The following is a 117,150-nucleotide window of genomic DNA, read 5'->3' as shown; positions in this document are numbered from 1 at the left end:
GTCGTTTTTTAAATATAGGATATTCAGAATCTGATTCGCATTTTGCTGCAAAGTCTGAAGTCACACTTCCCCTGGAATGTTTGTGATGAGTTGCCAAAGTGGTTGCTAACGTAATCCCTTGTTTCTTAATTGCAATTCGACTGCACAATGTATGATTTTAAGCATAAAGTCTGCTTTATCTGCTTCAAGGGCAGATTTCTGCATCATTAGACCCATTAGATCATTAGTCATTAAGACCGTTTATTGGCGTATCACGAAATTATTAGATATGCACCTATGTAAGTCACTAAACAGTGTGTTGAGAAGTGAACACAGTGATTTTAATTAATATAGCCGAAATGATAATGCAGGCTTCATAATGCACATCGACATTTCCCACGTGGGCATATTGGGATGTTGCATCATTGCCCACAAGCACATTACAACAGTCATAATTTGACATACCAATGATTAAAGCATGGTAAATCAATGCTGGAGACTTCGGTGTAGGCTCATTGGTTCCACAGATTCCTCGTGTAATTGCTTGCATTCAACTTTATGTAAGACAAATAACTTTAAAGTAGAATAAAGTTAGGTACATTTCAACGTCTTACGTTGGTTTCACAATTCCACCCACATTTTTTCGGGAACAAAATATTATCTGAATGAGGTGGTAAAACATCTCAGAAAGTATCTGAAAACCGTGCAACTCATTGAGGGCAGTAGCGTGAATCACAATGTCTCACCTGTGTGTACTGTCTTGACTTTTATTCAGAAATGCTATAGGAAAATAAAGATCCGTTTGAGAAACCATCATGTTTAATATTATTATCTGATATCTTTGATATTTTTGAAAATTTTTAGGCCTTCAAGATTTCATATAAAATGTCCCACAAATTAATATATGAATTCAAATTTTATTTTTAAGTTTCTCTCTGGAAATATATTTAATGTAATCGTGGTATCTATTATATTTTCAAATGTTTTAGGGGGACTGATCAAATTAGCTCATTAACTACAGTAAGAGGCAAGGACTCCTGTCGTGTTTTTGCAACACAGAACCAGGCTTTTTAACCCTCCTGTTGTCCTCAGGGTAAAAAATGACCCTATCCTAGTTTAACAGTAATGGAAAAAACCCTAAATTATTTTTTTTCCAACAAGCCATTTGATGACTTGTCCTGGAGTGACCCTACCTTTAGAAAAAGTTAAACTTTGTCCTTTTTATATTTTTATAAGAGCCGTACACCAGCCAGGTACGAAGATTGTCTCACAGACCTTTTTAACCCTGCAGTTTTGAAATCAGAAGTCATAATCAAAGTCGAGCGCCATACATCTATTACAATATTAAAAAAATAAAATAGAATAATGATCATGTGTGCTTTGTAGCAAAAACTGAGTGGTGTAGACAGAAGAAATACATACATAGCCTCTCTGGACTGTGAAAAAGGAAAACAGCTCTTCACTGATTTATTGATGAGTGACAGGTTTCCTCTCCATGAAAAATATAAATTTAGGGTTTAACAATCAGTGAAGAGGCTTTATCACAGGAAGTCTTGCAAGGGTGGCTAATTTATGACCCTGTGAACATACATAATATGAAGAAAACGCAGGGGTTACACTCTCTAGGGACTGACAAGGTTTGAAACTAGCCACAGTTGGTTAACATCAACCCTATTAAAAATTTGGAAACATGTTATAGTACTAACTGAATTTAGTTTGTACTAATGGGGGGGGGGGGGTTGAATTCAACATATTGTTTGCCTTACACATGACACAAACTAGAGATTTAAACTTTTACGTAGTTTAGTAATGATGACTTCTGAGAACCTATGTGCTGTTGCACAGGAGTTAAGACAGCTACTCAATAGCCAGTAATAGGATTACTGGCAAGTGAGAAAGATGACCTACTTCACAGATTATTCAAACAAAGCACATTGTGTTTCTGATGGCTCTGAGTGTGTGCTGATGGAAGCTTCCAGTTGGCCAATAGAAAGAGCTGGCTGAGGCATAAAGGTACTGTGCCCTGCTGTTATGTACTAGTAGCTTTCTTCAGCTAAGGAATATAATACAACTGAAAAACGCACCCAATTTTAAAAAGCCACGTTAGGCTGGGAATAAATATTCTTTCAGGGATAGTTTTTCATTTGAGAAGATACACTGGCCCCACTGAAAATAAATGGAGTAGCAATGGTGTAATACAAAAACACATAATTATGTTACAGTAGAGTACCAGCCCACCAACCCGGTATTCAGAGATTCAGAGGTTGGCCTGCCACTGCAGGTCTGTGAAGCAGCTTGTGGAAAATTCTCAAGCAACACAATCAAAATATATGTTTTTAAAACAGCTGATTTCCAGAAAGGACTGGTCGCCAAAAAACCAAAAGTGCAATATTTCTCTGTAAGCCTCACAGAAGGAATGCTGATAGAGCGTACTGACAAAGCACATAATTTCTCTTCCTTAAAATATCATAAAATTGAAAGATAATACAAGTCATTACAAATAACCAAAATGTACAAATAAGGTATTTAATTTTTTTTAATTTTTTTAATTTTTTAACCAAAACATGGTTGATTGGCCATAGCTTCACCCACAAACTAACAAAAGGGAGTGAGCTGGCATGGCCTCTCCACCCTCATTGTTCAGCAGCAACTCCTCTGGTAGATGGGATGCCTGCAATGTGCCTGCACCTGTGCAAGGTGCACTCTGTCCCCTGCTTCAGGAACAGTACAGCCCAGCCAGTGGATCACAGAGTGAAAAAACGTGGCAGCTGACCACACGCATTTTGAAAAGGCACATGCTAGGAGCAACCTTCCTGAATGGACTTGACAGTAACTGGCCAGTTACAATTATGGATGGCATTAATAAATTAGAATAAGTTGTTGAAAATGTATGCATGTAAAGAATGGTAAAACAAACCAGTGCACAAAAGTATCAGTTTAATAAAAGAAAAGTGATTTCTTAAACTGGCAACATGCGAGTGATGCAAGTCAATACTTGCATTTCTAAATGGGCAGTTTTCATCTCACAAACATGTTAAGGCTGGCATCATCAGCCATCCACAGCAAAAAAAAAAAAAGCAGAATATTGCTTTAGCTTATGGAATTCAACAAAAAAGTGACCAAAACCCAATCCAACTTAATTTGGCAAACAGACACCATTTCTTTTCTTTTTCTTTTTTTTTTTACTTTACAGCCATTTTCTACATTATGGATTATTTTACTGATTAACAGCAAGAGATTAAATGATTGGTCTTAAATCCCCAAACCACATTTAATTCCTTGCAATTACACCTGCTGATTCATTGCCTAATGTTAACACAAGCGACAACCCATATAATTTGTGCTTGTGCCTAAATTCAAAATGTAAAAAACAATAACGATGCACCACCCTCGGTTAATTGTGGAAGTCAGCATTTTCCTCCACCGTCACATCCTGATCCTCCATCTAAGAAAGAAAATGAGGGAGAAAGGATAATCATTCCAAAAGAAAAAAGGTAGGCCTATTGAAAATGAATGCATGTGTATATGTACCAGATCTAAAAATACTCTCTGATTAAAATAAAAAGTTCTGTGTGAACATCACTATTTGGTATCATTGCTGCACTCAAGAAAAACTGACAAAACAACATCCACAAAAAATACCAATGCAAGCAATTCAAGATAAAATGTTAACACAATATGCTGACCACATAAATACTTGTACATTTCATAGCTACTTTCAGCTGGAGGCAAGAAACAGACAGATATGCTTAGCATTGTGATCAGTTTGCTAGGTGGCAAAATATAGGTTTTAAAAAATAACAAAACAATAATTAAAAATAATGTGCCATTATTTCAACAGACTTCATGCACGCCTGTGAAATAACTACAAAAATTACAATGTTAGTTGTTTACAGAGCTCCCAGCCTTACTGACAAAGCATATTTATAACAACAACATGCAAAGAAAAATGATAGAAGTACTGTTGTTTCAGACAACCTTCTTGCCTGTTGTCATGGCAACAGAACCACCTATTAGATGAAGCAAAACTGTCATAAGTAGAAGTGTTTCATCAGTTGGAAACAAGAGATGAATAATAAATAAAAGGCAGATTGTTGTAAATTGCAAAGATGTCAGGCAAATGCATAGATTGCAACGAAGACAAACAAAAGCTAATCCTGTATTTTGTCGAGCTGTAAAGCATCTTTCTTTGTTTGTTTGGCTGTTTAATTTAGTGCTTCAATGCTATTTGAAAAATATGTCTCATGAACATGGACACAAAGCCATAGAAGAGGCCAAAAAGGATTTTTAGAGAGCAATTGTGACATCGGTGAGTTTTGTGGGTCTACTGAGAGTTAAAAACACAAAGATCCAATTGTTTAAAAAAAAAATGTTTTCAAAGTTTTTCTGAGGCCTCAAAAAAAAAAAAAACAGCCACAGTTACAGAAAGATACTGACAGGTTCGTATACCAGAGAAAGAAGAACACTATGAGACAAAGGGGGCTTGAGGAAACACAACGTGACAAGACACATATGGCAGAAGATGGAATGACGATGGTAAATGTAGCCATTTCTGGGTCAATAGCACACCTTGTAATAAAGGTCCTGTTGAGGAGTCCAACACCTGATGTAAATGGAGTTAAATCATGATCATTGTAAGAAAACACTGCATGATTGACATGCTTGTGACTACATAGAATTACATATAAAAAGGAGTGTATAATCTTGTTTCTTTGCAATACAAAAAATGCATATTCATAGAAATTATATTTAAAATAATTTAAGATAATTTTAATCTTATTTCACAAATATAAAGGGGCAATTTCCTATCTCAAAACCAATTGAGCATTGCAACTAATCTATAAATTCGTTATTAAATATATGTAAATTTATGCAATTTCCATTTTCCCATACTGCATTTCACAGCCAAAATCATAATAATTTACCTGAGAAAATCTGTAAATCAACATTGCCATGGGACTGAATACGACTACAAAGTAAATCATAACTTCATGGTGAGAATGGATTTTCCCTAACCGACTCCTTTAACTAAACTGACACCTACTGGCTGCCAGTGAGAAGTAACATTTCACCTGCCAATAATTCACAAGTCTACATTGTCTGCTCTCAAATGTTGTACTGAAAAAATGTTGACCAGGTAAATTCAATTATAAAATTATTAGTGAAACACAGACTGTTTTAGTCTCCTCTGTGGGGAAAAAAACTATATTATATGCATTTCCTTGAATCCCAATGTGTCTGACAGTGAATGGGTGATCCAGACTAGATGCTGCTCTGTGTGTATGAGTAAATGACTAATAATAACTCAAAGACATGTTAAGACAAGCATTACAGAATTATATATGAGTTAAAGGATATCCAGGCAGATAGACCATAGAAATAAATGGATGATCCTAGAATCAGTGAATATGCTTACTTCATAAGTACTTCCGGTCCAGAACTGTCTCATTTCCTTCCTGCACCAGGCAACCACTGCACTGGTCAGGAGAGTGAATGGCACGAGGTACAGCAGGGCAGGCTGGCCCATCTTGGACACAATCATGACCGCAAATGTCACAATCATACCAATGAAATAGGCTGTGGAGACAAGAGGAGGAATGCCACACAAGACAACTTCACAGGTTACCTTTGATGGCACCTCTCAGAAAGATCTGACATCTCCCATTTCAGTCCCGAAGGGACCAAACTAACATTAACATTCCAAGAACATTGATTGACATTCCAGTTAGACTCACTTGGTTGAGAGATCATTATGACTAGAACATTCCTGAAACTTTACTGTTTCAACCACAGTCACTAAAAGCATCCCAGACATTTTACATACTAACTTACCGGGAACATATATGGACGGTTATCATGTAGTCATTAAAAGCTTTGAGGCTACATGATAATAATAATTTTAGATGGTTCCAAATACAAGTACTGAAACGGCAGATTTGTTTAATACTGCAAAATTTTCTGTTACAAAACTGAAATGACTGACAGCAATAGTTATTTTCCGAATCATACTGTACCTGCTGTGCATGACAGAAAATAGATCTTCTTGGAGCTGCTGGTCCATACATCAAACCTGTGGCAGTAGGCCACCAGTAAACCTGTTTTGTCAATGAGAGAATGTTACTTCGGAGGCAATGATTAGGGCCACCAGTGTGCCTTCCCTTGTTTTCTCACATGGTACTTCAGTCCTCCACCAGGTAGAGGTCAGAATAGCCTCTTTGTCAAGCCCCTTCTCAAACAATTACTCCATTCGCATAACCTCAGTAATCTAAGGTGATAAAGTAATTGCCCCGAATTAAGCACAGACCATGACAGTGATGGTTACAAGCAACAGTCTCATGTTAAATTCAGTTTGATTACTTGCTACTGTGGACATGCTACAGTATTTTAAAATGTTTTACAGGGCCATGTCACGTTTTGCTAAAAGCAGTGGGAAATGCCCAAATTAAAAATGACAGCAGTTATATAACATTTAACTTGCGCAGAAATTTTTAAAAAAAAATTAATTCATGATTCAACTAATCAACTGATCATGGTCTTCAACCAAGACCTTAAGTAGAATCAGGTGTCTTAGCGGCAGGCTAAAACAAAACCCTGTATCAGAAATGTTCACAGAACCCATGTTCACTTTCCTTCCTGACTCCCAATATTGGATAAACAAACTGTTTTTAGAAATGGCTTAATTAGAAACTAAATTGTGTGATTAGTCACTTGACTGCCATTGGAGTGCCTATGGGTAACCCTGGAGAATAACCATTAAAATACACATTGAAATCACTTGGTGGAGACAAACTGGTGGCCCTCACAGTGATGCACAGAACATAAAGAATGAGGAGAGGGGTGCCTGAAAACCAGGTAGTTATCAGTGCAATGCTATTCATCCCCCCCCAGGACCTTTGCATCGGAACCCTGAGTCACCTGGTACAATAATGTCTCCGTAGCCAAGAATGGAGAACTGCATCCCACACAGGTTCTGGGCCAAGGCCGAAAACCTCGGTACTCTCATGACCACAGGCAGCTGCAAAATATCACACAGATGTGAAGCTCCAGTTCAGAAAAAACAGTCAAAACAGAAAAGTACTGAAACACTTCTGAAGCCAGATAAAAAAAGAATAAACTGGAATAAAACATAAGAATGGCCTCTGGAAAACAATGCAAAATCTGAGGGAAATGCATGCATTACCAAAACACCAAATTATTACAATTCAAATCCAAAGGATCGTTTTACAGACAAGCTTCACTATAACATTCATCCCTACACCAGGTTTCATAAAGACAGTCATTTCAATTTGGCATGTGTCAGTGTAGACACAAATCTCGCACAGTTGTATATACTTCAGGTCTAGGTCCCTGTAATGCTTGGTCCTCCTAAGACAGTGTTTTCTCTTGCGATCCTGCCCACAGGTCTGCTCAGTAAGAGTTTTCTTTCTCAAAAAGGCTCTTTCTGCAGTACAGCACATCTGCACTGCACCACAAAATTTTATACAAAATCCATCTGGGAGAATAACAGTACCCTGTTTAGATTATCTGCACTGTACTGTACCACCCCAGTCTGGATTAAAGGTGACCGATTGTGCAATCTGCATGTGACACTACAAAACTGCTGAGTTTTTATTTTAATTTTATTTCACTTTTTGGGGGTTCAGGCCTGGTTTATGACAAATTTTCCTTTTTGTTTCCTCTGTAAATAATCTTTGTGACAGTGTCTCTGCAAAAAGTGCTACACAAACAGAATTGAATTGAACTGAATTGAACACTCACTTATAAACATTTAAGGTTTAGATTTTAGTTCAAAATATCAACGGTCCTTAAATTAACGTTTTCTTCAACTCAATTTACAGTTAATGCCAATTGTTATGTTAGCATTATTTTAAATTACTTGACTTGGTTTCTGTTCATTAAATTACAATAGCCTAATTGTGATGCTCTATATCTTGTAGTATACATAATCTCTGTAACATTCCTTCATTAGTACATACATTAATACCTAAAATTCTATCATATTTTAAATTTCAAAATAAAATGTAAGCAAAGATCAATACTTATCTGATAAAACTAGGTTTCATAGAGCACATCATATGTACAATTATTTATTTAGCAGAAAATGTAATTGTGTAAAACAATGCTATAACAGTAATACAATACTATGCCCAACCCAGTTTTGTGTGTGCTCATGTGTCAAGGATCCTGAAGGCGAATCATATGCTTGTTTAAGCGGCACACACTGCAAACACCACAGAAGTGGGAGAGTCATGTGAGAGCTTGAGCATATGGAGGAGGGCAAACAGACACACAGTGCACGAATGTAACAGCACAGCATTTGTTCTTGAGGTACGAATGAATGAGTTTATAAGAGCTCTGCCTCCACTCCTGTCACCCACGAGGAGAGCTCAGAGTCAGGCCTTACTTTTTCATGGGGAGCTCTGGGTTCAGCAGGTACCTCCACCATGTTGCCTCCGCTCTAGGACCAAACCCAAGTCAGAGGTTTTTTCAGTAAAAATCAATCCACACAAACACAGCAAATGCCAGGCAGACATGTTATTGTTAGTACGGTCATTGCTCTTTTTCATAACTACAACAAAAAAGGAGACGGCTATTTATGTAAACTCCATTTTTGGTGGTTACCTTTTCCCCTGTAGACCCTGGACCAAGCGCAACCTGAACCATGATACTCTCTCCGTTCTGTGGCAGATGACACAGTGACACAAATATTTACAAAAATGCCAACAGTAATCGAAAGCACGTCACTCCCAAACGCCTGCAGGCATTGTAAATAGACTGATTTAACAAATACATTTTTTTCTTATGAACATAAAATGCCCAATCCTAACTGTAGACCTGTCCCCTACATCAAACATAGCCAGGAAACCTATGAGATTTATTTTCGAATTCACTGAACATCTGCACTCACATTATTTAATTGAATGACTACAGAAACAGAGGAAAAAACATGACAGTACATATGCTCCTATAAATAGACAATGGCGTGTGACTCACTGGAGTAAAGAAAGGCGTGATGAAGACAAAAAAGACGTCATACAGAAGCAGGAGGCTTAGAAGGATGACGCAGACCTGCAGGCAAAACATGAAGGGAACGAGACAGGCAGTCAAGAATCACAGTCAGGGGCATCATTTGGGTATGGAAAGATATGTCAATTTGCTTCAGGCTCAAATTTTTGAACTTTCGTACGCTTCATTCTTGTATGAAATTCTATTTGAGTCAATTATACTATTTAAGTCCATTACTTCGATAACATTAATGCAGTCACCAAAAACCATATTCACTTAATATAATACTGCTGTTGATATTTAATCCCTCAGCATTCCATAATCCATACCGTACCTTAAAAAAACTCTTACTAGCATGTAAATGTGTGCTGCTATATGTTGCTACATCACTGGTAGGCTCCATTAGGATAGCTAAACATAGGGAAATAGCATTTGCTAGCTAGTAACAGAATACAGCTCTATTATACCTTACATTTATAACAAGAGATACCTAAGAAATCTAAGGCAGCATTACCGCTAGTGGGATATCAGAGAGCCTGGAGCTGGAATGAAATTTGACAGTATAGTCATTTGTTCTCTGAATAATAATTTAATAAGTACAACATATTTTTCTTTGTAAAATTTAAAGACAAATTTAAAATAAAATTACAAAAAGAGGCATCAGGCCTCACAGTAAGGTTTTACCTTAAAGTTTGACACAGTTATGGTCTTCATAAAGTTCAGACAGAACGCAATGCCCAGGAGATCCTGCAAAATCCAGATCCACCTAAAGTGAAATCAAATTTGAAATTTGGACTTGGCGATCATATTTAACCCTTAAATAATAAAGTAAATATACCAAAATAGTCAAAATGATAGACACTGCAAAGCTGCTCATAATGACTAAGGATTTGTGGTTTTGAATTCAGGCAAATACTGTAGTCAATGATACAGTGAGCAACCATTTCGACATAACTAACCAAGATGCGTACAACAAACACGCCTACAAAATAAATTTCCTTGAGTCTGTATAACTTAAAACAAAGTCCAGACTACGTTTCTGAGGTTAATTTCCTGAAGACACACCTACGGCCCTCCCACACGGAACAAGAGAAACAGGGCTGCATTTGTTCATACAGTACCTGTCCTCATTCCTGTACACCACCCAGACCACAGCCACAGCAACACTGACTGCAGCCAACAGCAGCGACCTCACAGAGAAATCTTTTCCAAGGAATGAGAAGCTGGAAAAAACAAGACATTCAATCTAAGCACAGGCCCAATAGAGTCACAGGAAGGTCAGTCTGGCCAAAACATGAATCAGAAATGAACTGTGTAGGACAAACAAAGAGAAATGTCTACTTGCGCCATTCAGATTTTAAGCGTTAACTGACTTTTATTAATTGAAAAACTATCTGCAGAATCAGACCACTGGGCAGCAATAAACATGTTGTATTCTCCAAGAAAGACAGAAAACACACATTACTGGAACACAAGAAGGGCATAACTGAATACACAAGTGCTCTAGATGTAGGTCCCACTTACTTGCAACTTCCACAACCTACTATTTCCATGATCGCATCCAAGCAGCTGTGTAGGGCCACGGCAGAGGCAAGACAAAACACAGCAATGATGACGTACACTGGAAATGAAAAAAGTCACAACACGCTGAGATATTTCCATGAACAAATATCATTGCTGACTGACTGACTGACTGAAAGGACAATCACTGGAAATACACACCAAGCCACGTGTAGAAGAAGTACATCAGAACCAGCATGGTGCTCATCAGAGCCACAAAGATGATGACTTTGAGTGGAGAGTAAAGAGACAAGTCGCCACTGGAGCCTTTCCCCTCACAGCTGCCCACGACTGGGGATTCGTTCAGCCTGTCCCTGGAGTGACACACAACACAACACAACCCTTCCTCAGTATTAACTACCCCTGCAGCAAGAACTAAAAAACAACTGTTCGCCAACTTCAAGTGGTGGTTGCTACTACCAGAGACATTCAGTCTAAGTGCAAGTCAATGTGGGGGTCAGCAGGGACACTACAATTTCTTAGGCATCTTCTTCAAATCGCAGTCCAAAATTGAAGACAAAAGCAGGTAGCCTGTCGGCTATTTCAAAAAAATAATTACTCCCTCTAAAACCAAACAGTAATACACTTGAGCTGTCATTGACAGTAGAGATGGATTAATGGTGATGACCACTCTTTTTTGCGTTAGAATATTTTTAATGAATTCCTTTAACATTTTATTTCTTGGATCATCACATTGATCCTCCATCAACTGAGGATATCCTACCCTGGCACACATGTCCTCTGAAAATGCAGCCGGCCTCTGTGTTGTTTAGTACACCACCTGTGCTGCACTGTCTGAGCAGGACTATATGACTTATGCAAGTGGCACAGCCAAACCACAGACAGACTGAAAGGGCCTGACAGACCATGCACCACTGTTGCATAATAAGGCTGGGAATAACCTTGTAATTAAACCCTTCTGCCCAGAGTGAGGCCAGTGTGGTTGTACACCCCCTCTCCCCTCAGGAGCCACAACCAGCACTAGGACAGTCATTACATTTCTAACTAAAAATAAACCATAACAAGTGAACGCTGAACTACATGCTCATAAATAAAGGTACAATGGACGTACCTTTCTGTTCTTTAAAAAAACTAATTTCCCAAATGTACACTGAAAGGTACAGCAGTGTTCTTTAGGTACAAATAAGTACCTTTTACAAGCAAAAAAAGGTACAAATTAATTATTAAACCAATAGCTAGGGGTACCTCCTCATCGGCTAGGGGTACACTTTTATGTACTTATAGGGGACCACCCCAGGGAAGAGCTTTTGTACCTTTTAAGTACCCTTTCTTCTGAGAGTGCAAGGATAACCCCCGTAGCTAGATGCATTTCTTAGATGTCCCACCACAGACTTTTCACCTATGAATACAGTCTCACCTTTCAGACATGCCACTCCAGTAGGCTCCCATAGCCACTGTGAAGATACTGAGAGCCAACATGACGAAGAGGCTGACATCAAACACAGGCAGCAGGGGAGCATACAGCCTCACTGCCATACCACTGGGAAAGGTCTAAGAGGAGCGAAGGAATTAACAAAAGAATATCTTATAGTGCATTCACGTATTACGACAAATTATTATTCAAGTTTTGTATATAAATTTATTGACATTTATGGTACGCGCTAATCAATGTAAGTAAAGACCATACATTCAATTTGCTTGTGTTTTAAGGAGATCACCTGCTGTGCATCCATAATGTCTCTGTATCTCATGAGCGCCAGAGGAATCTTGACTTTTCCATAGTCGGACTCATTCGCTGAAGGAGTCAACTAAAATGCCCAAAGAAACAGTTGAAAATTCAGTGTTGGCTTACTAAGAATTTAAAATCTTTTTTTTTTGGAGTTTGAGAAACAAAAAGATGGTAAAAGTACTATACTGTAGTCACCGGCACAAAACAGTTTAATCCAACCAAGAGAAATGCATTGATTCAAAGGTATTCCATATCACTTGCTCATAAAAATACGAATATGCATCCAAAGCATCCTGAAGACAATGACTATTCATTTTACCTGATTTTGAATTTGTAATAGGCAAGTCTAATGATGTCTCAAAATGAACCTTGGCCACAGACTTCAACAGACTGGAGCAAATGCCTCCAGCTTCAAAACTGCCGTAATAAATATCAAAACTACAATAAATACAATACAGTATGCATATAAGCATCTACCATGGTTGTTTTACTGGCAATGAGGACAGCAGACGCTCCAAGATCTTGAGCAACCAGAGCTTTCTGACTGAAACCACACTCCCCAAGCATCACCACCACTGCTCTCCCTCTCAGTGCATCAGGAGCTACACCAGATTCACTGCAGAGAAAGGTTGACGTCAGGTTTACCAACTGATACTCCACCTACAAGAAGACAGAAAGACATCTTTTTACATAATTGTCAAGCATAAAATGTTATTATTTGTAGAAATTACTAATTAGTAAACTAGCAAATGAACAAAAAGCAGTGAAGCACTTGCAGTGTTTAAACAATCTTTAACACAGTCCAAAAGAAATACATGTCATCGGCCACTCAATTCAATTGAATACAAATTAAATTAAAGTCATTTATCTCTATTCAATACAATTAGAGGTAAACACATCTTGTTTTTAAAACAAGTCAATATTTTATGAAGCCTCTATTAGAATGTAAAACTGACGCAATTTGCTTGGTAGACTGTCGCGCAATTTTTTTCACATAGCCCTGTGATAAATTCTTCCAAGCCATTAAATGTTATTTTGACTATGCCTGCATTTTGTTCTTTTCCCTGTCCAAGTGATCACACACAGCTGAAAGAAACGTTTTTGCCAATCAGTCGTTTTCACAAAGGTACAGCCTAATGAGTCAGATCTGTTTACATTTCTCTGCATTCATAATTCCACTGATTTAACCAGATTTCCTACATGGCTGGCTGAAAGGCACTCCCAGACCATCACTATGCTTCACTGAATGCTGCAGACAGGTATCATCGTACTTCCTGCCAACGCTTCTTCTGACATATTTGCATCTCTGTGAACCAAATTCGGACTTACTGGCCGTCCAAGACATTCTGCCACTGGTTTTTGCCCTATGCTTTATGGTCTTTTTTGTACTGCAATCTCTTCTGCTTGTTGTCTTACTGCAAGAACGGTTTCTGCCTTACATGATCATTTCTTATAAGGTTTCTTCGCACGGTCGAAGCATTTACGACTCAGACGATGAGCAAGCACATCAATGGATTTCCTTCTGTCCCTCAAGAAAGAGACCTTTAAAGGGGCAGTTCAACCAGAAATTAAGTTAAGGTATGTTTGAACTTACCCAGAGTACTGTCAATCCATCCAGATAGTTTCCGATTTGACAAGTTTCATAGATATCTTCTGCAGCTCAGCCTGATACAATAGACTCCAAGATTGTGTGGCCTCAAAGCACCAAAAATTTACATTAGAAAAACTCAACAAGGTCTCTTTTCAAATATAATGCCACAGTGACTCACAAACATTCAGAGAGCTTCATCTCTGCATGGAGTTTCTGGATTTATAGACAGCACACTTGGTAAGTGGAAACATACCTTAATTTCATATTTGGTTGAACTGCCCCATTAAGTTAACTGTTCATCATATGCAGACATCTTTTTGAGTCTTCCACTGCTCTTTCTGTCTTCAACGTGTCCAATTTCCTCAAGACGGCTTGAAATCCGGTTAAGTGGGCTATGTATCCCAAACCAGATATTTCCCTGAAACAGTATTCATTGACATTGCCAGTGACCCTTAATTTCAAAGTTTAAGCCTACAACTGTACAAAGTTACACATGACATCAAGTAATGTAGCGCGATGCTACCAATATGTAAGTTTGTGTTTGAGGTAACTTACTGCATTGCTGAGGGACGTTGACAGTTTAGTCCAAGATGAATTGTAAACAAGACAATACTCTTTCTCGGCGGACCCATCCGAAATGTGCAAAATTGCTTCTTGAGAGTTCGTCTGAAAGGGACAGTATTTGGTCGTACGTAATCCTTAAGATAGATATCACAGTAATTAATTTATACATTAACAGGGGGGTTTAGTAGCCTAATGCGTGTTGAACACTAAAATGTAGTCACATAAGCATTGTTAATTTGCACATTAGCTACAGCCATTTGCACATAAAATATATTGTATTTTAAGTCATTTCTAGACTGACAATGACTGAAAAAGTAGCCCATATAGACTTGCTACAAACGAATAGGAGGTCTTCACCGTAGCACCTGGTAGTCTGCTGTTCTATAATAACGTTACCTAGTTAGACTACAATGAAAGCTTTCGATGTATAACAATCCAGCCCGTCTAACATAATTTAATGTTGACTACAGTTCCCAAAAATAAACTGAGAATTACTTATCTTTCGTTAGCTCCAATGTTAGCTATAGCAAGGCTATTAATGAAGAGCGAAACGAAACAATTCTCCTCATACTGCTAGTATTTTGGAGGCATCAGGCTCATGAATCAAATTTAAACAGTCAACTGGATACCGACATAGCTAGCTAGCTAACTTACCTGTGAAAACATGTAAACGATAAATAGAATTATCGTTAATGTTCTTGCCATGGTGGCATTAGCACGTCCAGGACAACAGATGTTTCGTGTAGGCTACGTGCTTGTTTAAGACTGTCACAGTTTTACTGTCTAAAAAAGTTTAGGTAATTGTCTTTAGTAGCCAGCTAGCCAGCCAGTTGTTTCCCAATTGCCCAGTTCGTGTGATTGCTTCATTGTTACTGAAGCAAAAAGTTTTTCACTTCCTGTTCCGTTGGCAGATCGCGTCCATTACACAGGCTGTTACATACTGCCGTGCACATGTCACGTATTTATTTTTTGTATTCTTTGTGAATACGAGTTGAAGCGTGCACTCTGAGCCACATTTGGAGTGGCTCTTGAATAAATTAAATGAAAAGTAATTCTTATTGACAATAGATTTCTTCATCTTTTTTATGCATAGGTAAGATTTCCTTCATCTGTCATGCTACGCCATTAGCTATAACGCATTGGAGTAGCTATCCGTGGTGTTTCACAGAGGAATATGCAAAAACAGTGCATTGTAAATATTACAGGAATGTCAACTACAGTTTTATCATTCAGCTAGAATCATTTGAAATATGGATAGAAGCGTCCACTGTATGCATACCATGAAATTCATTATTATTATTATTATTATTATTATTAATAATAATAATAATAATAATAATAACAGCAACAACAGTTAATGAGAAAAAACTATTTTCAGTTTTTGCATCAACATGCTAAAACGTCCTTTAGACAATTCATATTTTGAAGATTTGTATTAACATGTATGAAAATGAGAAATTGATTGAAATGCTACTTTTACAAATTTCCATTTTTATTATGCCACATTTTTTAAAATCCTGAGAAAATTGAGAAATCCTATCATAATATTGATAGCTATAGCTGATATCCATAGTCCATCATTTAAAATACAGTGTAATGAACCTATGCATGAAAGCTATGAGAACATACATTTGAAACATGTCTACAAAGGTGTCTAACAAAACTATTTTTTTTTTTTAAAAACAATGTAACCCACATTAATAAGAGCAAGTGAAATATTGGTTCCACCAAAGCTGTGCCCTAAAATCTCTTGAGTGGCCCAGCCAGCATCTGATAAATGAATTGGGCCACGATTCAGCGAAAACGCTAAATAGATTTCCAAATATAAAATCTATATCTATAAAGTCATCATTCTGTTGTTCATCAGGCATTAGGATCATTATTCATGGTTTAACAACAGGTATTTCAGTGCGACATCAGAATGGTGTCACTAGCAAAACAGCATTGATTAACAGCAGTTCAAATATTGTGCAATTTTTAAATATTAAATTAACAGAATCTCAGCCTCTCTGCTATGGTACATTTCAGAACATGGCAGTGTAATGGATGCCTCCTCAGAGTAACAGCTGTTGCTGATCTTCACAGGCTTCCACAAAGGCCACAACTTCATTGACTGGAGTGGAGGAACCATATGATAGCAGTACATTAATTGTATCGAATGGATAACACTCAGAAGCCATACATTAACAAGAGAAATTTTCAGTAGGTAATAGAGTCTCTAGACTTATGACAATCTGACATACAATGACTATACTATGACAGTTTAGACATTTCTTTAAAAACAAGATGATCAAACATTTTTGGCATGTGATACCATTTACATTACAGCAAGTTGTGTTCCAAAATGAAATAAATTATCAAGTTAAAGTGAATACATACAAAACAAGCTGCTCTTCCAGTCATTCTTGGCCACTGTCAGATGCTCCATGACCATACCCGCCTTTTGATTTCATTTGAACTTGAAAAGATTCCACCTTTACAATAAAAGAGGTTGCTTTACATCTTCTTCTTTTTTGAAAAGTAACAATTCTAATTTAAAAATATTTTTTTTATTTCTATGGAGAAGTTAGTAGGAAGGCAAAGACAAAATCAACGCAGAAAAAAATTAGTGGCTATTTAATACAGACAATTCCACAAATATTTGTAAAGAAATATAAATAAAGGATGATATGACTAATTTTTTCAAGCAGTATTGCAGGCATGAAGTGAATATCCATTTAGAGAACTGAATTGATTATTCCATCAGGAACTTATATACAGCAAAAATTACTTACAGATGAAAATCCCAAACTCATGTCCCCAGATCCCACATGTGTGGTGTGGATAAAATTGGTTGGCTCTCCGATCATAGAACGGTCAATTCGCCGTCGCCTTTTCTGCAATTAAGAAGGATAAAACTGACAAGTGCAATTATCTAGATTTGGAAACATGCATAATTGCTGCACAATACACTGCACAAATTTAAAGCGTATTTTAAGATATTATGCAAAAATGTACTCATCTGCCTGCCTTATCACTGCAACTTCCTGCATCAATTCTAGAGAGCACGGAAAATCATAAAGTCTTCTCTAAAGAATATGCCGCCAGAAACCTTGTCACTGCGCAATCCACTAGCTGAGCCAGCAGTGGCAGTCATGATTTGATACCAGACTACAGGGTGAATCATTTCATTATATATGATTATATATCATACAGCAGTGCTGCAGTGTATGAACTCACTCAAGATGCACACACGCCCATTTTGCTATCACACATCGCAAAACTATAAATCTATTTTGACATTTTAACCAAAGAAAGCACAGACTCATACAATCATCCAAGGTAATGATTTAAATGTATTCAGCAAGTGTACTTACTGGCTGGGGTTGCTCTGCAATGCAGCAACTGAAACAGACCCAGAATTCAGTCATGTCGACTAAGCAGAGACAGCTTCCGCACTCTGTCTTCCTGTTGGCCTCAGTGGTGACACCACAGATATACACTTCAAGCTAATTACAGACAAACGAACAATATAAACGTAATTGTCTCAAATATACCAGGTATCCTTATGTCAATGAATAGCTAACACACATTATAGTTGGGACACCGATGATCAAGAGCATCCGGACAACCTGGAACATAAAAGAATTACATACAGATTCAGTTACAGGACTGGTTGCTCCAATCTTTCTCATTTTTTACTTGAAAACAATACAACAGTGTTTTATTTGCTTAGTACACTCCTTTATCTAGAGCAGTTTCCAATTTTAATGTCTTGAATAGTAGTTTGCACGTGTTGGAGCCCAACCCTGTTCCCGAAGATCTAATGTCCTGTAGGCTTTCATTTCAACCCAAATTTGGCACACCTGATTCTACCAATTAGGTAGAATGTTAGGGTTGGAGAGAAAAATTACACAATGACAAATCTCCAGGAAACAGGGTTGGGCAGCCCTGACATGGAGTTTCAGTGCAACAACCGATACAGTGCATAGGCATAAATTAGCAGTATCCTATTTCACTTAAAATCTACTACTCTTTACTTTGAAGTTTCAAGCTTAAACCACTACTCCAATCCAGACTTCTTAACCACCAGTGAATATGGATACATGTAAATTCACACCTGACAAAAATCCACTTTGAGGTTCTGAGAGCTGAAGAAGTGTTCTGAGTGAGAATCTTTTTTCCACTATGCAAAACAAGTTTGTGTGGCTACCTCTGCCAATGAATAAGTGACTCCGACTGATGCAGCAGTAGACTGTTCTAAAATCTTATAAAACTCAATTTTCACATTAAGGAGAAAAAAACCGAACTATTACCTATGTGTCACCTTTATAGCTCTTTTTCAAAATTGTCATAATACATTATCAGAGAAGAAATTGTATTTTACTGTCAATAACGAAGGAGACTACAAACAAATAACCAAATGGCAGACATGGTGTTTCACATGTACTTACGATGTCACACATGGTAAGTACAATGGAAATAAGGTACTTCCCGAAAAGACCAGACTCAGTGACAGAGTAAAACACTGTGAGATACCTGCTCTTTGGAAGTGTCAATAGTAGTGTGATGGAGTAGCAACAGTATGCATTTTCTCCAGTAAGTTGACCATTGAGCATAGGTACAGACCTCAACAGACAAACCCCACTGATGTTCTATGCCAGATGTCAGCTGCTGAATGTTGATCAATTTTAAACATCATTTATTACATTTAAATAAGAATTAAGTATAAATAGGCTGCATTTATTCTCACCAAAAACAGATATATGGAAACCTGAGTTTGTTTCAGCCACAATTACTGTCAGCCTCGCATTTAACCACAAACTGGTAACAGATGTGCAGAACCAGACATGTAAACAACCCATAGTGAACAGTCACACCAAAGATATGATGAAAGAGTGAAATTATGATCATTGTAAACAAACAACTACATATTCAAGATAAAAAGTGAAATGATTTATGTTAATCCAAACAAAACGGTTGAATGCATTTTGTTGAAATGCATTTTAAATAGCTCAGAGATGTTAACCAGCTCCTATAAAATATTATGATGAGCAATTTTTAACTCTTTACTACCAAAATGTTCTTTATCTTACATTTCATGGTAAACACATAATCAGTCAAATGCTGTAATTTTCCTTTACAGTTAGAATAAAAATTCCTAAAGATGATATATTGCAACGGCTCTGGGTAGCACAGAGCTGTGGTTTGAAAAGAAAAGCACAGGCAGTCATTTCAAGACGCTGCACAGCTTCCCCAATAGCAAGAAATCTAGGTCAAGTTGTGCAACACCCTAACATAAGAAAACTGTAAAAATAAAAAAGCTTTAAAAAACTAAAACATACTTCACTTTAGCCGTCAGTTATTGAACACTTTGAGAATATTTTGCTGTTATAATGTCGTCTCACGAAGAGATGCCATACTAACAAATTCAGTAACACACAAAAAAAAATATTACAATATTGTATACTTTCGACACAGTATGTACACCTTCATTATCGTCTGTCGGCCTACCTGGATTCCAAGTGTAAAATAAGTTAGCGAGTAACACAGCCCCCCTCACATGGTTCAATTTAATGAACGAACACCAGGCTCTTATTTGTGAAATAATCCACTATAGTATACTCGCTTCATAGTAGCCAACTGTCATTTGCCCACGAACCGGATGTAGCCTGGTTATCGTTCATTTGAAAACATTCATTACCGCATTTCCTATATTGATGTGAAATAAGAAGGGCAGTGCAACAATGAGTTCATTGACTTTACTGTAGCCTAAGTGCAATTATATAGCAAACGAAAGCGCACACATCATGCTTTGTTCACGGAGACAGATAAGTAGCACAGCAGGTAGAACTTCAACGTGCCAGCTAAATCACGTTCTAATCTCAAACATTTAGCCGTTCTCAAAGTGATAATAACGCTACCTGCCAGCTACTGCCGCAGATACGTCATAATTTCCAGGGTAACCAAAAATAAAATAAAATATTTCCTGTGTACCACGTAGATTAGCCAATAGTTTGTTGAGAGACGGTTTACTATTTCTGGATTTTAATGCGGTGTGCACAATCTCCTGTGATTTTAACTAAAACAAATATATGGAATTTATTTTCTGATCTTCAACAAAAAGTAGGCTAATGATGGCGTTCAAGAACCCAACTTAAAGTATTGCGGCAATACGTTACCTATTTTACTGCAACCTGACATTAGCTGGCGCAAGACAGCCAGCTATTCAATAGTAATGAAGACATTTATTTGACCTTTTTGACATGTATTTATACAGCCATCTGAGGCGTTGTCGATTTTACCTTGTGTTTTTCCTTGATTTTATTTTTCCAAAGTTTTATGAAGATAGACGAAGCTCATGGTACGTTTTCATTTCATTAGCTGACTTATCTGCCAACTTCCCTCAAAGTGCGCGCAGTGAAACTGCACCTCCTACCGTCGCAATGACAGCTGGGATTTCATGTATTGTTGTATGCTTAACCTACCATTTTTGAGGAAGTTCTTTTCGATAACTACCTGTTTTCAACGCGTCTTGCAATTATGCAATTCTTGCATTTTCATGAAAAAAAAAAGAACTGGAATAAAGAAAGTGTCATAAAGTGCACGTATAATTTAGAATGTGCACGAGGATGCTTGGGGTATTTTTAAATATATATAATTTAGGCTATCTATAATATTGGTTCTCTATTATTACACTAGCCTATATGACATTATAGTAGTATTATACTATCTAGTATTCTATTCTTAGAATAGAATTATATACAGACAAGCCCTGCTTTGGTTTTTCTTCTCATTCTATTATGCAGTAAAACTATGATGTATTAGTGAAAATGAGGTAGATTATTCTATTTCTCAAGTCTATTCTATTTTTTAAATACTTCTCACCCAAGCCAAGTATTATTAACAACTCTAGACTATTCTGGAAGTATTCTGGAAACAAAAATGATGAGTAACCACTCATCATAACTATTCTAATTGATCATACAGTTGAATTGTTCGTGGCTGCATTTCGCCCACAACAGTATTTATGTAACTACACTGACACATGTTGAAAAGAAAAATATTTGCTAAAATGTATTCTCTTGCTTACTTTCTGTTTAGAATACAAAGTTAATTTAATCAAACAGTCAATAGACCGAATCATTATCCTATGAAACTGGAATGAAACCGTTACGCAATCTTGCAACATAGTTTACTTCATCCATGTATACAGCTGAATATGAACTTCAGCCATTAAGGCACATGGCCTAATGGTGCAACCTTGTTTCCTATTACAGCAGTGATGTCCAATATGATCTGAAAAGGGCCAATGCAGGTGCACTACGACACCGGATTCAACTAATTAACTATTAATGGTCTTCAATCAAGAGCTTGATAAGAAGAAACCATGTCTTGGTACTGGGCTAAAGTAAAAATTAGCACTCACACGGTCACGCCAACCCTAGTTGAATGTCTGGATACCGCTGTTGTATGGGAATCAAAACTTCACTGATCTCATAAATCTTAGCCCCTATCCAAGATTATCCACAATTCATAACATAACAATATAAAATATTAATGGTAGGCACAATTGACTATTCAGGGCAGAAAAGTAAATGAGACCTGTGAAAAATATTGATTGAATTATTTACTTGTGCCTTGAAAAACATTTGAAGACCTTTATCTGCATTCTAAAATTGATATAATGAAGGGCCAACCACTCTCTGGTCTTCAGACCCCAGAATACCTTGCAATTTGATGTTATATCTCCCACACTGACCAGAATAAACATCACCTCATAGTAATAGCTGATTCAGATTCACATGTCTTGTGTGCATGCAGGTGGTGGCCACAGGGTAATGATGTCTGCAAGACTAGTCAATATAAGTTTACAGCATCTATGCCAGACTACAGAATACTTACATAATACTTACATTTGGAGTGTCTGACCGTTGAGTACATGTAACAAGGCTTGAAGAACAATTTATTGTGATAACATGATTCCACCGGGGAACATCAAATGTGTACAAATTGTGTAATCTTTCTGTTGATAAGTTGGTGTGATTTTTGAGGTGTACACAATTCTGTCCAATATTATTGTTTATACATTTTAATTAATACGTTAAAAATACGACGAAAATGCCTGTGCATTTGATATGCACAATTAATTTTGCTCTTGCAAGGCGGGGAACTGTATACCAAAATCGGAAGCAGGTCATTTCACTTTATCGAGATGTATAGATAAATTTGCGAGTAGGTTAGTTTGTCAATGTGAAGGAAATATTTGTTAGAGGTTGAAATGTTGCAATTCCATACAGTAGGCCTAGGCAAATCATGCTACGCGAAGATCATCCCACATTAGATCTGCCACTGGCAAAGGTTAGCGTATGGGTCACCCATACGACCCAGAGTTAGCTTCTAGTCCGTAAATGGTAATAAAGGTCAGTGCGTTTTATACGTGAAATCGACTATGAAACGAGTGCAAATGCAATTGTCTCCCTGTGTTTGTCCAAGAGAATGCAAGTGAAGTGGCATGGGATTTTTTACAGCCCAAACCTGCGTCAGTGACACGTATGATAAGGTCTTTTGAAATAGACTATTTTGTAAATAGACTTACATGCAATTTGTAACTATCTTAAACTCCCGCATTTGCCTTCATTCGGCAGGAAATAACAAGATTTTAAACTAAATCCAGAAGTTTACACGCACTTGCAGCATAATAGCCTATCTTGGTAAAATTGTTGAAACCTAAACAATAAAGAGACAATGGATTTATATTGCAATCAGTAACAAACACGCGAGATAGCCCACAAACACAGGTGATCGGCAAGTAAAATAGTTGGCTAGCTCATCCTCCTTTTAAGTAATAGCCCATTAGGTGCAAATAACTTCAGCCATGCGCGACTTTTATTTTTTTCCGTTTGAATAAACTGCGATGTATGTTATAGCCAGTAATTGCCAATCAACAATCCGTTGTTTTGTTCATTTCCCTTTCTTTTAGAGGAAATATCTAACCTACAAAAAAAAAGAAGAAAAAAAAAAGAAAACGCACAATCTATTATATAAACGATCGCTCGGAGCCGCAAAATACGTTTCCTGCAGCTCAGTTTTGGGCTTTCGGAACAAAAACACACAGAATCGTTTTTAGGCGTGTCCTCAATCACAGGGTGGAGTACCCGTAGGACGAAAAGAAGGTCGACACGTTTTCAACGCTGTGATTGGTTCGGAATATTTTGTTTCCGCGGGGACGCCAGAATTTATATACCCAACGATGCTGCTAGAATGAGAAGTTGGAAAACTGTGACTGAGCGTACGGGTCTCTCCTTGTGGAAATCGAGTGCATTGATATCGTCCAACTTTCACAACAGTCTGCGACATGGAGGAATCAAGTAGTTGACGTTTCTTATAACCTACTCTTTTTAAGCTTTCTTCCGTCTGATCATCGTGCCCTTTAAGTGAGGCGTCCGGTCCGGATTCTACGTTTTCAAGAGCTACGGGATTCCTTTGTAAAGATGAAGTACGTTATCGGCATTGGCGGGTGAGTCGATGAATGATATGTTACCCTACGTTATTATTGCCAAAGCCTTGGAATCCTCGCATCTATAGATGGACCTCTGCAGACACGTGTTTGGCGACCATAGAGAAGTAGTTACCTGGTTTTGCGGGCAGGATTACCCTTTCCCCAAATCTTCATACAGTGAAATAACAACTGAAATGAATGACTGAAATGAATTTTCAGGCCCTCATCAATTGTCTTATTGTATGTGAACCTATATTAGGTAGCTTGTAGGCATGTAGATTCAACGTTAGACTCTGGCCACTGTCTTTATGATCATAACTTTTTTTGTTTCACTTTCCAAAACAGAGTAACAAACGGTGGAAAAACCACCCTCACAGACAAACTTGTCAAGGATTTACCCAACTGTTGTGTCGTTCATCAAGATGACTTCTTCAAGGTGAGTTGTAATGTGAAATCGGTAAATTCAGAAGTTTAGCTGGAAAACAGGCTTGCTGTTAACAAGTTACAAATAACCATTATTCATCAATAGACAAACATTAACTTGATAGATGAGCTTGACCAAAACAGAATATGTATAATAAACAGAATAGGCCTATATATGGTCAATGCTTTAATGCTATAGTCTCTCAATTCCACACAACATTTTCTAAGTTCCAGAAGCTGTCCACTGTGAGATGAAGTAACTTAAATTCCTTACAATATACTCTGTGGACTGTTCGAGAGCATATCTCATCTGTGTATGTTTCAGCCCCAAGATCAGATTGAAGTTGGTGAAGATGGATTTAAGCAGTATGATGGTAAGCTGTGTTCTTTTTAACAGGGTTGCATCTGCGTACGTATTTGTGACATGGGCACCTTATGTAATGCAATCAGCATGCTTCTTAACTAAAGAGACCCGATGGAACGGTGCCCATTCTCGTTCATCTTCATTCATGTTTTTCCTGTGTCTATGCTTTAGTGATTACTGCTCTGGACATGGATGCCATGATGAGCACCATCTATGCTTGGCTTGAGAACCCAGTGAAGTTTGAGCGGTCGCATGGCATCAACAACACTCTGGATACAGAGATGGCCCTGGAGTCCGAGCACGATGATGAAGGTGTCCACATCCTCATTGTGGAGGGCTTTCTGCTTTACACCTACAGGTGATTTCCAGCAGCACCTTTTTAAAGATGACAGATTTCCTGCATATTGGGCATTATTGCTGTCTGTACTTTGAGCATTTGAAGAAATGAAGGTATGCCATACCTATTGCAGTAAGTGTCGAATGTCTGCATCTTATCTTGTCCTCAGACCTTTGATCGACGTATTGGACCAAAGTTACTTTATTTCCATCCCATACGAAGAATGCAAAAAGAGGAGGTGGTAAGTACAATCTAAAAAGTTCTGTGCATGCAATGAAGTTACTGTGTGGGGTAATTTGATGTAAAGGATGTCCCCCTCAAGACTGTTAAGAGTGTAATGCATTGGTGAATTTACACATGTCTGAAAGCTATGGAAAAGTGGGCATGAAATGTAAGGGAACTTTGTCTCTTACAGTTCAAGGAACTACTCTGTGCCAGACCCACCTGGCCTCTTTGATGGCCATGTCTGGCCCATGTACATGAAACACAAGAAAATCATGGAGGCGAGTGGGGTTGACGTTGGTAAGCAGTGTGAAGTGTACACTTGTGCTTGGTCATGCAGCACTTGAAACACTTCAATAAAACTTTTTCTCTCCAACAGTGCAGCTAGATGGAACAAGGTCAAAGGAGCAACTGTATAATACTGTCTACGGGGAGGTGCAGAATATCATCCATAAGCATTAAACAGAGGTGATTGGTTTGAATCTTACCTGCCCAAGCATGTCTGGGCATTTTTGTAGTTGATAACAAAGCTTAATTTTGTGTTCAAATTAGGAGCATTGCACATTTTGTGAATACCATGAATAATTAGAATTATGTAGAATTCAGTGCATTACTGGGAAACACTGCAAAGTATTTAATTTGTGAAAAGGTTATTATCCATGTTGACATTTTCTGCCAGTAGATTAGTTGTTTGCTAGTTTGAAGAACATGGCTAACTAAAAAGTACACGGGAGAAAAATACAGCTCATTTTGAAAGAATTGTACCTCTTGTTATACTGCTATTAGGCGACTTGATTTCCTTGTATACATTTTTGAATGTTTGGCTTAAAATGGCTCTGCAGGAACATTGTAATTGGGCCTCTCCCCTCAAAGCCTGGCAGTTCTGTACTAGATTCACTTGAATGCATTAAACCTAACTGACTGTTTTGCTAATGCAAAGCTTTTTTTGTTTTCCAGGTCGGGTGATCTGAGATGGTGGAACAGGCATTTTATACACATGAGCAAATTCTATATTGCAGTTTGCTGATGTGGCAGCTCAATTTATGTCAGACATAGTCAGCTAACAGTTTTAAAGTTAACTTATTTATCCAATTACACTATAATGCTGGCTTAATTTTATATCCACCTTATTTATTGATTTGTCACCAATTGTCTAGATTGACGTAGATTGTGTTAAATCTTTGGAAGATGGTTTCAGCTAGGTGTACCTGTCAATAAAATGAACCTCCTGCAAAATGTTGGTTTTACTGCTTATTGTTAAAGGAAAATATTGCATTGTACAATAAATCTAAGTTTTTCAAAGAAAAAGTTTGTGAACCCTTTGGACTTACTTGGATTTCTACATTAATTATTCAATAAATGTGGTGTGATCATCTAACTCACAATAATACACCTAATACAATCTTTAGAAAAAAATATGTGAATGTCTCAGTTAATGACTTCTCCAAAAGTCGGGGGCGACATAGCTCAGGAGGTAAGAGCGATTGTCTGGCTGTCGGAGGGTTGCAGGTTCGATCCACCGCCCTGGGCGTGTCGAAGTGTCCCTGAGCAAGACACCTAACTCCTAATTGTTCCCAGCAAGCTGATTGGTACCTTGCATGGCAGCCTTTCATCGTTGGTGTGTGAGTGTGTGTGAATGGATGAATGAGAGGCATCAATTGTAAAGTGCTTTGGATAAAAGCGCTACATAAATTCAGTCCATTTACCATTTACCAAAAGCTAAAAGTCAGGTGTTCCAATCCCATGAGATGAGCTTAGAGGTGTGGGTTGGAAGTACCCTGCCCTATAAAAAATGCACACAAAGTTTGCTTACTGATAGTCTCCTCTTCTCAAGAAACATCTGTTCAGGTGAACAATGCCCTGAACAGGACTATTTTCAGAGGACCTTAGAATAAGAACTGTAGTGGGTGTTAATCAATCCACAATAAGACAAGTTGTCTTGTGGAAATTCTGTCCTGTTGCTACTCTCCCCAGGAGCGGACATCCTGCAAAGATCACAGCAATAGCGCAGTGTGCAATGCTGAAGGAGGTCAAAAAGAACCCTAGGGTAACAGCACAGGACCTGCAGAAATCCCTTGAAATGAAGTCTCTGTTCATGTGTCCACTATAAGAAAAACACTAAACAAGAATGGTATTTATGGGAGGAAACCACTGCCCTCTAAAAAAAAAAAAAAAAAAAACAACAAAAAAAGCATTGTTGCATGTCTCAAGCTTGCAAAAGACCACATGGATGTTCCACAATACTTCTGGGACAATGTTCTATGGATGGATGAGACAAAAGTTAATCTTTTTTGCAGAAATGCACAACACTACAGTTGGAGGGAAAAAAGCACCACGTTGGGGCTGCTTTGCTGCCTTTGGCCTCAACAGCTCACAATCCACTGAGGGAATAAAGAATTCAAAATTGTATGAAGAAATTTTACAGGAGAATGTCAGGGTAGCAGTCTTAATAGAAGTTGGGTGATGCCTCAAGACAATGACCCAAAACACGAGTAAATCAACAAAAGAATGATTTGAACAAATCTAGACCAAATTGAGAACTTGTGACATGACCACATGGGCTGTTCATGCAAGAAATCTGAGAAATATCAATAAACTGAAACAGTTTCGTAAGGAGGAATGGTATAAAATTCCTCCTAACCATTTGGTGGAGGTTATTGCTGCTAAAGAGGCCCTGCCAGTTACTAGATACAAGGGTTCACATACTTCACATACTTTTTCCAGCCTGAACTGTGAATGTTTAGACAATGTGTTCAATAAAGATATGAAAAGTGCAATTGATTGTGTGTTATTAGTGTAAGCAGAGTGTGTTTGTTTATGATTGTGACTTAAATGAAGATCAGACCACATTTAATAAGTAATTATTCCAGGTAATTCCAAAGGGTTCACAAAATATTTATTTTCTATTTTATTATTTTATTTCTTTTGTGTGTGTGCGTGCACGTGCATATATATGACATATTTAAAAAAAAATATATATATCATATATATATATATATATATATATATATATATATATATATATCATCATATCGCTGTAGTGTCAACCCATAAATAGTCTAGCATTCAGAATTTTGATTTTGTATTGTGCCCCTTTTTAGGGCGACATAGCTCAAGAGGTAAGACTGATTGTCTGGCAGTCGGAGGGTTGCCGGTTCAAACCCCACTCTAAGCATGTCGAAGTGTCCTTGAGCAAGACACCTAACCCCTAACTGCTCTGGCAAATGAAAGGCATCAATTGTAAAGCGCTTTGGATAAAAGCGCTATATAAATGCAGTCCATTTACCATTTACCATTACTGTCGAAAAGTTGGAACACATTTGGAGATTATACACAGGGCATTCAATAAGCGAATACTTGGGTTTCTGTGAATAGCAAAGGCAAAATATTGGCAGGAAAATGCAGCTCTGTGAAGCGGGAAATTTCCAGTACTTTATTCGGTACTGAATGAATGAAGCAAGAAGGGGGTGGTTCAAGCGGCCATGCTCCTAGCCATAATTATACTTCACAACAGTTGTTTTACTGGACTGTCTAGTCCGCATTACAAAGATTACACAATACATTATATAACACAGTTTTCTAAATCAGAAAAAGGAATTGCAGCAATAATACACCCGTTTACAAGTCTATCTACTCATTCACAAAACTGTGGATTTTTTATCACCACTTATAGAACAATGCCCTATAACTCTATGTGCTATAAACATCAACCTCAGAATTTGTACAGGGGTTTAAGAATGAAATCCAAAGTTGGATTTTGAATAGTAAAATAGAGTAGGGTCAGAATTCATTCTTGTAAGCTACTGACCCTTTGTTTATTCTGGTGATGTTTTTAGGAAAGAAAGAGTGAGAACATATGCATAGCACCAATGTCTCTGTGTAACAGGTTCTAATCAGGGGTTGTCTCCTCCTGTAAGGAAAATGAGTAGAATAGTTATTTCTGGATTAAACGCTGTTCTGATTCTGGTTTCATTCATTCTATTCTGTATGCTTCTCTCAGTAAAAAGACTGTGCCTGTGCTCATTTCTGTGGGACCATAAGCTCCAAGACCACAGGACACTCTAGTGGAAAGGACTAACCTTGCCAGTCTCACCAGCCCCAATCAATCATTTTCAGCTAATAATCTATTTCTCAACCGCCCTCTCCCTGGGAAGGCAGGTGTTTTGGGGATGGAATCCCATGATGAGAACCCCATGCATGTTACTACTTCCCTGGATGGATTGTCATATGTCTGCTGTGCTGTATCAATGTCTGTCTTTGTGTTTAATTACTTTGAGTTGTTTATTGTAATACCTTATTCAACATTTTACTGTTCCTCACAATAATTCATTGCACATTCTAAAACAGTATCACAGCAACAGATTTTATCACACACTTTTGGTATAAAAAGTAATCCTGATGTGCCTCACACAAACAATTCCTTTACTTATATATATGCATATACTGTATAAGGAGTGCATAAGTCTGGTTCTAGAGGGCCAGTGTGTGCTGGTTTTTGCTCCAACCAATAAATAAGGCTTAATTTTTTAAACAAATGTATATGCCAGTGCTCGTGCACACTTATATTAGACTACATTACAAACATTTTCATGAAGGATATACATACACAGTCTGCAGCTGTAGCTTATGACTATCAAAAGTGTAAGATCAACTAAATGATTGGGCAAATTGACTAATTAAGAGCAGAAGTTGGCATAAATTCCCAAAAACAGACAATCCCTCAATAGGCATCCCACAAAATAGATACAAGCTGTTAATTTTTCTAAGCAAAATGATGTCAGAAATGGCTTTGCATGCCATTAAGGATAAAATTTCCATATTCACACTGTGCTAGTTTGCAAATGATTAGAAAAGGAGATGCAAATTTGATCAAATTAATGACTGAAATTAATCAATTGGCTTCTAATTGCTTTGCAAATAATAATGAGCCAAACCTGCATTGTGTTAACACAATGCACATTTGACTCGTTTTCATTTTCATTGATTTAGAATTTTTTATTATCAAACAAATTTCTAGTGGCCATGTGTCCACACACTCACCAATTAGGAGCCTGTTGATTCACCTCAGTTTTTAAGTTGATCAGTTAAAAAAGTTAACCTTTCTTTATGTAATCATTTGCAATATTGCACAATGTGGATATAGGACCTTTATTCTTTATGGCATGCATAGTTATTTCAGATATAATGTAGCTTAACATGATATACAAAAGCCTTTACATCAACCCTAAAGGATAATTAAGAAAAATTAACAGCTTATTACAATTTTGGGATTGTATTTGTTGGTTGGAACAAGACCAGCACTAGCAGAGGTCTCCAGGACCGAGTTTGAAAACCACTGCACTAGAACACCTTGCTGATTCTTTCTGACATGGCAGTAAGGTGTTTATTTTGCCAGTGCTATTGCACCAGTCATGGTGTCAGGATTTGATTTGCTGGGCTGTTTGCCAGACTTGGCTTCAGCAGTGGCATAGCCACAGATAAAGTGCACTACAAAATCGAAAAGAGGCTCCATGTACTCTGCAGAGCCTGTTGCAATTCTGTCTAATGTTGGGAATTTCCACGTGCCTTTGTTAGCTGCTCCTGCTCTTCACATCAGGAGTTGCAACAGGTCAGAAACTAAATAAAGGAAACACCTTGTGCTCATACACTCAAGTAATGTTTCTGAGAGACCACGTGTTATATATAGATACACACAGGCACGAAGAAGGTATTTCTGTAACATGCTTTGTGACATCATACACACACATTTCTATTAGTTACCAATACATTATGATATATGATAATTAGAAATTACTATATCATGTATGCTTGTCATCACACTATTCAAGCAGATCACACACACACACACACACACACACACACACACACATATATATATATGAAAAATAACAGATCCATCTCCAACATAGGCAATTATGTAACTTTAATTACCCATCCAAAGCTTTCTCAACTTACGGACCCTCAGAGTCCACCATTTTCCCAATTCTTATTGTGAGTGGATTAGAGTAGTGATTGGAAAAACACCAACTGCTGCAACGGTGGTAATGCCTTTCATCATGTAACACAAGCAGGACTTTTAACTAATTTTTCCAATGCATAAAACTGAATAAATACTGTGAGACCTTCCACTAAATTTCTTTGTTAACATGAAGCACATGGGGGTTTCAAATTTGTACCTTGATTATATGACCATTAACCAGCAGGGCCTTACTTCCATATTACCCCCCATCTTCACCCAACCCACCACCAGCCTTAACTGAAGACTAAGCCACATGCACCTACTTCAGACCTTCTGCAGTTCAGTCAGCTACCATATAAACACAATAAATCCTCACATCAGACATGTTCTCCCCATGTGTTTAGAGCTAGGGTGTTGGAAAGCCTCAACTGGAGACAAATGGAATCTTCTGGCGAAGGAAGCTCCTCATTGACTGAAACCACTAGTGCTTCCACAGCTACTGAGGTAAAGGCTGAGGTAAAGAGAAAACATCTGCTTACAAAAAAACAAACAAAACAAATCTATGGACTCTTGCTGTCAACGTCAACAAGATGCCTTTCTGTCCGCCTTCCGTTATATAATGCAATGCAATAACAAGAGCTGGGGTTAGGCAAACTGGTTTCATCAAGTCGTTTTTTTTTTTCCTGACCACTGAGTTTTTTTCCCTTTTTATTGCTCCAATCCAGCTTTTATGTTCTGCTTTCTTGTGTTTCTTTCCATACTTATAGTTGTACAAAAGCCCTCTAAAACCATGGTTTTCCTTTTATGATTTTTATTAGTCAATGCATAGAAACACAATCAGCAACATACTGTCAGAAGAGGCTAATGTGCTCACCACGCACAGTAAAAAAATAAAATTACACTGACTAAAAAAATGAAGTCCTCTGTTTATTCTAAATATTTTTATGCACATATCCATTTTGAGATTGGGTCATTTATGCCATTTGTGTCATCATACGGGTTTGGAGCAGTGGACTGTTCCTGGACTGTATTGATAGGGATGACAAAATATATATTGTTGTACCTGTATTTTTTGCTTCAACTAGACTGTACTTCATCAATGTCCAGCACGTATCTCACTTCTGCACACTGGAGATGTTACATAATAGTCCTCTTGGGGCACAAATAGACTGAGACCTAATTCAGTTGCACAGTCGTGAAAATCCCACAAAATAATGTTTTCCACTATTTTCTCCAATGTTCCTGGGTGAAGCGACTGTATGGAATATTACCATGGCAAACACATGGTAAAGTTTAAATGGGGGGGGGGGCCTACGACACAGCAATTAGTAATCTGGGGACAGAGACCATATCCTGTTTTGGTGGGCTAGGACTACGGTACAGTTTAGTTTCTAAAGATCCCCTTCTGTTCCAGAAGGAGCCACAGTCCTCCCCCGCCTCACCACGGTGCGATTCACTGTTTACTTAGACAGGAAGGCTGCTGCTCCTCCAATACTTGCAACTAAATATCTGTGGAGTCGGTTGCGGTTTTAAGGAGGGGTGTGTTTTCCCTGACAGCCAAATTCTAAATCCAGAGGCAAGTTTAAACGAAAGCCGGTGGGAGGGAAAGTGCACTGGACTTTTCCTCACCACCGTTTCCTCAGGGCTGTCTGGTTTCTCAAACTTGTCCGTCCTGACCTTGGTGAGTTGTGTCTGAGACACACGCTCAGATCCCCACCTCTTCTGAGCCTCCCACGGGGAGTCTGCCTTTTTCTTAACTCAAAACAATACAGGCGGGAAGGTGTCATAAAGTATGTTGGCTTTGGCTCTCTGTCCTGTCTGTAACAGGGTCAAAAATAGAGTTTGCAAAGAGCTGCGACAGGAGGTGGAGCAGACCAAAGATGTTTTTGGTGGAAAAGGAATTTGACCTACATGTTGTCAACAAAGCCCCAAGTTGCTGAAATTTCACAGTTACTACACCTTATGTTGACAACACAACTGAAAACCTCCATGTAGTTTTACCATTTAACTAAAGATCCATCATGCTAGAATATATAGGAGACATGAACATAATAAGCACGTATTTAAAAGAGACAAAGATTTGCATCTTCTGAGGCATTACCACACACCTGACTGGGATTTTGGGGCCATAAAACAGCTCTGCCCTCATTGAAACTATCATTTTATTCTTATTTTCTCCACTGTATGCACAGAGGGGCTAGGGTGATACATAACAGTAAGCCCAAAAGGAAATGTGCCATTTCAGATTTTATCTCTGGACTTCCTACTGAAACAAAATCACCAAAAAAAACAAAAATATTAAATTTCAATATTACATGGAGTACTCATGATCTCTTCATGGAATCCATAAGACCATCTCAGAACATTTAAATAAAAATAATTCCTTAATCTTCCATTTTTATACAAACATATCAAGGGCAATATCAATAACAGACATTTGAAAGCAAATGTAAAACAACTTAAATTAGAACATTTAAGACAAATTCCATATGTTTGTTTTCTGCTAAAATGTTTTCAAATACCATTTACAGATCTCTACTGCCATCTAGCCAATATTGTTTAAAACAAAAATTCCTGCAAAAACCCAATAACCCAGTTAATTTCACACTGTATATGCAGAAATGTCTAATTTTATCCTGCACAGATTTACAATGAGCTCTACAATGAAATGTATTTGTAGACATTTTGAATTAACCCCCTTACAGCACATTCATAAAGTGCTGTAAGTTCTACATGGTGAAAATAAAGTGTAAAAACAGAGCCAAATCAAGAAAATAATGTCTGTCCCAAATGATCTGGTGCTTTTGTTTCTTCCACAAAAGCATGAAATCAGCTTGTTACATTACAGCCTTATTCTAAAATTGATTAACTTCATTTTTATTCTCATAATCTAAACACAATGCCCCATTATGACAAAGTGAAAACAGGTTTTTATAAATAAAAAACTTAAATATTACATTTACATAAGTATTCAGACCCTTTACTCAGTAAAGGAATGTTCGATCAGGTTGAAGTCCGGGCTCTGGCTGGGCTACTCAAGGACATTCACAGATTTATCCCAAAGCGACTCCTGTGTTGTCTTGTCTGTGTGCTTAGGGTCATTGTCCTGTTGGAAGGTGAACCTTCACCCCAGTCTGAGGTCCTAAGCGCTCTGGTGCAGGTTTTCATCAAGTATCTCTTCGTACTTTGCTCCATTCATCTTTCCCTCAATCCTGACTAGTCTCCCAGTTCCTGCTGCTGAAGAACATTCCCACAGCATGGTGCTGCCACCACGCTTCACCGTAATGATGGTATCGGCCAGATGATGAGCGGTGCCTGTTTTCCTCCAGACGTGACGCTTGGCATTGTGGCCAAAGAGTTCAATCTTAGTTTCATCAGACCAGAGAATCTTGTTTCTCATGGTCTGAGAGTCCTTTAGGTGCCCTTTGGCAAACTCCAAGCGGGCTGTCATGTGCCTTTTACTGAGGAGTGGCTTCCATCTGGCCACTCAGTTTGGCCAAGCGGCCAGCTCTAGGAAGAGTCCTGATGCTCCCAAACTTCTTCCATTTAAGAATGATGGAGGCCATTGTGTTCTTCGGGACTTCAATGCTGCATAAATGTTTTTGTACCCTTCCCCAGATCTGTACTTGGACACAATCCTGTCTCGGCAGTCTACGGACAATCCCTTTGACGTCATGGCTTGGTTTTTACTCTGACATGCACTGTCAACTGTGGGACCTTATAGACAGGTGTGTGCCTTTCCAAATCATGTCCAATGAATTGAATTTACCACAGATGGACTCCAATCAAGTTGTAGAAACATCTCAAGTATGATCAATGGAAACAGGATGCACCTGAGCTCAATTGTGAGTGTCATAGCAAAGGGTCTAAATACTTATGTAAATGTGATATTTCAGTTTTTCATTTTTAATAAATTTGCTAAAATTTCTAAAAACCTGTTTTCCCTTTGTTGTTATGGGGTATTGTGTGTAGATTGATGAGAAAAAAAAATGAATTTAATCAATTTTAGAATAAGGCTGTAACGTTACAAAATGTGGAAAAAGTGAAGGGGTCTGAATACTTTCCGATGGCACTGTATACTAAGGAAGGTCTGCTGCAATTGCAAATGGGATACTGGCCCACAAGCAGTCTACACTTCCACCCTCAGGGCTGGCAACCCAGGCCTACAACAAAGATGCACTGGGTAGCCCATCACATGCTCATACCACATCCACTATATTTCAGCCCATCAGAAGTGTTAACTTCATAGATCATTAGGTAGACTTTGAGTGTTTTTTTTTTTTTACCTCTCTGCTAGTACAACCGAACTTGAAATAGGCCTGATCTCTCAAAAAAGCAATTCATCCCACTCAAGTGAAGGTTGAAATACAAAGAATATCTCTATATCATATAAGTATGATTCAATAAACACACAAGGAAGTTAGCCTATATGTTCATCTTAAACATATTTAGCCGACTGTGAATGAGTGTGAATGCATCGTTTCATGTCCATTATTGATTAAAATTGACTCTTTTCCAAGAGTAGTCTAAAACAATCACTCAAATGCCCACATTACCTATAACACCTATAAGTGTCAAGTTTAAACCAACAAAGATAGTTAGACTAGACACACCAGAGAATATGTTAAACACAGAAGTACTTCTGATGGTTCATATGAGCAAATAAGTTCAGTCCTACTGTCAGTTCATGTTTTGCAAATAATACCCTCAAAAATGTTTTTGTAGGACATATAATTCTTACAAGATAAAAGGTTGCTAAGATAAATATCAAGATAAATGTCAAAGGCATAGTCAACAAAGTTTTAATTTGGGCTCACTTTCCAAATACTTTCTATATTGTGTTACCACATCAAATTAAAGTAATAATTCTCAATTCAGTTCAGAGAGGATCCAAGTAAAAACCAAGAAATGTTGGACACAATTGCCCTTTGTGGAACCATTTCTGTGTACGCTAATACTCTAACCAAATAGTTTTCTGTTACCTGAACGTCCTTCAGTGATGTAAGCCAGCTCAAATTTACAGAGATATCGCTCATGAAAAAATATGATAAATATTACATTTTTACATTACATTACATTACAGGCATTTGGCAGACGCTCTTATCCAGAGCGACGTACAACAAAGTGTATAACCATAACCAGGAACAAGTATGACGAAAACCCTAGAGAGATTACCGTCCAAGTACGGGAACAACCGCATAGTTCAACTTGGACCCTGATGGTTAAACTGATTAACACTAACAACGAGAACGGCAACAACGCAATCTATGGAAAAATAAAAATAAATAAAAATACAATTAGTCGTTAAGACAGGCGCATCAACTAAGTCACCTATGAAACAGCGGCCTAGTTACAACCCTAAGTTTAGTCATTTACAGGGGGCAAGGGAGGGATGGGGAGAGGTGCAGCCTGAAGAAGTGGGTCTTTAGTCGTCGTTTGAAATGGGTCACAGTCTCAGCTGTTCTGACCTCCACAGGGAGGTCATTCCAGAACAGACAGGAGACGTGTTCTGGAAGTGCAGATGCGAAGAGGGGGAGGTGCTAGGCATCCTGAGGCACATTTCTGCACTTATTTAGGACAAAAATATTAAACTGTATAGATCTCACAGCGAAATCAGACATGTTCAGTCACCAAGACGATCAATCTATGCTCGTTGTCACATTTGGACATCCATTGTGGATAAACTACCATCTACTTAAAGTATTTCACTAAATTTGATCTGAAACACTTTATTCAATATCAGACTTTGGGTTTCCATATTTGGGATTCAGTAACAAACACTGGAACACTATATTGCCAGGGAATTACAGTAAAGCATTTTAGCATGGCTATTCACCGACTAACACCAGTGATGAGTCAAATCAATCTCAAAAGATGGGACCCACATATATACCTTACAATCCATTTCAGACATAAATATCTAAAATCTGATTTGACAAAATGTGCACTACAAATTAGTCACTCAGGTATCATATTGATCTAATGTAAAGTATCTTGTGCTGAAGCATTGACAGTACCGTTTGTTAAATAAGTTGAAATAAATATGGCTACATGTTCAACACAACTGTTTTTTAATTATTAGATATTCATTAGATGATTGGAATCTACAAGCTTTGCATCCTGTAACCTAAAGGGCAATATTTCAAAATAGGAGAACATAAATGACACAAAATGAAAAATCATATGCAAAGTTCTGATATGTTAATGTACTTCATACCTGGCACAGTAAGAAATGTTGTATCCTCACTTCTATGGCACATTACTTGGGTCTCAATAGCAGAATAAATGTTCATATTAATTAAAATGTTAATTAGGCCCAAGTACAAAGTAATACCAGTTGAAACTTTTGTTGAATTTTTCAAGATATACAGAGTGCAGGTACCATTGGGGCATTAAAACTTCAATCAGTTAACAAGGAAATGAATTCCAGACAATAAATATTTTTATTTCTAAAATAGTATTACTTACAGTAATACTGTTTGCAGGGCTGTTTGAGTGGATGCAGAACCTCATATAGTGGCTTCTACATACAATGCTACCTGTGGAATACACCACTAGTTTGTCATGAGAGGCACGATTCTGGCAGCTTCCTTGGACACATAAAACTAATGTCAATGACAGTAGTCCACACTTGTTATAGGTGGACCTATGTCCTTTTGGCAGGTTTTGCAATGAGTTGCCTCTCTCTTTCAAGCTCCTTCTCGCGTTGTTGCTCTTTTTCAAGGGCTTCTTTCTGTCTCTGCTGCTGAAGCTTCAAAGCTCTTTTCTGTGAACAATGGGAAGACAAAAGGTTCCCTTTATAAAAAAACAAAAAAAAAACCAAAAAAAAAAAACCCCAAATACATTTTGTATCCCTCAAACCAATGAGTACACACACCTGCCTACACAGATGCTGGACTCAGGGATAATGGAGCGCAACGACAAGAACAAACAGGCTGGCCAATACTTTCAAGATGTATTAATGCACAAGCGTTTGATTTAAAAAACATGTTACCATTTTAATCTCTTAATCCACCATTTAAAATAAAATCAATCATGTGGAATTCATCTTTGTATTACAGGGGTACCCAATCCGGTTCCTGGAGACCAAACATCCTGAAGGTTTTCCTTCCAACCCTAATTTGGCATACCTGATTCTACTAATTAGCAGCTTTATGAGATCTCTAGCTGTTGAATAACATGTGCTTTGTAAGGGTTGGAGTGAAAACCTACAGGACAGTCATTCTCCAGGAACAGGGTTGGGCACCCATGTTGTATTGGATTAATGCATTGGGAGGGCGGCAATGTAGCATAATGGCTAAGGAGTTGGTCTTGTAACCTAAAGGTTGCAGGTTCGATTCCCAGGTAGGACACTGCCGTTGTACTCCTGAGCAAGGTACTTAACCTGCATTGCTCCGGTATATATATCCAGCTGTATAACTTGATACAATGTAAGTCGCTCTGGATAAGAGCATCCGCTAAATGAGTGTAATGTAATGTAATGTATTGGTGTAGTGTAATAAATAAACAATGAAAAATTACAAACCTTTAGTTTTGTTGTTTTCTCATGAAGCATCAACATTTCCTTACGTATGCTCACTAATTTGTTATGGTAGAACTTTGCCTCTGTAAACTGAAACAATGATTGTAGTTAGGAATAAAAATGTTCCAACAGTATATGGAATGCTCAAATCTTACAAAAATAAAATTAATTAAGATACACTCACCAGTGAATGCATGTCCAGCAGCGAATTGCACTCTCTGAATTTTGTTATTTCTTGTTCCAGTGTATCAAGCAATATCCCCTGATTTTGTCTATCAGGGGTTGCAAAACAATGAAGAGTTGTCATTTTATGAGTAAAATTAACAATAGCAAAACAAATGTTTGTATTAAATCTGAACCGTATACACGAGACATGGAAGATGCTTACGTTAATTCCTGAAGGGCCCGTTTTGAATTCTGCAAGTCAGGTAGGTAATGAGAGATGAGTCCACTGGTTAGCTTCTCAACAGCCTGCTTATCCACAAATACTATGTCCTCCAGAGGGCTTAATTCTGCACACAATGAACTGGAGTCTGTAGAAGCAAAGTCTGGTTGTAAGACACAAAAACCAAAAAAATCACGTAGCGTATCGGTGGCTGTTTTTATAAACGTACTAACACTTGAAATTGCATACCCACTTGCACTATCCTGACCTCAGTTATCTTTCTCTTTATTTTAATGTGAGGCCAGATGGACTATATATCCAAAAAAGTCAATGATACATAAAAACCCCAAAGACACCTTTGTGGTCGCTGGTAGGTGCAGGGTCACTCTGCGACGATGATGGCTGCTCCTCCTCCCTTCCCTCTTGCTCCATTGGATATTCTCTCAATCTAGGAACAAAGATGGTTCCTTCAGAGGTTACAAACAGAAACAAATTGGTAAGCAATTGTATCTAAAGGAGAGCGAATATGGGTGTTGCTTCAGGCTTCACTGTGGAGTTTGTCTGACAGCTTGGATACACGCTGTCACACTACAGAGCTCAGATCATCTCCAAAAAACAATACAACTATGGCTCCAGCCATGTCCGCAAACCACTGTTAGCAACCTAGCTATCAAGTTAACGTTATAGTACACACGGCTTTACTGAAGCAACTAAATCGCCAATAAAAATATAATTCAAATAATGCTTGCTAGTTATCCGCCATCGTCTCCATATTAAGTATCTGCAAAGTTATCCGACTGAGAAGAATCGTATAGCCCCGCATACCATAAACCATTCAAATTCTCCTCTCTATCCCGGAAATACACAACGAAAACAACTCATGTGACTGGATCTAATTCGACTCATGTGACTCACTGTGGAGTCAACCAAACTACCCGCTCGCTTCTTCTGAATTTCTATGTAGACGGCAGAAATACAAAAACACAAGGGAAAAAACGCATCCTGGCCTCGATTAGTTTTCGTCGCACAATACGGCTATCGACAGGCCGATGCCTGGAGTTGTATGTGCTTCTGGATCAGCGTTTGTGGTGGTAACTGTAATCGGGAGGTTTGGTGCAAAATGTGCATGCTTGTTAAATAATCGAAAAGTTAATAGCTAACTAGCTAGATGAGGAGGTGGTTTCACAAAGACCACAGTACTTATGCACCATTTCAGCTAGCCATATGTTGACGACATCTATGCTGCATTATGGTAATCAAAGTCATATCCAAGGGACAATCTAGATAGGTATCGTTAGTTGTCATTCGTTGTATTGTTCATAACATTCAGAACGTCACCGCGTCTTCTGCTCGTCTCGTTTCCTATGTGGTTTGATTACAATAAACAGAAGGCGACAGATAACGGCACGGTAAGTTGCATTTCCCCTCGGAATCAATTGCTGTGATCCATACACGGATTCATTTATGTTACGGTTATCTGTTATTGTTTGCTAATATGTCGTGTCATTTGCATATTTGGTTGTCCAAACCACTGAAATGTTCTTATGTAGACTAGTTAATTGGTCCAAACAGTCGGTTTAGCAAGCAGCTCGTACAGCACAATTGGGTATGTTGGACGATCCATACAGGTAAGCGTCTAACAACAAGCAAGCTGACTACTGTCAGTATTATAGTCTATCAGTGTAAACGTTGATTTTATGAATTGGGGTAATTGCTTCTGATCGGACTTTTGCAGAAGATATGTGTTGATGTTTGTGGCAAGCCGTTTTGTCATTTGATCCTTTTTCGTGGTTAGGTACCGAATTATGCTAACTAGCTGTCCGTTTTGTTGGCTAGTTGGTCATGTCATTTAGCTAGATGTCACATTTCCCTAACTAGCTGCCATTTGTGCCTTCTAGCTAGCCATAAGACCTAGCTAGGCTCGCCAAAAAGCCAACTAGATGCCCTCAGAACACAGCTAGTTGCCGGTTTGGCAACAACAAAATGACAGTTGAACTCGTTAGATCTTGTGCAGCTAATTCACCTAGACTTTGTCAGTTCGGGGAAATGCCATTTTACGCCAGTAGACGGGGTTCTTGTGCTGTTTTTGTAACCTATCGTTGGTAGAAGGCTTTCCAAGCATTGCTGTTAAGTTAGGATATATTATGAGTTTGTCTTCGGCAACAGTGATAAAAATAAAAAAAGTTTGCAAATACAGCTTCCACCTCACTTTTTTGTGGATACCATGTACTCGGAACTGCAACACAATTCTCGGAAAAAAGGTTTCATAAATTAGCTACAATGATCCCAGCTAACAAAATGTTATGAGAAAGATATTTAGGCTACATAGGCTACCTGACCAAGCTATTATTACTTTCAGTGCAGTTTAACGAGGGCACGGCAAAATGGCTTATGCAATATAACGTTACTTTTAGCTAGTTATGTTATGCAGCTAGATGCCCGAGGTGGGTAGCTTTTGTATCAAATCCTGTTCTGTGTCAAGATGTCTCCCCCTGAGGGCACTGGTGTTACCGTTTATAGTTGCAACTTAGCTAGCTCGGTAATTCACCTGCATTTATTCAATCAGTGGAACTGAATTTGATACAGCATGTATGCTATCTAGCTAATGTGTATCCAATTTCACTAATAAAGCTAAGCCAAGTTGGTAAAAACTTTGAAAAGGCTACGTATGATGTTTAATCTACACTTTTCGCTTATATGATTTGTTTTAAGATACTTTTATTTATACAGGGAATCCCATTGAGACCAGGGTCTCTTTCACAAGGGAGCCTTGATTAGAGCAATGAGCAGATAAATAAGTACAATTTAAAACAATTCCATAAATACACAATAAAGTAAATCCATAAATATATATTAAAACAATTTATCAGAATACAGGTTATTCAATTTTTGGGATAGCGTTATCAGTATAGCTGTGTAAAGATAGGTTAACTATATAGTGGTGTTTACTTTGGCTTACAAAGCGTAGTTGTTGGTCTGTTCAGTTAAGTTTACACATTGATTATAATTGATACTTTGAATCTTGGCATGGGATATGCGTTGCGCCTTGTTGTTCAATTACATTTCCTGTAGTAGATTCTCATTTGCAAGTCATTTTGCTTCCTAAGAACAACCACTAAAAACACCAGAGGGGTTATCTGACTGCTCTTTGATTCCAGCTCAAGACTGCTGGAGAGACAAGTCTCATTTGTGTTCCTAAGTGGGGCATTGTTTATGAAGATAATATCCAGCATCAAAATCATAGTATTAAAATGCTGTTCTCGCCTTGCATTTAATCCTGCACATAACCTAATGTGCTTTTCAAATGCCTTTGAATTCCTTAGATAGGCAAATCACCAAAATCTTAGGTGCAGTACTCTTGTACACCAATGGTAACATCTGTTGTTGTAATGTAATGTTTGGTTTTATTTAAGATTATTATAATTTGTTTTACATATTTTTTTACAGCAACAGATTTAGCCTGCTGCTCAGCTTCCCCTTCTACCACAACAGAACCATCTTGTACAGTGTAGTGATGTCATGCTCTGCCATTTGCTTATCTGGCACTTTGAAGGTGCCTTTACCTCAATAATTTGGCTGTAAACAGACAATTCTGCTGAAATCACATTGTCTGGTTCATGTGATATCCCCTATGTCAGTTCACATGACACACTGCTTGCTAATCTCAACATTACAGGTCTGTGGCTGATGACAGTATATGCCTTGGAATGAATGGATATGTGGCAGCCAAGTCACTGAATGGATGGTTTTTGTCTTTTTGTATTGTGTTCCTGCCTTGTTCTTAGTTTGTATTGGATGCCTTTAGCACAATGTTCCCACTAGTGGTTCCACTTTGTTAAAGTCATTATATGGACAAGTAAGAGCTTATCTGGAGAAGTTGGTGTCAGTTCCAGCCATTTATTTGGGAACATGTGTGTCTTCATCAGTGAATACAATGTAGGATACATGTTGCACAGCCTACAAAATTTCCTTAGGAGCACTTGTTTAAACATAATTTTGAAAGTTAGTGTAAGCAACCATTTCTATGTTGTCCTTGTCTTAAGCTCCAAGTACGTTGCAAAGTCTTTGTCTATGCCTGTGGGGTGTTATTGAAATTGTACTACAATGACAAATCAGAAGAATAGTTTGCCGAACACAAACAAATAGAAAAAATTTTTAAATTTAAAGCCAATGAAAATGAATCAAGATGTTTAGTACAGTCTGTAAGCATTGGGACAGTGACACATTTTTTGTTGTTTTAGCACTTTGGATTTGAAATGAAACGATGAATAATGAGGTTGCGATGCAGACTGTCAGCTTCAATTTGCAGATGTTTACATTCATATTGGATGAACCATGTAGGAAGTGTAGCCCTTTTTAGTCATCGATCCCCATTTCTGGGGACCAAAAGTAATTGGACAGTTGGTTTGCCAGCTGTGTGTTTTTGCATCACTAGTTCATGCACAAAAAGGCTAACAAATGAGTTGATTGTATGTGTGTCATTTTCATTTGGAGTAATTTTGTTGGTGTCTCTCAGCATGAGGACCAAATACGTGTCAAGGCCAGTGAAGCGGGCCATCGTGGTGTGACAAAATCAATAGTTTGGTACATTGTTAAGAAACAAGAGTGCACTGGTGAGCACAGATTTAGCAAACCATGGAAGACCACTGTAGTGCATGACTGAAGAATACTTTCAATGTCGAATAGATCCAGAACGCTCTCCAGGATGTAGGCGTAGATGTGTCAAAGAGCACCATAAAGAGAAGACTACACAAGCATAATCTCAGAGGTTTCACTGCAAGATGCAAACCATTGGGAAGCCTCAAGAACAGAATGGCCAGGTTCAGGTTAGAGTTTGTGGAAAAAGTACATTAAAAAGTAGAATTCTGGAACTCTTATGGACAGATGGGATAGTTTTAATCTCTACCAAAGTGATGAAAAGAAAAAGTGTAGAGAAAGAAAGGAACTGCTTATGATCCAAAGCATAGCACCTCATCTTTGAAATATTGTGGAGGTACTGTAGTGTTATGGCTTGCACATGTTCGGCTGCCACAAATACTGGCATGCAGTACTAAGCATAGAAAGGGTGTTCCCTACATGGGTCACTGGATATGGATGTAAATACCCCTAAATTAAAGCTGAGAGTGCACTAAAACCTCATATTCACCGTTTCATTTCAAATCCAGTGTGCTGGACGACAGCGCTAAAACAACAAAAGATTACTGTCCAAATACATACGGACTGCAGTGTATATGATGGGCCATATATTACCCCTACAATAAAAGTAAGTTACACAATACACATTTAATGACGTGCGATTCCCGTTAGGGGAAGATAACGCGTTAAGAAAAACACTGGGATTTATTAGGCCTGTTTGTAGGGAATACAGTTGTGGATTTTTTTTCAGAACTTATGAAACAAAAATAAATAGTTTCACACTAAATAAGTAACGGTGGAATCCCCGATTGAAGAACAAATTAGCGAGGGGATTTTTTAAAATTTCATTTTATTTGATTTTTGTTTACCGAAAGTAGCATGAGCAAGTTTAATAGGACAGTCAGTAGGCTACAACGTTTTACCCTGGACATCGCCCCTCCCACTCATCCCTGTTCCTTTTTATGTGCCCTGTACGTGGAACTCCCTGCACAGACTGTGTTCATACTTGACAGATTAGAGGGATTAACGCGTAACATTAGCTACCAGTACATACGATAGTTACCGAGTGCTGTTACTTTGACGACTGAATTAGGCTACTCTTTGCTTGGCGTAGCCTACTTTGGGTGAATCCATCAGTATTAGGCCTAACGTTGCGGAAACAGTTGACCAATTTACCTTGCACAGTTTATGAACAGCAAGCCATATGCAATTCGTTCTCATGCACTAAATGTTTTTACATTTGTTTTGTAGATGGTTCCAACAAGGAGACATTCCGCAGCTGACGGGAGAGCAGTGCTTTAGATATGTATCGTTTTAATACCGATCAGCCATCATAGTACTCGGACTATCAACTGTTTGGACACAAGCAAACGCAATTTTATTATTATTGATAGTTAGCTCACGTTAACCATGGCGGGCACAAACATTCTGAAGACTGTGAAGTCTCTCTTCAAGAAGGAACCGGACGACTGGGATCTGAGTGATACGGCAGCATTTGATTTCTCTGGAGAACTGGCGGAGGATGATGTCCCCAAATTTAATCATCTGAAAGTTGTGGTGTCTGGAGAAATGGAGGATTATTCGGCAGGTGCTCAAGCAAATGGGGCACCTGCGAATACAATTGTAGATGACGATGACTCGCTGTTGGGCTCCCCTTCTAGTCTCGGTAGCACGGGGGTAAATATGGACAGCTGTGAGAGATGCAAGAAGAAAAAAGAACACACAAAACGAAGAAAAGTGATGAAAAAGCTCGGCTATGCTGCTGTTTTGTATTTTCTTTTTATGATAGGCGAACTTGTTGGTAAGACTTTTTATTGATCTTATTATTTTGTTTATGTAAGCAAATAAAAATATTGAAAATTAAGGAAGCTACACCGTAAGCAGCAGTGAACAATGAAGTAGAAACGTGTCGTAGTCATGTGTGCTCATTAATTGAGCCAACGCCACAGTTTCTGCTGAGCACATGCACTATTTGTTTGATGAAAGAATATGTAATCTGTCTTGTATCTCAATGATATTAACTAATTTTAACAATTCGCCTCAAGGTGGTTATGTCGCTAATAGCCTAGCGATTATGACTGATGCGCTTCACATGCTAACGGATCTCATCGGTATTGTTGTGTCCTTGCTTGCGCTGTGGCTGTCTTCAAAACCTCCCACAAAAAGATTCACCTTTGGATTGCATCGTCTCGGTAGGTTGTATTCTCCTTTCATCATCTCTTTCTGACGTTATGCAGTAACGATTCTCTTGAAAGTGACGAAAGGGGTTTTCTACTGAAACTTCCTTCTTTTATGAATCATTCCAGCTATTCAGAGCCACATTTAGCCCATGCTAGATCACAAATGATTAAAATGTTCTTAACTGAAAATTCTAATGCCGATGTAACAATATGTACTGATAATTGAAAGCAATGGAGTTCTAGAACACTGAATTTTGAAAGAAAAAACATTCCAAAAAACTCTTCAGTGGGTTAATTTCATGTCAAATTATAGAGTCACGATCAAAAAGCTTTGGATAAAGTGTCAAAAAACATGACTGAGTATTGATGATTATTAAAAAATAATACTTGTAGGTTGTTGACAGTTCTGGGTGCTGTTTAAAATGTTGTGTAATGAATGTGTAGTGCAATTAAGCTACAGTATTTTGATCCATTCTTGAGCCAGAAAAGCTTCATAAAACAGTTTCTCATGTTTAGATGGCAACCTTTCTGTAGCAGGTTGCAGCCTCGGTAAAATGGTCTGTATGCATGAATGAACTGTCTGCTCATGGGCTTGTTTTGACTTGTGTCTCCCCTGTGTCCATTCCCAGAGGTGGTTTCAGCTGCCATCAGTGTCCTTCTGATTTACATACTGACTGGAGTGCTCTTGAATGAGGCTGTTCAGAGAACTGTCCACCTGGACTTTGACATTAATGGCGATGCCATGCTTATAACTGCTGCAGTTGGTGTTGCAGTAAACCTAATGTGAGTCTTACTGATGTGCAGTTTTTTCTGGACAGTCAGGTCCAAAGTCTTTTTCTGTTGTGTTCTCATTTTAATATATACCAAAGATAATCAGATGGGAAACTCTTCTAATGCAGTAAATGTCTAAAGTGGATCCCGTGGAATGTTTGCGTAATAATTCACCTTGCACAACTGTCAAAGGTTACTTGGTCAGTGTTTTTGCAGCTTCAGAGTCAGATTGTTTTAAACCATGGTAATGTGCCAAGACTATGAACTCAGCTGAGCTATTGTCAGGATTACCAGAACAAGATTTATATTTATGTTATTTATTGTGTGGGAATTACAGAGTGTATTAAATGGCTGTTGTTGTTTTTGTTGTTTTTTTTTGTATTAAAAAGTTTTTGTTTTTGTTTTTGAACAGAATGGGCTTCCTTCTGAACCAATCAGGACACCTGCACTCCCACTCCCATTCCCACTCCCACTCCCAGTCCCACTCCCACTCCCAGTCCCACTCCCACTCCCACTCCCACTCGCATTCCCACTCCAACTCGCACTCTCACTCACATGGCTCTCCTCAGGAAGATCAGAACCACCACAAGGCACAGGGAAGCTTGGCGGTCAGGGCCGCGTTCATCCACGCCCTGGGAGACCTTGTACAAAGCATTGGGGTGCTCGTAGCCGCGTACATTGTCCGCTTTAAGGTACATTAACTATCAATTTGTGTCTCACCTTTACTGCACTGAGCTTTCAATGGTTCAGTGGGAAATGGTTCTCAACCATTGAGAATGGCCGCCCTCTGTGGTGGGTGGCCCATTTACCCAAAGGTCAGTTATTTTTTTGCACATGACATTTTGCGATTTCAATAAAGCTCCCGCCCCTCTAAGCGAGTGTCAGAATATTCTAGTTTGGGCCTGCCACTTAAATCGACCTGTTTCAACCATGATACCTGATGGGAAGGAAGAAGCTCAAAATTAAAAATATCAGCAGTGCCAGTAGTATCAGTTTAGTTAAGCTGTCAGTTTCATCACTGTTCTGGGATCTAGTGCCATGATTCAGGGAAACAGCTAGGCTAGTTAGTTAATCAACAGGCGAATTATCTTTGACAACAGAAATGCTAGGGACAGTCATTCATGTATAATTGGAAGCCCTTTTTGATTACAGTTTGCCAATTTTTTGCACACGATGCCGATTTTCATGGCTGCTACCATTAGTTCACATATACAATATATGTTCTTTTTATAATGTGTATTCCGGAACTAATGGCAACATACATGGAGTAGTGTAGTACAAATTTGCAACTGACCACTTTCTTTTACGGGATATTAATTACTAGTGAATAACAAGACTCATAATTAGTACATTTTAAGGACGTGTAGCAACTAAATACTTGCATTCTTGAATGCAAAAAATTGTGTTGCAAGCCTTGTCTGTGCAAAGGATAGGGTAGTGGGCAGTGTGTCATAACAGTTTTTAGGTTGAATAGATAAGAAATATAGCTATCTCCATAACCGCATGCCTATCCTCTAAGAACAAAACACTGGAATTTTTCCATGCCGGAACTTTATCATTACAGCTTTGCTCTTCTGGTTTGAATTTTCTGAGTACCCTTGATTTAGATAAAAGGTAAGCCGAACTGAGAAGTAACTGCATGTAAAACTTTGCTTTCACAGCCTGAATACAAGATCGCTGACCCTATATGCACATATATTTTCTCCATCCTGGTGCTTTTCACAACCGTGAGAATCGTAAGGGACACAGGAATCATTGTCCTTGAAGGTATGACTTGTCTTGCGATGTTGTTCTCGTAAATTGAATTGTGTTCAGTGTATTTACTTTTTTATTCATAATTGTATGGTAAGAAACTGAAAAATAACCAGATTTATATTTTTGCTGGTTTTTTGGGAGTTCAAGCTTGGAAATTCCCAGTTTTTCTATTTTCCTGTTTTTCTGTGAAGCGTCTTTGCGATGGCTTCTCTGTAAGAAGTGTGATACAAATAAAATTTAATTCAACTGTATAAATGTCTTCACAGCAATTGATTTCCTAATACTTAGACTCCTGAAGTGATCACCAGTCGGATGTAAATGTGTGGTAAACCACAGATCATTTTCTGTGAACAGCCCTGTGTTTTTTCTAATCCCAAAATGCACTGAAAGCAAGAAATTCCATCTTCTCTAACCAGGGGTTCCGAGGCACTTGGATATGACGAGAATCAAAGAAGACCTGTTGAAACTGGAAGATGTGCATTCTGTGGAGGATCTGAATGTGTGGGCTTTGACAACAGACAAGACTGCTGCTCTGGTGCATTTACAGCTTGGTGAGTGTTCTTCATTTTTACACTTTGGCGGTAAGGGTGTTTTCATCTGAGGTGAGGTTGGAAGATCAAACTGGAGACTCTCCAAAAGAAAATGCTTAAACAAAATGCAGTCTGGGTGAGGGTTGCTTTAACTAACTTAATTCAATGGACTGCCTTCTGGGAGACATAAAAAGTAATGGTCTGTACCTCCAGCAGATGACCAGAAAGCATTAAATTCAGACCAGCAGTAAAGCTTTTTCATGACTAGGCTAATTCATGAGCTGAGCATAAGAGTTTAAAGATGTCAATCCAGTATTCAGTTGTTGGCTTCCTGTTTTGGTATCAATGGAGAGATTCACTATTGTTATGTGTGTTAGGCAGGAATCTCTTGCTTCCCATTACTTTATTTATTTGTGTGTGTGTGTGTGTGTGTGTTTGTGTGTGCAGAACCATCCAGTGGCACTCGATGGGAGGACGTCCAAGCAAAGGCTCGGCACCTGCTGCAGACTACACATGGGATATACAAGTGCACTGTCCAAGTGCAGTGCTACAGACAGAGTTCACCCAACATATGCAGAAACTGCACACTTTCCAGTACCTGAAAGCAAGCATTCTTCTCATACACATCAATTTCTTCCATTTCAGCAGCAGGGCAGCTGGTGTATAAACCAACACAGGTTTGTAGACCAAGTTGTTTTCTTAACACGTTGGCACTAAGCTGAAGAAATATGATATGCAATGACAACAAAAAATCTACTGGGAAGATTACCAAAGGACATTAAACTGATTTACACTGACAAATACACACACAAAATAAAGATTTGTTGGGGATGCCCCCACCGCTGGGATTTTAACCTGCATACACAAAGCCTTTTTTTGTTTAAAAAAAGGAGCATTTATTTTTATTTTTCATTTTTTGATAAATCTTTGACACACCCTGAAAGTGTATAGGTGATATTAACAATTTGTTTTTGTTTGTTTTTTCCTTTGCTTTCAATTACTGCAGACTAGGACTCTGTAGGACTAATAAATCAAGTCATGCTAAAAATGGCACAGTCTTTCCCTATCTGCATACTTTGATCTTTTTAGTTTTTATCATTAAATCTGATTCCATATGGAAATGTGTGTTTTGACAGCCCTGAACTTATAATGGCTACAATGTCTGTTTCATAGCAGAGCCACAATGGCTGCTCACTTTGTAACAGGGCTCCGTGTTTGTCAGAACTGCCAGCTCAAACATTGTTCTAACATTGTAGTGAACTTAAATGGCAGAATAGATGTTTGCATTTCTGTTCTTAATTTGAGTAGTCTGAACTAGGCAGGTCACCATCTCGCTGTGTGGGTTCTGCTTTTTTTACCTGACATGGCAATCTTTATTTTTATTCTGACCGTGTAAAATTTATTTCAAATCAAGAAACAATGATTATATGCAAACCTGCCACACACTAAGTTACATACTCTGTTATCAGGTTTAAAGTGTGGATTGCAACATGAATGACGTTAACACAGTAAGCTAAAATGTCTAAAATTGCTAAAATTGTCTGTTGCACTGACAATCTCACCAGTGTCATGTTCTGTTTGTATGCCCATTCACATGTGTATAAAATATAACATTTGACAACCTCTGTATAATACTGCACCTTTAGAATTGTCTCACTTTGAATAATAACTATTGCTTAGCTCACCAGAAAAATAATTGTTTCCTGAGCCCTGTAGGACAGGTTTAAAAAAATGTAACATTTGTGATGCTTTTATTTGAAAAGGGTGGCTGCAAAGTACAGGTTTTTCTGTAGCCCCATATGTGACCGTATGTGTGCTACCTCTCGAGGCACAATATTGAGTGCAGAAGTATTTTTTTTTTAAACATTTCTTTTGACCAGTTTTGTGCATTTGCCAAGTAGGGTATTGGAGGGTTGAATAATTTTTGGCTTGAGAAACAAAAACATAGGTGTTAATGTGATGGAAATTGGATCAGTGTTTCCATTGTCAGGTTTCTGGTGATGCTTGTTTTGTGATTTTTTTGCAAAGAAATGTATAATTCTTTGGTCAGCTAGTCAGGACTTGAAATAATTCACAGTGATTTGCACATTCCTCCAACTTGAATGACATGTTAGTCATTGCCAAATCTGTGTTGCAGTATTATTGTACCTTTAAGTTGATAACACGTGTGTGAGACACTCCTGCCGAGCTTATTTGATAGGCAGACAATGTATATGGCCTCAATAGGTCAGACTTCAGTTGTACTAATATACATATGACTTTCACAACTGGGATATTGTCACTGAAAATGTGAATGTCAAAAATGTGGTAACATTCTGAAATAAATATTTTGAACATCTGCAAAGTATTTTCAGCCTTTACACTGTTCAGAATTTATATGGTGCACTACTATGGAAATGTTGTAACCATGACTTATAGTGGGGGTGCGAGGAAAACGTTGAAGTTATCACTAATATTGGGGGGGGGGGGGGGGGTGCATGCAATGAAGATTTTGAATCTAAACTCCAGATTATTATATGACTTTTTTATTATGATATGAGTTTTTCAATAATTTGTTGGTTATAAAGGCATGTTCTAAATAAATCACGCTGAATAGCTTGACCATATAACATTTTTATTCCAGTCTATATGAATAAACAGCTTGCCAATAACTTGGTTTTCTGCTTTCAAAATCAGAAGTGGGTTCAAGTATCTCAGACAAGAAAGACAATTGCCTTTTTAAAGTTATGTTTAAAGCAGAAAAGGAGAGCAAAAATACTATAGATGACAAGATCTAAATGATGTGCAAAATTGCTGTAATTGCTGTGTCTTGTGCTGTGTTCTAATGAATGCTAATGAAGAAATTTCCACAAGATGCACCCTATCACAATGCCCAGTTAAACATGTCATCATGAACCGAGTGCATCAAAATCTTTTGATAGAAAAATGACAGAAATTCTGATTGATTTCTCCATTTTGCATAAAACATTTTAAAATGCATTAGGCCTAGAGGTTGGTGTTTTTTGATTAACCTTTTATTTATATATTGTAATGAGACTGCATTTGCTTGAAACGACTACATCTTCACATTCATACATTGTATTATGTTTTCTTTATACACAGTGAGCTTCATACTGTTTGAGACAAAGATATTGATTTGGCTGTGTACTCCACAATTTTAGATTTGTAATCAATTCATGTGGTTATAGTGCACATTCTCTTTTTTGTTAAAGGTATTTTTATACACTTTGGTTTCACCATGTATAAATTAGAGCAGCTTAGAGCAGCTTGAAGTCTCTGGCCCATAGACATCTCCATGTGCTGAGTATTGTTCCTGGTGATGCTCTGCCAGGCTTGTACTGCAGGCATTTTCAGCTCTTGCTTATTTTGGGGACTAGCTGGCTTACGTTCTCTCTCCCAAACAGTTGATTTTGATAAGCCTAAGGTTTGGCCTATGTCTTTATTTTTTTCTTATTTCTCAGCCATATAATGGCTTCCTTTGCTTTCATTGGCACAGCTTTGGTCCTCATATTTATAAAGGTCAATAACAGACTCCTAAAGCAATCAAAAGCCTAGAATCAAGACTAGATAATGGAACCTTTGTTATACCTGTAATAAGGAAACAAACACACCTGACTAAACAGAAATATCTGCAAAGTCATTTGTCCCAAATATTAAGGTGCCCAGGAATGTATAAAACGTGTTGTCATTTCTGCATGGTGAAACCAAAATGTATTGAAATACATTACAATAAAAAGTGAGGACGTGCACTCTAACCACATAGTACATTGTTTGATTACAAAACTAAAATTGTGGACTACGGAGCCAAATCAAGAAAAAAATTTCTTTGTCCCAGACTTTATGGAGCTCACTGTATATATAAAACTTATATTCAGCCGTGTAATGACTCAAATACAACAATTCTCGACCCAGACCCTGGGGATGCACTGTACGTCCTGGTTTAAACTTACTTAAATTGAAATGCTTTTTCTGCCTTTTTCTCCCAATTTGGAATGCGTAGAGTCATCAGTGTACATTGCTGCAATCTCTGCTATCGAATTGGGAGAGTACAGACAAGCATGTGAAGCACAGGATCTCAGCTATCCACTTTTTATTTACACACAGCAGTTGACAAATCTGGCTTGCACAGACACGAGTTGGATACAGACACTTAATGCACGGCTTAAAAGGCAACTAGCACACAGATGTTGTCAGGCATTTTTTTAAAATGGAGACCAACAGTAATGCACAGTAGTTCACCAGGACCCTATTTGTGAAACACTGTTCTAAGACATCCAGTAAACAGCCAATATGTATCAAACATCTCTCACAGATAACGAACAGTATGAGAACTGGGTCAGCCCATGGTTTTGACATCTCAGACTTTAGCCTGGTTTTATGGGTCAAAGATATCCTTGTAGACAGAGAAGTCAAAGTCAGACATTGATAAGTAATCTGACTGCACCCAAAAGAAACTGGACCAAAGCAATCATTCACAGATCACTTGTGAAATGTATCCCTCTGGTAATCATGAATAAAAAAAATTGAGAAAATTCTAATTTTCACTTGCTGTTCATAACTGCCTGATAAAGAATCTTTTGAATTTGTATATCTTGGGTGATCACTGTATACTTCATAGAACACAAAATACAACACAATGACAGTTGATCTGGTCCGGTGTGTTATTGATTTCTGTTATCGAGCTGTAAAATAATCTAAACCCGACAACTGCAATTTTACAATTCAGCAGAAGCCAGTCTAAAATGATACTGTTCATTATCTCACTGTCCTACAATCCATAAAGTTAACATAATGTTACAGCACCACTTATCACACCGCAGTTACCGTAAGTCAAGATTATAGAGACATGAGATGGAGGAAACCACGTATGGCCAGATTTAGCGAGTGGTCATGGTATTTATTTTGTCCCAATCATTGGTTGCATCATTGGTTTTGAGTGTGGTGAAAGGTTTTGCGCATGCTAATGGCCTTAGTAAATCAGGCCTTTAATGTGCAGCAAATAGGGGGACTTGTGGGCACCGGATCAACCAATGTGGGCTGTTGGTGCACCAACTGAAACCCCTTCCATCGCTAGGCGATGCTACAGCCAATAGTGCATTGCCACACATGACTTCTCACCAAAGCCGGCATATGGTTTGTATTTGACACCAGGCCTTGGGATCCATCCATGCACTCAAACAGTGCCTTCAACTATCCCACAAGTTTTTGAACTATATTGCTTTTAAGTCAAATGTGGTCTACTATTTGATCGAACAAACAGTTAAGGTTATTAGGATGAGCCACCCAGCATCCTGACATCCAGTCTTTTGATCAGGCCATTTCAAAACTTGATGTTGTGTTCCAGGACACAGCACTTGTTTTACAGAATCAACAAACAGAATTTCAGCATTCACTTCACAGTTTATTCTTTCTTCATTTAAGCCAAAGGGTCTTGGCATGAAATTATTTCTATTGGTTTGTTTTCTTAAAATTCTTAAAAATATGTAACAGTACAAATTATAGTAAATGCTAAAATAGACATATCTTTTTATCAAAAGACACATAAAATGAAAGAATGCAGGGGTTAGGTTTCAACTTGTGAACAGTTGCTGATAATGGTCTATTTGCTGGCCCTTGAGGGAAGGTGTCATACTTTGCAGTGATTTAATAAAGTATCTGTGTTTTATGCTGGAAGCATCCATGCCCTCTTCCTGTAGTGTCGACAGTGCTGCCTAACAGCAACAAAACAAAAACAGAGGTAATCGATTAAAACACACTCAAAACAAAATCTATTAATCAACTGAAAAGGCTGGGCTCAAATGGCCACAGAAGCAACTATTATGAAAACGTCAAGTTCTTTCCTGAAGGCACTATTGGAAGCACAAGTGCTTTTGAAGTCCCACATTTAGTGAGAAATTGATATCACTGGAATTTCAGCCCTAGCCAGCTACCTATCCATCAGAATTAAAAACAGCCTTCGCAAAATGCGACAATGATGGCCTGTATAGTACAACTATACAAAATATAGGAGGTATTAAATTAGACATTGACGGTGAATTGCAATGTGCTTAGCTGGAGTTTAAACCTTGGGTTTAAACCCCTAGATCGCAAAACTGCATTACAACAGGAATAGCTATTCAAATCTGTGAAATAAGAATTGGCTGTTCCAGTTGTAGTGCAGTTCCGTGGTCAAGGGGTTTAAACACGCTAAGCACACTGCAATTGACCATGAGAGACTGCAAGAATAAACAGCTCAATTAAATAAGCCCTATTCTTAAAAAATACACTAAACAAAACCAAAAAAACAAAAACACAGATCCTTAATACAAAGTTACATTTTGTAAGAGTAATTACCATCAGATGAATGACTGGCAGGGAAATGTGTTGAAGCTTTATTATAGAAGGACGGAGTGTGGCACAGTGGGTAAGGAACTGCGCTTGTAACCGAAAGGTCGCAGGTTCGATTCCCGGGTAAGGACACTGCCGTTGTACCCTTGAGCAAGGTACTTAACCTGCATTGCTTCAGTATATATCCAGCTGTATAAATGGATACAATGTAAAGTGCTATGTAAAAAGTTGTGTAAGTCGCTCTGGATAAGAGCGTCTGCTAAATGCCTGTAATGTAATGTAATGTAGAACACACATTTCTTTACCTCTTTGCAGAGATTTTCCAAGTCAGCTCCAGAAAATAGAATGGTTTGCCGTGCCAGCTCTTTCAGACAGACATCAGGCTCCAAAGGCATCCTCTTAGTGCAGATCTCTAGGATAGCCAGCCGGGCCTGCGGAAAAAACCCACGTCAGCGGAATACGGTCCAAACTGGAATGTGCATGCACCTCTGTGCCATAGTTTCAACTTTAAATCATTGTCATGCATCTTCAAAATACCATAGAATCTCACTCAGTCAACAAAAGAGCTACACTGCATTGCAATACTATGCACATGAGAGAATCAGGTTGGAGTCAGCAGTCAGAATTTTTTAAAAGCAGCCGAATGTGTACCTCCATGTCAGGTGGTGGCACATAGATGATCTGGTCCAGCCTGCCTGGTCGTAGCAGAGCACTGTCCAGCGCGCCAGGTCTGTTCGTTGCAGCTACAATCATTACATCCTGGTTGCATACTTCCTGGCAGTCCATCTAAAATGTATCGAGCAGAGGCATAAGGCATACCATTATAAAGCAAAGACAACACATTGCACCTTTTGGGCTTCAGGCCAAGCTCCTAGGGAGGAGGCGATTCATCCAAGTTTTATTAGTCATGACTTTGAGAGGAAGGAACAGAATGTAACTGAGGAAGTGAGTGTCAATCTCATAAAAACATAAATGTATTTTAGTGTGTACTCTTTGTATGCAATGACACACTATATTACCATTTAGGAAACAAAGTGATGTGGATTATTAATAAATGAGAAAATGCTAATTTCTTCCCAACAAACAATGTGTGATATTAAAAATGAATCCCCTGAGGAAAGTCTTACCATTGTATCATGATACAGACCATCATTGCTCCAATGTCATGATAATTATATTGTGGGAGAGATGTACCCCCATCATCCCTGTTCATCTACCTGTTGCTCCTGCTGGAACTCAGTGGATCCCTCAAGATGACAACTCTCCCTCTGTGTCCCCCTCCTCTCCTGGACCTTAAATCCCACTCCATCCAGCTCATTAAGCAGCACAGACAGCATCCTTGCCTGGACACTGTGGGGCGCTCTACTGTCAGAGCGGGAGCCCAGGATGGAGTCAATCTCATCAAGGAAGAGGATGGATGGAGCACAGGCTCGGGCCTGACGGAAGAGCTGTGAAGAAAATAACCATAAGAATGATTCAAATTAGGGCTGGGTGATATACTGCAATGATAATTACTGAATGCAGTAACAGACTTAGCCACTATATGGTGTGTTACCTTTCTTTTCTTCTTTTTCTCTTTAACTATACCTGATGCGTTTGTAAACAAGAGGCTGCGTGTAATGCTTCCGGAGAAAAATAACATAATGCCCTACTATCTATTGTGTGTTGAAAAAACAGCCAATAAGCAGTGCCAGCTTCCAATTGATCATGTGATGTGTTTATATCAATCAGATGGCAGCTGCAAGGTCGTGCTGCTGATTGCTGTCTTATGGTCACCCAACAGATAACAGTGCTGACGTCTTTGTCTTGAAGCATTTCACATGGCTCTGAAGCGAGGTTGTTTACCACCGCATCAGGTATAATTACACAGAATATGATGAAAATAAAGGCAATACGCCACACAGTGGTGACAACTGTTATTGCATTTTATAATTATCGTCGCGATATATTGCCACGCCCTCATTCAAATCCTCTGCCTCCTTCACTGATCTGCAATGCTACTGTACAAGCAAATCATCACAAATGCAAAATTAAAGTACACTATCTATTGGACAGAATTTACTGTAAATCCACTATAATCTGCTTAAGGTGTTCAGATCTGATGTGAAAAGGCAGCTTTTGAGGTTCAATAAAAAAAAGATTCTTGATGAAAAACATACCTGAGCCAAGGCTTTTTCTGAATCCCCAACAAATGGTGAGAAGAGGTCAGCTCCACTGACAGACAGGAAAGCACAGTGCGAGAAAGAGGCGGCAGCTTTTACAAGCGTGGTTTTGGCGCATCCGGGAGGACCATGCAGCAGGACACCACGTGGACGGGATAGACCAAGCCTGATGAAGGCTTCTGGAAACTTCATGGGCCATTCAATGCTCTTTAAAAACACAGTGATACAAAAGAGTTTGTTTGATCTGTGTCAAATTCCAGTCTTTGCGTGTGTGCTTATTTTTCAGTAATACAGTACCTGTTTCAGTTTTAGTTTGACATCTTCCAATCCACCTATTTGGTCCCAGGAGATTGGTTTGAAATCGGTTAGTCCGATGCTGCTTCTAAGGCAGGAGGGCTGAACCTTCTTTAGTGCTTCAAGGAAATGTTTCATATCTATCTTTTGACTCTGAGAATCCTTCAAAAAATTAAAAAAAACAAAAAACAAACAAAAAAAACAACACCTCTGTTTATTATAAATATCAACAGGTCAAAATAATGTTGAGCATGCAATTGAAATACAGTACAGGCTATACTTCTGTGTTGAGATACAAGTAATGAGTCAACTTTATCCCATACCAACTCCAAATATATGTGGTTTATGTGAGCACATTGATCATACGCTACCTGGGAGCCACGAAGAATGGCTTGCAAAGCAGCTTCTCGGCAGAGTGCACTCAGGTCAGCTCCCACATACCCTGTGGTCATTTCAGCTAATGCAACAAAATCCACATCGTCAGAGAGGGACATCTTAGAGCTGAGCACGTCCAGGATAGACTTTCTTTGGTGAAGTGTTGGCACACCAATGATGACCTAGAATTTTAAAAAATAGAAAAAGAAAATTAATTGAATGTTGTTGCAGGAATTTAGAGACAGAACAATAATGCATTTCAAAAAAAGATAGAACCGTTACCTCTCTGTCAAATCTTCCTGGCCTTCTCAAGGCAGGATCCAAAGTGTCTGGTTGGTTGGTGGCTCCAATGATGACAAAACGTGCATCGCTACCAATGCCATCCATAAGCGTTAACAGTTGTGCTACCACCCTGTTCTGAGGAGCACTAGTTGAGCCAGCTCGCCTCGGGCACAATGAGTCAATTTCATCTATGAACAAGACACACGGCCCTTCTTGGGCAGCCTCACTTGCTTGTTTGAATGTCCTCCTTAGGTTTTCCTCACTCTCTCCAGGCCTGGACCCCAGAATCACAGGCCCATTAACTGTTATCAAAGCGGCACTAACTTCCATCACCACATTTCTTACTAGCATGGTCTTGCCAACCCCTGGAGGACCAATAAGGAGCACCCCTTTAGGATAAGAAAGACCCAGCTTTTGCAGTGTTTCAGGGTAGCGGAGGGGCAAACTGAGAATTTCTTTCAGTGATGCACAGACGTCCTCCAATCCTCCCAATAAGATGCTAGGTGATTTCTGAAGCTCGCATCTGTAGTTGTTGAGAGTTTTGATCTCTCCTATGTTCACGCTGGTTTTAGAAGTGATAAAGCCACTGTCAGTGCAGAACGGATCTATATGCTCAATCAGAATAAGCTCCACTTGTGTTTTCAAATGACTAACATCAACAATATACTGCCTCGCTACACACATTCCTCGAAGCATCTCTTTCACAAGGTCATGAATGAAACCAGATGAATGTTTCTTAACCTCTATGCATTGAACAACTACATTCACTCTCACACCTTTTAGCTTTTGAGAACATATTGCTTTGATTTGCTCTAGACTGACAGACAGGTTGTTGAAATTGATTGCTTTGAGATCCTTTGTTGTACATTTTGTGTCTAACTGCAAAAAGCCATCGGCCTGGTCACTCCTTGGCCATGCAGTACATAGGCATTCCCCTCCAGAGATGGTGATATGAACCGGGGACCCAATCCGCAGTCCCAGGGATGCCATTAAACCTGGCCCCAACCTGCATCTCTGCGTTCCTGCGTCGCCAGTGTCCAACGGTAACACTTTCAAGAGCATCGTTTAGAGCTTACACAACTACAATAACGTTATGTCACAAAATATGGCAATTAACGTACCAACACTCTTCTCCGACGAAAAGCTACATTACATTAAACAGCAGCAACACAAATACCATTCTCGTGGTCAACACCATGGTTAAGTCAAAGCAACGGACTGCCCATCTTGCAAGCATTTAGTCAAAACCAGAACAAAATAACTAGCTAGCTACCTATACCGTTACAGCTTGTCAGACGGACAACAAAACGTTCATCAGCTTTAGTTGTAGCGTTATATTAGCATAAATACTTTTAACTAGCGGTATTCTTATTGTGCACAGCAATCAATAAAGCAAGTTCAAAGTAGGCGATCACTAATTAAACCCCAGTCGTTTTCGCAAATTTAAAGCGTTAGCTGACTCGAAACGACGGCTGACAAACTTCATGTGGTTATGTTGGCTTTGTGTCCGTGTTGCTGCTTGTTAGCTTTCTTTTGCTCTCAGACTGACGAATGATTTAAGTATCAAAATACATTCGACACAAATGAGTTTTCATTTGATAAATGCTAAACTAGTTCATTTTCAGCCTTATGCATCTTACTCCCACTGTGACAGCTAAGGCTGGGCTAAGTAAATTCAGTGGAAAGCCATGTGCATAACACGGAACTCTATGTTCCCGTATACGCTCTATGGTGCATTCACAAAGATCATTTTGTTGGCCAACTGTAAACGTTCTCTTGGTTAAATGAAGGGTGAAGGAAACGTAACGTTTTACCGTGGATATTTTGGTTTGGCACCTATATTTGGTAAAACTATGTAGCTAAACATGAGAGTGAACATATTTATATATTTCTAACGTTATTTATTTGTTTATTGCACACACGTAGAATGGGAGTTACCTAGTGTTTGTATAGTCAGATAACTTGGTTTCTATAATTTTATCAGGAGCCTATTGCAATTGCAATGTATGGCTACGGCCTAATAGTGCAAGAATGTCTATATGTACTAAATTCAAGTTAACATCACGTTTGTTAGCTATTGGTTGTACAGTGAGTTAGCGGAGCCAGGTTTTTAGTAATGGATACTAGAAATGGTTATCGTTTCGAAATGAGCTATGATTAGGTGAGCTAGGTGACTAGGTGGCTCTGGGGCGGGGTGGGGCGGGGACTGCATCCTCTTGAAACTGCCTTAATGTCGGTTAACTCTATGGATAGGCATCGTGTGAAAACCACAGTTCATAGTAATACTACATCGTTCGTCAACACTAACCCAGTAATTATTCATTCAACATCAATGCCTTTTCAGTTATTCTATTCGGTGCAATTACGGGGTTTGACCTCAGGGTGGTAGCGGACTCTTGATAATAACAAGGTCTAGAAAGCTCACAATTTCGTGCTATTTTATGGGCGTAATTACTAAAATTGGCTGCTGTAATGTTGCACTAATAGGTTAACAGTTCGATATCTTTTGGAGAAATAGCCACTAAGTCAGTTTATCCAGCAAAAATGAACTAACCATTCTCCTGAGTGAAGTAGGCTAATGGCTATTACTTATTTGTTATTAGAATGTCCCATATATAGGCTAGTTTAAACTATTATGCTCAAATCAATGATTATAACAAGTAATCCAAGTTTCTGCAGCTATTAACCTGAGTATTCATCATATTTTATTAATTTGTGTCAGCATCGAATTGGTATTCTGTTCAGAACATTTAATGTGTGGTGATGTCATAATCAAAATATCAGTTATTTGTCTGAAACAAACTAATAGAATGATGAACACTCAGGTTAATATTCACCAGACTGTATCACCATGAACAAAAAGTATAGAGTGACTTCACCTTCATTGTTTGTCATTTAATAAAATTAACAGAAAAATGTGATTTGGTGGCAAAGGCCTGAAACATAATACATACAACATATTCATAATGTTATGCACTGCTTGCAGCCACAAAGTTTTTGTTCCCTAAAGAATACAAGAACACTTACCTCACAGTCCTAACATTATTCATAAACTGTTATGTCACAGACATTGAAATGCGTCTTTGTGAATAATTATCTTTGTTTTGCAGCACTGAAAGGATATTATTTGTCATGTTACACTGAGTGATTTTTCAACAGAACAGTGCATGATGAAATTTGTGATTTGCCCATATTTAAGGCACAATCTTTGTTATGTCTCAAGGTTCATGAAATTAAACCATACTACTAGCAATAGTTACCATGGTAACTGATTTCCTGGCTACATGCATCTAAAAGTGAATTTCAGCAAGGTGTTCTTTAACCAGTCCACATTTGGATGCTGTTGCAAAACATTATAGGCCTAATTATTGTCTCATAACTGTAAATGACATTGAGGCTTTCATTCCTCTTTAGGATTCCTGCAGTCATTTCTAATTTGTAATATTTTTAACCCATTAATACTGGGTCATAAATCAAAATGTGATAGCCTATCCTGGCTACATACATCCAAAAGTTAATTTCAGTGGGGGTTTTTTTTTTTCAATCTCTAACTGGACACTGCAGTGAACGACTGGAGTTAAGCTAGTGTTTTATGACCTCACAGGGGCAATGAGCTGGCTTGATAAGGGTATATCCGAATAGATAGCCTGCTGCTGTTCAAACTATAGCCAGCCAATGTTGAATTTGGCTAGGCCGTTTAAATAAATTGTTTGATTATTTAAAAATATTCAGAATAAGCTAGCAATAATGGTAGCAGCCGGTTAGCTATGGTATTTTATGATATACATCCGAACAAATTCAAGGTCAAAGCTGACAAAAGAGAAGGCAATCTGCATTTCATTTTCCAGAATGTATGTTCTGCAGTATCCTACTGATGTCTACTGCGATATTGAAACATGACAGATGGAAATCAAACAAATATATTTTTACTGCCGCCTTAGCCTACGAGGACGGCTTCATTTTCCCCAAAATGTAAAATAAAATGCATTTCAGAACATCAGGTGTTCGCCAGTATAATACAGCAAGGATTTTAGGATACTATTTGTTATTTTCAGACTGAAAAAGACAATGCCTTCCCTGGGAAACAAAAATAACATGAAAACAACGCACAGCCTCATTTTCCGTTAAATTTAAATTTCATGGTACATGACAGACTGCGTCTACACTTAAGTTAATCAATTTGTAGCCTACATCTTGGTGCGATCATGATGCTCACAGGTAGGACGTCGGGAGCTTAAAACTGAGCTGATTGCGACAGTGGGTGTCAATGGAAGGAGGAAGAGAATTAAGAGGAAGGGAAGATTTATGGAACTGCCCGACGTTTATGCGTCTCTTTGTATTATAGCTCTTCACCCTGTGCAGTAAAATGGACTTCCCTATTTAAATGGGCAATGTTTTCGGTAAGTAGCTAAAGCACATTTTTGTTTGCTTGACCGTCTGACCATCGTTTGTTTGGTGGCTTTAGTCCCAACATTTCTCTGCACTATCACGTAGCCTAGTAGATAGCCTAATGTCTTTGTAACTCATGACTTTGGAATAGCATGTGAAATATTTGAACGGCTGTCTATGGTTTATATTTATTTAAAGAGAATTAGCCTACGTTTGTTGACTAATCTGAGCGATTAATGGAATGCATGCTATGCTCGGGGAGGATCATTCTATTTATCTTAAATGGTTAAAACTGTTATTGTGTCTTATTGTATTTTTGGTTGGCTTTTATTTTGCACAAATTTGCGATGTAGTATTTGATCTCTTGATAAGATGATCAGTCTATGTTAATGACGCTAGAATTGTTCGACGTTAAATTAGTTAGTTTTCCAGCACTGGTTTATGCATTGTGTTCTCCAGCTCGTAGCCTAATGTACAGTGGTGGCTATTTAAATTACCATATGATGTCGCGTTCCTTGACTGTGTCTTTTTTATCAGCTATTCATGTTTTCAAAAGAAAATAGTTAATTTACCCACTCTGTCTTTGGTTTTAATCATTTGAATGGCATCTTTACAAATATTTTTTTGTTGCAAAAACCAAATGCAAGGATTATGTTGAATGCAATTACCTGTGATGATTGTTTTGAGGGGTGCAGTTTATTGAGATACAATAGCACACACTACAAAGGAGTTTGTTCAGTCTAATATAGAGCTTAGGAACTATGTTTGTAATGGCTGAAGTGCTGTCCTGCTTTCACATCAATTGACGTTTATGTTTGTGGAATTGGCTTATTAAGACATCTGTGTCAGAGTGGTTATTATTTTAATATAACTGATATGCGCACAAATGGAAGAGCTTGATCATTTTTAGATGCAGTTACAGCTTTGGAATGTTTCATATATTTTGTCTGCTACATTATCAGTTTGTAAAGTGAATTTGAGTTGTAAACACACACACACACACTCACACACGTTGTACACACACACACACACACACACAGTCATAAGCCTGTAATTGTGTCTGGGATAAATTATGGAGCATGCATAATGCACAACTCTTTGTCAATATGGAGTTTTAATGCCCCCTCTCTCCTGGGAATAAGGAGCTCCATCAATGCACTGCAGTCTCCACTGAGCTGTGTGGTGCATAGGAAAGATGAATGTTGAAGCGCATAGCCTCCTCCCTGTTGAAGCACATAGTCTCCTTTAATGACTTGATAGAATACATAGACTCTGGTGCAGTGTCAGTATATGAAGGATGAAACATCTTATGGCTCTGAAAAGTAAATTGGAGAGTTCAGCAGAGTTTATTTCACAGTTAGTCTGTTTGTTGTACACATAATTTATGAGAGAGCGGACCTGTACTGGTGACCTTTCCAGGCTTATCAAAATTGTTACCTGTTCCAAATTGGCTTACAATGACATAAATTAATAATATGCATCATAGAAGAGTTCGACAACACCCTGAGAGAAGCGTTCCCCTCTTATCTCTTTGACCAGTTACTGACGGTTTTCACTGCTAGGAATGTCTCTTAAAGAAGTTCATAGACATTCAGCACCTGGGAACCAATGAACACAGTTTTTCACAACTAAAGTGTGTGTCCATCCATACACTCCTTTACACTATGTGTCAAACTGAACAGTGTGAGGTAACATAAGGCTTCATGTGGTTCCTACACTTCTTTGAACTTTGCTGTAGTGCTTGAATCCAGGAATATGGGCGGAGGTGACAGCTTTAACCAATAAGATGGTATTTTCTGTCTGTAATGGTCACAAGTAAATGGAGAATGTTATTTAACCCGCTTTCCTGCATACTGCCTGGTGAAAACATTTAAGAGGATATTGGAATTGAAAACAGCTAAGTATACATTTGTAACCTATAATATTATTTATAAAAATTGTATTATGCAAATATAAAAGGATAATCTGTTTAGTACACATGAGCCCAGTCTGATTGTAAGCCTTTGGAAGCTAAAGAAAACAACTGAGAGCACTCTAATTTTGTGGGGCTGTTTACTAGATGCTGACATCAGCTGAGCCTGTACAATTCCCAGCTGGTAGAGTCAAGCTCCCAGCCCAGGCCCTCTGGGGTTTAATTAAAGAACTTTGGAAGGGAACTGTAAAGCATGTTGTAGACTGTGGGCAGATATTAAGTATTCAGCTCAGCATATCGCTTAAGATCCATTATACTATGTAGCACTGTAGATTTTCCAGTGACCATGGCTACATTTGTTTCTGTATCCAAGTTAGCTATCTTTTTGTGATTTACTTTATTGAAAATGTGGTCAAATCGGGCCTTGACTACACAAATAAGTCAACATTTATTATCACGATCATGATTGCATACTCATAACCGTTTGAGAGAATAGTCACACAACAGGCAGTGAGTTATCACACTGAGCTACAGTAAAGTACAGGGAAGGCTTTAACAGTTATGAAAGATGTTTTCTGATTGTGGTGTAAATCAGAAGTGAACGGACACCTACAGCTCACAAGAAAGACACAAGGCCCACGGAGCTCTGGACTCACATGAGATTGTGGTAATTCAGACATGACTAGTCAGACCCCACGATTAACAAGGGATAAGAAGCTACAATGCTTCTTTTTTGTTTTGCTTCTGTTTGTGCAGGCAAGCCCTAGGGCACCGCCGGAGGTCCCCTGATGCTATGACGTTTTGCGTAAAGAACAATTACATTGGTAAGTGCCTTGGATTTTTCTTGTCTTGTTTTGTTCCTCCACATTCACAGACGTAGGATGGACACTTGGGACCACCTTGCATGTTCCAGGAAAAAGAGATGGTAGCCTTTCTTACAGTGTAACAGACATTACTATAAAAATATGTGCACTATCCCAATTTTCAATATAGATCCAGCCACATATGCCATGCTTATAAATAATCTATTGAAATACTGTTTATGTATGATTTGCAGTTAGTGTGAATTTGGATTTTGAAAATGAATTTGAAATTTTCACAAAGAATCTTCATATGGAGAAAGAATATTTGATGCACATATGATATTTAGGTCACAAATAACACTTGTGAAACTTGCAATCAAAGTCCCCAAATTTGTAGAATTTTTGGGAATTCTTTTGACTGTACATTTTACCAAAAAGGTCTTGGTATTATTATGATTCTTATCTGATGTTATTATGAAGATAATAACAATCCTATACATTATTTTGTAAAAATAATTAATTCATTTTGAAAAGTAAAAAATTTAAAATATAAAAAATACTGCTGTTGATTTTGCTCATCTTTTGATATGCTGTTCAGAATTGCACAAAATACTGACATCTGATAAAGGCATTGTATGACTCCAATGTAAGATCTTTTGATGTATTCTAAATTTTTATGTATGTATGTACAACACAATGCCAAGATCGTGATGAACTTTAATTATCTACTACACACGATTCTTTTTCAAATTGAACTTTCTAATTTATTTCCTTCTATAAAGTCTGTGTAAATTTAATTTTGATTTCTTTGCATCACAGAAAGGATTGGGCTACACAGCAGCCCAATTAGGACTACATTTGTATGTCTAAAATGCTAGAATTTCTTAGAATAGGTTTGGTTTCATGAAAAGGGTACCTCTCAGGTATAAACTGCTGCCTTTGGCTTTTTAAAATGCAGACCAAGCAATTAATGAATTAACAAAACAAAAAGCATATAAGCAAAGGTCCAGTTAAGATCAGTCCATTTTACAGAGTGTTGTGAACCCTGGCTCATTGCATCCCATGTTCCTTCTTTCATACCTTTGTGCTTTCAGACTAGTTTCCCAGAAGCTGCCATATTTTAATGATTTAAAAATATTGGAAGTCGATATTGCTGCAATGCAATTTAGAACAGGCACCGTAAACGAAGCTTCCTTCCCTCATGTCAGAAATTGATATCTGCTGACAAAAGTCTTGTCTAATGACCTGTTTAGATTCATTATGTAAAAAGTATTGCTGTGCCTTAAGTTACTATCATAAATATATTATAAGTTTATATTTAAAAATAATACATACATACAAGTTAGTGCCCTGTGTCCTTATGTGACAGCAGATAGGAAATTTTCTACTGTGCAGACTCCCTGTCTTCTATTGTATATTATGTAATTACTGTATTGGTTGAGTAATTCTGAGTGGATGTTTTTGCTAATTTTGTGGCCGGAACTAGTATTTGTGTGTGTGTGTTTGTGTTTGTGTGTGTGTGCGCGTGTGTGTGTCTGGGCAGGGACTGTAATGTATACCATCCAATTATACAGTGCAGCACCTCAGTGACTTTGAGCAGACCATAGATCGTTCTGTTCACTCAGGACTTTTACGCCAAGTTGTGAACAACTTGGAATTCACTGACTTTTTTGTCCACCCATATGTATCAGATGTGGAAGGGAAATGCAGGTGCAACCAGCAGGTATGGCCACCTGTGTTTTCAGTTTCTGTTGTTCAGGCAGAAAAAGTGTCTGAGTCACTATTCAGGTTGGAGGTTGATTTAGATGAGTAAAATATCTGTTTGCTTTGTGCTTTAGCTCAGGCTTTAACTTTCACCTGAAATATGCTAATCACCTCATCTGGGCAAAGGGCAGGAAAAGAGAAAAGCTATGTGAATGAATTTTCACAGCAGGACCTGTGCTCAACGCTGTGTGTTCCGTCTGCCAACTCTGGGGCGAGCTTGATTACAGAGATGTGACAGTAAACATTTACAATTTCACACTTTCAGTAGTGCCTATTGAACCAGCTTGGCTGTTGTTTATTTTATCTAGTCTATCTTAATTTATCAGTTACCCTTTTGATAGAATTGGGTGAGAGCTGTTGTCAATTCCTCACGAATGAGACTTAGCCACATCGCTAGATTAATGTTTCACTGGCAACAAAGTCATGCAGTATGACACCATTTGTTTTCTTCTGGGAATGCATTTGTGTTGTAAGGGATAATGCTGCTGTTGAAATTTAACCTGGTGTGTCTGATATATTTTAATTTTGAGCATGTTCAAAATAATTCCCCCCTGCACAAATTAACCAAATGGGTAAATAGAAAAGGTCTTTGAAACCAACACTATGGAGTCTTCAATTATTAAGCTTATAACACATGATAGCAAGACAAACACCCTGTGTAGAATGGAAGATGTTCTCCTGTTGCATATGTCTGTGAGCCTGTGAGCTTAACTATCATTTATTATTTGGGAGCAATTGACACATATTGTATATACATATTGTATATACATATTGTATATACTTGTGCAGGGTCAAATTTTCTCTCATTATTATATGTGGATAGGAGGAATTAAGAATCAAGTCATGGGATATATATGAAGGATTTTGGATCCACAAACAACCCATAGTTATTGGACATAAGAGAATTAGTTAATACTTGATACAGCTTTCAATTTCATTTTTCTGGAGTTTTAGGTAAGGCTCTTGGTGAAATGATGGTAACATATTAAGCATAGTTGGTGTTTTATTAAGGTAAGAAGCTGTGGGCACTGTATGTGATTGATATAACCTTAGTCACATATTGCCCACATATTACCTCATAAAAGAATTATGAGGTATTCAGAAATGTATAAATATGAATTAGCAAAAATTAACAGCAAACTAAGAAACAAATCTGAGTAATTAACTCATTAATTTCCAAATTGGCTAAGAGACAGCTGTGCAACCAAATTAATTTTGCTCCCTTAAAATGGGGGGACTGTGTATAAAATGTCTACGTGGATCACGCAATATGGATGTACATACCCTCAAATAAAAGCTGACAGTCTACACTTTCACATTTGGTTTTTATTTATTAATACTTTTATAAATACTTTTACCATATTACACCTGTGACAATTTCCTTTATTCTGGTGTCACTCAACATTGAAAGAACAAGTATTTTTTCATATGCTCATATTATTACGATTCAGTCGTTTGAAACAGTCTCCAAAGAAGCGATAGCCAAGGACCCAAGGGGATCACTATTACATAAAACAGCAGGACAGTGTAGCTGTGTGCACTGCCAGATAGCATTATGCTTTACACATCGGAAACCATACACTGTATAAGAACACTGAGTGTGCATCATCTTGTAACGATGTGAAGGCAGGTCTAAAAAATGATGCAATTAACTCCATGAAACTCTTACATCATAGTGCTTTTTGCAGGAGGAGAACGCTAAACCATAGTTCAAACATCACAGCTGGAAGTGTTCTTTAGACTTGTTTCTACGCTTCTGCACAGTTTTTATCTCATTACTGAATGTGTACTTTTGATGAACAAATAAGATTTTTGAACACATATTGTTCTTGGATGTGACAGTCAACCTCATTTTGTCACTGAACAACAGAGTTCTGAATGTCGAGCGGTCACATTCAATTCATTTCCTCATTATACTGTGTGCCAATTTTAGATTAACCATTCATGAATTGGTGCTATTGAAACATTTCTCTCCCAGACAGATTAACTTGGAATGATTTTCTTTTTTTAAACTTAATTTACAATTCTAATGGGGGGTTAAGGGGTGGTTAATCGTTTATATGCCTGCTCTTTGTGACCTTGGAGGTGTGTGTGGTATGGCCAATGGCTTTCTTTTCTCAACACAAGTTTCTGGAGAATAAAGCAGAGTTTGAAGTTTGAGTTTACCACCAGGAATAGAAATACTCCAGTGAAATGGGAATTTTACAATTTACATTATGAAATGTCAGCAACATGTTTAAAAAGAAGGGAAAACACTGATTTAGTTTAGGTTTGTGTGATCCAAAACTACAGGTTCTCTGTGTAACATTGATATGATTGATGCTGATTTATCTGCAATAGAAGTCACCAGTCAGCATTAATAAATACATTCAGTTTCTGCTTTTTTTTTGATCATTCTTAGTCCATTGTTCTCCTTTAGGTAATTGTGGTTACTTGAAACAGAAATTCTGAAAGTTTTATAACAGTAAAATGGAAAAAGAAACATAAACTTATAATATTTTAGAAAAATTATTTATGTGGATAAATCACTCCCTTTGATGGCAGGTGTTTGTTTGTTTTGTCTTTTTAAGGTTATCTAGACAGCTCCTGGATATGTGTTTGAAAGATTTGTGTGTATTTGAGTGCTTTTGTGTGCACATGAATACCTATGTGTACATCTACTATACGTGCCTGTTTGTGTGTGTGCTTGTGTGCGCGTGTTTGTGTATGTATGCTTAATGCTCCTCCATTTGAGAAGTGATTTGGTTGAAATCATGCCCTGAGGAAACTTGCCACTGCTTTCAAAATTAAAATGTTGCTTTAGAGACACTGGTATAGGCGGAGCAGACTCGCTCAGACACTTCACTTGCGGCAAAGGCCCTCCTTTCACCCGGGCAAGTACAGACACATGCCAGATCATCTCCCCGACTCTCTGAAACCCTCTCTGGAATATGTGGCCTGAGGGCACCGGAAACAACAGACGTTGTAAGACCTGAGAGACGGGAGCTGGCTGATCGTTTATAACTTTCCCATGCAGCCGCACGGGGCAGAGGGACGCGAGGCAGAGACTGGAAATGAAGAGGCTGCTTGTCCTTCTGAAAGGATTGTCTTCTGAGAAATTGTATTCATGCCTGAATCATTTTGGGCTCTAGCTTTGCTAGCATTAGCTGACGTCCAGCCTCGCATACACAAGGATGGCTGCGCCAAAGGGAACGGCTGAAAAATGGCTGTGGATGTTAATGCCGTGGAGAAGGGACTGGATGCCTCGCGGTAAGGATACCAGACAATATAAAGCTGAGAGTGGGAGTTTCAAGAGAATGAGGGGGTTGTGGGGGGTGTAGTGAAAGGTAAGGCCAACGTACAAGATTATCAGTTAGGCTATCTGGAAGAAGGATTTTGATCTTTATTAGTGTGCTAATAAAGATCAAAAAGATGCTAGGTAAAAGTTGTGTAAGTCACTCTGGATAAGAGTGTCTGCTAAATGCCTGTAATGTAATGTAATGTAGAAGGGTATGCGTCTTCTGCCGAACATGTTCTTCCCAGCAATAGCTTTGGGGGAACTGTCTGTGTGTGTGTGTGTGTGTGTGTGTGTGTGTGTGTGTTTGTGAATTGGGGTGTGTGTGTGTGTGTGCATTTGTGTGTGCGTGTATCCTTGCATGTGTATTCGTTTTTTGAATAAAAAGAGGCAAGTTGAGGTAGTTGCTTCTTTTGAAGATGAAGGAAGTTAGGGTTTCATACTTTTATATTTGTGAATTTGTGAAAAGTATTCAGTAAATAAGCAGCTGGGGAAACCATAACAGAGATTGTTGGTGGATTTAACTGTACTTTTCTCATTATGCTTGCTTGCCGAAAAATAAAAATTTTTGTGAGTTTTTCTGAACATATATTTTCGCAACTTTATATAAAATATATTATTTTCCATATCATTAATGAAGTTAACTTCTGAGTTAAGCTTTTAAAATGTGTTGTGAAAAATTCTTTCTTCCAAAGATGCATGAAAATCACCAGTATGTAAATATAGCTTAACAGCTTCACCAAGAAATGAGTGCAGCTGTTTTCTTTGTGACTATAAATTAGTTCTTTTTATTTCATTAAGTGCACTGAGTGTCACAACTTCTCTTATGTGTTTTTGGGAAAATATTTCAGACGCTGCATTCTGTAGAAATAAATTTCAACTGTCTGTAGCTACATGACCTCTTGGATTGTATTTCTGCTTTAGTAATCTAAAATCTGTGGAAATAATTAATTCATGTTTTATCCTAGTTTACAGATTGCTATTTTGAATCGCATGTTAATGGATAGAGTAGATTTGTAATAAGTAATAATAATAATAATAATAATAAAGATGTGAATATCCAAACATGTCTATAGTTATTTAGTTTATTCAGCTTCCCAGACTGAATGCTGTTGTTAGACATACTGTAGCCATTGAATTTATGTCTTTAAATTTTCACTTATCAGTAAAGATCTAAAACATACACCTGGTCTTTCATGTACATGGACATTTTAAAGGCACAGCATATCTATTATTTGAACTGTTGAATAATTCAAGATGCATTCTGTGTGGTACTTTGAATAAGGGTTGAACAAGTGACCTTGCAGTATAGCACATAGAGAATATACACTCCATTTCCAAATGTATGTGGACACACGAGCATCACAGCCATATGTACTTGTTGAACATCTTGTTCCAAAACCATGGACATTAATATGTAGTTGGACCCCCCCATTGCTGCTGTAACAGCCTCCTCTCTTCTGGGAAGGCTTTCTACCAGATTTTGGAACATGGCTGCAGGGATTCGCTTCCATTCAGCCACAAGAGCATTAGTGAGGTTGGGCACTGATGTTGGGTGTGAGGCCTGACATTCCAATTCATCCCAAAGGTGTTTGATGGAGTAGAGGTTAGGCCTCTGTGCAGGACAGTCAAGTTCTTGCACACCAAACCATTTCTTTATGGACCTTGATTTGTGCACAGGGCCATTGTCATACTGAAACAGGAAAAAGCCTTCCCCAAACTGTTGCCACAAAGTTGGAAATGCACAGTTCTCTGGAATGTCATTGTAGCATTAAGATTACCTTTCACTGGAAGTAAGGGGTCTAGCCCAAACCATGAAAAACAGCCCCAGACCATTATTCCTCCTCCACCAGTCTTTACTGTTGACACTATTCTGGCCAGTACAGTTGGCACTATGCCTTCCGCCAAACCCAGATTCGTCCGCCAGACTGCCAGATAGTGAAGCGTAAAGCGTGATTCATCACTCTCCAGTTTCCACTGCTCCAGAGTCCAATGGCGGTGTGCTTTACCCCACTCCAGCCAGCGCATTGCGCATGCTGATCGTAGCTGCTCGGCCGTGGAAACCATAGACCGTAGAAATTGGTGGAAACCGAATTCCTGAAGCTCTTGACAAACAGTTCTTGTGCTGACGTTGTTTCCATGGGCAGTTTGGAACTCTGTAGTGAGTGTTGCAACTGAGGTCAGATTATTTTTGCACGCTACATGCTTCAGCACTCAGCAGTCTTGTTCTGTGAGCTTGAGCTTATGTGACCTACCGCTTCACGACTGAGCTACCGTTGCTTCTATACGTTTCCACTTCGCAATAACAGCACTTACAGTTGACTGGGAATGTTGTGTCTTCTTTACAACTGTTACAACAATTATTATGGAATTGCAGCATTAGATCATCTTGAGCAATCTTTATATTACTTTACTGATTTGTGGCTGGCTGTACAGTTCATTCTGGAGGTGAATTACAGCAAAAATTGATAGAATGTAGTAGGATTGTCATTATTTTGTTTCACTGTCGTCGTCCCCCCATCCCCCCCCCCCACAACTATGTCTTATAAACTCAGTTGGTGATTCAATTCAATTGTACTTTCAGAGGAGGAACGGCATGTGAAAGCTAATGACCGCGACTACAATGACAGGTTTGCTTACGCGGTAAGTCTGTTCTCTCTCTCCCAGTGTTCACACTCTTTCAGGAATTGCACTGGAGAAAAACGTAATACAGACAGAAATGCGTTTGCTGAAAGATCCTGCTGAGGGTAGAATGAAGCTTCGCGCAGAACAAACAAGATCATTGCACTCACATATAGGGCTTAATTGAGATTGCTGTATAATTAAAGGGGGCAATTTTTGTTTTTAAAGACACGGTTAATTTCATTGTTAAATAGCAAATTGAGAAATTACAGTAAATACATTGCTAAAGTAGTACATTAACCACATTCCAATAAATGCTTAATAACACTGCTATATTTTCTCCATGCCTTCATTTTGATGTAAATATATACTGATTTATAGAGGAAATTGTGGATACAGTAATCTAATGTCCTTGTTTTGGTATTGTGATAGTGGCTTACCAGTGGTAATAGTGGTAGATACAATATCTTTATCAGAATGCTTGAAACAGCATCCCATTTCTTCAAGGTATCCCATATAAAAATATTGTAAAGAGATAAAGGTTCACCAGCTTATGGATAACTAGACATTTTGAAGTAATGCACTCAACCTCAAGTCAGAAGGGTTTTCACTATAGTGCAAACGATAACTATTTTTTCGGGTATTGCAGATGCATGGTGAAACTGCAGTTTTGGATATGACTGAAATTATAAGCCATTTAAAATTATGGTTTCATAGTACTGTACTGTACTGTACTATGAACTGTACTGCCTGCTGTCAAGACAGGGAACTGTCCACCATATATGTACAGTCTGCTCCATAATGTTTGGGACAAAGACATATTTTTCTTTATTTGGCTCTGTACTCCACTATTTGAAGCCATTTATCCCAAACATTATGGTACCCCGAATTGGGGTGGACTATGTATTAAAAATTCTGTCATTTCTACTTGGTGGAACCAAAATATATAAATGACCCTTTAATAGAAGCTGACAATCTGCATTTTAACCACATGTGGATTGTTTGATTACAAATCTAAAATTGTGGAGCACAGAGCTAGATGTCACTGTTTGTGGAACAAGTTGACCAGTAGCTACTCATTGTGGAAGATCAGGACAGCATGCTAAATACTGGGCCTCAGATGCATTTGGTATAACAGTAAGAAATGTGATATTCTCAAGGAGTGGGGGCCAGTGTTCCTGGAAATGAGAACTTTGTCATTATAATGAGGCCATTGTAAGTGTGTACTGGCAATGTTGCTTTCTTGCAGAAAAAAAGTGTATGAAGATGACCTAAGCTTTTACATTAAAAAATGTACCTGTCTGTGCATTATCTTCTCGTCTGATACAAGACTATTCCTTGAAAAGTATTTAACATAACTGTATTTGGATAGTGACAGTTTAAATATTAATTATTAGAATCACACAACGTATCACCTCTTATACAGTGTTAAAATGGGCAATTTGTTGGAACATATTTTTTCCCTTTTAGTATACACAGATCCATGGAAAATGCAATCCCTGTATGATATCCAATTAAGGTACCTTAGTGGTAATCGCACTTTGAATGTTGATTACAATAATTAGCCTTGCACGTAATGGCTACATCTGGTATTTTTCCAGTTGCATTGTTGTCATGGTGATGTAGCTTCAGCTCTGCCCTCTGTAGTAATGATCAGGAGGAATTAAATTCACACTTTTAATGGTGCAATGTAATATTGACAATTAGTTACAAACCTTTTCAACCCAGATTGAGAATCAAGTAATTTAGAAGCTGCTGGCTTATGTAATAACAAATATACTCATCTTTGCATTTTGTGAAGAGGACAAAAGGTGAGTATATTTGAATTTTCAAATGACAACATTTGAGACCCAAATAACGTATAAATACTGTTATATGTTGGGGAATGCTTGCTTTAAGACTGGTACAATCACATGAAATACAAATAGCCATTTTGCATATGTCATTTTTTATACTTTCCCCTTTTGTCTCCCCAAATTTGAATGTCCACTCATGCTCATCTGCCACACTAATCGCAACTTGCAAATGCAAACGTGTTGCCATCCAAAGCACATGATGTCAGCAGCTGGTTCTTATCACGCCACAGTTAGCAAAGTAGACTTGTGCAGACATGAGTTGGGGAAGACACTTCAAGTGCAGCTCAACAGGTGAAGTTACATGAGCCCAATCTAGGTTAACTGGTATAAGATGAGATGCTGTCATCTTGGCAGACTGAAACACTCCCTTTCCTGGAAGCCAACTGTGCATCACCCTGCAGGCCTGTTGGCTAGTCTGTGCTGGCACTTGGGCTTATCCGCCATGGAGCTCATCCACACACTAAAACAGTGCCTTAACAGGATGAGCCAACTGGAAATCCCAGATAGTTGCACATTTACACACAAAAAATTAAATTGCTAATTAAAATATGCCTTGGAGCAGTACATATTCTAATGTCTCAATTAATGTTGATTAAATCGATATGAACATTCGGACAGAACACAAAGTGTTGCTTGCCTGTTTAAAGACTGAAAGCAACACCCAGCTTTTCCTTGGTTCTTATAGTACAAGAAAAACCAGATACGTAAAAGATAAAAATATTTGACCATAACAAAAACTGACCAAATTGTGAAGTAGGGTGCTGCATGAATTCCTTACCTTGTCCTTTCTGAGACAGGCTCACCTGATTTCACCATTCATATCTAGGTCATCGTGTTACTTAGACAGTTCTTCTTCATGTTGAATGCAGCCGACATATAGCACTGTTGTGCAAGTGCCTGATATATCAAATGACTCATAAATAAAATGAAAGCAAAAGCTATTGTCTTTCATTGGGCCTTTGCGATGTTTGTATAATTCTGTCCTTGTCCTAGAGGAATTTAACAAGTGATCATTGCTTTGACAATAAAATGGTTACAAAGCCACTCACAAAGTACAGTCTAAGATTGGGTGTCCATTGGGTGTTCTTTATTTTTCTTTTTGCTTGTCCCATTTTTGCAACATCCTCTGTTCAGGAGACCACAGGCTACCAGGCATTTTCTGGGAGACATTTGGAGCCAGCTGCCAATTATTTTCCTTTGAATTGGGATAATTGAGTTGTGCAGTTATTACACCAGAAGGCTGCACTGTTTACACAACTAGTCCATGTAGACTTACAACCAGTATACTGGAAGAGTTACTCTTGCGCAATGGCTTGCCATGCTGACTGAACACATCCATTCTTGGGGCATGCTGTGGCCAGTTATCAGGGCTGCTAGTCACTGGACAGAAGGCTAATGCTTACCTGGGTACACCCCATGTGTTCATTATATTGTCACTTCATATAATGTTTTATTAGTGTAGGCAAACTTCAAGGTATATGATTTTCTGCTATACCTCTTCCTTTTTTTCAGGCCAATCACATCAAAACCTCAAAATACAACATTTTCACCTTTCTACCTATTAATTTATTTGAGCAGTTCCAGCGTGTTGCCAATGCATACTTCCTGTTTCTGCTTATATTACAGGTGAGTGTATAATGCATGATAACGAACCAGTGGATTTGAAGTGAATGCTTGTGACAGTGAATACTGTACTTCTTTGTTTTATATGGGAGAAAGCTGTCAAAAGTTAGTACTAACTAAGATGTGTGATTCTACTTATCAAGGTCTTGATTGAAGTCCATGATTAGTTAATTCATTGAATCAGTTAATTCCTTGTGCTGGGCTAAAACAAAAATCCTGTACCCAGTTGGCCCAACAATAAGATTGGACACCCTTGCTCTAGGGCAATGGTAACCAACCATGTTCCTGGAGATCTATCGTCCTGTAAGTTTTCATTTTTACCCTTATTTGGCACACCTGACTCTACTAATTGGCAACTCAACATGATCTCTAGCACTTGATTGAGGGATGTTTTGTTAAGATTGGAATGAAAACCTACAGGACGGTGGATCTCCAGGAATAGGCTTGGTTCCCATTACTCTAGGACTTGAGCTTTGCCAGCAGTCTACAGACTCCACACAGAGTGTGCAAATCTGGTTGTGAAATCCATTTACTATTTCTAATTTCCTGGCACATGTACTTTTAAGGGTCATTTTGTTTGTTTTGGGTCCATTATAGCCACGTTATGGGCCACCAAGTGAAAACTAACAAGCTCTTTTGCCTTACTCCCACATTTTCTCTGTCTCTGCACATGCACATACGTGTATATACACATGCATGCTTGTATATGTATGTACACACACTCTTTCTGTCTCTCTCTGTGTCTCTCTCTCTCTCTCTCTCTGACACACACACACACACACACACGCGCACATGCAGTATTCAGGGTTTTTTTTCTGCTTGTGTTTGTACTGTAGCTGATTCCTGAGATCTCCTCTTTGTCCTGGTTCACCACCATCGTGCCTTTGGCATTAGTGCTGACAGTAACTGCTGTCAAAGATGCTACGGATGACTATGTAAGTTCAGTAGACAATCACACAGAGATGTCTTGCCGTGTTTCATCTCAGCTGAGTGACTCTTCATGCCCTATCCTTTATGTCTTGCCATTAATATGATTATTTCTGAAGAATGTGACCATAGCTAGATATTTTGATTTCTTGAATATTATATTTATGTATTAAAACCTTCCCTCCTTAGTGTTTAAATGTTTTTGATTGCTTTGCATATATATTTTTTAAACCTTTAGCATTATTTTAAAAATAGCCGGATAACTGGATAGCAGAAACTTGAAAGTAGCCAACAGAACATGTACATTACTGTACTTTCCTAAATGTTACAGTAATTGTCTTGTGAAGGATGTCTTTGGGTGAAGTAGTCTTACAGTAGTTGTTGCAGGCAAGGCCAAAGTAAAGGGTAAAGATTATGCAACAATATTGAATTAGACAGGCCCAAGCTCTGTATACTCAATTTTCCTTTACCAGAAATCTAATCAAAGTGTTATCCTTAGCTTAGATGGATAGTGTTTGACCTTTACTATTATCAGAAAAAACAATACAGTAGAATCTGCTGTGATGTCAAACATGGATTTGCTATTTTAACACTTTTTTCCAATGTAAATGGCAAATGGGTAGCCTAAATTTGCAGTGGTGTGTATGGAAATCCTGGCTGGATATGCAGTAAAAAATTAAAAACACTTTTTGTAAAGGCAGGGAAAGGCTCCAGTTTGTTTATGTTTTTGAAGTATTGCCTGTAAAATAAGCTTTTGTAAATAGCTAATGGTTTTGAATGTTGTATTAATAGTTTTATGCACAAACAATTGAAAATGGCTGTATTTTTCAGTCTGATTTTCATTATGGAAATTTTTGAGAAACTTCAGTAATAATGTGTCATGAGAGTTACTGACAGGAATCAAAATCAACATAATAACAAAACACTGATGAAGCTGAACAAACTTGTTTTAATTACTTTTGACTCTCGAAATGATATTTGGATTCTAAATGACCTCCTTTGAATTCCAGTTTCGGTATAAAAGTGATCAACAAGTCAATACTCGACAGTCTCAGGTACTCATCAGGGGGAGGTAAGTGTGTCCTGGGGTTTTCTCTGTCTTATATTTTGAATGTGACTTTATACTATTCCGGTGCTTAGTAGCGTGCCAAATCTGAGTCTCTTTGATAGTACATGTTTAAATGGATTGGTAAAGTGATGGGGAACACAGAAGGACAACCAGCGCAATGTCAAAACACAAAAATATACTGCAAATTTAAAGAAAGGCTAAACAGAAGCGACTATGGTTTTACTCTGTCTTTATTTAATAATTAGGAAAGTATCTGCTGCAGTATGATGCTTCCAAAATGAATAACCGTTGATAGTGTAATGCGAAGGAGGGCAAAAGAATATGTAGTTTGTGTTGAGGGGTGGATTAAGCTATTACTTTGTAGTTTGTGTTGAGGGGTGGACTAAGCTATTACTAAATACTTTTATTAAGTATGTTACTATGTACTTTTATTAAATATGTATTGTTTATGAAAAGGGGACATTTGTGGATCATTTTTAACTGTGTTGTATCATTGCTATTGTGACTGCACAATTGATTGGGCTGTGCTCTGCTTTAGTTTGGAAAATGAGAAATGGATGAATGTACGTGTGGGAGACATCATCAAGCTGGAGAACAATCAGTTTGTCACTGTAAGTCGCACTCACTCTTGGGAGTTGTAGTCCATGGTTGAATCTACAACCCAGTTACATTACACGGCATGTTGATGATAGCCTTCAAAAAACGAAACCTAACTTTTATCTAAATTTGAACACTGGTATGGCATTAAGTTTTCTTATCTGTAGGTGTCAATACCCACCCTTGAGAAAAGTATTCCCTGAATGTATGTGTTGATGTGTTTAACTGGATAAGGGTAACAAACTTCCAAATAATTTAATGTAATAGTGCAAAATCTTAAATTTCTATCCAGATTGCATTGCATGGTGTCATTTTAGTAGAGGATATGGGTTTGATAATCAAAAAGCCTTGGTCAATGACAGACAGGGTAATTCAGGCAGTTGTGTTCGGTGGTTGAGAGTGGTACAATTTGTGGGGCAAGACAAATGTTTTTTCTATAACAAAAATTTGAAATTCTTTTCTTTGGTAGAAAATTTGGCGTAGATTTAGCAAAATATCTGTTTTTTTCTGTAAAGCAAGGCAAAGAATTTGAAATGGATATACTGTATTCATTATTTTGCTCTTCTGGAGCCTTGGGAGATGTCACGTCACATGACATTTTGAGAGAGCTCTTGTGTAAATGTTATCTTGCAGACTCAAAAAGAACTTAAAATTGCCTTTTTTTGTGTGTATAACCTTTGTATGTTCCCTGCAGGCTGATATCCTCCTCTTATCCAGCAGTGAGCCCTATGGACTGTGCTACATTGAAACAGCAGAGCTGGATGGGTAAGAGACATACCTGTATGTAAGAGCAGTGAGTGCATATGCATTTTGCATAATTCAGCGAAGCCAAAGTAAATGTTGGTTTCATCTCTCTTTCTATTTATGAATGTATTACTTTGGTCTGTTCTCTGAAAAAAGACCTATACTTTCAATTTTCACTACTGATGCATGCCAAATTGTTTTTCATGGAAAATAATATGTTGAATGGACCAAGCGTACATTGCCTGTGCCCTTTGAAAGTGTATGAACATTTGGTACATATACAAGCTGTTTTGCTGGGTTTTACTTGCTTCCTGAACCATGCTTGATGGCTTTTATATCTGAACTATTGAGCAAGCTATGACAGCAGCAAATTTGTCTGACGTCAGTTTCATCTATCTAATTGGATCTGCAAGACATTTAGTCAGTTGTATATTCATTCTAGTATCCTCAACTTACACCTTATGTTGACATTTCTGGGGTTTATCCTTCTGAACAGAGAGACAAATTTGAAGGTGCGGCAGGCTTTAACAGTGACCTCAGAGCTGGGATCAGATATTACCAAGTTGGCGGACTTTGACGGTAACTAGCATAGTAAAATTTGCATTGTTCTGGATATGTGACATCAGAATGCTAACTATAGTTGACAGCAATTTGGATCCAAGTTGCTAATCATCCACACAGTAGGTGCCCATTATTCTCTCTCTTAACTATGGGCTGTGGTGTGAGTTTGGTAATAAGAAACAACAACCGTTCTGTTTTTTTTCCTTCATGAAATTGGACCATTCAGTTTAATATAAAATGTAGAAATCTTTTCTCTGGCTCCTGTGGGTGCCTGAAGATGTCTTTTACTGGCCCGTTGACCTTTTTTTGGTGGCAAGTCACAACTCCATCAGCAGCTGTGATGAACAGCCCTCATGTGTAATCACAAATTTGCCAGACGGCTTCCCCATCCACCTGGGGTCTCAGATTAAATCAGATGACATTTCTCTCTCTCCTCTCACAAGCTAAGATACAGTCCCTGTGTCGCTCTAGATCTCCATTGACAATTTCACTCGCTATATATAGTGAGTGTGCCTTGCAATTGATTCTGTTTTTTCAAACATGCAATTACTAATATGGTTTCCATGATGCTGTTCTGTTTGTCCAGTCTGAATACTGTGGCTAGGCAGCACAGAAGTTCTCTTCAGCCTTGTTTGGGTTGATTGTGTTCCTCAGGGGAGGTCATCTGTGAGCCTCCAAATAATAAATTGGACCGGTTCACCGGGACTCTTTTCTGGAAAGATAATAAGTATCCCCTTGACAATGAGAAGATGCTGCTTCGTGGCTGCGTGCTCAGAAACACTGACTGGTGCTTCGGCATGGTCATATTTGCAGGTATCTTTTTCATCCTCTCAAAGTGTGTGTGTGGGTGTGTGTACGTGCAAAGCTTTGTGTGTGTCGTGTTTTTTATGAGAAAAATAAATTGCCTACTGCATAATTAACCTGCCTCCTGTGGATTTGACAGGATGATTACATCTCTAGGAGGCTGTTGTACACAGTATATAAAAGATCACGTTTGTCACATTAATGTAAATATATATTTTTTATCAAGTGTTATTTACGGATTTAATTTCTCGCTTGACAGTAGTGATCAGTTCTCACTGCACATTTTGCTGCATGTGCAAAACACATTTTAATCATCATTTCATCATTCCTTGGGGTTTCAGTCATTTATTTATTTAAATAATTTGTGAGCTGTTTGCAAATAAATGTTTATGTCTGATATAAGGTCGACATAGCACCTTATGATTATGCCTGCCCTATGATTATGCCTATCAGGGCTCCAAACCAAGCTGATGCAAAACTGTGGGAGAACAAAGTTCAAAAGAACCAGCATTGACAGGCTGATGAACACATTGGTGTTATGGGTAAGTTAACATGCCTTCATGTTGCATTTGGTACCTTTTGCATTATTACTGACAGTGATTGACAAACTGTAATACATCTGAATAGATTGATGATGACCGACAATGTAAGTTTCTATTTTTCAAGGCACAGGAGGACCGTGCTCTTTCTTTGAGCTGTATTGTGTATAGCCCATGCTGTGTGGCTTACCTTTAGCTGTTCACGTGGCAGTGCAAGAATCAAGCCCTTGACAATTTACAGTAATGTGTGGCAAAACCAAATCTTTCTTGAACGATGCACATTCTATAGGTAGATGTTTTTTTCTGGTTTGTATTATCAGATTTTTGGATTTCTTACATGCATGGGCATCGTCTTGGCTGTGGGGAACACCATCTGGGAGGAGAGAGTAGGCAAAACATTCCGAGTGTACCTGCAATGGGATGTGGTGTTGAGCGATTCCGTGTTCTCTGGATTCTTGACCTTCTGGTCTTATGTCATTATCCTCAACACTGTGGTCCCCATTTCACTCTATGTCAGGTAAGAGCAACTGCGATCAAAAGGAATTACAGGAAACAATGAGAGATTGCAGTCACTGTTTTAAAAAAGACCCTTCTCGTCTACAATGTGGAATGCACCCTTTATCTATGGAACGGGTCTGCTAACCATTTACTGTAAGCTTCATTGAAAATTAATGATATTGAACGACCAGAATAGGGTCAGCCTGAGTCAGGGAAATCAGTGCGTACATTTTTAGTTCAGACTGTGGAACTCTCTCTGTTGTTTACCTCTCCAGCCCATTACACCCACTCACACTCTTTCCACTGCACACGGCCCTGACATCATGACATCATACTTGTACTTTATTATAGATTTTACTGCGGCATTAAGAATACTGTATTTACACTAGCCATTGACCGACCGTGGAGAATATGAAACTTCTGAATCCATTGGCCTTCCTTTGGGTGAGGTGGCTCACATCTGTGGTGCTTTACATGGTTTACATGGTTTGAACTCAAGCGTGGAGGTGATTCGCCTTGGGCACAGCTACTTCATTAACTGGGACCGGAGGATGTACTACGGTCGGAGAGACATGCCGGCGCAAGCCCGCACCACAACACTGAACGAGGAGCTCGGCCAGGTGGAGTACATCTTCTCTGACAAGACCGGCACCCTCACCCAAAACATCATGACCTTCAACAAGTGCTCCATCAATGGAAAGACCTACGGTATGTGGGAAAATAGTCTGATCAATCGAGTGGAAATGAAGAGTGGGATTCTTAAAAATATTAATATTTTAATCGAATAAAAATATGAAGTTGATCGATAAATTAATGATGAAATGGGTTAATGAAAATTCATGAAGTGTTTGATGTTTGCATGGTCAGTATAATTATCAAAAAAGAAATTTACAGATATAGTGACACAAATTTTTCTGTCCATTAAGGTGATGTCTATGATGACTTTGGACATAAAGTGGAAATCACGGAGGTAAAGATTAATTCACAGTGATTATGTGCCATGTCAATCAGTTAGAAGCACATTTTGAGGATTTTGCATGAAAGTATTTTTATTAAAACATTTCACACAACATCACAATCACTATTGTCTGTGATTTAACAATACATGACTTGACATGTTTTCTGTTAGCAGCAATTTATAGTTTAATACAACCTCTTGGTATTTAATACAACTTCAGTTAACTTGTTCATATGTTCTTATGTAATTGAATTTTTAAAAATAATAGTGTAACTGCTTTTAAATATCATCTCTGAGGACACCAAGAACACAAAGTTATCTGTTTGTGGCTATAGAAAACTCCATGTGTGGACTTCTCCTTCAACCTGCTGAGAGACAAGAAATTCAGGTTCCATGACAGCAGTTTGATGGAGGCCATAAAGCTAGAAGAGCCGACCGTGCATGAGTTCTTTAGACTGCTGGCGCTCTGTCACACGGTCATGCCAGAGGAGAAGAACGAAGGTGAGCATGATGCCCATGGCCCGCTTTGAAATGTGGTCAGAAAACTTGCATAGTCCTGAATGTTTCAGCATAAGGTGCTGAGTTCAAAGTATATCTCGACAGTAATAAAAAACTAAACTAGCACACATATTGTGTGCTTCAGGCCCAAATCTGATAATTTTTCCACCCTGGACAAGATGAAAAAATGTTGCTCCAAAACTGTGATAAAATGAAAAAGAAAATCTACACTAAAAATCATTGCTATTATTACCTACATTTGTGATATATTATAAATACTGTCATATAGACATGTTTCCAACATAATCTGAATGAACAGAACAGAATAGCTAGATTTGAACTGTATTTAAATTTGCCCACAGGGGCAATTTTCACCTAGTTTTACTAGTTTCATTTAAGTGACAATATCTTAAAAAGCATTCACTGCACATCCATGGTTGAAAATTGGAATTAAATTTGCAGTAGGCAACTTTCTCAACGGTCACAATGTTGTGAAGACATTTTGGAAATCTAACACCTCCTGGCCCTGCCCACAGAGCCTGCAGGGCTGTAGTTTGCAGTGCAGCTACAATAATGGTACGCACTCAGTTTTATTTAGCTTCCAGAAAGTGTACACTTAACGTATGTTTGAGTTCTTGCTGAATGATTTGAAGAACGTTGATTTGAGGTTAGCCGATACGCTAAAATACATTTTCTGCCTTGTAATTGTTGCTGGAATATTTTCCTGTTAAAAAATAACAGAAACTCTGATGCCTTTCTGCTTGAAGGGCTGTGTAATTTATGCAGTGTAGAATTGGTAGTCACACAGTTTGGATTTATGATGCAGATCAACACGAATGAAAGGCCTGCCAACATATTCTCAAATGAATTCCTCACAGAAGTTACCTTGTTGGGCTATTAAGCTGCTAGTTGTTTATCAGCATTATAATTATGGTCTGGATACAATGGGATGTGTTGGGGGTGGGGGTATTTGTGCATTAGTATCATATGTGGTCTCTATGACTGGTTAAGTATGTTTGGCAATGGACTGTGTGGTCTTTTTGTCCCAGGGGAGTTGCTATACCAGGCACAGTCACCTGATGAGGGTGCCCTGGTCACAGCTGCACGCAATTTTGGGTTCGTATTCAGAGCCAGGACACCGGAGACCATAACGCTCTATGAAATGGGCCGGGCAGTCACCTACCAGCTCCTGGCCATCTTGGATTTCAACAACGTGCGCAAGAGAATGAGTGTGATTGGTTCGTGTTGCACGATGCATTTGTCTCCCTCAGTAAACTGTCAGATTTAAATTGTAATCCATTCTGTTGGCTATAGTCATGGCCATTTTGAGAGCCTTGATATAACTTGCGAAGTCATAGCTTTAGCAATATGATGCCACCCTTTAACCTGAAAGCACAGTTCATAAAAAGGCGGCATGTATTTTGCGTCCTGTTTGTTGTAGTGAGGACTCCAGAGGGACAGCTCAAACTCTACTCAAAGGGGGCCGACACAATTATATTTGACAGGTTGGATCCGTCCAATGAGGAGCTGATGTATACTACCTCAGAACATCTCAATGTATGTCATACCTGCAATCCTGTTTTTCTCCTATTTAACTGTCAATGAATAAATCACAAATCTTTATATACATGTGATAAGCCATGTGTTGCTAAAAGAGAAACTTAACATTTTGTCATATTGACACAATCCTGGTTATGATAATCAGTTTTATATTTAGGTCAGTGATAGGATTACATCTTTTTTGGTCTGTATATTTAAAAGATTGTTATTCATTGCTGATGACTATAACAATATCCAAACTGCTCAGAGAGAAATGGCGCTAATGAAAACCATAACCTGTTGATTTTTCCATTGACAGCTAATCCATCATTCTTCATTCTATGTGGCTTCAGGCATGAGTAAAATCAGATTCATCCATACTGCAGTAAAAATGCATTATTGTCAGGGGGCCCTTTTCTGCTGGCAAACAGATTTATTAGCTATTTTTGTCAAAACTTTAAATGAAATGGAACATTTTCTCAGTAGCTTAGGATGTTATCTTGTATGATGGATGGCCAGCATAAGTGTAATACAGAGGACAGTTCTCTTACTGAGTTTTTCCACCCTGGATCATGAACACTGTTCAAACGTTTGTCTATAGAGAATATCATCTCTTTCTTGCAACAGGAGTTTGCTGGAGAAGGATTGAGAACATTAGCTTTGGCCTACAAAGACCTGGATGAAGATTTCTTTGAGGAATGGATGAAGAAGCTCCATTTTGCCAGCACTGTGCTTGATAATAGAGAGGATTGCCTCGCCGTGCTGTATGAGGAAATTGAGCTGGGCCTGCAGGTATGCTTTTAAGGATTACTCTCAATAACAGAAATGTGGAGGTGTAATGGAAGGTCCCCTTTCCAAGTGAAGTTAATTAACACACGCCCTTTCTTTTTCTTTTCTAGCTGTTGGGTGCTACAGCCATTGAGGACAAACTACAGGAAGGTGTGGCAGAGACCATTGCCTGTTTAACTCTGGCCAACATTAAGATCTGGGTCCTCACAGGAGACAAGCTAGGTAGCCACAAGTTTGTGTAGGGAAGAAAAAAAAACACACCATTGGCTGTTTTCGGAGGTTACCTAGATTAGAATGGATGTTGGAGGGTGTTGGTTACTTTATGTAACTTGCTTCTTATTCATCGCAGAGACAGCAATGAATATTGGTTACTCCTGTAACATGCTACGAGACGACATGAACGAGGTCTTCATCATCTCAGGTCACACAGTACAGGAGGTCCAGCAGCAGCTCAGGTGAGCATCTCCACCCTCATTGGCAGCTGGTATTTCCATGTGAGTCCAGAAACCAAAACTTCACAGCTCAGTTTATATGGCAATAAAAAGAATTGCATGTAGGAGGTACGAACTGGAGCACAACAGTGTCAGACACATGAGTGGTGCTAATTTAGATTGCCTCTGTTGTTTGTCAGAATGCGATTGATTTGTTCATTTTGAAATTCTCATTTACTGCGAGACTTGATTGTGTTCTGATGAAAACTGGTAAAGGTAAAAGTTGAGGTTTAGTGAAATACATATCAGAGCTTTAAATGTTCGCATTTTGTTTTTGTTTAATGGAAGTTGTCTACCTTTCATTTGAAGTGTGTTTGTTTTCATCACTGAGCCATTCGTTTCATGTTAGATATGTATTATCCTTTGCTTATTTTAAAATATCTAGAAGATTTTGAGTATTTTTTATTATTTCTGAAAGTTGCTTGTGATACAGTACAACCTTTGATACAACAAATGTAATGGAGTATACTAAATACAGGAACCATGTAATCTCTGAAATTGAAATTCAGCTAAATTAGATTAATTAAATTGACCTCTTTAGTTAAAAGAAACTACAAACACATGACGGCTTTGGTTTCATAGTGATTGTAATCATTCATATAGTTCTTGTTCTTATATATTCAGATATATTATTATATATTAGATTAAACTCATCTGAAAGTCATATCGCTCCCTTCCTTGCTATTTTAATAAAACGTGGATTTAATTAAATTATTCTCCACCTCCTGACATATTTAATGAAGCTGATTTTAAGCACAGTTTTACCTGCTAATTAAATGACAAGATCAAGAACCCTTGAGCCATCTTCTGCTTCATCATGTCTGTTTCACTGATCACGTATTTTTATCGCCGTAATGGATCTCAGAGGAAATGTATAACTACGTCAGCCGGATCTACTCACTATTTATGGAAATTGCAATTGACCTCCAAGGCAGAAGTCAGAATTGCAGCGTCAAACATTTTTTCTTAATGGATTTTTTAAAGATCTCTCGAAACAACTGTGCAACTGCTGCGGAAAGAAATGGTATTAAATGATTCCACACTAAGAAAAATGAAGGCTAAGCAAAGGATGACATAGGCTCGCTTGTTCACGACTGTTTCACCGTTGGTTTTGTTCCAGAGAAGCAAGAGACAAGATTCCGGGACCGTGCAGGGACGTTGCCAATGGCTGCATGGATACAGAGAAGTCTGAAAGAAATGGGAAGGACTCAGTTTTTGAGGAAACCTTCACTGCTGAGTATGCCTTGATCGTTAATGGGCACAGTCTGGTAAGGGTCCTCAACACGTCTTTCTGAGGGTGTAAACTTGCTCAAGATTTTTCTTATGTGTCAATATGAAATGGTTTTAACTTGTCAACAGTCAGGCAGAGTTATGAATGCAGTAGGCGTTAATGGGAATTTGAAAAGTAATCAGAAATGTAGTATTCCCTGCCTTGTTTGAACAGGGATGTGCGTGTGTGTGCGTGCGTGCGTGTGTGTGTTTGTGTATTCAGAGTGTCTCTGATGTTTGGCTAATGATGAGCACGTAAGCAGTGCTGTTGTACAGTGGGTCCCCAGCTCTCTGTGCTCCTCATTAACACTCACTGCCCTTCTGATGAATCTCCTTTCCTGTGCTGCTCCCCTATGCCTCTTCCCGAAAGCATGCCTGCAGGGTGCTGTCGCTTCCAAAATGCTTACAAAATAGGTGTGCAGAAGGGTTGAATTTTAGCAGTAAGCACAGGTATCTGATAGCACAGCAGGAATCTTTTAGGACTCAAAGGCTCAGCTGCTTGATTCTGGCTCATGGGTGATGAGTGCCTGGAATTTTTTCAATCCTCTGTCGAGCCTCTTGATCTCTATTTTCTTACATATCTGAATGAATAAAAATTATTCTTACATTTTCCTGTCTTTGTTGTTCTTTTTATTGGGCACAGGATGAAATAAAATTCAGCTTATACAATTCACCTGAGAAAGTGAATAATAAATTGCTAATTACAAGCTGTAGCTGTTGCTTCGTGATGGCTTCCTTACAACTGAATAGTTGATGTGATGTGCTGATGTAGAATGCATGCATAGGGGGCGCTGTGGAGGCCTGACCACTGTGTGGCCTTGCAGGCCCATGCCCTGGAGGCCGACATGGAGCGCGTGCTCCTGGACACGGCCTGCCTGTGCAAGACGGTCATCTGCTGCCGCGTCACGCCCCTGCAAAAGGCTCAGGTGGTGGAGCTGGTGAAGAAGTACCGGGGGGCGGTAACTCTGGCTATCGGGGATGGCGCCAATGACGTCAGCATGATCAAAAGTAAGCCGCCGTCCCCATGGCCCGCCGAGTCGGTATCCACCTGCCGCTGGGCTCCTGGCTGCACACAAACCACGACGAACCCTCTCCCTCGGCTTTTTTTTGTGCACCTAGTGAAACTGCAGGGTCAGCCGTGCAAGGGACGGTTTATGAACCTGCCAGCTCAATGGCTGTAGAATGTTTGAAGACTTTGGCGGGATGTCCTTTTGTTTACTGGAGCAAAACTAAATGTCCTCTCAAAATGTCCTCTCATATTTTGTCAGAAGAGTGCTTTTGTCCTACAGATACTGCCTTGTAATTGTCTTTTAAATTTACTTGTATGAAAATTAAATATAGACTGAAGTATCCAGCATGTCAGCATAAAAGAGAGTTGAGAGTTGAGATACTTCTTAAATGTAGAGCTTATATGCGATACATGTATAAAGCATGTAGACATAAATAAAATGACATGTTTTTGGGTTTAGTTCTTCATATTGTGGTGTGCTCTGTCCCTCAACAGCAGCGCACATTGGAGTGGGCATCAGTGGGCAGGAGGGCATGCAGGCGGTGCTGGCGTCAGACTACTCCTTTGCCCAGTTCCGCTACCTGCAGCGCCTCCTGCTGGTGCACGGCCGCTGGTCCTACTTCCGCATGTGCAACTTCCTGTGCTACTTTTTCTACAAGAACTTTGCCTTCACCCTGGTGCACTTCTGGTTTGGCTTTTTCTGCGGTTTCTCAGCACAGGTAAGGTACTCCCAAGACCAAGTTCTTCCACTGTTACAGACACTTCTTTTGCAACTGTTAAATCTCACCAATTCAGATGGGAATATTAACAGACTTGTCTAGTGCTTTGAAGTGTAGGAATTGCAGAATCACATGATCTGAGGCTAGTTGATTTGCATTAACAGCTTAATTCAGGCTGTGTTCTGTTTGTGATGTATGATGTGTGTATAATACTCCTCTTTTCTCCATTTTCTCCTCACAGACTGTGTATGACCAATGGTTTATAACCCTCTTTAACATAGTCTACACCTCTCTGCCAGTTCTTGCTATGGGCATGTTTGACAAGGTAAGCATTACTATTGATTCTCCCAGCCAGTATTGACCCTGCCGTGTGTTGTATGCTTAAACACGTTCCTGTAATGACACATTCTTTGTACCCATGTAGATCAGTTGTTTTATTGATCGCATGACTTCCAACGGACAGTAGCAGCATTGGGTGATTTAAATTAATGACGTTGTGAAAGAAGACACTAGTCAGTTGCGTAGGTTTGCATCTTGAGATGTTTAACTAAACCTGATATGTCAGTTTATGAACCAGTCTGCTTTTGTATGGCCTTTTCTTTCTCCAAAGGACGTCAATGAGCAAAATAGCCTTCAGCATCCAAAGCTGTATGAACCCGGGCAGCTCAACCTGCTGTTCAACAAGCGCCAGTTCTTCATGTACACGGTGCAAGGGATGTATACCTCCTTTGTGCTCTTCTTTGTCCCCTATGGAGCCTTCTCCTACGCTGTGAGGGATGACGGGTCCGATATCTCTGACCAACAGTCCTTCGCCGTCACCATAGCAACATCCTTAGTGATTGTTGTGAGCGTTCAGGTGAGGAGGGTGCTGTCGAATGACTCAGTGAAAGGGGGGGGGGGGGGAGGAGGGGGGGGCATGAGGCAAGTTAACCAGCATGCGGGTATAAAACGATTCAATGGAACAATGTTGCCTCGCTTGTGGTAGACCAACGAATGACGCATTGCTCGTGCTCCAGCGCATTCTGTGCTTATACTCCTTTGCAAAACAGACCTTGTCTCCATAGTGATTGAGGCATTTATATTCTCACTGCTGGGACTTGACATTTATCCATGCTACCTAGTTCATCATCGGCTAGTAATATCTAATGGCCACTGAATCCATATCAATATCCATTTGATATAATAGTGCAGAAGCTGTTATGTTATTTGGTGGAAGGCATGCAACCAGCTTTGTAATACATTCTGTGAATTGGAGACATTAGCGTGTTAGATGGAACACACTTGATTTGAAATTGTATTTTAAAAAGAAACATTTCAATAAAGGTAAATGATGGCTAAATATTTTGGGACAGCCTCATGCACATGCTCTGAAGGTCCATATGGACATTCAGTTTTTTTTACAGGGAGATATAAATTAAGAGCCATTCATCACTCATGCATTAGAGAGGGTGAATTCACATTATTGCAAAAGGAAACAGGTTTATTGGCTGTGAAACCAGTTCCTTGCTTTTAAGTTTGCATATTTATTATATGGTCATGTAAGGAATAGCAAGTTTAGATTTTTAGCAAAGCCTTGCTTTTAGAGAATGGTGGCTCTGCTAGTATTGATTCATAATTTAGTCTGAAATCAAATCTAACTGGGACAGACTGTGGAAGAAAGCTAGTGTTTATATATATTATATATACTATATATATATATATATATATATATATATATATATATATATTTTTTTTTTTTTTTTTTTTTGCATTCTTTTATTGTGAAAATTTTATTTTTCTGTTAGCTGAATAGGATTAATAAGAAAAAAGTATCAGGAATCGTGAGTATCAAAGCATGTTTAAATTCACTGCAATGCAGGTGAGGAAAGCTAGAATTCAATTCGCCAAGAAGTCAAAATGAGGTCATAAAAATAGGTTTTGAGCTTTTTCCTGTTGCTTTTATTTCGGTATACCATTTATAGGAACCCATTTCCTGGCTATTTTCATATAGAACACTTTTGAAAATATAAGCTATAGAATATTTCAGAGATCTCTTTTTGTTTACTTTCTGAAGCATGTTTCTTTCAAAAAAAGCATATGGGGATCCTCCTTTGTATGCCATCTTGTGGCCAAAGTAAGCAATTCAGTAATATTAGATGCTGTCTCCTGTAAAGGTGACTAAAATCTTATAAATGGATCATTATATCTTCTAAAAATGTGTCCGATTGGATTTCAGATTGGGCTGGACACACATTATTGGACAGCTGTGAACCACTTCTACGTATGGGGTAGCCTTGCAGTCTACTTTGCCATATTGTTTGCTATGCACAGTGATGGTATATTTGGTATATTCCCAAGCCATTTCCCTTTCATTGGTAAGTCTGCGTCAACAGTGCCTGTGTTGTTTGCTTTTTACTCTCTCTTAACTAAAACCATACCTGGTTCAAGAATACAAATCATGTTTCATAATTTCTGACCTGCTAGAGATTATTATAATTATCATAAAAATATGCTTTCAGATGCATTTGAATCCCTGTTAATCAAGAGATGGACTGCTCCTTAGTGCGGTGTGTTCAGTTCCAATTCTTTTTAAACAGCAGGTGTGTTCATAAATTTCAGGCACTGCACGGAACTGCCTGTCCCAGAAGAGTGTGTGGCTGGTCATCCTTCTCACCACAGTGGTATGTGTGGTACCGGTGGTGGCAGTCCGATTCCTAAGGGCAGATCTCTATCCCACCTTAACAGACAAGGTATAGTGCACTCCCAGATTTATCTCTGTGTCCACAGAGGAAATTAAGTTGTTATTTGCAGAGAGGCAATTATAAACATCTCCTGTCAGGCCCTGGTGCCCACGCATTTATGGTAAAGGCAGTTGAGCGTAAAACCAGAAAATGTATATAATTCAAGTTCAAACAAGCAGCTATTAGCGTATAGCTGGCACATTTACAGTTTCTGGCTAATAACACAGCAGCTGCAGCAGGCATGATTGCTGTGCTCACACGTGTAGAAAACAAAATTATTTATGACAGAGAGACCATGGAAAAACATGAAACCATTTAAATTGTTATTATTAGAAACACAGGCTTTGACAGTAATGGTGAAGCATTGTTTACTAATTTATTTAGAGAATACTAAAAAAAAGGTGTAAATGTATCGGTCATTTCATGGTTCGTTGATAGGCTGGTTATGTCTGCTTTGCAGGTTCGTCTCCTACAGCGTGCCAGCAGGAGGCAGCGTCCTCAGGAACAGAATCTGAAGCGCGTGCGGCGGACCAGCTCACGCCGCTCTGCGTACGCCTTCGCCCACCAGGAGGGCTACGGAGAACTCATCACCTCGGGCAAGAACATGAAGGTCGCTGGCCCCGCCCCTGCTCCGCCCGCAGCGAAGATACAGAACAGCACCAGCTGGATCGAGAACCTGCTGAAGAAGAGAAGTGACATCACCGGTGCCTCCTCAGAGCCACAGAGCAACGTCACAGAGACAAATGGTACAGAGAAGACCAGAACTGAACTGCACAGAGACTGAAGGAAGCCACATCCAAACATGGCAGCGCAAGCTGAGGGAGCAGACCAAAACAGTTGCTATGAAACAAAGTAGACCAAAACACTGCAGTACAGAGACCCAAACAAAGGAAAAAACTGACCCAGTTTGAGGAAGGAGACTGGACCCAAACACAGCAGCATAGGCAGTTGGGGAACATATCAGACCAAACACAGTAGGAAATGACAGAATAAACAGGACTGTAATGCAAGTGCTCTAACATGCAGGACTGTCAAATAGCCAGAGAATGGAAGGGAACAGACGAGACCATGAAGCAGCAGCTCAGTGAAGTAATTCACTTAATGATTGCTTCATTATGTCACTTCCTTTTCAAACATCCCTAGCTATATATGATTATTGTGCCAATGTTCTTGCCTGGTAGCGTTCGATTAAGTAATGATTGATTGGCTGACGTGCATTATTTTGACCAGAATATATTTACCAGAAAATGTTTATTTTGAGGCTGCATTGGTGTTCACTTTACAGAATGTGGCCACAGAAGAAAGACTGCTGTAAATATTGTGGCTTTCTACAGCAGTGCATAAACCGCAATTTGAGCCATTAATGTCATGTTTTACATCCTCCTCTAATTAGTAAAAAAGTTCAGTCATGCTCACTTCTACAGCTTTAAATCAATGTCTGCACTTGACACTTAAAGACTCTTTCTGCAACCCGTGGACTTTGTGAGGAAGACAAATCCCATTGCCACTTGATTATGAATATTGTGTTTCTTTATATTTAAAAAAATATTTTTTACTTCATCAAGCAGGGAGGTTGTGCAATTAAATGTCTCAGTTCCTGAGAGTTCTACAATTAAGCACAGTTTATATTATAACAGGTTGCCTTTATGGTCATTTTGATACCCTAAAATTCACCCTAAAAAAGTCACCTCAGCCTTTTCCAATGTACATTCTTTATGTTGCAATGTGTTACCAATGTGCTAAATGCATATCATGCCAAGTTTTCTTTAGATAATTTCTGGCAGCTTTCCACTTAGTGTGAAATTTTCACATTATAGCATTATGATGATCATTATGAATTTTGCAAAATGCAATGTAATGACAAGTTCAGACGATTGTGGAATGCACAGATAGTACAGTAGCTGACATTTGATACCATTTAGCATTATCATATGGTGGAGGTGGGGGGATAATGTGCCTTTCACTTTTCCTTCTATTAAGGGAAATATTGTATATATATGTATACAAATGTAAATGTACCCTCTTTGGAACAGATATTTCAAGGCTGGCAATTTCATTGACAACGCTTCTACAATGCTAGAAATGTCAACGTGCTGATGGCTGACATCACTGACTGTGCTTAAAATTTAGAGTATGAGTTGCTTTACCCGCAATCTCAACCTTGTGTTCAGAACAGCATTGCAACATCTACTATGTGTGTTTTACATGGACATAATTAGCCATTAAATGCATAGAAACTCTGCTTATAAATGGCGACCTTTAGCATTTGACATTTAGCATTTCATACAGGAATGTTAAAACTGATGAATGTATAAATCACAAATGCTACGAATGTTATTTTACATGTCCACTTTTGTATTGTTCATCATTTGTACATATCTGCATGGATTTTTATATTTATACTGGAAATGTTACTTTTTATAACACAGGAAAATGTGTAAATGTATGTAAATGCATTTGGCTTAATTTATTTAAAATGAAATCACTCCTCTGAGTCTCTGTTTGCATGTGTGTACATATATATTTTAAAGGTATATATTGTGTACAATGACTTGTATTGTAGTCGATATGCACATAAACATTCTTTAAAGAGCTTTTGTAAAGATAGTGGAGGATACCTAGGTAAAATGAGCTGCAGGAGACTTGATTTCATCTCCTAATAGCTACCTTAATATACCCAGATTGTGTGCCTGTTTTATTGCCGAAAACCATTTCTTATGTAAGTTCTTTCTTCCATCATTGTACACATCTTGACAATTGTGTCATGGCCAAATTCACACTGGCTCTTTTTTATTGCATACACTCCTGCTTGCCCCTAGGTGTCTATGTTGCACCACCAACTCGACTGAGTCTGCACCACCTCCAATGGTCCACGTCTTAAATCCACCCATTAGGGGTGATGTTGGCCCTGAGTTTCTCAGTCAGCAACCTTGCTTGTCACCAGTACAGTTTGGGTGCAGCTGCAGTGCTTCTTGTGTGAGTATTCATGAAAAAGAATGAGCTGACTATTTCAACTTGAAGAGAAAAAGGGGAAATGCTGAATAAATGCTGTGGTGAAATGAATATTCAACACTCAGAACATGGTTACCTTCACTGTCAGATACTCAATTGAGATTTTTTCTCTTCCCCGCATTTCATTGTGAATATAAATATAATTATAATTAAATTCAAAATACATTGTGTGAGAATGCTACTGGAGCAGTCTTTTTTATGCCAGATATTAACCTATATTGCACAAGCATTGGTTGAAGCAGCAATTTAAAAACAAATCAATTTACAATTTATAGTGTGATTATAGTGATTATAGTTATAGATTTATCAAAATGGATAGTGAAGAAAAGCCTTTCTGACTTTTAAGCTTAAGCTATTATTCAAATATCCTGCCTATCTGTTAACCTTCCATTCACATTTTAACCTTCCATTCACATTAAACATAAAAAATGACCTCCAAAAGAGGTTACATTTAGCTGCACGTTCAATAAACACACCAATCAAAGCTTGATAACTGATTTTGAACGGATTTAGTGGGGCCGGGATTCAAGAACGTTGTAACAATCTTAATTTCACCAGGGCCATGTCCAAAATAGCTTCCTTGCCTAATATTGAGTGTACAAGTTGCAAGCAAGCTGTATCGGGCACGTACGGCCCAGGAATCGTGGCAGATACGTGTCCACGAGATGGCACCAGTGACAAAAATAAGAAAGTGGAATATTTTTTATTTTAAAAAATTAAAAAATAACCTAGAATGCAAGGTGCATGCCTGAATATTTTACTTGTTGAAGCATTTGTCAGGAGGCATTAAATGAGGTCAGTTTTCTACGTTTGTCAACGCCTTGGAGTTTTAGTTTTTCTGTAGGCTATAGGCATCTAGCCTACTAGAAAAACTACAAATTGATACCATGTGTTTATGATTAGAGTGATGGTCAACGTTTGATTTTGGTTATCTGCATATTTTTGAAGATTAAAATGCAATTCTGAATACATAATTTTTCATTGCAAACATAATCTGCTCTTTGTTTTGTTTACATGACGTTTTAAATTATTAAAATGACTTTCGTTCCACAGGCTAGTTCAATCAAGCTAATCCACTGCTGTCCGAATGAGACATACACTATGTCGCACATTTAGCACGCGTGACATACCCCAGCAATCACGTGATCTTCTATTTATATCGGATAAAGCTGTGATATTGAAACTGTTAAGGCGCCCGCCTCGGCTTGAAGGTCATTTTGACCGCAAAATTATGTGAAATTATACTTGTCCGTGGGAAATAATTTGAAAATAGCAGAGGAGGCGCGCGATCAAGGTTAGTTCGATTCTGGAAAAGTTTGTTGCTTTTTGTGACTGCTTTACTTGTCTGAATGTCGTGCAAGAACTTTAAAGGACCTGCTTCATATTTCAACCCTGCAAGAGCACAATGCAGATGAGTACTGATAGAAATGCGCCTTACTAGATTTCTGTTTTTTTAAATCGTAAATACACTTTTTTTCGGTGAGGCTGGTCAGTGGTTATTACTAAAATATAGTTAATGTTTTTATTGGTGGAATGGATTCAATTATTAAAAAGGAGTACACTTTGCTGCTTTGACACAATCCTGTGTTTAAATGTGTTTTTCATCACTGGTTTCATAGCACATTGCTGGTAAAGTGTTAATCTACTCTAAAAAGTTTTTTTCTTCTTCCAGTTATTCACTTAGATTTTTGTCTTTATTTTTGCTCAGCACCCAATACAATAATTGAAGATATGGTCTGTCTCAGTAGTTCATTCTGAAGTTGTGTAGTTTCTTGGCAGAGTCTGTGCTGTGGTCACATTTCCAGTTCTCGCGATGCTGAGTAATTCCAGCCGGGAATTTGTTGTGTGTCCCACAGAGCTTTAATGTCACACTGCTGTTCCTGGGCCCAGTAGTCCAGCGTGTGCAGGTAGACCACAGGGTTCTTTGTTTGAGTACAATGCCTGTACTTGACATCCGATTGCCAGCGTAGAATTTAACGCTACCTTTGTTCCACCTTTTCAGGTCACCTGGACTAGAGAAACAGGGCTGTCTCACAAGTCATGTCTCTCCTCCTTCGCTGCGTCTCCAGCTGCTCTGTGCCCTTGCTCCAGCAAGGTGCACTGTGGAAGACACCTGGAAGAAGGTGCTTTAGGTCTTTTCCTGTCCTGTGGAACGAACAGGTTTCCAAAGGTATGTGACTCCTAATATGCTACCACACTTGTTGGCATTTGCAGTGTACAGTTAAGTGTTTTTTTTTTTCTTCAGAGATGATTTGTGTTTCTCTAACAACAAATGGGGTCTAATTTCAAGATTTTTTTTTCCATTGCTGTGAAGAGGTCATGACCATCTCTATATAGATGTATAGACTATAGATGGAAATCATTAAAGAAGTGAAGGGAGAGGGGTTATCTGGCTTTTATTGCGTGTAAGGCTAATGAGAAACAGTGGCATTATCCCCCCTGAGAGCCGGAACAGTACGTTCTGTGTTTACCTGAGTTTTAACTCCAGAGAGGTCAGATAAAGGTGAAATGTGTTTTCTGTGCTTTGGCTGTTTGCGCTCGGTCACAGTACTTTCGCAATGTCACAGGCCCCCTGACGTGAGCTGCCGTGCTTTTGGTGTCCGTTATTTTACTGCCGTTCAGTGAAGTTTGAAAATTACTTGTGCATGCAGAGTCTGTGAGCTAAATGGTCATGCTGTGCAGGCCTGTGCATGGTAGGGGACTGGCACTTTGCCAAGCAGCTGCTAATAATGTCTTGCTGCACTTGGAAGTCACCATGCCAATTATGGAGAGATATGTGAAACTGGACTCTGACTGGAACATTTCAGACCTGGCTGGATGCGGCCTGTAGTTCTTTGAGTCAGCCTATGAATCATCTGTTTTCTTTTCCTTGAGGCTCTTAAGAGGTAGAGGAAAACAAACAAAAAAAACAACTTTTAATACACCTTTTTTTATTGGTCCCCTATTTGGAATGCAGAATTCTAATTCTGTGTTCGTATAATTGCTGCAAATTCCAACAGTGTAGCACGGCACACACTATCACATTCTTCTTTAGAAATGTGTAGAGTCATTTGTAGCTCATTTGCATGCTGTTTTTCGTTCCACCTTCACCTGCAATCCCATAATTTTAATAAGATGTAAATTTTTCTTAATTTGGCACTTTTCATGTTTATAGGGATTATTTACCCTCTTAAGCCACATTATGTTAGTAATAGCCATGCATGCTATTAAGTCCTGTATTCATATGGTGTTGAACTGTAAACAACTGTATTAAAAAAAGGTAGCAATTTTTACACTGATTAAAAATTCCAGAGGGGAATCAATAGACATGTTTTTACGTAAATCTTTTTATTTTTCCCCCTTCAACATATTAACATGATTCAGGTTTGCTCGTTATCACTTTTTCTGTCTTTGAATTCTTCATTATCTACCAAATTGTTAGTTTTAGGGGCCAGGTGTCCACAGTCTTTAATTTCATCAGTTAAATAATTTTGTTACCTCTTTTTATGCAGTTGTTTGCAATATAGCCCAACAAGCATAATGAGAACATCAGACTTTTATTATTCATGAAATGCATAGCTTTTTCTGACAATGCAACTTAAGAGGGCAAATAATCCCTTGAAACATGAAAAGCACCAAATTAAGAAATTAACAGCTTGTTAAAATCATGGGATTGCAATTGGGGTTGGAACAAAAACCAACATGTACAGAGGGTCCCCTAATCAGAGTATGAATGCAACTGCAGTAGGTGATGGCAGGTTCTAGGCAACTGATTGGGTAGCTTCTGGGTGATGATTTGGGGACAACCTAACAACTGACCCACCCCCTCTCCCTGGGCCACAGTCTGGCTAATTGCATGCCTCCACAGAGGTCTCTTTATCACATTTGGATTTAATCGGGGCTGTTGGGGACCTGATGCTGCATTGAGAGCTCATGCATTAATTTGATGTTCCACCCAGAAGCCCCATGCCCCCTTCTGTAGAGTTGCTCCTTAATTTATGCATGACCTATTAATGGTATTTAAGGTACTGATAACTGCCGTGCTTGAGCATGCTCCTCTGATTTCCTAGGTGTGCTCTACAAAGACGTAGTTGTTGGCGTCCCCAAGGAGATCTACAAAAATGAGCGGAGAGTGGCGGTGTCCCCGGCTGGAGTGCAGGCCCTGGTCAAGCAGGGCTTCATCGTGCAGGTGGAGAGCGGTGCTGGAGATGAGGCCAAGTTCTCAGATGACCAATACAAAGAGGCGGGCGCCAAGATAGCTGACGTGAAGAGTGCCTTTGGCTCGGACCTCATTCTGAAGGCAAGTACCAACTCAGAGTCTGACCTAGTTTATGAAAAATAAGAGACCAAACTATTTATTCGGTCTCGTCTGTCATGTTTGCAGGTTAGAGCACCGACATTTAATGAGGCCCTTGGACTGCATGAAGCTGAACTGCTGAAGCCAAAGTCCACTCTTGTAAGCTTCATCTACCCAGCACAGAACCCTGAGCTCATGGAGCAGCTCGCCAAGCAGCAGTGCACCGTTTTAGCCATGGACCAGGTCCCCAGAGTCACCATTGCCCAGGGATACGATGCCCTGAGCTCCATGGCCAACATAGCAGGGTATGGCACCATTTACCTACGAAAGATAGCAGAAAAGATTCCTGTAACATGTACTGCTCAATATAAAGAACATGCCTGGCTGCCCACTGTTATTTGCCTGAGGTGCAAATGGCCCGGTCTGTTTGCACTTGTTAGTGCTCCCGATCAGGGTTTCACTCAGCAGGGTATCCTCAGCCTCATTGCTCGTTAGCAACTCTTCTGGTTGAGGTGTCTGCCATCTGCCTGTGCCAGTTGTGTTGGGTGTGCAGTTGTCTGAGGCAATATCTGTGCAGTGATGACTGACAGTGTGTGAGTATGCACTCAGAGAATTGCAGGACCTTGTTGTGGCAATGTTGGATAGTTGTGATTGGACATTTGATATTGGGGTGGGGGGGATTTTTTTAAATGGCAGATTTAAGACCACAAGCATTATTTTCCAAAATAGAAATCGGAATTCAATATTCTCTTGTATCACAATCTGAAAATAACATTTTTTCAAATTTGTGGCAAATGTGAATGAGAATATTTGAGTTGCGTTATTGATTTACATAGGTCAAAGAAAGAACCCAGCTGGAGAAATGCATATGACAAAATATTGTCTTTTTTATACAGAGAAGGGGTTGCTCCAGAAAAAATGTATCACTAATGTTTTCCTAATCTGAGGAATTTTTTGTTAGAAAGGTTGTAATTTTCAACTTCCATCAAGAACTTGTCATTTATGTGGCGAGAACCACCACAGAATAGTCTTAAGTTTTGCTTGGTTTCATGTGGAAGTGATTTGTATGTCTGACAAACAGAAATGATATGTTCTATGATTGGTCTTGACTTTCAGATACAAGGCTGTTGTGTTGGCTGCGAATCATTTTGGAAGATTTTTCACTGGCCAGATAACTGCTGCTGGGAAGGTTCCTCCAGCCAAGGTACAGAATCAGTCTGACTTGCATATGAACCCATGTAGGAAACTGTCCAAAATTGCAGTACACCAAACTGCTGCAATGTAGGTCTGAAACCACCAAACACACCTTGGGGTTCTGCTTTGAAATTAGCACACCATTTTAATTTATGCACCTTTTTATAGATTTGAAATGTACAGAGCTATGAAATGGTCTTAATTTGATAATGGAAACAAGTTCCCCAGACAGAACAACTAAACAGTCCCTTCTAGTGGATGACCCAATGAGTTTATTGCTTAAAAAATTTCCACAGGTCTTGGTGATTGGCGGAGGAGTGGCAGGTCTTGCTGCAGCAGGGGCAGCAAAGTCAATGGGAGCCATAGTCAGAGGGTTTGATACCAGGTACCTAAAATCCTTATTTTACTTAAGTTACAGTTAGGTGATGACTGTCATCCTGAATGTAGATCTGATGGTGTGATGTGTTGCCTGCTGACAGGCCAGCTGCTCTGGAACAGTTCAAGTCCTTCGGTGCGGAACCTTTGGAGGTAGAGGTGGCGGAGTCTGGAGAGGGAGTGGGTGGCTATGCGAAGGAGATGTCCAAGGAGTTTATCGAGGCAGAGATGGCGCTGTTTGCCAGGCAATGCAAGGAAGTGGACATTCTCATCAGCACTGCTCTCATTCCAGGTCAGCACCTGCCCATGTTCCTCTATGCCCTTCTGCCCAGTAGCCTTGCATGCTAATGTCCCCTTCCCCTTACCAGGCAAGAGAGCCCCCATCCTCATCAAGACGGACATGGTGGAGTCCATGAAGGATGGCTCTGTGGTGGTCGACCTGGCTGCTGAAGCTGGGGGCAACATTGAGACCACCAAACCTGGAGACTTGTATGTTCACAAGGTGAGTATTTGGAGCGCACGTCCATCCAGTTTGAAGCCTCGTCTTTGAATTTACATTCAGCTTCACATTGGATATGAACCAACCTTACCCTGGTGGGGCACAATGCTTGCAGACTTTCTGGAACTGCAGTTCCCTGAACTCCCCTGATTTTATTTTTTCCTCGAGTATTAATGGTTTAAAGAGTGCTGTAGAACCTACTGGGCTTCAGACCATCTCGTGTTTGTTTTCTTTCAAGAGAGGACAAAGATTACCTTTTGTACTTTTGATAAAGAGAAATGATGATGACATTTGGCACAGTACAATGCTACTGTGTATTTTAATTTGGTTGGGTTTATTCTCACCATTATTTTGACTGTTCTGTGGAAGTCCTAGTTGAGCATAAATGATTTTATTTTTGTCCATGTCGTCTGGTTTTCCTCAGGGGGTGACGCATATTGGGTACACTGATCTCCCCAGCAGGATGGCCACCCAGGCCAGCACTCTGTATTCTAACAATATCCTGAAGTTGCTGAAAGCCATCAGCCCTGACAAGGAATACTTTTTCTTTGAGCCCAAAGATGAGTTTGATTACGGGACAATGGACCATGTCATTCGGGGAACTATGGTCATGCAGGTTGGTCTTCTGTTCTTTGCCACCAGAAGGTGATATCCCCCATATGAAGGAATGAATTTGATTGTCCTTGATGCTCTTGGTGATTTCCTTTTGGTTCTGATGAAGCAGAGCTGCACAATCAGTCCAAGCCTCCAGTCCACCAAACCTGCCTGACATTGTTCACATGAGGGTTACTGCGGCACGCTCGTGTCATACAAGTTCAAGGAATGTGTGGATTTGATATTTAATACCATGTTTCTTATTATACATATTTTTCTTTTTACAATTTGTTAGTTGCACGCTTAAGACAAAATACGGAACAGGTTTCTTGCATGAGAATGTCAACTTATCCTGTTACACAAGCCAAAAGTCAGGAGACTCGTCATTTAAAAAAAATGTTTTCCTGGTTTTCTACAATGTTTCTTAACACACACAAGGCTATTTCAATTGGCTGTTTACATTTGATTTCTCATGCATATTGAGTGCTACGTCTGTAATAGTGTTTAAAGATAGCATGTGTATTTTGTTATATGGGGGTTTTTCTTTGGCGTGATAAAATACAAAAAATGCAAGAAAACCAAGAAGGCCGTGAAGAGGGAATTTTCCTTTATAGCCTATTATGCATGTCATTCACAGGACATGTCCAATAATAACTGTTCAGTTGTGAAAATGTAACTTTTTCTTCATGCTTTAGGAAGGAAAGAATCTTTTCCCGTCTCCGCTCCCCAAAACCTCCCCACCTGCCGCTCCTGCCAAACAGAAAACGATCGCTGAAATTGAAGCTGAGAAACTGAAGGAAATCTCCCCTTTCAGACGAACCATGACTTCTGCCGGAGTTTACACAGCAGGTCAGAGATGATGACCAGCATCGTATGCCAAAAAATAGATTGCTTTGGTGATTTCCTGAGAAACTAAAACTACATACATGAAGATATTGAAATGTACATGTCATTATGATCGCAGTAAAGGAAATGGTTCACTTTCTGTAGTTTTTAAATATTATTTTAGCTTTATATGCATGCTTTCGACTGTCAGTTTTGTGTGTGATAGACATTTTAGATACTTCTAGAAATTCCTGAGGACCTTTTTTGTGCACAACAAAAATGCATTGTGCACAAAAAAACGGAATCTTCAGATGCAGATTACGTAGCCCAGTCTCAGGTCCCTATGGCTGCACAAGGCACAACTTCCCACTCCATGTTGACTACGACCATGTTGGTTGAGTCTGAACTGCAGTCAACAGTTGTAATTGAGGCCATCACTTGTGGTACTCAAAGTGACCAGTGTACCATCTTCTCTTTCTCTCCCAGGCCTCTCTGGGGTTCTTGGCCTTGGCATCGCCTCTCCTAATGCTGCCTTCACCCAGATGGTCACCACATTTGGGCTGGCGGGGCTTGTGGGATACCACACGGTGTGGGGCGTCACTCCAGCCCTTCACTCCCCACTCATGTCTGTCACCAATGCCATTTCAGGTTAGTGTTTCATCATCTGTCTGCAGCCTTCCTGACACCAGCCATGCTCACCTTATCTTCCTGTTGCCAGGTAATATCAAGGTGTGCGTGTGCGTGGCTGCAAGTGGGAGAGCAAGAGATTTGTTGTTTGATGTTGAATGTATATGTGTGCATGAAAGAGACACTATGCATATATGCTCGTTATGCATGTTTATCTTTGATTTCCTTTGATCTCCACAGGTCTGACTGCAGTGGGAGGTTTAGTGCTGATGGGTGGTGGTCTTACCCCTGCCAGCCTCCCTCAAACACTGGCCCTGCTGGCTGCATTTGTGTCTTCCATTAACATTGCAGGTAGAGCCTATCCCTCTCCTCCACATATTACCAATGTTGTACACATTCTTATGATTGAATATTTATTAAGGAACGTGCTTTTCTATTGTAGCACAGTGTTTCTACTCCTATTGCATTGTCTTTTTGCATCCGTGATTTACCTGCATGTGTTGGTATTTTCCTGTAGGTGGCTTCCTTATCACACAAAGAATGCTTGACATGTTCAAGCGTCCCACAGACCCTCCAGAGTACAACTACCTGTATGCCTTACCTGGCGCTGTCTTTGTTGGGGGGTATGGGGCGTCTCTTGCCAGTGGCTACACCATTGAACAGGTGAGAAATAGCACCTTTTTAGTATTGAAATGGACTAATGAAATTTCAATTTCATTTGCCTACTGCACATGAATGAATATTGCCATTGGAAGACAATGGAAGAACATCAGCTGTAAGACAGGGTTGTCATTCACATTTCTATCAGGTTTAGGTTCTTGCTCTAGCATAACCTGTCTTGGGATACTATCAATTGATTTACTTGAAACAATAACATTGAATGCCTAATTGTGTCTACTCTTCAATACAAAACATTTTGTTTGGAGTGAGAGATTCAAACACTTGCCAGTGGTAATGGCTTTTGATGGGTGTGGAATGAATGTGTTTCTATGGTAGTCTGCCAGCACAGGTGGTCACCTAGTCATGTGTTTACAGATGATGTACTTGGGCTCCGGGTTGTGCTGTGTGGGCGCTCTGGCAGGGCTGTCTGCTCAGCGCACCTCCAGGCTAGGCAATTCCCTTGGCATGATTGGCGTAGCAGGAGGCATTGCTGCAACCCTGGGCAGCCTCAAACCTTCTCCTGAGCTGCTGTCTCAGATGTCACTGGCCATGGCCAGTGGTGGCACTTTAGGTGAGTCCAACAGCCAATCACTAACATGCATGTTGGAACTTTCAAGACATTTCCTGGTCGCATGAAAAATGCCTAAAAGTACAAGGCTGTTACTGATGGAACGTTTACCTTATTGGAATGATGAACGCAAGCTCTTAAATGAACAGCTTTAAACAAAATGGCACAAAAAGGCCAGGCTCAGCAGTGGCCCACCCACTGATCAGAAACCGCTTGTAAATTTGGTACTAATAGTTCTGCCTATGTATATATCATTTTATTTAATTTTTAAAGCAATGTTATTCCCAAAGTCAGACTGGTATGTACTTTTTGATTAGATGGAGGTAGAAGATCTGGCCCTGGGGTTATGCTAACATGGGGTAATTTTATGTACAGTAGGCACACTGGAAGTTTGCAAGTTACTTTAAATGAAAAGCACCAGACAGAATGATCTTCTTGCAGTAAATAAAGATAAGGCTGTCCCCACCGTAATGTGCTTTTAAAAGCAGTACTCCTCATCTGTTAAACAAAACACAAGCTTGTAAGGATTCAAAGCTTTGAAGTTAATTCCACAAAGTTTATGCTGTTTGAATTCTTTAAACTACTTCAAATTGCTCATATTTTAACATTAATCATCTGGTTTACATGGTTGTGGTTTTGTTATGATGAACGATGGTTAAATTCCCTCTCAAATGTTGTCAGCTGGCAGACATCATCAATTGTTTATAGATGTCTTCAGACTGTTAATTCTGTGGCTGCATTTTTTGCACTATTAAATTTGTGTCAATTTTAAATGTTGCATAGCGTGCCTTGAGCTCTTTATGCTGGTTTTTGACATCAGGTCCCAAATACAGTGCTGTCCATAAATATCTGGACAGCGACAATTTTTGTTTTGGCTCTTCACTCCAGCACATTGGATTTGAAGAAAAAGTGTGAGTATGAGGTTGAAGTACAGACTGTCGGCTTTAATTTGAGGGTATTTACATCCATATCGGGTGATGCATGTAGGAATTGCAATCCCAAAAATTGTCACTGTCCAAATACTTATGGACTGCACTGTATATAACTGCTAATTAATTACAGCAATTGTATTTGTATATTATTCAGGTCATATGTTTCTAGATCATGCAGTATACTATATGAACAGGCCTATATATAAATTGGTGTGAGGCTTCCTCGCTTTCATGCAACTTATCAAAGTAAGTTTTCTTTGGCATAGTTTGGTTGACCACTGTTGCCTTTGCTTTGTGTTGCCAGGTCTTACCATTGCCAAACGGATTGAGATCACAGACCTGCCGCAGTTGGTGGCTGCCTTCCACAGCCTGGTAGGCCTGGCGGCCGTGCTGACCTGCGTTGCTGAGTACATGATCGAGTACCCCCACTTAGACATGCACCCTGCCGCCAACGTGGTGAAGTCCGTAGCCTACCTGGGCACCTATATTGGGGGCGTCACCTTCAGTGGCTCGCTAGTGGCCTACGGCAAGCTGCAAGGTATAGCTCTGCCCCCTTGTCGGGCCTCTTTGCTGACATAACTAGGACCAATCAGAATTGAACAGGTTTGTCGGGTTTGTCTAGACAGGGGTTGGCCACAATTTTAATGACATTTCATTTCACCAAAACAAAATTTTAAAAGCAGGCACTGTGATCCCATTGATTTCTGTGTAGTGTTAAGTGCTAGCACAAATGTAAAAGTAAAAAAAATCCAAAGTAACATCAGTGAACTGTCGATGCACTTTTGAAATGATTAGATAGTGTTATCTACTGTAATCTTGTATATTTCCTTTTTAAATTACCCGTTAAAGTGAACCCAGACGCCAATTGTTTTGTTTGCGTGTGGAACGCCCATTGTGATTACATTGCGGGCAGAACATTCAACCTCCCTGCCCCTGTTTGGGATACAGATACTTTTGTTGGCTGAACTGATAGAGCTGTCTCGGCATACCTCCATTACGTTGGAAATCAACTGTCTTGTTGACTGGAAAGGCCTGTTTTTGCAGAAACCCAGAGAGGAAGAGCATGTATTTATGAAATGAAATGGCTGGCCTGAGGGGGGCATTCCTGTAGAATCAGGGACACTCCAGTACAAATGAACAAATGGCCTCTCTGGAATGCCTGTGAGGTATTCCGTTGACATTGATCATTTTAATAAGAGTATCGGGTTCAACTGACTCATTTTGCCATGATAGTTCTGGTGGGCAAAGCTCCCTTAGCCTAAATTGTTATGTCCTCTTCAATTGCCTGACCGGGGGTGTGATGCTGAAGGGTGAAACCGCACGGAGATGGCAGCACTCATCTGCTGGCCTTCTACAGCGTGCTGATAATGCGCAGCAGGCCTTGTGGCAACTCGCCCTGCCAAAGCTGTCATCTGTTATCGGTTCACATTCCCCCTCAATCTATTTCAGTTGGTCCTCAGGGACGTGCACTTACCTCGTTGGAAGCTTTCGCACTCTTTGTCCTCAAAACTGTGGATTGGATATCCTGACCACTGTCTCCAGCCAGTTATTCAGGGGCTGTCTGGTCTAAGAGACCATAACAAAGATGAGTGACATTACATTAGAGTGTGTTCTGATCATGGCTTAGCTGGTAGTTTTATCTTCAGAACTGCATATTTAATTTACTTTAAACGTCCATCCTCTTGGACCAGGAAAGAATGCATAGCGTCCATGCTGATGAATGCCTTTTGCCCTTGTTAACGTGCTAATGTGGTGACTGAGTTCTGTCTGCTTGTTTTCTTCCAGGCATCCTGAACTCCGCTCCACTGCTCCTGCCTGGCCGACACGCAATGAACGCTGGGCTAATGGCGGCCTCCGTGGGGGGCTTGGTGCCCTTCATGCTGACTGACAGCTATACCACTGGCATGGGCTGTCTGTTGGGTGTCTCTGGGCTCTCAACTATCATGGTAAGAGGTGATACTCAGGGTTCTGAGTCACTCGACTAGTCTTTCATATAACGTCACAAAAATCATGCCCTGAGCTTCTAAGCTTGTACACATACTTGCAGTAGTGCCATTGTGACTTGCCGTATGTACCTCAACCAGTAGACTTTGTTTAGAGTGAGTGAAAGAATGCTTCAGTTTTAGACTGTCTGCTCAGTGTGCTGTCGGCAGGATGGGTTCCTCAGTTTGTGTGTGGTCTACAGGGTGTGACTCTGACTGCAGCCATCGGGGGTGCTGACATGCCTGTGGTCATCACCGTACTCAACAGCTACTCGGGCTGGGCACTGTGTGCCGAGGGCTTCCTGCTGGACAACAACCTTATGACTATTGTTGGTGCTCTGATCGGCTCCTCTGGTGCCATTCTGTCCTACATTATGTGCGTGGTGAGTGGACACCAGAAGCATGGCGACTCTAGCCAGTCCAGAGTCTGATTTCATTATGTGCTATTTAGTGTAAATGGACTGGGTCAGCTGGTTTTCTGTTTTTCGCCAGGCCATGAATCGGTCCCTGCCCAATGTGATCCTGGGCGGTTACGGGACAACATCCACAGCAGGAGGAAAGCCCATGGAGATCGTGGGGACCCACACAGAGGTCAATGTGGAGCAGTCAATTGAGATGATTAAAGAGGCCAACAGCATCATCATCACGCCAGGTAGGAGCAGTACCACCAGACACACCAAGTTTTCTCCCCCAATGACATCACATCATGTTACCTTACCTTAGCAGGTACTCCTATCAAGAACTATAATAGTTGAGAATATCATTGTTACTCTCAGTAATACAACTGGGCTATGTCACCAAGAAGGTATAGAAGGCCCATTTCTGATAAAATATCATGCAGTTATTTGAACAAACTAACAGTATTGCAAGAAAGTGAATTCTGCTAACCTGTTTTTACATAGCTATACCTATAGCATTACTATCCCAGAAGGAAATGCAAGAAGGAAGAAAAGTAAATGACTAAGGATCAGGGGAGCCATGTTTAAGTCTGGGTAGGGTCTCTGCTGTCTTGACTGCTGTGGTAACCTGTCGAATTCCAAACACCATCAAAGGGGCTAGCGTACCACCCAATAATAATCCAGACCATTAGTCTCTGTGCTTCATGCCATTGTTTTGGTTCGTGAAGATTAGGTCATTTAAGATGTGGCAATAGAATTTGTGTTAAGGGAGGTAAAATGCAGATTGTGTGTTGGACTCTTTACTGTACAACACAGTAATATTATGTTGAAAAAAAGCGTTGTATATTCTCATAAAACAGTCAAAATATTTCTACTATATTCATTTGCACAGGAAATTGCAACCAATATGCAACTTATGACCAACTGCAGATTCAGACATTTTACTACTTTCAATCAAAAAAACCAGCTTGTTATAACAAATAATTTTAGCACTTGTCTTTATTCTAGCTGTGCTTTACAAGTAGGATTAGTCAAATGCATATCTGAGAATGTAAAACAAAGAACTTGTCAGCCACTAGATGGTGGCATTTTTTTAATTTATGAAAATCTACGCTCACAAACTTCAGGGACGAGACGCACTTGTGAACCATCATCAGTGTACTGCTTTCGGACTAGACTGGGCAAGGCAAGGTTGCTAAATCAAGTGTTTGTAGGATCTTGTATACACACAAAGCCATGCGAATTGGAAGCGTATGCTGTTCTCAGTATTGAGCAGCTGCCTGCAAGGGAAGACTGTGCTTCTCTCCAGGTCTGTTATCTTGTTCAGTCGGCGCCGTCAGCAGCGGAGAGACATCGGAAGCCAGGAGGCCCACACCAGGCCTGAAGACACCGAACGGAACACATGGCTTGCGTTTGTTTTTCTTTCCCTTGTTTGTAGCAGCGCTGAGAAACAGCAGGGTTGGCTCAGAGTGTTGAATCAATTACCGAAGGGAGTGGGGAGGAAACCCACAAAGGCAACCGCACAGTTTCTGTGTTTTCATGGAAAGCACTTCAGCCGACCACAAGAAGCCAATTAGAAACACTAATAGAGAAACTGAAGGGAATAGGATACGGATGCCTGCGGGTCAGAAGTTGGAAGGTTTCGCTGTCCCAATGGGATCTCCTTCAGTATTTAATGCATCGCCCCCACAGCAGGGATCAGTGACCCCCTTTACCCTCTCCAGATATCTGACAGCAGAGGTCAGATAGACAGGAGGAGTGGACGGCAACTCGCACGCACACTTGCACAACAGCAGAATTCCTTCACATTAAGACCCTGGGGAAATGGAAGCTGTAGACAAATGTTCCAAGAGCTTCCTTTATTGCCGATTTATTCATCTGGTGTCAGAAGCATTTTGAGGTCATTTTGTGAATTTGGTGTGCACCTGTACAGCTGTATTCCCATGTTATGGCTATTCACCATCTATAACAATACAGCAGTTATCACAAGAATTCAGTACATTACAGAAAGATCATGTTTAAAAATGTTTAATTAAACATATTTTCAGTGTTTGTCAACTGATATTTCATTATGGGATCCAAATCTTGTTTCTACAGATTTTGCAAAGCACATATCCTCTATAAGCCTCACACAAAGGGATTAAGTACTTGATTTAAAAAGCAAATATTGTGGTTTGAGTACAATATAGTGGGTTATTGTATTTCCCCTGAGCCATTTTGCAGTGTGCCAGGTGAGAGGGTTGTGCTGTGTTCCTCCAGGCTGGGGTCTGTGTGCTGCCAAGGCTCAGTATCCCATTGCTGACATGGTGAAGATGCTACGAGAACAGGGCAAGACTGTCAGGTAGGACTGCTACTGTAAAACCTGGGTACGGGAGTACATTTACATAATTTTGGTTTAATAAGAACATGGACAGAAACTTTTTTTTTTTTTTTGGGTCCAAGGTTCGGTATCCACCCGGTGGCTGGTCGCATGCCAGGTCAGCTGAACGTGCTCCTGGCTGAGGCTGGAGTGCCCTATGATGTTGTACTAGAAATGGATGAGATCAACGAGGATTTCCCAGGTTAAATGCAAAGCATGTTTTTGTTTCATCTCCAGTAAAGTTCATGGGATGAAAATCAGGGGAAAATGTAAACAGGATCACAGAAAATTTCATCTTATTGTAAGAGTTAAATTAAACTTATTATGTCCAGTATAAGCAAATGGAGTGAAATGTAATGTTTTGAGGCCAACTCGGCATTATGTTCACTATATGACCAAAAGTATCTAGACACCCCTTGGTCTAGGGCTGTTTTTCGTGGTTTGAGCTAGGCCCTGTAGTTCTAGTGAAGGCAAATATTAATGCAATGACATTATAGATGATTCTATGCTTCCAAATTTGTGGCAACAGTTTGGGGGAAGGCCCGTTCCTATTTCAGCATGAGAATGCATAGGGGCACACAATGAGGTCCATATAGAAATGGTTTTGTTCGCGATCGGTGTGGAAGACCTTGACTGGCCTGTACAGAGCTCTGACCTCAACCCCAACCAACGCCTTTTAGATCAATTGGAAAACCAACTGCAAGCCAGGCCCAATCAGGGCGTGACCTCACTAATGCTTTACTGGCTGGATGGAAGCAAATCCCTGGAGCAATACTCCAACATATGGTATAAAGTATAAAGCCTTCCTAGAAGAGTGGGGATTGTTCTAGCAGCAAAAGGTGGACCAACTCCATATTAAGTTTCCCATAAGTTTGGATGAGATGTTTTGTCAGATGTCCGCATACTTTTGACCATGTAGTGTATTTAGATATGTGCCTGTCAGACATTGCTGTCTGAACTCTAATTTAAGGTTCTGCAATCAGAGATTTGGCTAATTATTCTTATAAAAACACATTTTCTCAGTCCCTGGGGTTAAAATTCAAAGCTGCCATTTGTCTTTATACAGAAACTGACTTGGCATTGGTTATCGGTGCAAATGACACCGTTAACTCTGCAGCACAAGAAGACCCAAATTCCATTATTGCTGGAATGCCAGTTCTAGAAGTCTGGAAATCCAAACAGGTATGGTATCCTTATCTCCTTTGCATCAAATATAGCATCCATTATGACTAAGCAGAATTCCTGTGTTCTGTATTTTGCTTTCATGACAACTAAATGGTAGCCATAATTTGTTTGCTTCATAGTAATTTTCTTTGTTCTGTGATATGAAAATTTCAAGTACTACACAAAGTATAATTTCCCATTGCATTTGCCGCTTTAGTTTTGGCTTGTGCATTTGGTGCTGCCCTTTTTTATTGTTTAGGATTTGATGTCCTGCTGTGTTTGAGTTTTATTGATATTTAACCTTTTAAAATGTGCCAGATTAGCCCTGTTTTTCCATTAGAAGTTAAAAATTTAAGAGCTCCATTTGCCTCTTCTCAGGTTATTGTGATGAAGCGAACGCTAGGAGTTGGTTACGCTGCTGTGGACAACCCAATTTTTTACAAGCCAAACACAGCCATGCTACTGGGGGATGCCAAGAAAACATGTGATGCGTTGCAGGGTAAAATCAGAGAGGCCTATTACTAGATATAACCCCTGTACACCTTTGTATTTTTTTCTGATCAAATATGTTTATGAATACATAACAGGTCCCATTATGCAGTTTTAAATACAGGAAAATTCATTTTTTCCCCTTACAAACTGGCAAAGATTAAAATGAAATGACAAGATTAAATTGAGGTTGTGGCAATGTGAGGTTGTGATTACCTGATCTGATGAACCTGCTTAATTTATCCAAGTGCATGCACTGATCTGATTTGTAAATAATAATAAAGTCTATTTACTTGTGAGAACAGTACTTGATTCTTTCTTCCATGGTGTTTTTTTTATTATTTATCAAATGCCATTTGGAAGCTCACCTTAGGATGCTTCTGAAGCCATTTTAAATTATATAATTATCCACATATCCTGGGACTAATCTGTGTCCAAGAACACTTTTGGGGGAATTGAAGGAATAGATTCAAACATGTATGGTTAATTCAAGAACTGTACTCTTCAAGTGATGTTCAATAAATCTACAACAGGAGTGGGCCAACCCTGGTCCTGGGGAGCCACAGGGTCTGCTGGTTTTGGTTTTCATTTTAAATACAACAATCACCTAGACCAAAGAAACCAGGTGAGGCAAGTTAACTGTGTAATCCACTGTTTTAATCGATCAGTTAAGTGCAGAATAAAAACAAAAAAAAAGCAGACACTGTGGCTCTCCCAAGGCCTGGGTTGGCCACCCCTGATCAACAACTTTAAGAGATGGCCCCTTAAATCAACTGAACATGACCCCCAACATAGGAGCTTAGTAAACAAGTCCATGTTATCCTCCAATACAAAGGTTACATGCTGTACCTATAACATTTCATCCAAATCAATTCTCAAGATGGAGGGGGAACCATCGGTCTTCATAGTCCATCTGAAAAGATTACAACAGAGAACAAACATTTTACAGTACTAATCTGTCCCTATGGCTCTATTGAGTCTTTCTGTGAATCATTTCCCGGTGTCCAGAAGCCATAAGTATTTCTGTTGGTTGATTGATGAAGATGGCACTCTGTGTGGTACTGTTGGAAATCCATGAAGAGTTCATGTCTTCACATGCCTCATTTACAATTTACCAGCACTGTGCTTGGCTTTGTTAATCAGCTGATGGAGATATGAGTAAAAGAAAAGCAGGTTATCATACTCTCCCTGATACTGCTGAGACAGACACTGCACATGATAGTCTTTCAGGAAGTAATAAATCGCCTCTATGGTCGCCAGGTAGGTGTCGGGGGATCCCTTCTGATGACGCCAGAAACAAGTCTTCCGTGTCTTCAGTTCAACCTGAAGCAAGGCTGAGGGAATGATATACACTTTAGGAACTAAGCATTTCTATTGCCAAAAAAGTCAGTTACAAGATCTCTGAAGCTTATTTTACTTAGTATGGTTAAAGGATGGCCAAATGCCAAAGCACTGCCAAGTACCAGTGTAATGTAAATCAGAAGTGGCATCAGGCTATTTATAACATAAGTCATTACCTTGTAGCCTTTCATCTGTGATTATTTTATTAGTCTGATTCCAGGTGCTGTCGATAAAGACAACTCTCTGCAATGGGCAGGTACTCTGTTGATCCTCTGCACTCTGTGAGTCCGTTGACTCATCTACTTTTACTCTCTTTGGGCAGGGCTCCTTTAGTGAACAAACAGTCCTCTTTTGGGAAGTCTCCAGTAGCTGCTTTGACATTTCTTCCATGGTTACTGATCCTGGACCTGGAAACACTAAAACAACCTAAAAACAGAAAGGAAAAATGAATAGAACCATGTGTAAAATAATGGATGAAATAATTTGTAAAATCAATGAAATTTTTTTGTAAAAGTTACACGTACATTTTTACTGAAAGATAATATGTATTTACTAAAGGCAAATTAATATTGTCGAAAACAAAACTGAACTTACATTGTGTTTTTCACCTTCGTACTCAGGGATACAAGGGTAGGTGTATATGGTGACGTCATCGGGTGCTATAAGTTTCGCATGCACTGCAGTGCTTTTTCCATCCGTTTCATTGGGATGCTTGATGATGTCTATCTTAACAGGAAGCTGGGGATGTGTTGATTTTTCTTTACTTTTAAGTAACACAACTTGGATATTTCATGCAGTGAACAGGCTATGTACTTATACACGTTTGTAAACATTACACATTTGAATGCCTTTAAAATACGTTGTATCCACATGGAAGATGCATCAAATATTTTTACACTAACCTTGATTGTGGGGATTTCCTGTGGGGTCACACCTACTAAGGAGAAACATGTGTAACAATAAAACATCCTTGAACCGCTACATTTGGAACATTTCAATCTTCCCGTCAACTGTGCTTTTTCCAGAACTTCGTGGGACGCCAATTTCAAGCCCTGGAGAGGCCGTTCCTCCTGCTCATTTTTGAAAGATGAATCACAGGTGGATATTTTGAGGCTTTCAGGGGAGCCCAACTCTTTCACGAGGGCTCCGCTATCCTCTTTTGGTCTAGACAAATTTCCATCGGCTGTCGTAATGATATCGGACTTAGAAGCCATCCTTTCGCTACGCGATTCAGCTACAGCAGGTCGCCTGTTAACAGCATTATAGCCGTCAAACAATTCTAAACATCACCCACTTGCGCATGAGATGGCAATAAAGGTCTCAGAAGAAATCGAGTTTGCTTGAACATATGTATTCATTTCAGCGACCTCAAAGACCAAGACTTATTTTCTTAACTATGACCACTGAACATATAACGGTGTTTAAATTAGGTACAACCTTGGGGGTAGTTGGCGGTTTACGTCGGTGGATCTGCCTGGTTAACCCACACGGGTGATCTCGGAAATGACCTGAACAACTTCCAATGTTAACCGGAAGAACAAAGTTGTTCTCCGTTGCCACGGTAATTTGAAACATAGTTTTAGCAAAGATCTTTGGTTTTAGCAAAGTATCGCTAGCTTCATGCTACAAGCACGGACCAAAGAAGTCGGAATTTTGTATCATATATGTTATGGTAGGCAGTTGGCTAACAAGCTAGATAGGATTAGTGCTTCTTAATATTTCATTTCAGTCAAGTCTGAGTGCCACGAGTCAGCTAACAACTATAACGTTTGCGTAACCAATATTATTATCTGACTATATTGTCACCAGCTAAGTAGCCACGCTAGCTAGTATGTGAAGCCAGCGTTCGGTGGTTAGCTGACTTTAGTTAACGTTGTCGTAAAATTTATTAAGCGAGTCGCTGACTTGTTTACGTTTTTGATTACATTCTGGACAGATGTAGCTAAAGGGAATCCAGCTAACTTTCGACAGAAGCAATGCCAGTGCATGTGAAAATGAAATGTAGAACTGTTTACGATTTGAGGTTGACGAACCACAATAATGGCAAATGTATTACATTAGATAAACTAGACTATTATTATTTTAAGCATTTACTTCAGTTGAAATAGACTTTATTATATTTTCTTCGAAGTAGTTATAAGCCAATCGTCGCTGAATTAACACAGTCTTCATATGCAGAAACATTTTCACATTGCTAACGTTAGCTAGGTAAAAAACGGTAAAACAAAACAAAACAACCACGAGGCCAAAATATAGTGCTTGGTATCTGGCCATTGCCAACCCCATATCGCAACCAGAGATCATTAACTAACTGTCAGACAGGCAGCATCTGTGAAACATTATGAAAGCATCACAATTTTCCGTTTTGCATTAACATTTTTAAAGGTTTGGCAGAAGGCGGGACCACGTTGCTTAAAAAATACGGTAATTAGTAGGTACAGGCGAGTACATTAGCTGCAGGTTAATTTTCCTGTCAGCATGCAGTCAAGTACAACACGATGGCACACAATACTTGTGTGTGTGTGGGAGAGAGAGACTGTACCACTGTAACAGGTACAGAATTATAACACGTTGAAAGAAAATCCCTAAACGTACCAGAAATAAATGGTGAACAATGAATTTGAGCTTCTCCAAGTCTGCTTCACGGGGCCACATGTCCACTTGGCCCTGTTGAATCTGAACACCCATTTCAAGTCCCAGTTAGGACATGACATTAACCAACATGGTTTTCTGGAAAACTAGTTGTAAAAAAAGTGTTGCTGGTGAGTTGGCAGACTTTCTGCTAGAGGTAACACTCATGAACTCATTAACTCTAATGAAAAAGGAGGCATGTGAATGTGTATGCCCTATTTGCATCATCTCATCACAATAAATTTTTTGCAGAAACAAATTTTGTAAGAAATAGCCTAAATCTTTAAAAGATACCATGTGTTTTGTTATTGTTGAGGATTTATTTATGTTTGTTGTTTATCTTGCATAAATAAACTTCTTTATTTATTTATTTATTTTTACAAATTTCAAACACCCAGTTGCATTTGTTGCAATTTCCCATCACTGCAATGCTCACTGTCAATATGGGAGGGCATCGAATAGCACACATATCTTCCAATCAAGCAACCAGCTGCTGCCTTTTTCACTCTACAGTCCTCTAGCTGCTGTCATTGTTTTGATTGTTATCAGGCCAGCTGTTGTCATTGTTGTGATGTCAGCTGTCGTCTTTGCACTAGAGGACTGCACTGCTTGGGCAATTGGTACAGACATATTGCAGGTTCCTGATCAACCAGAGGAGTTGCTGTTGCATAACCTAATAAAATTCCTGGGTGACGCTATGCGCTGCTGGGCTGCCGGGCACCATTGGCACTGGATTCCGATTACAGGTTGCAGGGCATGTAACTGTACTGAGAATGAGTGCTTAGATGCCTTTACATGTTTTTAGCTGATGTCTGCTCCATGGCATTTTTAAAAATGAGGGATAAGAGAAAGTTAT

General features: G+C 39.1%; 8 protein-coding genes across 21 annotated transcripts; 4 read left to right on the top strand and 4 right to left on the bottom strand.

Annotated features, from left to right (window-relative positions):
• Positions 1-2,899: 2,899 nt before the first annotated feature.
• Positions 2,900-15,361, bottom strand: LOC135255400 (signal peptide peptidase-like 2A). 4 transcript variants are annotated; one of them, XM_064336519.1, is made up of 17 exons: positions 15,045-15,346; positions 14,382-14,492; positions 12,713-12,895; positions 12,225-12,314; positions 11,924-12,057; positions 10,708-10,859; positions 10,510-10,606; positions 10,107-10,208; positions 9,670-9,751; positions 8,974-9,048; positions 8,602-8,658; positions 8,384-8,437; positions 6,895-6,994; positions 5,994-6,074; positions 5,396-5,556; positions 4,549-4,582; positions 2,900-3,424 (listed from the first exon to the last, which is right to left on the bottom strand). In XM_064336519.1, the coding sequence occupies exons 1-17, from the start codon at positions 15,093-15,095 to the stop codon at positions 3,387-3,389; spliced, it is 1,602 nt and encodes a 533-aa protein (XP_064192589.1). In that variant the 5' UTR covers positions 15,096-15,346; the 3' UTR covers positions 2,900-3,386. The 4 variants fall into 4 exon arrangements, with proteins under 4 accessions (XP_064192589.1, XP_064192591.1, XP_064192590.1 ...); XM_064336521.1 differs by lacking the exon at positions 8,384-8,437 and having other exon boundaries at positions 15,045-15,361; XM_064336520.1 differs by lacking the exon at positions 4,549-4,582 and having other exon boundaries at positions 15,045-15,345.
• Positions 15,362-23,284: 7,923 nt separating this feature from the next.
• On the top strand, positions 23,285-26,525 carry mibp2 (muscle-specific beta 1 integrin binding protein 2). The gene is made up of 8 exons (XM_064336523.1): positions 23,285-23,889; positions 24,217-24,307; positions 24,620-24,668; positions 24,830-25,016; positions 25,165-25,236; positions 25,411-25,517; positions 25,597-25,685; positions 26,175-26,525. Exons 1-7 carry the CDS (start codon positions 23,864-23,866, stop codon positions 25,677-25,679), a joined length of 615 nt encoding a protein of 204 aa, XP_064192593.1. The 5' UTR covers positions 23,285-23,863; the 3' UTR covers positions 25,680-25,685; positions 26,175-26,525.
• A 10,705-nt stretch (positions 26,526-37,230) lies between these two features.
• bloc1s6 (biogenesis of lysosomal organelles complex-1, subunit 6, pallidin) lies at positions 37,231-40,040 on the bottom strand. 4 transcript variants are annotated; one of them, XM_064336514.1, is made up of 6 exons: positions 39,909-40,040; positions 39,440-39,550; positions 39,087-39,246; positions 38,883-38,970; positions 38,702-38,788; positions 37,231-37,942 (listed from the first exon to the last, which is right to left on the bottom strand). In XM_064336514.1, exons 1-6 carry the CDS (start codon positions 39,916-39,918, stop codon positions 37,823-37,825), a joined length of 576 nt encoding a protein of 191 aa, XP_064192584.1. In that variant the 5' UTR covers positions 39,919-40,040; the 3' UTR covers positions 37,231-37,822. The 4 variants fall into 4 exon arrangements, with proteins under 4 accessions (XP_064192584.1, XP_064192585.1, XP_064192587.1 ...); XM_064336515.1 differs by having other exon boundaries at positions 39,087-39,231; XM_064336517.1 differs by having other exon boundaries at positions 39,087-39,231; positions 39,440-39,531; positions 39,909-39,958.
• Positions 39,439-51,298, top strand: slc30a4 (solute carrier family 30 member 4). Of its 3 annotated transcripts, none has more exons than XM_064336512.1 (8): positions 39,439-39,579; positions 44,970-45,519; positions 45,764-45,910; positions 46,528-46,681; positions 47,082-47,361; positions 48,331-48,436; positions 48,841-48,975; positions 49,402-51,298. In XM_064336512.1, exons 2-8 carry the CDS (start codon positions 45,129-45,131, stop codon positions 49,554-49,556), a joined length of 1,368 nt encoding a protein of 455 aa, XP_064192582.1. In that variant the 5' UTR covers positions 39,439-39,579; positions 44,970-45,128; the 3' UTR covers positions 49,557-51,298. The 3 variants fall into 3 exon arrangements, with proteins under 3 accessions (XP_064192582.1, XP_064192581.1, XP_064192583.1); XM_064336511.1 differs by lacking the exon at positions 39,439-39,579 and adding an exon at positions 40,079-40,492; XM_064336513.1 differs by lacking the exon at positions 39,439-39,579 and adding an exon at positions 44,673-44,689.
• A 1,729-nt stretch (positions 51,299-53,027) lies between these two features.
• Positions 53,028-60,122, bottom strand: afg2b (AFG2 AAA ATPase homolog B). Its single transcript, XM_064336510.1, has 8 exons — positions 58,395-60,122; positions 58,109-58,294; positions 57,741-57,899; positions 57,441-57,650; positions 56,499-56,729; positions 55,933-56,067; positions 55,587-55,712; positions 53,028-54,665 (listed from the first exon to the last, which is right to left on the bottom strand). The coding sequence occupies exons 1-8, from the start codon at positions 59,454-59,456 to the stop codon at positions 54,525-54,527; spliced, it is 2,250 nt and encodes a 749-aa protein (XP_064192580.1). The 5' UTR covers positions 59,457-60,122; the 3' UTR covers positions 53,028-54,524.
• A 2,516-nt stretch (positions 60,123-62,638) lies between these two features.
• On the top strand, positions 62,639-95,556 carry atp8b4 (ATPase phospholipid transporting 8B4). 3 transcript variants are annotated; one of them, XM_064336508.1, is made up of 28 exons: positions 62,639-62,794; positions 65,452-65,519; positions 73,121-73,179; positions 76,527-76,640; positions 77,474-77,572; positions 78,575-78,636; positions 79,172-79,244; positions 79,925-79,995; positions 80,471-80,553; positions 81,190-81,348; positions 81,793-81,881; positions 82,199-82,395; positions 82,876-83,084; positions 83,303-83,346; positions 83,670-83,835; positions 84,882-85,070; positions 85,274-85,389; positions 85,999-86,163; positions 86,271-86,382; positions 86,510-86,615; positions 87,772-87,919; positions 88,745-88,928; positions 89,425-89,648; positions 89,890-89,973; positions 90,259-90,504; positions 91,864-92,002; positions 92,247-92,377; positions 92,829-95,556. In XM_064336508.1, exons 2-28 carry the CDS (start codon positions 65,489-65,491, stop codon positions 93,150-93,152), a joined length of 3,624 nt encoding a protein of 1,207 aa, XP_064192578.1. In that variant the 5' UTR covers positions 62,639-62,794; positions 65,452-65,488; the 3' UTR covers positions 93,153-95,556. The 3 variants fall into 3 exon arrangements, with proteins under 3 accessions (XP_064192578.1, XP_064192579.1, XP_064192577.1); XM_064336509.1 differs by lacking the exons at positions 62,639-62,794; positions 65,452-65,519 and adding an exon at positions 66,310-67,221; XM_064336507.1 differs by lacking the exons at positions 62,639-62,794; positions 65,452-65,519 and adding an exon at positions 69,820-70,511.
• A 962-nt stretch (positions 95,557-96,518) lies between these two features.
• LOC135255390 (NAD(P) transhydrogenase, mitochondrial-like) lies at positions 96,519-112,624 on the top strand. Of its 4 annotated transcripts, XM_064336498.1 has the most exons (23): positions 96,537-96,674; positions 97,237-97,287; positions 97,383-97,550; positions 99,430-99,659; positions 99,744-99,961; positions 100,773-100,860; positions 101,147-101,235; positions 101,330-101,517; positions 101,594-101,727; positions 102,149-102,340; positions 103,014-103,167; positions 103,630-103,791; positions 104,011-104,121; positions 104,288-104,433; positions 104,806-105,001; positions 106,235-106,468; positions 107,716-107,876; positions 108,116-108,295; positions 108,405-108,564; positions 110,570-110,651; positions 110,753-110,871; positions 111,736-111,851; positions 112,212-112,624. In XM_064336498.1, exons 3-23 carry the CDS (start codon positions 97,421-97,423, stop codon positions 112,356-112,358), a joined length of 3,237 nt encoding a protein of 1,078 aa, XP_064192568.1. In that variant the 5' UTR covers positions 96,537-96,674; positions 97,237-97,287; positions 97,383-97,420; the 3' UTR covers positions 112,359-112,624. The 4 variants fall into 4 exon arrangements, with proteins under 4 accessions (XP_064192567.1, XP_064192570.1, XP_064192569.1 ...); XM_064336497.1 differs by lacking the exon at positions 97,237-97,287 and having other exon boundaries at positions 96,519-96,674; XM_064336500.1 differs by lacking the exons at positions 97,237-97,287; positions 110,570-110,651; positions 110,753-110,871; positions 111,736-111,851; positions 112,212-112,624 and adding an exon at positions 109,638-110,561 and having other exon boundaries at positions 96,519-96,674.
• A 333-nt stretch (positions 112,625-112,957) lies between these two features.
• dtwd1 (DTW domain containing 1) lies at positions 112,958-115,209 on the bottom strand. The gene is made up of 4 exons (XM_064336506.1): positions 114,566-115,209; positions 114,258-114,401; positions 113,840-114,089; positions 112,958-113,656 (listed from the first exon to the last, which is right to left on the bottom strand). Exons 1-4 carry the CDS (start codon positions 114,875-114,877, stop codon positions 113,427-113,429), a joined length of 936 nt encoding a protein of 311 aa, XP_064192576.1. The 5' UTR covers positions 114,878-115,209; the 3' UTR covers positions 112,958-113,426.
• Positions 115,210-117,150: the final 1,941 nt, after the last annotated feature.

This window comes from Anguilla rostrata, chromosome 5 (assembly GCF_018555375.3).
Source record: "Anguilla rostrata isolate EN2019 chromosome 5, ASM1855537v3, whole genome shotgun sequence".
Taxonomy (NCBI): Eukaryota; Metazoa; Chordata; class Actinopteri; order Anguilliformes; family Anguillidae; genus Anguilla; species Anguilla rostrata.
Note: the sequence above shows the minus strand (reverse complement) of the source record. Positions and strands in the feature narration are given on the sequence as shown.

What these genes read in the sequence shown, in the direction of transcription:
- LOC135255400 (XM_064336519.1), bottom strand. Translation starts at nt 15,095, where the DNA reads ATGGCAAGAACATTAACGATAATTCTATTTATCGTTTACATGTTTTCA. An exon ending in CTTCTTCTACACGTGGCTTG is followed by an intron (nt 10,607 to 10,707) that starts GTGTGTATTTCC and finishes TTTCATTTCCAG; the next exon opens with TGTACGTCATCATTGCTGTG. An exon ending in GTGTACAGGAATGAGGACAG is followed by an intron (nt 9,752 to 10,106) that starts GTACTGTATGAA and finishes ATTTCACTTTAG; the next exon opens with GTGGATCTGGATTTTGCAGG.
- mibp2 (XM_064336523.1), top strand. Translation starts at nt 23,864, where the DNA reads ATGAAGTACGTTATCGGCATTGGCGG. An exon ending in TGGATTTAAGCAGTATGATG is followed by an intron (nt 24,669 to 24,829) that starts GTAAGCTGTGTT and finishes TCTATGCTTTAG; the next exon opens with TGATTACTGCTCTGGACATG. An exon ending in GAATGCAAAAAGAGGAGGTG is followed by an intron (nt 25,237 to 25,410) that starts GTAAGTACAATC and finishes TGTCTCTTACAG; the next exon opens with TTCAAGGAACTACTCTGTGC.
- bloc1s6 (XM_064336514.1), bottom strand. An exon ending in ACCTACCAGCGACCACAAAG is followed by an intron (nt 39,247 to 39,439) that starts GTGTCTTTGGGG and finishes TCTTACAACCAG; the next exon opens with ACTTTGCTTCTACAGACTCC. An exon ending in CGGGCCCTTCAGGAATTAAC is followed by an intron (nt 38,971 to 39,086) that starts GTAAGCATCTTC and finishes AACCCCTGATAG; the next exon opens with ACAAAATCAGGGGATATTGC.
- slc30a4 (XM_064336512.1), top strand. Translation starts at nt 45,129, where the DNA reads ATGGCGGGCACAAACATTCTGAAGACTGTGAAGTCTCTCTTCAAGAAG. An exon ending in TATGATAGGCGAACTTGTTG is followed by an intron (nt 45,520 to 45,763) that starts GTAAGACTTTTT and finishes ATTCGCCTCAAG; the next exon opens with GTGGTTATGTCGCTAATAGC. An exon ending in CGTACATTGTCCGCTTTAAG is followed by an intron (nt 47,362 to 48,330) that starts GTACATTAACTA and finishes TTGCTTTCACAG; the next exon opens with CCTGAATACAAGATCGCTGA.
- afg2b (XM_064336510.1), bottom strand. Translation starts at nt 59,456, where the DNA reads ATGCTCTTGAAAGTGTTACCGTTGGACACTGGCGACGCAGGAACGCAG. An exon ending in TGCCACCACCTGACATGGAG is followed by an intron (nt 55,713 to 55,932) that starts GTACACATTCGG and finishes TTTTTTCCGCAG; the next exon opens with GCCCGGCTGGCTATCCTAGA. An exon ending in TGGAAAATCTCTGCAAAGAG is followed by an intron (nt 54,666 to 55,586) that starts GTAAAGAAATGT and finishes TGTTGCTGTTAG; the next exon opens with GCAGCACTGTCGACACTACA.
- atp8b4 (XM_064336507.1), top strand. Translation starts at nt 70,436, where the DNA reads ATGGCTGCGCCAAAGGGAACGGCTGAAAAATGGCTGTGGATGTTAATG. An exon ending in AGAACAATCAGTTTGTCACT is followed by an intron (nt 79,245 to 79,924) that starts GTAAGTCGCACT and finishes TGTTCCCTGCAG; the next exon opens with GCTGATATCCTCCTCTTATC. An exon ending in CCTCACAGGAGACAAGCTAG is followed by an intron (nt 86,383 to 86,509) that starts GTAGCCACAAGT and finishes TATTCATCGCAG; the next exon opens with AGACAGCAATGAATATTGGT.
- LOC135255390 (XM_064336497.1), top strand. Translation starts at nt 97,421, where the DNA reads ATGTCTCTCCTCCTTCGCTGCGTCTCCAGCTGCTCTGTGCCCTTGCTC. An exon ending in TCCATGGCCAACATAGCAGG is followed by an intron (nt 99,962 to 100,772) that starts GTATGGCACCAT and finishes CTTGACTTTCAG; the next exon opens with ATACAAGGCTGTTGTGTTGG. An exon ending in GGCCTACGGCAAGCTGCAAG is followed by an intron (nt 106,469 to 107,715) that starts GTATAGCTCTGC and finishes GTTTTCTTCCAG; the next exon opens with GCATCCTGAACTCCGCTCCA.
- dtwd1 (XM_064336506.1), bottom strand. Translation starts at nt 114,877, where the DNA reads ATGGCTTCTAAGTCCGATATCATTACGACAGCCGATGGAAATTTGTCT. An exon ending in AGGAAATCCCCACAATCAAG is followed by an intron (nt 114,402 to 114,565) that starts GTTAGTGTAAAA and finishes ACACATCCCCAG; the next exon opens with CTTCCTGTTAAGATAGACAT. An exon ending in CACAGATGAAAGGCTACAAG is followed by an intron (nt 113,657 to 113,839) that starts GTAATGACTTAT and finishes TCATTCCCTCAG; the next exon opens with CCTTGCTTCAGGTTGAACTG.